We start from the raw sequence: 139199 nt of genomic DNA on the forward strand, positions 1-139199 counted from the left end.
TGACATTTCATGCCTCTGAGCCTCTGCACGTGCTGTTCCCTCCCCGCTGGTACACCCTTTCTGAACTTGTCCATCCAGGGAACTCCTATTCAGCCGGCACAGTCCAGCAATCACATCACCCCTCCAGACCTCCAGGTTTCAGATCTATGGGATCAAAGTCTCCTTTCCTGTCCTCCAGCTTTTGACCCTTCCCTAAAGTCCAAATTCTGGGGAAGTAAGTGGTCCAGCACTAAGCATCCCTTTCACTGGGTCTCTTGGTGCTCTGTCACCCCCTTGTGCCCAGGCTCAGACCTGCATGGAAAAATGTGCCTAGAAAGTTCTGGGAGAAGTGCTGGTGATTCTCCACCGTGTACCCCAGGGTCACTCTCAGCCTTTCTCCTCCTGCTCTGGGCCCTGGGAGACTGCCCTGTGTGGACTCCATCCACGGGAGTCCCTTGCCCTTGCCTTCTGGTTGGGTTCTCCCCGTTACAGGCACTGACAGGAAATCTGAAGGTAAGTAGTGGGGGAGAGGTTGGAGTATTTATTTTCTGGGCCCCTCCCTGCATCCCTGCAGTTCTGGCGGTGGCTGTGTTCCTCTACCTAGAGTTACAGCTCCTGTGGGCTCCACTCCAAACTTTAGCTTTCTGCCTGAAGGGTGGTAATGGCTTGGTTCTGGCTCCAGCTGGTTCCCTGGCGTCGCCCCATATTTTGTGGCTTCTTTCACCCTGCCAACCGCTCTAAACTTTCCCTTCATAAATGTTCTCACTTAAACTCTATTTTATTTTTTGACCGCACCACGTGGCTTGTGGGGATCTTAGTTCCCTGACCAGGGACTGAACCTGGGCCCTCGGCAGTGAAAGCGCTGAGTCCTAACCACTGGACTGCCAGGGAATTTCCCCCCACTTAAACTCTTTGAATGGCTACCTGTTTCCTGCCAGGACCCTAACTGAATCACATTATAAACTTAGGGTGAGCCCAGGAGAGAAGGGGACCCTCGCCCACCAGTGTGCCCCAGAATTTCTCTTTAGGATGAGCTTGGGATGGCCAAGGGGCTCACAGGAGGGCTTGTCTTGAAGCTGATAAGATTTATATGGGGTTATTTGTGGGGAGGGGGCTAAAGCCTTCGTGACACTTCCACTGGAGTGTCTCTGTCTGTACCCTTGAAGGAGGGTGGAAGGAAAAAACTTTTACTCCTGTGTGTATTGCAGGTCACTTGGGTCCTTGGTTAATTCTCTCACTTTCTGTTTCCCTCAAGAGCCCTGAGAGGAAGGCGGTAATATGGTTCAGAGAGGTGAAGTCATTTGTCCAAGGCCACATGGTGAATGATTATAATAGCTACCTTAAACAAAACAGAACTGTTTCATTACATTTCTGTGAAGTTCTGGAACAGGCAACACTAATTTCCAGTAAAAAAAAAAAAGAAAAAGAAAAACAGAAAGGCATGGAGTTGCCTCTGGGGGTGAAGTAGGGTGTGAGTATGCCCTGGAAAGAGGCAAAAAAACAATGTTCTCAGGTGATGGAAATGTTTATGTCTTAATTTGGGTGCTTAGTCACATGGGCGTATCTGTTTGTCACAACTCGTTGTACTGCTCTCTTAAGGTCCAAGCATTTTAATTTTTATTTTCAAAATAAATAAAAAAGAATTTGCAAGCCCATTTTTGAGTGCTACATCCCAGGTCGGTCCAAAGTGCTTTGCCCAAGAATGAATTCTCACGACCAATTTATGAAGGACGTGATGATAATAATCAGCAAATATTTCTGAAGCACTTACCATTCGTGTATTTACTCTCTGAAAATAACGTGTATGGAACGCCTGTCTTGTAGTAAACTAACCAAACACAAAAATGACACTCCTCCTAGTGGGGAGGCAGATAATTAGAAAAAAAATAAATAAGTGAAATACATAGAATGTTGGATGGTGACAAGTTCTATGGGGAAAAGCAAATAAGGCAGCAGGTAGGGGATCATGGCGTGGGGGTGTGTGTGGGTGGGTCATGTTTTATAGACTTGATGGTATGACATCCCCATGACAAAGGGACTGTGAGAGACCACGTTATCAGAAGAGGAAACTGAGGCACAGAGAGGTCACCAGCCTCAGTCCCGCCAAGAGGCAGGGCTGGAGCTGGAAACCCCAGGATTCCTTCCAGGGCTGGCCCTGACCATGGGCGTGGGGAACCATGGGCAGACCCCTCGTTCTCTCCCTTGGGGAAGGGGGCATGCAATGATCAGAAAGTTAATGACTTGGGACTGGGGTCTCCGAAAGGAGGAAATGGTTCAGCTCAATGAGGGACCCCCCCCTTCCCCTCCCCCCCCCCAGCTGAGGGCTTGATCTAGTTGGAGCGCCGGACTGGAGGCACGGTAACCAAAGGGGTTAATGAGGTGGGGGTCTCCAGGATGGGGATGTTGAAGGACTGGGGGTGTATTCCAGCGGCAGGTGAGATTTCCCCGGGGCTGGAAGCCTTTAGCGGGGTGAAGGCTTAAAGGGGTTAAGGGGGAGCGACAAAGGAGGGGTTAATGGGGGCGGGCCCGGCCGGGCCGGGGCGGGGCCTCGGCTGGAGGCTCTGGCCCGGGGGCCAGTAGAAGTCGCCGCCGGGTTCCTGCGCCGCCGTGGAGCCCGGCTCCCCTAGCTGCGGAGAGAGGCGCCACCTGCCCCGTCCAGCCGTCACGCGCAGGTAGCCACTGGTCCCTCCCCTGCCCGCGCCGGTCCTGCGGCCGCCGGGGACTGCTCCTCCCCGCGCCCCTCGGGGGCTCTGCGTCCCCGCGTCCGTCCGCTGCCTCAGTCTCCCGCGCCGTCTCCGTCCCCGCCCCTCTCTGGGGCTGGCTCTTCCCGGCGTCTCTGCGGCTGACTTTGTCTCTTTCCCGGCGTCTCTGCGGCTGACTTTGTCTCTGGGTCTGTCTCCATCTCTCCGTCTGTCTCTGATGTCTCTCTGGATCTGCGGTCCCTCTCCCTCTGGGTGTGTCTCTCCTTCTCCATCTCCGGATGTCTCTGTCGATTCCTTTATCTCTGCCTCTCCGTCGCTCTCTCACTCTGTTTGCCTCCGTCCCTGTGTCTTGATGAACTCTCAGTTTCTGTGGATCTCTCTGCTTCCAGCTCCCCGTCTCCCCATCTCTGGGCATCTCTTTGCCGTTTCCCTTCCTGTCTCTGTCTCTCGGTATTCCTCTGTCTCTGTCTCTCTGTATCTTAGATCCGGTTCTGGCAACTTGACCCCGTCATCATCTCATTCCAAATCCTCGCAAATTCCAACTTTCCCCTGGGCTGAGGAGCTGCTTGGGAGCGGGGTAGGGGGCAGTAGGGTAGCCACCTGGGGCAGGTGGACTCTGAGTGCCCCTGTGACCCCGCCTCCCCCTTAACACTCACCCCAGTGCTCTGGAGGTCGCACCCACCCCACCCTCCGATTTCAGGAATTCCTGGCTGGGGGGTAAACTTCCTCCCCCACTTCCTCCCTTCCAGGATTTGGCTGGGTCACCCGTTAACTCCTTCCTGCCTTGGCTTCATTCCCCCCTCCTTGAGCTGGACACCCCCCACCTCCAAGCACGCTGAAGGACAGCTCTGGAATTTCGGTTGTGGGACGTGCGCTGTGTACTCAGGCGGGACGTGCGCTGGGGGATTTTCTTGCGGGCACAGATGGAGATGATGGGGGCCACATCCCCACCGCCCCCCACCAGGGCCCATCACCAGCCCCACTCTTTCTGAACTCACCAAGGACCCCTCACAACTCGTCTCTGTGGTTGAGCTTGACTTCAGGTTTGGGGTGAGGATGGGGAGGTTTTCCTTTCTGGTGGTGGGGCATCCAGTAGTAGAAAATGAGAGAGACTGATGCGGGGAGGGGCTCCAGAACTCCGGGAATCATGGAATCAAGAAGTCTTGCATGTGAAGTCTTTGAATGAAAGGACCCAAGTAAGTGAGAATGATCAGAGAGGAGGACCAGGCATGCTCAAACCTTCAAATTAAAGGTCCTTAGGATATTTGAATCCTTCAATCCAAAAAGCTTGGTGTTGGAATCTTGGCAGTTTTCAGTGTTCGCACACAGCCGAGAGCTTGAAAGTGCTTGCAGAGCCAGCTAGACCAAGCCCCCCATTTTACAGATGGGGAAACTGAGGCCCAAGAGCAGAAGTCCCCACAGTGAGTCAGTTTCAGGCTAAGGTTGGGACTCCAGTTCCACTGAAGCCCCAATCCAAAGATCTGGCTTCTTTTGCTGCCATTGAGTCGGATTCCTGTGGGGCAGGAGGTCTTCATAGGGAGGAGGGAAGAACGCCAAGGTGAGTGTGAATGGCTGGAACCCAGGAGGGAGCCTTTTAGAGGCAGAGGAGAGAAAATATTTCTAAAACCATGGTGTTGGAGAAGGAGAGGGGACAAGAGTTGGTTTGGGTGGAAGGGGTGGAGTTTCAGAGAAGGAGGGAAGAGAGGGGAAGGGGGGGTAGTGCAGAGATTAACTCCCGCCTGACTCTGTCTCCTGACCCTCCCCATGAAGTCCACTGCTCCCGCAGGACAGGGCCTATAATTTGGTTTGTGTCTAGACAAATAACTCAGCCGGTGTGAGCGAGCAGGGAGGGATGTGGCAAGGCTCCCTGGGAGGCAGCCTGGGCTCCTAATGTCCCCCCCAGGGGGGTGAGAATTTAGGGACCAGGTGAATGTGGTGACTACCCCTTCCACATTGAATCCTTAGTATCTTAGAATTCTGCATAACCGTAGAACTTTAGGCTGCTAGAATGTTAAAAAAAAAAAAACAGATTAGATAGGGAGGAAAAAGGAAGTGAGATTTATGGTATGTAGAGTATGTTCCCATTTCTGTAAAAAAGAAAAGGGAAATACATATTCGTGTTTGCTGGGCAAAGATAGTAATCACTGAGAGTTTAATAATAGATTGTGAAAGTTATAGAATGTTAAAAAAAATCATAGAGCGTTCTAACAATAGAACTTGAGAATCTTGGAATGTGAGACGCTGGGATATTGGAAACTTAGAAGGAGAAGGGCATGGAAAACCACCATGATAATAATAATAGAATGGAAGAAAGGTAAAGCTCTAGAATGTTATAATAATAGAACAGTAAACCAGGAACTGGACTAACGATAGAACCTGAGGATTTGAGAAGCTTGCAATCTAGATCAGAGGAGTAGAGTCAAGGACTCCGGTGTCCCTTTTGGGCGGTGTTGGGGGGTCCGGTGGGGGGGGATGGGGACCCCTTCGGTAGAAATGGGGAAACTGAGGCCCAGCGGAGCGGTCACAGTGGCCGGACTGTCCCCCGGTTTCCGCCGGCTAGCCGCCAGGACACCAGGTGGGGAGCGAGGCTTGGTGATCACATTTCGTCCCCTAATGAGCAGACCGGAGCTGGCTGGTCCCCCGGGGCTGTCAGGGGAGCAGGAGCCCTCAGAGGAGGGAAGTAGTGGGGGGTGAGAGAGGCGACCTGGAGGCTTCTAGTACAAGACTGGTGAGTGAGGGGGTGTGGGGCTCTATTACCTCTCCCTCTTGTCCTTTCACCGCCCCCCGCCTGCAGTCCTTCAGCCTTGCTGGACTTAGAGGTGGCTGCCGGGGCCCAGGGACTTATCTGGCTTGAGCAGCTGAGGTGCAAAGTGGAGGCAGTGGTCTGACAGTCCTTCCTGTCTCCCCACTATCGCTCCACATTCTCAGCTTATCTCTCTTCCCTGCGCCTCTGGGAGGGGCCAGCAGGGACCACGAGGGAGGCCTGTGGGACTGGGGAGCTTCTTGTGGGCACTGTGAGATTTGGGGGTTGACCTCCCACACACAAAGCCTGAGTAAGGGAGGCAACTTAGATCCCAGACGAACAGGGTCTTGGCTCCAGGGGGCTGGGCAAGGGAGTCAGGTGATGGAGGGGTCACCCAAGACGCCGAGGTCACTTGCTTTCTTGTGGTGAGAGTCCGTGGATCTTTCAGCAGATTCTTAACGGGGGCTGAGAACCCCGGAAAGACTTGAGAAAAATTACGGGAATGCAGGGGGTGAAGAGAGAAAACATTCAGGTAAGGGGAAGCTTTTTAGTTAAGAATGACAGATCTATGCAGTCTTGACACATCATGTGACTTAGACAACTGCTTTGTGGCTCTAGGCCTCAGTTTCCCCATCTGTATCAGGCAGGGGTCAGAAATAGCCTCGCGCCCCCCAGTTGTGGCATATAGGCCTGTTGCATTGTGGAGTTCTAAGAGTCTGCCATTCCGCGCTGTCTTTCGGGGGTTTGGTGGTGGGCAGATCTCAGGTGGGGGAGAAGAGAGGGTTGAATGCCCCTCCCCCATGCCCACCATCCCCTCAAGAAGCAGATGGGTTGAGGAGGGATGGGAGGAGGGAGGGGTAGGCGGCCAACTGGTTCCCCCTCGAGGAAATTAGCAATAGGAAGTGTATTTCCTTTGGCTGCAGGAAATCAGTCTCATGCCTGTGTACCCACCCCAGCCTCAGCTGAACCCAGGGGTTCTTGAGAGGGTGGGGCAAAGGGAACTCCCAGCTCTCAGTGCCTCCTCCCATTATGAACTGGTTCATTCTTGTGTCAGTTCCCCAGTGCCTGTGGAATAGTAATAATTGTTCAAATACTGCACAATTTATAGACGATATCACCTCTACCAAGGATTTTCTTTTTTTTAATTAATTTTGTTTTTTATTGAAGTATAGTTGATTTACAATATTGTGCCAATCTCTGCTGTACAGCAAAGTGACTCAGTTATACACATATAGATAATCTTTTTTTTTAAATATTGTTTTCCATTATGGTTTATCACAGGATATTGAATATATCAATAGTTCCCTGTGAATAAATTCGGAGATGTTTCATCCTCTTCAGTTTTCTGGAAGAGTTTGTATAGAATTGATATTTTCCTTTTTTCTTCTTTTTTCTTTTGGCCGAGCCACGCAGCATGCAGGGTCCTAGGCACAGGGTCAAACCTGTGCCCCCTGCAGTGGAAGCACGGAGTCTTAAGCACTGGACTGCCAGGGAAGTCCCAAGGATTTTCACATCTGGAATGTGACTAGTATAAAAGTTGTGCCCCACCCCCCCTTCCTATAGAAGGGGAAACTGAGGCTCCTGAAGAAGTAATTCCCTCAGTGTTACAGGAGGAAGGAGAGACCCAGGGCAGACAGAGGGGAGAGAGGTGTTTGGGTTTTTGTTTTGTTTTGTTTTTTAATATACATTTATTTATTTATTTATTTTTGGCTGTGTTGGGTCTTCGTTGCTGGGCGCGGGCTTTCTCTAGTTGCATTGAGCGGGGGCTACTCTCTGTTGCGGTGCACGGGCTTCTCATTGTGGTGGCTTCTCTTGTTGCGGAGCATGGGCTCTAGGCGCGCGGGCTTCAGTAGTTGTGGCTCGTGGGCTCAGTAGTTGTGGCTCGCGGGCTCAGTAGTTGTGGCTCGCGGGCTCTAGAGTGCAGGCTCAGTAGTTGTGGCGCACGGGCTTCGTTGCTCTGCGGCATGTGGGATCTTCCCGGACTAGGGCTCGAAACAGTGTCCCCCGCATTGGCAGGCGGATTCTTAACCACTGCACCACCAGGGAAGCCTGAGAGAGCTGTTTTGAGTGATTTGCTCTGGGCAGGTGGTTTCAGTTCAAAGGTAGGGACCGGATTGCACTGTTCCAGCCAGGAGCAAGCCCCCTCTGTCCCATCTCCACAGGATCCAGGAGTCTCTGTGAGTCTGAGGTGAGGGCAGCTCTTCAGTCATGGAGGACCCGACAGCGGGGAGGACTTACTAAGTGGGACTCAGCCCTGATCTTTCAAAGTCAATTGTGCAGCAGATAGATCCTGCCCTTTTCACTTTTTCCCTCCCCGCCTCTTCCTCTGGGTCCCTGCAGGGACTCGCTTGAGCTTAAAGTGGGGGGTGGTGCCGCCTCAAGGTGAGCGGGAGCCTGTGTTGGAGGAGGGGCTGACCAATGCCTGTTCCCTCAGTCCAAAGTCATTTCTTGAGTGCCTACTGTATGCCGGGCCTGTCCTGGGTGCTGGCGAAACAGCAGTCAACACAAGGTCCCTGCCCTCCTGGAATGTCCGTTCTAGACAGACAGACAGACACAAACAAGATGCAAAGTGATGTGAGGAGAGAGCCCTGGGAATGGGTGGGCAGGACTCTGGGTACAGAGGGCCTCCCTGAGGAAGTGAAGGAGGTGAGGGAGCTAGTCGTAAGTAAGTCTGAAGGAAGAACAAAGGTTTTGTTTTGTTTTGGCTGCGTTGGATCTTCGTTGCTGCGCGTGGGCTTTCTCTCGTTGCGGTGCGCGGGCTTCTCATTGCGGTGCCTTCTCTTGTTGTGGAGCGCGGGCTCTAGGTGCACGGGCTTTAGTAGTTGTGGCACGCGGGCTCAGTAGTTGTGGCTCGCAGGCTCTAGAGTGCAGGCTCAGTAGTTGTGGTGCACGGGCTTAGTTGCTCCGTGGCATGTGGGATCCTCCCGAACCAGGGATCGAACCCGTGTCCCCTGCATTGGCAGGCGGATTCCTAACCACTGCGGCACCAGGGAAGTCCAGAACAAAGGTTTTGACGCTGGAAAGAAGGTCCAGCCTTGAGGCTGCTGAGGTGGGGGAGGGGAGGTGGGCAAGTAAGTCAGCTAGGCTGCCCAGGCTGGTCAGGCAGTGCCTTGTCACCTGGGGTGAGGATTTGGGATTTTACCCCAAGTCCACTGGGAAGCTATTGGAGAGTTTCAAGCAGAGAAGTAACAAGAGCTGATTTACATGTTAGAGAGATCTTTCTGGCTGCCACGTGGGAAGTGAGTGGAGGGAAGTCAGAGTGGCAGCCAGGAAAGCCGTGAGGAAGCTACTCCAAAGTCCAAGCCAGTGGTGATGGCTGAGCAGAGCGGGAGGCAGCAGGGGTTTTAGAGACATGCATGGATTCAGGATTTAGTGTGGAGGTAGGGAGAGCCAAGTGGCCTTTCCCATGAGAATATGCTCAGGCATCTGGGAGGTTCCCATGTACCTGCTGTGTACCTTTGGGCTCATCCCTTCCCCTCTCTGGGCCTTGGTTTCCTCATCTGTCCAATCGACTCAACCAGTGGTTTTCAAAGTGTGTCCTGGGGATTCTTCAGAGGTGGCCTTCCTCCCGCCACCTCATTTTTTCTCCAGCACAGAGCAGCTTCCTCTGTCACTGTCTTAGATGGGGTTTCCAGCTGAGACGTCTCTTTTTTTTTTTTTTTTTTTTAAGTGGTTTCACAGCCTAAAAACTAAGCTGATGCAAACCCTTGGATGGAGTGGCTTCTGAAGGTACCTCTAATTCAGGACTTTGCTCCCCAGCTCTCTGGGGGCTGACAGTGGTCCGGGGCTTGGTCCAAGATTGTCCTTTGCCCTGTCCTTAAAGGTCTCCGCAGGACCAGGAGGGTGAGACCCGAGACTCTCGCTCGGGAAAGTCGGAGGGGAGTGGGAAGAGACAATGAAGGGGGCAGTCTCTGAGGGAGGGGACTGCTGGCACTGCCCCCAGGTCTCCCCCTTGCTCCCGACCTCAATCGAGTCCAGCAGCTGCTCCTCTCAGCCATTCCCCGCCTCGCCCCGCCCCCAGCCCCCTGCAGCTATGCTTCCCTGGGCTGTCAGCCCAGGGCCCTTTTCTGTCCAGTTATTCCTGGGTGAAAACTGAACTGCAGGCTGGAGAAAGGGGTTGCAGGCTGGAGAAAGCCGAGATTTCCCCTCTCCCGCTATCAGGACCTTGGACAGGTCTCTGAACTTCTCTGTGCCTCAGTTTGTCGAACAGGGGGAATAACCCTATTCCTCATAGGAGTCTTGAAATTCTAAAATTCATACCCGTAAAAGTGCTTAAGACAGGGTCTGCTATGTAGTAGGACTTAATAAACTTTAGCTGTTATTATCACCACCGTCATCTTTATAGTCAAAAATGAGGTGCCCTGGGTTAGGAGCAGGAGGGCTGGTTCTAGCCCGGTTCCGTCACTGCCTTGCTGTGCATCCTTGAGGGGAGTGACGCAGCCTCTCTGGGCCCAGTCTCCCTGTCTATAACATGATAGTTGAGACCAGTTCTCCATTTCCCACAGCATGATATGATACTTGTGCAAGTTTTACATGGTTTCTGGAAGAAAGTTTTAAAATCTGAGTTGGATCTTTATTTTAACGTCTGTTAGGGAAAAAATATATCTGGCATCTCAAATCTGTGTTTTCAGAGATCCGTTGCTTAGAGTGGGGCTCAATTTGGCATCGTTAGGGTCCCCACCCTCTGCAGCCCACTGGAGTCAGGGCAAAAGGGGTGTGGGGAGAAGGGGGTGGTCCATGACTCCTCTCACTGCAGTCTTCTCTCCCCACAGGTGCTGCAAAATCAGCTTTGAACTGTGAGGCGGGGCCACCTCATCTCAACTGCTCACCTCCCACCAGGACCAAGCTGGAGCCCCGTCCTTGTCCCCTTTAAATTCCCTGTATTAGTAACCCTGCTCTGATCTAGCCCTTACTCACCTCCTTCCTGTTTCTTAAAAACCCTTCCCACATTCCTCAGACAGAGCCCTTCCTCTCTTTCATCCCCCACAGGACACCTCCTTTTCCATAATCTTCTCCTCACTGTTTACCTTACTTATTTCCTTATTTCTTACTGGGGTCCTAGGAAATGCTAGCACCCCCATCCATCTTGCCTGGTCTTTTCAACACTCCCTAACTGTAGACCATCCTATCTCAACACTATCCCATACATTTCCACCCCACCATTACTTCAGCATGGCCACGCTTACTTTCTACATCCTTCGCAAATCTCTCTCTCTCACCACTGCCCACTGATGCCTTCATCTCCTCTATAAACAACCCCCTCAGTCAATTTTGTGTGACCCCAGTACTCCTCCATTTATGCTCTGATTGGGTTCATAAAACCTCCTTGACAAAGACCTTTGTTAATCCTGCCATCCCCCAAACCTCCCTCTTGTCGTAATTCTATCCCTCCTCCAACTTTTCCCTCTCAAGCTCTATCCTTCCCTGCCCAGCCTGGCCCACGATTCGTGGTCAGCCTCATCTCTTCGCTGTGGACTGCCTCCCACCATGTTCCCCTGAGCCTCCAAGGAGGGGGCTCAGGGGGCCTGATGGCCTCCCGCCACCCATGGCCCCACAGCCCCCGTGGGCCAGGGGAAGCATCTCGAAAGCCTCAGTGCCGAGGATGGGCAACCGCACGTGGGAGGGCTGCCACGTGGACTCCCTCGTGGACCACCTCTTCCCGCCCTCCCTCTACATCTTTGTCATCGGCGTGGGACTGCCCACCAACTGCCTGGCCCTGTGGGCCGCCTACCGCCAGGTGCGGCAACACAACGAGTTGGGTGTGTACCTGATGAACCTCAGCATCGCCGACCTGCTGTACATCTGCACGCTGCCGCTGTGGGTGGACTACTTCCTGCACCACGACAACTGGATCCACGGCCCCAGCTCCTGCAAGCTCTTCGGGTTCATCTTTTATACCAACATCTACATCAGCATCGCCTTCCTCTGCTGCATCTCTGTGGACCGCTACCTGGCCGTGGCCCACCCACTGCGGTTCACCCGCCTGCGCCGCGTCAAGACGGCCGTGGCCGTGAGCTCCGTGGTCTGGGCCACGGAGCTGGGAGCCAACTCGGCGCCCCTGTTCCATGATGAGCTCTTCCGCGACCGTTACAACCACACCTTCTGCTTCGAGAAGTTCCCCATGGAGGGCTGGGTGGCCTGGATGAACCTCTACCGGGTCTTCGTGGGCTTCCTCTTCCCGTGGGCCCTCATGCTGCTCTCCTACCGCGGCATCCTGCGGGCTGTGCGGGGCAGCGTGTCCACCGAGCGCCAGGAGAAGGCCAAGATCAAGAGGCTGGCCCTCAGCCTCATTGCCATCGTGCTGGTCTGCTTTGCGCCCTACCATGTGCTCCTGCTGTCCCGCAGCGCTGTCTACCTGCGCCACCCCTGGGACTGTGGCTTTGAGGAACGTGTCTTCTCGGCATACCACAGCTCACTGGCCTTCACCAGCCTCAACTGTGTGGCCGACCCCATCCTCTACTGCCTCATCAATGAGGGCGCCCGCAGTCACGTGGCCAAGGCCCTGCACAACCTGCTCCGCTTTCTGGCCAGCGACAAACCCAGGAGATGGCCAACGTCCGCTCACCCTGGAGACCCCGCTCGCTTCCAAGAGCAACAGCATGGCCAAGGCCATGGCAGCCAGCTGGGTGGCCGCTCAGCCCTCCCAGAGGGACCAGGTGCAGCTGAAGATGCTGCTGCCGGCACAGTGAACCTCGTGTCGTGCAGAGCCCCCACTCCTCCATACGAGTCCCACCCTCCCTTCCCTCCTTGGTCCGGTGTATGCCAAATTGGTATGTAAATAAGACTACATTAATATCCATAAGCATGTAAGAAAATAGGAAAATAGTGAGGTTGATGTGTCACTGGTCAACCATCGTCCTCCACCATGACCCCCTAACAATTCAGTAGAACTGTGCCTAGCGCTGTGCTGGGTGGTGCTAGTGACCCAGCAGTGACAAATGACAGCGCTGGCCCTGCCCTCATGGCTCCCACTCCACTGGGGGAGACAGATCTGTCCCTGGATAGTGATGACCCAGAGTGGGCAGGGCTCAGACGGGGAGCCCTGGGGCTGGGGGAACCCAAGAAGGCATCAGACCCAGTCTGGGGGTCAGAAAGGGCTTCCTAGAGGAGGGGACCAGTAGATTAACTTTCCAGAAGGTAAAGACAAAAAAGTTAGGATTACTTTCAACAAGGGGGTAAAAGTCTGTGACTCACGGGGATGGTGGAAGAAGAAATTCACTGAGTGCTGAGTGGTCACTTTTGCCTTTGGGAAACCCCCGGTCATATAGGGGAGAGAGAGAGAGCAGGACAGAGCATTTCAGAGTTTCAAGATAAACAGCATTCTTCAGGTCAGGATTGAGGAGGAGGAGGAGGGAGCAGAATCAAATGAAGGGCAATCAGCAAACTGGCTGGTGGAGCAGGGAGCAGGGCAGGCTTGGGAAGGGGGCTGGGGACAAGAGAAGGGTATTTATTCATTCATTCAAGGGAGATTTGTTTATACCTACTCTTTGCCCAGCCCTGTGCTGGCCGGCGGCTGGGGACAAAACGGTGACCAAGACAGCCCAGGCCCTGCCCTCACGGAGCTCACAGTAAATGAATAAAGATAAACATAACATTTGGAATCGATAAGGGTAATAGGGAAAAATAAAGCTGACTGAGGGGACAGAGAGTGATGCGGAGTCTGATCTAGATAAGGAGGTCGGCGAGGGCTCACGGAGAAGGGGGCATTTGAGAAAAGACCTGAAGGAGGAAAGGGGTCAGATGGAAGAGCATTGCAGGTCGAGGGAACAGCAAGTGCAAAACGTGGAGTAAGAGACTGCCTGCATTTGAGGGCCAGCAAGTACACACAGTGGTGTCGCGGGAACCAGGGCGGGAGGATGTAAGGAATGGAATTGAGACAGGCCAGGGACAGGGGCTGATATTATAGAGCTTTGTGAAGCTCTTTGCCTTTTATTCCAAGAGAAATGGGAGCTACAGAGGGGCTCTTAGCAGAGGATTGGGATTTGGCTTAAATGTTAACAGGATTCCCTGGCTGCTGAGTACGGAACAGAATATGGGAAGTAAGGGCAGAAGCCAGGAGCCCAGGCTGATGGCTGGACCGGGGTCGGGAGGTGGGTGGTGGTGGAGTGGGGAAGGATCGGTGTCAGCTTTGGGATTTATCTTGAAGGAATTCGATGATGGAAGAAGCACAAGGGCCTGTGGGATTGTGTAACTCAAGCCCCTTGCCCATCCTGGGAAAAGGGTGACCAGGGGACCTGAACTGGAAAGACTTCTGGGAATGATCCCAGGCCCTACTCAAAGGCCGTCACCGAAGAGGCCAAGTGATTAGCCCAGGGTCACGCAGCCGGTGAGTCAACGCTGGGGCCATCCTGGGCTTCCTCTCCCCTCCCTGTCTCTGCCTCTGTTCCCATGCCCCAGAGTGGCCAAGGATGCTGTCCTGGCTGATGGTGTTCCCCTCCCTCCCCTGGCCCTCAGGGGTCAACCAGGAATGGCTGTCCTTCTAGAACTAGGCTGGAGAGCAGGAGGAAACACACAGCTCTGGACAGGCCTCACCCCTTCTGATAGGCCATCTCCCTCCCTTCTTCCCCACGGGTGTGTAACAGGCTCCAGGCTCCTGATGAGATGTGAAGATCTCCCTACACACACACACACACACACACACACGGGCACAAACACACCATTGCCCCAGAAGTTCCCAGAAGAGGTTCCTGGAAACCCTTCTCAGAGAAAGAAAGAGGAGGGAGGAGGGGAGTGAGAAAAAAAATGAACTTAATGAGGAAAATGGTTTTGCAGGAGGAGGGGTGGGTCACTGAGATGCAGGAAGTTGGGTCTTTGGTGTTGTGGGGAAGAGAAAAGAGGGAGGCCTGGGATCTGGGCGGGGAGGCGGGGGCTGGTAGTTTTCCCACTCTGTCTCACTGCTATAAAGCTACTGGGATGGAGATGTAGGGGAACAGAAGCTTTCTGAACACAGTCCCCTCAGGGAATCAGATGAAAGCCTGCACACTACCCCTCCACCAAATGCTCATTCCCATTCATTCAATAAATATTTATTGAGCACCTACTATGTGCCAAACATTGTTCTAGGAGCTGAGGAAACAATAGTGAATTATACACAAAAAAGTCATGTACAAGTTTGGAAGCTTCCTAAACCCATCATGTGGAACCTCAGCACCCCACCCCCACCCCAAGTAGGTCCTTGGGCCCCAGGCTAACACCCCCAGGGATCCAGAGAAGACTCTGGGCTGGGACTCAAGAAACCCCAGCCTCAGTTCCATCCTGATTACCTCTGGAACTCTGGATAAATCCTTGTCATTCTCTGGCTCCAGTTGGTCAGTCAGTAAAATGGGGGGGGGGGGGGTCCCTAGTGGATGACGGACCTTGATGGTCCCAAGCTCCTTCACATCTTTAGCCCAGAAAGGATCCTGGGGAGAAGTTGTTTTTATGGAGTCTTGGCATTCTTAGTAATTTAGAATATCGAGGTTCACACATGTCAGTATCATCATTATTACAGATGGAGAAATGGAAGTCCATCAGGGCCAGGGAAGTGAAAAAGGACACTCAGGGAGTCCGAGAGGATGCCAAGTAAAGCCCTGGGTCCCCCAACTCTGTGTCCTGAATGTTTGTTTCCTCCTGTACACAGCTTCTCTGTTCCTTGCACTTCCCCTCTCCCTCTGCCTCTTCGAGAATCTCTCAGTTACCCATCAGCACTCCACCATCCAGGAATTTCTCTCAACCTCTTCTTGACCTTGTTTATATGATTTTGCTCCCTGCTGGGTAAGGGATGACAGTCTGGGACACGTTCTTAAACTCCTTCCTGAGCCAGCTCCCTAGGGACCCTCGCCCCCCAATGGAGGAAGTGGGGCTGCTTGAGAACGGTATAGTTTATTAGCCAAGATGCTGGGCTATAAACCTCTGCTGGCTGAGGGAACTTGTGCCACTCTCCTGGCCCCTCTTTGGGCCTCAGTTTGTCAGTTACTTGGGAAATGGTTGGATTAGCTGCTTCTGGAGATGAAATGCACCCTCATGCTGGAGTTAGCAATAATAATGCTAATACCTGTACGGTAATAAGGGCTGTTTATTGGGTGATTGGCACCATTCTAAGCTCTTAACATAATTCACTATGTTTTTATATTCAAAATTTGCATGCAAGGCTTACAACAACCCAAGAAGGTAAGTGTTCTTTTTCTTTAGTAAATTTATTTATTTATTTACTTATTTTTGGTTTGTGTTGGGTCTTTGTTGCTGCGCAGGGGCTTTCTCTACTTGCGGTGAGCAGAGCTACTCTTCCGTGCGGCGCGCATTTCTCATTGTGGTGCCTTCTCTTGTGGAGCATGGGCCCTAGAGTGCGCGGGCTTTAGTAATTGTGGCACACGGGCTCAGTAGATGTGGCTCGCAGGGTCTAGAGCGCAGGCTCAGTAGTTGTGGCGCACCGGCTTAGCTGCTCCACGGCTTGTGGGATCTTCCCAGACCAGGGCTTGAACCCGTATCCCCTGCATTGGCAGGAGGATTCTTAACCACTGCACCACCAGGAAAGTCCCAAGGTGTAAGTGTTCTTATGATTCCCATTTTGTAGATGGGAATACTGATGCCCAGAGAGGTTAAGTCACTCGCCACACACAGCAAGTAAACAGTGGAGCTGGGATCCCAATCCAGGTCTGTATGACTACCTGGACAGTTTCTTACGCCCAGTGAGCGCTCTAAACTGCGGGGGGAAGATGCATTTGGGACTCGTTAGCCCTAATTAGGACTAATTAAGACTCCGCCTTTGGAGAAGCCACCCAGGTATGTGACGTCACTGAGGAGGGCGGTGACGTCAGCCGAAGCGGGCGTGGGGACCCACGCACGCTCCGCGAGCTGCCGTTTAACGGCACCACCCTCTGACAGACTTACTTTCGCCGTATATTTGCATATTCATCGGAACGGACGCCGGAGCGTCAGCGTTGACGTGGTGTCGTCACAGAGCGCCCCTGCAGTTCCCAACGGGGCGTACGCACGTACGTAGGCACGCACAGCGACGAGCGGGCGGGGGAGGAGAGAGAGGTCGGAGGCGCCCCTCCCAGTAAGCAAGGTTGCGCCTGCCCCTTGCAACCGCCAAGATGGTGGTGGGCGCGTTCCCTATGGCGAAGCTGCTATACCTGGGCATCCGGCAGGTCAGCAAGCCGCTTGCCAACCGCATTAAGGAGGCCGCCCGCCGAAGCGAGTTCTTCAAGACCTATATCTGCCTCCCGCCAGCTCAGCGTGAGTCTGACCCCACGTCCCTCCAACCTTCCCATTCTCTAACCCCTTTCAGGTGGTTGCTCAGGGGATGGACTTCTGTTCACGACCAATCACAGCCCGAACCGGCAAAGTCTTGCAGCCAGTAGGGAGGGTCCCTGGGAGAGGGGCATGCGGGTAGCCCAATAGTAAGAAAGGGCATGGGGTTAAGGGCGGGGCAGGGCGACCGCGCTTGAGTTGGGAATACTAGCCAATAGAGGAAAAGAGCGCGTGGAGACTGACGTCTAGACGGACCAATAATGTGGGGAATGGGAGTGATTTGGGCGGGGCATTCCAGGGCTGAGAGGAGCCGGGGTAGACCGGAGCTCTGGTCATTTGACCAAATGGGGTCATTTGCCAGGCCATCCTTGGGAGGGTTCGCTCTGAAGACTCCACCTCGTGCCTCAGTTTCCCTCCCGTCCTGGGAGTTGAGAGGTGCTTATATATCATCCGTTTAGGACCTTGGTTTGCCCCAGTTGTACTCCGGGAAATAGGCCTGGGTAGAGGCGTGGCTCGGGGCGAAGTCTGGGGTCTGGGTGCGTGACCTGGGAATCTGGCTAAAGGAGTAATTTTAACTAGAGTGAACATTTGTCCATCTATTCATTAATCCACTCATACTCCGTATTTGTTCGTCCATTCATTCAGTAGCCAGACCGTGCTGGCTTTTTCTGGGCTGGGAGACACATTTATGACCCACCATTGTCACCCCAGAGTGGTCAGGACGGTGTGAACTCCAGAGCTCAGAAAGACCTCCTGACCCGGGAGCGTGGGGTCGGGAAGGCTGTCTAGACGAGGGCTGCCTGAGCTGAGATCTGAAGGGCATAGTAAACATTAAAAATATGAGCTACTGTCAAAAGACGATCTATGTGCTCTGGGCCTGTGGGAGCACAAAGTATGGAAATTTAACGTAATTTGCTGGGTCAGGGAACCACCAGTAATCCATCTGTTACTTCATTTAGTTCGTGTTTACTGAGCGTCTGCTTTGTACCTGGCCTTGTGCTGGGCAGTGATGGTGAAACAGCAGGAATCAAGCTAGCCCCAGTCCCTGCCCGCAAGGAACTCACAGTCGGGTGGGGACAGACCCATCCTTCAAGGTGACGACCCAGAGTGAGCAGAGCTTGCATGGGGGAGCCCACTGGATGCCTGACCTGACATGGGGTTCAGGGAGGGCTTCCTGGCAGAGGAGACTTCTGGGCTGGGAACTGAAGGGTGAGGAGAGTCTCACCAGACAACACGGGGACAGGGATGACGTTGAGGGAGAGGGAGGAGCATGCGCAAAGGCCAGATGGTCACAGGGACCACACTTTTTTTCCTTATAAGTTTGGATGCTTAAAATTTGCTTTCCAGGGCTTGGAATTCTGGGTCTTCTGGTGTTTGGTCGGTCCTCTGCCAGAGTTGCAGATCTTAGAACGGAGAAGTGTTGGATTGCAGTTACTGAAGTGCTTTCATATAAGCTCTCTCATTTGACCCTCATACTCTTTTTTTGTCCCCATGTCAGGGAGGGGAAATGACTTTCCCCAGTTTATAGAAGAGAAAACTGAAGCCTTGAGAGCAGAGGGGAATTGCTGAGGTCACACGTGGAGTTAGTGCCAGAGGCAGGACTTAAATCCTGCCTTCTGGATTCCCAGAGCTGGTTCCTGTTTCCTGCCACTGTCTCTCTCCCAAGCACTGTGATGTGTCTTAGCGTTGTGGTTTAGAAAGTGGCTGCTTGAGTCAGACTGACATGGGTTCCAATCTGGCGCACACACACACACACACACACACACACACACACACACCCTGCCCCCTTCTCAGCCAGGTGATTTTGGGCAGGTCACTAACCCCTCTGAGCTTCAGTTTCCTCCTCTGTACAGTGAGTATTATATAATAGTGGCATTTAATGGGCACTCACTTTGTGCCAGGCAGTCTGCTGAGAACTTCACAGCATTAAATCCTCACCAATTATTATGACGTAGACACTGTTATTACTCCTGTTTTGTGTATATGCTGCATATGCATTTATGCTATAAATAATACTTACCTCATCAGGTTGTTGTGAGGAGTAATGGATGTAAAGTGTTAGGTCAGTGCACGGCACTGGGTTGTGGCTGTTGTGTAGATGTGATGGATACAACTGAGAAGAAAAAGCCAAAAATTTTGTCTTCAGGGGACCTTGCGTTCTCGGCGTGGGGGGAAGCCAGACAATAAAGAAAACAGTTAAAATGTAAAGTATATTAGATAGCACTAATTGCTCTGGAGAAAACATCAGGGATGCAGAAGGAGGAGTCTTCTGGGGATGGTTGTGAAGTTTTAGATAGGATTACCAGGGAGACCTCACTGGAAATATGAGGAGAGGAGGGAGCAAGCAGTGCGGGCATCTGGGGGAGGAGCTTTCTAGCCCAAAGTTTTCCACAGGTACGAAGACCTGAGGTGAGTGTGCTCCTGGCATGTTTGATGAACATGAGAGGAAGCCAGTGTGGCTGAACAGTGAGACTGAGTGGAGAGCTGAGGGCCGAGAAGGTGTTGGGAAGGGGGCAGACCGTGCAGGGCCTGTGGGCCACCACAAACGCTTGGCTTTACTCTGAGTGGATGGGACTCACGGAGGGTCTGAGCAGAGGAAGGGATGGGATCTGAGTTCGATTTTAATAGGATCCTTTTAGCAATCATAGGTGAGCGTGGATGCAGGAAGACATGACTACGTAGTCCAGTGGAAGGTGAGTGGGGAGGAGGGGTCCAGATCCCGGAGAAAATTTGTTTCCCCAACTACTTCTTTTAAAATTTCAAACCCTGAGAAAAAGTTGAAAGAAAGAATGGTATGGTCATCAGGTATATGCCCTTCAACACCTAGTTCGTCTCTTATTAGTCTTCAGCAGATTTGCTTTGTCTTCACCACCATATATGTATGTGTGTATGAATGTATACACACAATCTTTTTTTTTTCTGAACAATTTGAAAATAAGTTTTGGACATGCTTCTAAACTCCTAAATACTTCAGCCGTATCTTCTAAGAACGAAGGCATTCTATATGACACAGAACCAATGTCACACCTGAGAAATTTAACATTGATAACAATAATATTGATGACAATATTGTTTAATATACTGCTTATATTTAATATATAGCTCATATTCTGGTCCCCAAAATGTCCTTTTAGCTGTTTATTATTATTATTTTTAACCTAGGGTCAGCTCAAGGATCATGCACTGTATTTGATAATCATGCCTCTTTAGTGTCCTTTAATCTGCAGCAGGCTGGGAAATCTGGCTCACTGCCTGTCTTTGTAAATAAAGTTTTATTGGAACACAGCCCTGCCCATTTGTTGTACATTGTCTGTGGATGCAGAGTTGGGTTTCTATGGCCCACAAATCTAAAATATTTGCTCTGTAGCCCGTAACAGAAAAAGTTTGCTGGCCCTCCTCTATAACAGTATCCTTGTCCTTTCTTGTGACATTGACATTGGAAAGCGTCCAAGCCAGTTGTCCCATAGTGTCCCGCAATCTGGGGTTTTCTGATTGCTTCCTCTGATTTGATTCACGTTGAGCATATTTGGCAGGAACACCACAGAACACCTAAGGACATCACCTCAGGGGGCTCCTGATGTATGTTTGTTCCGTCATTTGTGGCGGTAACTTGGATCCCTTGGTTAAGGTGGTGACTGCTAAAAGAACCTTTCCTTTTCCCCTTAGTAATGAATAAGCAGTAGATTTGTTTGAAAGGTAGTGGCGGCAGGATTTCCTGTGGATTGGGTGTGACAGGCAGACTGGAGGAGGGGCAGGCTGGACAGAAAGTACCAGGAGCTCAGTGGGGGACAGGTTCTGGCTGGAGATGCTTTTCGACGTTGGTATGCCCTGACTTCTTCATATTCACACTTTTTATTTTTAATTAATTTATTTATTTTTAAATTTTTATTTTATTTTTGGCGGCGTTGGGTCTTTGTTGCTGTGCGGGGCTTTTTCTAGTTGCGGTGAGCGAGGGGTGGGGGGGCGGGCTACTCTTCGTTGTGGTGCACGGGCTTCTCATTGCGGTGGCTTCTCTTGTTGCGGAGCATGGCTCTAGGCGCACGGGCTTTCAGTAGTTGTGGCACGTGGGATCAGTAGTTGTGGCTCATGGGCTCTAGAGCGCGGCTCAGTAGTTGTGTTCCTCCGCAGCATGTGGGATCTTCTGGACCAGGGCTCGAACCCATGTCCCTTGCATTGGCAGGCAGATTCTTAGCCACTGTGCCACCAGGGAAGTCCCTGGCTAAGGTTCTTTTGACATAGTAGGGTAGGCCTAGCTGTCGGTCTCCTCACAATAGGGGCCGGAGAGGTAGGTGTTTCTGCCTGAGAAAGAACAGTAAATGCAAGAAGCATAATCAATCATCGATGATGCGCTGTGTTGGGGAGACAAAGATCTTTTTCAACAAGATTTCTGGGGGAGAGAAAATAAAAGAGGTTGGTGATGCCAGGAAGGTTGCGGCCACTCATGCAAGTGCACCGCGGGATGCTGCCAGGGGAACTGTGGGAGGTCTCTGGGCAGTGGGAAATTCCAGTTGGTTTCCGCTTATTCCTTTGGAGGAACACTGGTCATTTTTCCAGTTTGCTACTCTGGTAAGCAGAATAATGGCCCCCCCAAGATTGCCCACATCTTAATCCCAGGAACCTGTTGAATGTGTTGCCTTACACAACAGAGGGGACGTTACAGATGTGATTGATTCAGGTATTTGGTGATTGGGAGAGTAGCCTGGATTATGCAGGTGGGGCCCAGTATAATCACAGGGTCCTTACAGGTGAAAGAGGGAGACAGAAAGGGACGATTTGAAGATGCTACCTGCTGGCCTTGAAGATAGAGAAGGGACCTGAGCTCAGGCATGCAGGCGGCCTCTAGAAGCTGGAAAAGGCAAGGAAACAATTCTCCCCTAGAGCCTAGAGCCTCCAGAAAGGAACTCTCGCCTGCTGACACCTAGAGTTTAGCCTAGTGAGAACCGTTTTGGACTCCTGACCTCTGGAACTGTAGAAGAATAACGTGTGTGTGTTTTAAGCCAGTGCGTTTGTGCTCATTTATTACAGAAGCAATAGGAAACTAAATTGCCACACAATTCATTCGGCTGCTGGGATAATTTTTTCAGAAGAGTTTAGCTCTGTGATCATTCTTACAAGTTTTGGCTTTGGAGTTGGTTTCAGTTTTCTTTTGCTACAAAGCAATCTGACCTACAGTTTAAGGACTTTACACAGTGACCGTTTTATTTTTCTCTCACAGTTTCGTGGCTTGACTGAGCTAGCTGGGCAGTTCCTCTGCCGGTCTTGCTTGGTAGTCTCTCAGGGGGTTTCAGTCAGAGGGCGGCTGGGCCTGGAGTCATCAGGAGGCTCTACTGGGATCTTGGAATGGCCAGTTCCTTCTCTCCGTCTCAGTGTTGTCTCAGGACCTCTGTTCTCCACGTGGTCTCGCCTCTCATGGTCACTCAGGGCCCCCAGGAGCTAGATTTCCATGAGGGAAGAAGCAGAAACTGCAGGCCATTTCAGGGCAGGGCCTGGATCCACACAGTGTCACTTCCAGCACACGCTATCGGTCCAAGCAGCTCTGGCACAGACCAGAGTGAGTGTGAGAGGGGACCGCACAGGGCGTGATGCGGACAGTCACCAAAGGCAGTTTGCCACAGAGTAGACACTCTTGGCTTGGCATCTTGGAGCCACTAATGAGCTGTGTGACTTTGGGCAAGCAGCTTGACCTCTCTGAGACTCCAAGTCCATGTTTATCAAATGAGGGTGATGATAGAACTCACCTCCCAGGATTCTTGTGGGGGTCCAAGAGCCAGTGGATATCAAGGCCTGGCCCAGAGCATGTGTATCTGGTCGTTAGTGCTGGCTGTGATAATCTGTTCTTAGCATATGTGGGCATTACTGTCCAGAGGCTGAAAACCCTGCTTCCAGATAAAGGCTTCCTGCACTCAGCTTTCTGCTTTGCCATTTGCTGTGCATCCCGCGCAAGTCACCCCGCCTTTCTGTACCTCGTTTTCCTCCTCTGCACAGTATAGCACTCACCTCATAGGTCTGATGGGAGGATCTGTTGCGTGCGTGAATACCCTCAGCGCAGGCCTGGCACGTTCCAAGTTCAGTGACTTAAAGTGAACTCAGTAACTTAGTGGGGCGGAGTGGTCAAGAACCCAGCCTCTGGAGCTGAGCTGCCTACATGTGAATCCCAGTTCTGCCATTTTCTATGTGGCCCCGGGGCAGTGGTTTTTTTTTTAAATTAATTAATTAATTTTTGGCTGCATTGGGTCTTTGTTGCTGTGTGCAGGCTTTCTCTAGTTGCGGCGAGCGAGGGCTACTCTTCGTTGTGGTGCGCAGGCTTCTCGTTGCGGTGGCTTCTGTTGTTGCGGAGCACGGACTCTAGGCGCATGGGCCTCAGTAGCTGTGGCACGTGGGCTCCAGTAGTTGTGGCTCGTGGGCTGTAGAGCACAGGCTCAGTAGTTGCAGTGGTTGTGGTGCACAGGCTTAGTTGCTCCGCGGCATGTGGGATCTTCTTGGACCAGGGCTCGAACCCGTGTCCCCTGCATTGGCAGGAGGATTCTTAACCACTGCGCCACCAGGGAAGTCCCTTCTGGGGCAAGTTATTTAACTTCTCTGGTTAAATTGTATCTGTAAATTATATCACTATAACTCATATTCCATGAGTTAATATATCCATAAAGCATTAAACAGTGCCTGGCTCTTAAGTGCTGCATAATTGTTTGTTGAATGTATAGAGATGTCAGGCACCATTATTATTTTGATCATCATCGTCATCTTAACACTAAACTTTCTAGTGCATTCCTCCTCTGGTGGCCTGTTGCAACTAAGCAGTCAGTACTTCAGGCCTGTAGGTGGTGTTGGTCCCTCTTCCTCAGTCAGACCTCACAGGCTTGCCCCTAGCAGAAGGGTCTGGGCTCTCCCATGAACATTTCTAACTAGCACGGGGCAATTATTATGTTTGTCTGGTCAGAAGCTGGGATTGGAGTAAAGAAAAGTGAGAAAGTCAACAGAGAGAGGGCAGTGTGGCTGAGTAGAGAGCCTCCTGTGACCTAATGCTTCCTAAAATATTTAAAGCATCCTTTGAAATGAATGGTCGTACCTGCAATGAAGAAAAGGGACTTCTCCCAGAGCAAGGAGAAAGCAAGAGCAAAGAGCCGCGGAGGGGAGGGAGCACTGAAGCCTCCTGATTGTCTGGGGACATTGACAGATTCACATGGCCTTGGGGACAGAGGCTGTGCTTTGGGAAAGTTGGACAGAGGACTGCCTTGTGAACAGCCAGGTCCTGGGGAAGGTACCCCTCAGGGGAAGTGTGAACTAAAACAAATCCCATCCTGCAAAGGCACACAGCCTTACATCTAGGTAGAGCTTGAAAAAGTTTTCCTCTGAGAATTGACTGTCCCTCATGTGGGTTTGAGGCTTAAATTATACTCTTTGAAAGGTCCTGGAAACAGTAGGCTGAGAATGAACCCGGATCTATGTGCCCCTAAGTACCTGGCCAGGACAAACATAAACCCTCCCGGGAGGAGCCCCACCCTCTGCCTGGGCCTTGGAGAATTCCTTCAAGTAGAGTTCTGGCACGCATGAGCTCATGATAAAAAAATTATGTGCCGTACAGAGAAGCAGGCACCATGATCGAGAGTCAGCAGACACAAAATACGGCAGGTCAAGACCCGCAAACATTGTGGATGTGGGAATGATCAGATATGGATATAAAATAGCTCTGTTTATATATGAAAAGGATAAAATAGGACAGATATAAAAACACGAATGAGTACAATCAAAAATCACCAGGAAGTTGGAAAAAGAGCTAAATAGAACTTCGAGAAGTGACAGATACAACAACTGAAGTTCAGAGCTCAACAGAACTAAAGAAACACCAGACTAAATATAGCTGCTAAGAGGATTGGTGAGCTGAAAGGTAGATGCCCTGAAGGGAAAATGTGGAGCTTGTGGCCTGCTCCCCTCAGCTGCCCAGGATCCTGATTGGATCCACCTGGGGACGGAAGGGCTGGACACTTTATTTTTTTTATCTATTTTTTATTTTTTTGGCTATGCCCGCGCAACATGAAGGATCTTCCCAAACCAGGGATCAAACCCCTGCCCCCTGCGTTGGGAGCATGGAGTCTTAACAACTGGACCGCCAGGGAAGTCAGGGACTTTTTTTTTTTTTTTTTTTTAATTTATTCGGCTGCGTTGGGTCTTAGTTGTGGCCTGCGGGCTCTTCATTGGGGCGCACGGGCTTCTCTCTAGTTGTGCTTTGCGGGCTCCAGAGTGCACGGGCTTAGTTGTCGTCCCGCGGCATGTGGGATCTTAGTTCCCTGACCAGGAATAGAACCCGTGTCCCCTGCATTGGAAGGCGGATTCTTAACCACTGGACCACCCGGGAAGTCCCCATTTTTATTTTCAGTATTCTCCAGACAGGATCCACGTGTGCATGAGCGCTTGAAAACCACTTCCCTGGAGTCTATTTATAATCTCCAGAGCACCACATCAGTTATGTTACATGACAGCGGGCTGCTGTTGGTGACCTCCAAACAGTTTTATTATGCTCTCCTATTAAGGAAACATTCTGACAATTCTCCCCTAGTATGAATGTATGTGTGTGTGTAATATGAATGTGTATACATAGTTATTTAGGAGTCATGAATAGTACTGGCATATATTACTGTGAATATATTATGTGCATTTAAAAACATTCAAAAATTGGAAGGGATGAAATTAATATTTTATTTTTCGAAATTAATATTTTAATAATAAAATTTTTATTTTATGTATTCATAGCCCTCCAAATATTTTTGCTCTCACTAAAAATATTTTCTTATACAGGCATTGTTAATGCATTTGGAAACTCTCAGTGTAACCATCTTTGAGAGTCGTTTTGACATTCTTTGTGCACAGCTGTCACAGCTGGCAAAGTCCTAACTGAGCTACAGACCAAATGAGAGAAGCGTGCGTCAGCTGAATTTAATCCCCCTGCTCAGGTTTCATTCCCACCCTTTATATGCAGAGGCGTTTGTTGGAATTTTCTCATGCTGGCCTTGTTAAATCTTCAGTCCTTGGTTTCTGAGCAGGACTCTTTAAGAAGCCCCGGTGTGAGGACTTGATTTGCAACCTGAGAATGTCCCCGGGAATCAATTTGCCCAGGCTGCAATGCGCTGAATGGACAGGAGAGGGCGCCCGTGTCAGTCCTTTAGCCTTTAGGTCCAGCGCCTGAGGATGCTGGCACCTGCGGCTGAGGGGCGCTAGAGGGCTTCTCTGTAGTCCATCTGGGTGTGTCTCTGTATGCCTAGTAAAGCTTAATTTCTTCTCCTTCTTTTCCTCCTCTCCTTACTTTTTCCTCTTCCTCTTCTTTCCCTTCTCTTCTCTTTCTTCAAACCAAACATAACCGGAAGTGGATATTTTCTTCCTATGCTCCAGAGAAACACCTTGTTCACCCCTCTTTGTTCACCTGTCCTGGAGACTCCTTGGTCTACCCAGTGTTCTCCCGCCTCCCAGGATGTGCTTCTGTCTCTAGGGTCTTACCGCTTGTTTCTAACTTCTTGGTTCCTCCTTTGTTCCTGCTGCCCTGGCTCCAGCTGACCCCACCTCAGACCCCTAAGCCTCCACATAGCTGGTGATTTCTTCAGAGCCCCCCACTCTCCCCTCTTTCCTCAGTGATCTTCCGGCTTCCAGACCCACCTCGGTCCTGCCTTTGAGAGCACACAGCCACAGCAGCTACCTTCTACTGAAGGCCTAGTGTGTGCTGAATTCTGTGCTGCGTGTGTTGGCATTTTTATCTCTTTTCTTTTTAAAATTGAATCAAATTTTTATTTATTTTGGGGTTTTAGAGGTTTTTTCCTCTGAAGTTTTTTGGGGGGACTTACTAAATTTATAAAAGTAATATATGCTTATCGTGAAAGAAAGAACAAGACACAAATCAGTTTTTGTGCTCATCTGTGATTAATCGAAAACCCAGCCAATAAATCTTAACCAAATCTTAAGTCTAAGGGATGTTTATTGTTGGTGGAGGAAGGTGGCTTTGTGGTTGTTTGGTGGCTTGGTGATGTTATTAGGGACCTGAGGACTCTTTCCTTCTCTACCATCTTGGTATTCAGGCAGTAACTCCCCTCAAGCCTCAAAGAGGCTACTGGAGCTCCAGGCATCGTACCTTTATACTGCACTGTCCAAAGGGAGAAAGTGTGTGTGTGTGTGTGTGTGCGTGCGTGCGCAAGCGTTTATATGTGGGACGGGGGTTCTAGGGAAATGAGAGAAAGCTCTTCAAGGAGAAAAATATTCTCCCAGAAGCCCCCAGGGGACTCCCCTCACTGCTAATTGGCCAGAATTTAGTTGCATACCATCCCTTGCTATATGGGAGGGCAGGGTGGTGAATGAATATAGCTTCTAGACTAATGGCAGGAGAGGATGGAGTTAATAAGACAGTACAGAATGATATAAAGTAGTATTAATAGTAATGAGCACTAAGGTTGTTGTAGTCTTTCTGTATATTAATTTATTCTCCCCACACCCCGTGAGGTAGATTGCCATCACTAACATGCTTAAACAGATGAAGAAACGCAGCAGAGCTGTTAAGTAACCTGCCTGAGGGCACACAGGTGCTGAGTGGTAGAGCTAGGACCAGATTGTCTAGTTTCAGTTTGCACTCACCGTGCATAACCCCATTCCCAGTCTCTGCAGGCAGCCATGCTGAATCTCCCACTAGACAGTTAATTCACGTACAAGCCTTGAATGCACCAACATCCCTGCCAGCCAGGGATTATGATCCCCATTTTGAAAAAGAGGAAGTGGAGGTGCAGAGAGGTTGAGAAGCTTCCCCGAGCTCACACAGCATGTAAGTAGCAGGGCCAGAACTTGAATCCAGGAACACCCGACTCTAGAGCGCACTAAGCTCTTAGCCTCGTTAGCTGCTTCCCTTGTGCCTCTTTTTTTTTTTTTTTTTTTTTAATTTATACTGGATGTTTATTTATTTATTTATTGGAGTATAGTCGCTTTACAATGTTGTGTTTGTTTCTACTCTACAGCAAAGTGAATCAGCTATACGTATACATATATCCCCTCTTTTTTGGATTTCCTTCCCATTTAGGTCACCGCAGAGCATTGAGTAGAGTTCCCTGTGCTATACAGTAGGTTTTCATGAGTTATCTATTTTATACATAATATCAATAGTGTATATATGTCAATTCCCATCTCCCAATTCATCCCACCCCCCTTTCCCCTTTGGTATCCATATGTTTGTTCTCTACATCTGTGTCTATATTTCCACTTTGCCTCGGAGCAACTAAGCCCATGCGCCACAACTGCTGAGCCTGTGCTCTAGAGCCCACGAGCCACAACTACTGAGCCCACGAGCCACAACTACTGAAGCTCGCACGCCTAGAGCCCATGCTCCTCAACAAGAGTAGCCACTGCAACGAGAAGCCCGCGCACTGCAACGAAGAGTAGCCCCTGTTCACCACAACTAGAGAAAGCCCACACACAGCAATGAAGACCCAACACAGCCAAAAAGAAATAAATAAATTTATTTAAAAAAAGAAAAAAGAAAGTAAATATGTTAGGTGGTACTAAGGGAAAAATGAAACAGGGAAGAAGGATTAGGTGTAATGGGAGAAGGTATTTGCTCTATTAGAGTGGGTTTAGGAAGCCCTCCCTGAGGAGGTGATTACAGAGACTTGAGTAAAATGAGGAAGTATGGATGTTTGGAGAGTAGTGTTTCAGGCATAAGGTACAGTAAGTGCAAAGGCCCTGAGGCTAGAGCATGCCTGCTGGGTTCCAGGAACAGTGAGGAGGCCTGTGTGGCTGGGGCAGAGGGTGATGGGAAGAGTAGGAGGTCAGAGGTTAGAAAGGAGGCCACCAAAGGTCACTCCCCAGATACCCTCCAGAGGTGTTCTGTGCATAATTAGGTGTACTGTATGCATATGTGTAACTCACATAAAAGGTTGTGTACTGTTCACCTCGTTTTGTGCCCTATTTTTTTCCTCTTTAACTACATAACCTTGAAAATTCATCCCACATTTTTTTTTATAGCACTTGGTACTTAGTGTGGTCGTACCAGGCCCCTGTTGGTGGACATTTAGGTTATTTCTGGGTTATGCTCTCCCAAAGAATGCTGCCTTCAGTATTCCAGTCTATGTGGCACTTGGCAGGCAGCCTTCATGCTGTTGTATGTGAATTCACCCCAACTCCCCGCACTCCTGCAAGGAGAGTTTTAAGGGAATCCTTTCTAGAGCTCTAGCTTCACCTGACTTGCCTGAGGAATCTGCTGGGTTTCCTCCCTCCCTCCCTCCGTCCCTTCCTTCTTTCCTTCCTTCCTTCCCTCCCTTTCCGATGGCTCTGATCCCAAGAAAAGAAATTATGGGAGAAGTATGAAAAGAAAGGCAAATCGCCTCTCCCTTCTTGGTGATGCATTGCCCCAGGTATAAAAACAACCAGCATAACAAAGGAACAATTTGAAATATTGATGGCAGGAATGCTTTCCCCAGTCCACCGTATTAAGGCATGCATCTGTGGTCAAAATTTACATTTTATGCTTAATAGTTATATATTAAATTGTGTAATATATGCTGTTTTGATCAGTGATATACTAATAGTAATTGTAAGAGTGACTCAATCTTAGAGAAAAATTTAAGAGCACAAGGAGTGAAAATTTTGATTTTAATTTATAGGCACATTTTTTGTTTCAGAGAAATATAATAGGACGTTTGAGCATAAAAATGTTAGGATAAAATTTTGCAGAGAAAGTAGAATGTAGATTGAACATCAAGAGAGTAAGGAACAATGCAAACACTGTTAAGGAAGAGCTGCTTGGTGTATCTTTAAAACGAACCGTGGTAGGTATAACATTTGTCTGGCTCTTTAGTCCTTTGCATATGCTTAAAAAAGTGATGCAATGGGTTTCTTTTAAAATTCATTATCTGTCATATGCCAAAAGTCAAGTTCTTTGCAATAATTTAAACTTAGGATGAAAAAATGGATATGAAGACTTCAAAGTGTATAAAGAGGGTGCATAGTTTTTCCAAGATTTGTTGAGAGTACACAGAAGCAATAAGATGCTAATTTGGCTCCCACACAAGGGTGTCTCCCTGTAATTATTCCTGAGTATGTGTCTGTGGGTCCTGGGTATGGGTCTGTGGGAGTGTGAGCTGTGGTTTGCGGACACCGTCCAGCTGCCTCCACCTTCTCCCTCCAGCAGCAAGGTCCCCTCCCTCTGCCCATGCACAGGGCTATTATTGTTGTTGATCTTTGCTAATCTGAGAAGTGGAAATCAATTTCTCATTTTAGTTTTAAATTGCATTTCTTTGTGAACAAAGTTGTATGTCTCTTCATCTGTTTAGGAGTCATTTGAATTTTTCAGTGATCAGTCTGGAGCCTTGGCCCATTTTTCTAGCAAGTTGTTGGGGGTCTTTGTCTAATTAATTTATAGAAGCTCTTTTGATAAGAAAATTAGCAAATTTTTTTTCCAGTATCGTCATTTGACTTTGTTTATTGTGAGATTTGTTTGGGGTTTTTTTGCCATGTAAAAACTTTTCCTTTTTTTTTTTCGTTTAGTCAAATCTATTCATCTTTTCTTTTATGACCTTTAGGTTTTGTGGCATCCTTAGAAAGACTATCCCTTTCTAGATTACAAATGATTTCTCTCACATTTTCTTCTAGTAATTTTATTTTTTTATTTTTTGTTTTTCATCACCTTTATTGAATAGTGAAAGGAAAATTATCTAAGGACTCTGAGGACAAAAGGGCTTCCATCATTGTCGAGGAAACACAGAGATGTTACTATAACATCATTTGTCCATTGACGGTCTCAGCAGAAATCTTGGGGCTCCTTGGCAGCCCAGGTTCTTACAGGCCACTGAGCGTCAGATCTTCTGCCACCAGAAACTCAAAGAAAGAATGAGATAATCTTCTAGTAATTTTTATAGTCTTACTTGTGTGTGTGTTTCAGTCTTTGATGGATCAGGAATTTATTTGGGGTGTTAGGTGTGAGGTAGGGATCCATCTTCCCCCAGCTGCCCAAAGGCCACTGACCTTATTGACTTAAAAAACTTTACAAGGACAGTAACCGTTCTGCCAAAAAGAGCTGACTCAAAACTTGGCAGGGAGAGGAGAAGGGAGATGCATGCAAGGCTGAGAATTCCAAAAAAGTTGAAATGATGAGGGGAGAGAGCTCCCAAAAGACCCTGGAGTATACGGGAGGTCTGCACGACCACAGCAGTCTTTTCCCTTGGAGAGGATGGGGGAGGAGTCCTCACTTGGCTGCAAACTCTGGAGACTGAGGCTCGGGATCAGGGCTCCCCAGAGAGCATCACAGGAAGGCGTCGCACCACTCTCACAGGCCCCCGAGGCAGTCCCGGGACTGCTTGGCGTTGGCGCCGTACGTGTCCTTCAGCCATTCCCGGAAGAGGTCTTCATCTTTCTTTAGCACCAGAAACTAGCCAAGAACCACATAGGCCTTGTAAAAGCCCCTTTCCTCCAGCTTCTTGCCCAGGACTTTGCCAGTGCCGGCTAGGCTTCTCACTGGCTTTTTCCCCATGGGCTCTGCCACGAATCTCAGTGCTTTGGGGAGGTTGTCATCTTTCAAATATTCTTTTTTTTTTTTTTTTTTTAATTAATTAATTTATTTATTTATGGCTGTGTTGGGTCTTCGTTTCTGTGCGAGGTATTTCTCTAGTTGCGGCAAGCGGGGCCACTCTTCATCGCGGTGCGCGGGCCTCTCACTATCGCGGCCTCTCTTGTTACGGAGCACAGGCTCCAGACACGCAGGCTCAGTAGTTGTGGCTCACGGGCCCAGTCGCTCCGTGGCATGTGGGATCCTTCCAGACCAGGGCTCGAACCCGTGTCCCCTGCATTGGCAGGCAGATTCTCAACCACTGCACCACCAGGGTAAATATTCTTTTTTTAAAAAATTTTATTTTATTTGGCCATACCACAAAGCATGCGGGAATCTTAGTTCCCTGACCAGGATCGAACCTGTGTGCCCTGCCTTGGGAGCGTGAAGTCTTAACCACTGGACCACCAGGGAAGTCCCGGGAAGTTGTCATCTTGTTCAGGCTTAATCCGCAGCTCCAGTCCCCGTAAGGGCTTCTTCCGCCACCCGACTCTCCCGCCGATACCTCAGCCCACTCGGGATCCATCTTATTTTCTTTCCTAGTTGTCCAGTTGTCCCAACAGCATTGATTGAATAAAGCGTCTTTTTATCACCAAGCTGATAGGTTTTTATACCTCAGACTTTTCACTTTTGGTCTCATTCTTTCAACATATCTCCCATGAGCATCTTCTCTATACCTGTGCTGAGTGCTGGGGACACAGGGGTGAAACAAACCCTGTCCCTGCCTTGTTTTATTCATCCCTATCTCACCCATGCATCCAGCACTCCCCAGAATCTTCTCTGTGCTGGGTCCTGTGCTGAGCAGTGGTGGGGACACAGCCCTGCCCTCATGGGTCTCACAGTTCAGAGGGGAGACAGGCCCTTCTCCAGACCATCCAGAGTGGTCAGTGGGTCAGTGCTGGGCTGGGGAAGCCTGGAGGGGACCTTAGCCAGTCTGTGGGTTTGGGGAGGGCTTTTGGGAGAAGGGGATATAGCAGAGCTCAAGGAGAAGTGAGCCAAAGTGGAAAGATAGAGGCACAGGTAACAGCATGTGCAAGGGTCAAGGTGTGAACGAGGGGAATCAGACGAGGCTGCTGGGGCTGAAATGTAGACGGTGGGGCTGAAAGTGGCAAGAGCAGAGACTGGATGGCCATCCGAGGACAGATCACACAGGGCCATGTTAATACATTTGGACTTGATCCTGAAGGCAGCAGGGACAATATGTCATGGTGACAAAAGAAATCAAGGACAGCAAGGAATTAATTTGCTGTATTATTTTTCAAAGAAAGTTGATTTCTGCTTATAAAAGTAACACCTGGGAGCTTCCCTGGTGGTGCAGTGGTTAAGAATCCGCCTGCCAGTGCAGGGGACACGGGTTCGAGCCCTGGTCCGGGAAGATCCCACATGCTGCGGAGCAACTAAGCCCGTGCGCCACAACTACTGAGCCTGTGCTCTAGAGCCCACGAGCCACAACTACTGAGCCCGCGAGCCACAACTACTGAGGCCGCGTGCCACAACTACTGAAGCCCACGCACCTAGAGCCATGCTCCGCAACAAGAGAAGCCACCGCAATGAGAAGCCCGCGCACCGCAACAAAGAACAGCTCCCACTCGCCACAACTAAAGGCCGTGCACAGCAACAAAGACCCAATGCAACCAAAAATAAATAATAAATTAATAAATAAATTTTAAAAAATTAAAAAAAAAAGTAACACCTGTTCAGTGCAGAAGACCTATCTAGCCTCTTTTCTGTGATGTTGGCGTCCTGTTGTATATACACATTCATGGTACACACTTCTTCTAGGAATTTCCCCCTCAGTGCTCCTTGAAACTCCTGTCTCTCAATATTTGTCAAGAAGGAGTGATGACCTCACTCTGAACTCCTCCCTCAACAATTTTACAAGTGACAGAATTCTAAGCTAATGGTCAGATGCATAAAAGCTCCGGAAGTATATAGCTTCAGACTCAGCTAGATTCAGGAACTCAGACAATTCCTGGAAGGCACAGTCCGAGCCCTGGGGCCCTGTGTTTCTCTGTGCGGTCTTCTTTCTCAGGCAGTCTCTCCCTTTGGGGATCAGATGGCCTCAGTAGCTCCGGGTTCACAGCCCACTCACTAAGCAACACCAGAAGAAGGAGAGGGCCTCGTTCCTGAAATTCCGGGAGAAATCCCAGGGCTGAATGCCAGCATCTAAACATGAGGGTAGGATCGGTTTACCTGAACAACATGAGGGAACATTGAGGGGAGGGCCTTCCTCAAAGGAGAGTCAGGGGAAGTTTCCAGAAAAGAGAAGTGGCTGCTGGGCAGATACCCACTTCACCAGGGCTTTAGAGGGAGAGAGAGGAGGGGTCTCTGTGTTCCTGAAGAGAGGAGAGGGGGCCTGGGAGCCACCGGGATGTCCTTGGCCTAGATCTTTCCCATCTCCCTGGATTACCAAGGTCACAGCTGAGCAGAGCCCCTTTCTGTACCTCAGTGGAAGGTGTGACCTCACTCTCATCAACTCCAGCTGGGGCCACTGGGGTTTACTCTTGACCTCTGTGCATTGGCCACCAGCCCCAGGCGAGAGGGTCAGACGTGTTTTCAACATGGCGCCCGCCCCCTTGGCTGTTCCTGGAGTCCCCCTGGTTCACCCTCTGCGGCTTCCTGTCAGGTTGGGGAGGAGTTCTGGATGTCCTCAGCTTATCCCCACTCTCAGAGGGACTGGTGCATGGCATCCTAGTCTCTCCTAGGTCAGCTGCCTGCACCCTGGCCCCCCCCGGACACACCCACCCATGGGTGCCTAGGTCTCCTTCCTGCTGGCTCTGTCAGTTGCCTCTCAACCATCTGCTTCCGGCCTCTGGGCCTGCCCTGACTTGCTCCCCTCCAGGCCGCTCCTCCCTCTTCCCTCTGTTCTTGTGGCTTCTGGCTTCTTTCCGCCTGATTACCATCTTAGTGGGGCTTGAGGGAAGAGCAGAGTATTTCGTCTAAACAGGTTTGACCACAAATCCTGGGTCCAGGATTATTTGTTGAATTTTTTTTTTTTATAAATTTATTTATTTATTTATATTTATTTTTGGCTGTGTTGGGTCTTCGTTTCTGTGCAAGGGCTTTCTCTAGTTGCGACGAGTGGGGGCCACTCTTCATCACGGTGCACGGGCCTCTCACTGTCGTGGCCTCTCCCGTTGCTGAGCACAGGCTCCAGACGCGCAGGCTCAGTAGTCGTGGCTCATGGGCTCAGTTGCTCCGCGGCATGTGGGATCTTCCCAGACCAGGGCTCGAACCCGTGTCTCCTGCACTGGCAGGCAGATTCTCAACCACTTGCGCCACCAGGGAAGCCCCATTTGTTGAATTTTTGGAAAAGATTTTAATTATCTGTTTCATTTTTGGTTTTGTTTTTAAGTTCACATGGTTTAAGGTTCACAAGAGTATGTAGGAGAAATTCTCCTTCTACTTCTGTTGCCCAGGCACCCTGTTCTCCTCCACAGAGGCAACCACTGTTATCTTGAGTATTTCCAGAAAAACAAAAAACAACTATGCATTTCCAAGCAGATGCTGATATGCCACGCCCCCCCCCCTTTTTTTTTTCCACGAATATAGCAAACAGTATACACTGTGCTGGTCCTCACTGCTTTTCACTGACCATGTTATATGTTATCCTGGAGAGGATTATCTATCAGCACATAAAAACTTCCCACTCTCTATTTAAGCTGCGGACAGAATTATTGTAATTTATGAGACCGTAGATAGTCCTGTAGGGTCTTTCCTGGCTTTTTTATTGTTGTCATAAACGGTGCTGCAGGACTAATGTGCCAGGCAAGCCTTTCACACCTGCGTGACTGAAATCTGTCATCCATCCCCAAAAGCAGAATTGCTGACTCAAGGGTGTGCAAAAGATTTCCACTGGCAGCCACGAATGTTCGCGAGGGTCCATTTCTTCCCAGTCTTGCACCTGGAGGCTATTTCTTTTTATCTTTTTACTTTTAGCTCAGTGTAGATTTACAGAAAAGTTGTAAAAATGGTACAGAGTTCCTGCAGACCTTTCCGTCAGCTTCCTTCCACGATAGCATCTTATATAAACACAATACAGGGAGCAAACCCAGGGAAATGAACATGAGTGCAGTGCTGGTAACGTAACCCACGCACGTCATTCTCATTTCACCAGTTCTTCCACCCAAGTCCTTATTCTGTCCCAGGATCTCATCCAGTATCCTGAATTAGTTGTCATGTCTCTGTAGTCTCCTTTAATCTGTGATAGTTTCTCGGTCTGTCTTTGTCTTTCATGACCTTGACCCTTTTGAAGAATACTGGTTAGTTAATTCTGTAGGCTATCCTTTGATCTGAGTTTGTCTGATGCTTTCTCATGATTGGAAAGAAGTTCCACATTTTGGCAAACATACCGCAGAACCAATGTTGTGTGCTTCTCCATGCACCACATCAGGGGGTTCATGATGTCAGCCTGTCTGATTCTGGTCATATTGACCTTGGTCACGTGGTCAAGGTGGTGTCTGCTAGGTTTTTCCAGTATAAAGTTAGTATCTTTCCCTTTGCAGTTAATCTAATTTGAAATGTATACAAATACCAATCATTAGGTTGTACACCTGAAACTAATGTATACTGTATGTTAATTATACCTCAATAAAACATAAAATGAACTAAATCTCTTGGGGAAGACATTGAGACTATACAGATAGGCTGTTTTCTCCTCAAACTTCTGCCCACTAATTTTAGCATCATCTGTGGATCTTATCTGCAACAGTTATTATTGTGGTATTTGTCCAGTGTTGATTTTCTCTTTCCCTCTTTCCTTCTCCATTAATTTAATTTAATTTTATTTATTTATTTTTTAAATTTATTTTTTTTTTTTTTTTTTGGCTGCGTTGGGTCTTTGTTGCGGTGCGCTGGCTTCTCATTGCGGTGGCCTTCTCTTGTTAGGAGCACAGGCTCTAGGCACGTGGGCTCAGTAGTTGTGGCTTGCGGGCTCTAGAGCGCAGGCTCAGTAGTTGTGACATACGGGCTTAGTTGCTCCGCGGCATGTGGGATCTTCCCGGACCAGGGCTCAAACCCGTGTCCCCTGCACTGGCAGGCGGATTCTTAACCACTGAGCCACCGAGGAAGTCCCCCCCTTCTCCATTTATTAATTGGAAATCTACTGTAGGAAGAGCTCTCCCTTCTTCTTGGGGGCTGTTTTTACCAGTCATTCTGCAGTGAGGGAAAGGGAGTTCACGGAGGATGTGGAGATTGGATCCAGGCCTGGCCTGTCCTCCAATCCTGTGGTCTTGGCATTCGCAGGAGGAAAGAGGACCCGCTGGGTATTGCTGGCGGTGACCTCATCTCCCAGGCCTGGAGGAGCACACCCCACTGTATCTTCTGTCAGCTCCCCTGTACCACACCGGGTGAAAGCTTTTCAATTTTGAGATTCAGCAGCCCCAGCCCAGGGCTAATTATACAACGGACAATGAACGCCCTGTATGGAAACCTTCTTGATGGATGTCACACACCCTATGGGTAAGGGTTATTATTAAACCCTTTTTATAAAGGAGGAAACTGAGGCTTGTACAGGGAGCGTCGCTGGGCCTCCAGCCTTGGAACCCCTGAATCCCAGCACTAACTCTTTTTTTAAAAATAAATAAATAAATATATAAATTTATAAATCAATTTATTTATAAATCAATTTATTTATTTATTTATTTATTTATTTTATTTTTGGCTGCGTTGGGTCTTTGTTGCTGCGCGTGGGCCTTCTCTAGTTGCGGTGAGCAGGGGCTACTCTTTGTTGCAGTGCACGGGCTTCTTCCATTGCGGTGGCTTCTCTTGTTGCGGAGCATGGGCTCTAGGCCCACGGGCTTCAGTAGTTGTGGCACGCAGGCTCAGTAGTTGTGGCTTGTGGGCTCTAGAGTGCAGGCTCAGTAGTTGTGGTGCACAGGCTTAGTTGCTCCGTGCATGTGGGATCTTCCCGTACCAGGGCTCGAACCCGTGTCCCCTGCATTGGCAGGCGGATTCTTAACGGCTGCGCCACCAGGGAAGCCCACCAACACTAACTCTTAAAACATCAGGTTATCTTGCATGAGGGAGCCAGAGGGAGTATGTCCACCTTCATCTCAGGCCAGCAGAGGGAGTTGGAGACCCCGTGGCCCTTGAGAGCGCCCTGTCCCTGGAGAGAAGATTTCTCCCCTGTGCTGGGCACCAAGCTAAGAACCAGACAGCTACGCAGTTCACCTGTTATATTCAGGGCCCATTTCCACATCAGCCATAGAGAGCTTTCATCATTTCTGAGAGCCACTGCATCATCAGGGTTCACCTACAGGAAAGATAAAACCCTCCAGCTCTTTTAGAAGAAAGGATGTTTCTCAACATTTTATGATAAAACATTTCCAACATACAGCAACATTAAAAGAGGTTTACATTTGAACACCCACATATCCACCACAAAGATTCTCCCAGTAACACTTACTGTACTTTCTTTACCACATTTTGATCCATTAGTCCCATCCCTCTATCCATCCATCAGTCTATCTTATTTTTGACGCATTTCAAAATAAATTAGGCAGAAAGCAATTTAATACAAAGAATGAGGCTTGCACAGTCATCAGAAGGGCTATAGGAAATGCCCTTGGCTAGGCTTCCAGGAACAACACTACACAGCTGACCCACCAGAGGAGCTGCTGCCTCTGAGGCTGCCTACTTGATTTTTCTGTTGAAAAAACGCATCAATTTAATGCCATCCAGGCGCCAAGAAGCCATGACACCATGAAGTTGGTGATAGGACACTGGAAGTTCACCTTGGGAAACCCTGATGTCCCTAGCCTACCTTCGCCAGCAGAGCCCGTGCAAAGCTGCAGCCGGGGGGCCTGTCTCACTCCGTCTCCTTGCAGATCCTGGGTGATGTGTCTCATTGGCCAACTCTAACTCACATCCTGGGCCCACTGGGCTGGGCAGTCGGGGAAGTACCCTTTAGAGCTCTGCAGCCTCTCGTATAGGAAAGCCCAGTCACAGGGGACTGTTACATGCCCAAACTGGGAATCATCTGCTTCTGGCAGTTGAGTTGTTTCCCACTTATTACCACTCTCAACCTCACTGCCAAGAACATCCTTGAATGCCCAGCTTTCCCCTCTTGGATCTGTTGCCTCTCTGGTGTTTAGGATGACCAGGGGACAGGCCTGCAGCTCAGAATTGCGAGGAAGGAGAAGGTACAGAGAGGAGCTTCTGCACCATCTTTGGGGTGAACTCAGCAACTGGGGCCTTCCGCTCAGTGTGTTCACTTGCTAACAGAAAGAAATCTCCCCTGCCACAAGGAGGGTTCTGGGTAAGGGGTTCCGAACTGCCTGCTTCATCTTCCCTGGCCATTGGGCCATCATCCTTTCTCCCCAGTTAGAGCTGAGGCTTCTCGAATTAGGTCTGTTTTGCAGACACGGAGCCCAAGGCCCAGAAATAGGAAATGTCTTACTCAAGATCACACCGCAGGAACCTGTGGCCCATAACTTAGATTCTTGGAACGAAGAGGCCACTGGGTGACTCCAGGCCGTGTCCTCAAGTGAAGGTTCAGGAAGGAAGAGGAGGGAGTCAGGGGTACGGGACGATGCCTTCCCAGAGTCTAGACATTCCTCCTGTTGCATTTCCTGCAGTTGTCCTATTCTGCCTTGCATTTGTCCTCGGGGATGACCAGGAGCTCCTTCGTCTCAACTGAGCAGTTCCGATGGAAGGAGTAGTAGCGCCCACAGCAGCTCCACGTGCTGTCCTTGAGGTCCGGGGCCATGCTGTCTCCACTTGGGTCACCTGCACATCGCCTGGGACCAGAAACAGCTCAGCCTGGGCAGAGCTGGGTGGCGGGGCTCCCTGCCTGGGGTGCTTTGGCCCCCTCCCCTCCTCACTCTAGTTCAGCTCTTGTCCCCCTTCTGGGGACTGCCGCTCACCTCCCGTGGTGTTTGTCCCTTCAACCGGCTAACGCCTGCTCCTCTTCCTTCCTGCCTGGCTTTGTCTATCCGGCTCTGTTTATTCTCTTCTGTTTGTTTCAGGTTTTTGTTTTTTGTTTTTATTTTAAATTAATTAATTAATTTATTTATTTTTGGCTGTGTTGGGTCTTCGTTTCTGTGCGAGGGCTTTCTCTAGTTGCGGCAAGTGGGGGCCACTCTTCATCGCGGTGCGCGGGCCTCTCACTGTCGCGGCCTCTCTTGTTGTGGAGCACAGGCTCCAGACGCGCAGGCTCAGTAATTGTGGCTCACGGGCCCAGTTGCTCCGCGGCATGTGGGATCTTCCCAGACCAGGGCTCGAACCCATGTTCCCTGCATTGGCAGGCGGATTCTCAACCACTGCACCACCAGGGAAGCCCTTGTTTCAGTTTCTAATGGCTTTATTGAGGTAGACTTGATACACAATAAACTGCACATATTTAAAGTATACAATTTGATAAGTTTTGATAGACATGTACACCCGTGAAACCATCACCACAATCTAGAGAGTGAACATTCTCATCTGTGAGATGATAGCTTATTGTGGTTTTGATTTGCATTTCCCTGATGATTAGTGATGTTGAACATCTTTTCATGTACCTGTTAGCCATCTGTATATCTTCTTTGAAAAAATGTCTATTCAGATCCTCTGCCCATTAAATTGAATTGTTGGTTTTTTCTGCTGTTGCGTTATATGAGTACTTTATATATTCAGATATTAACCCTTTATCAGATGTATGATTTGCAAATATTTTCTTTCCCATTCAATATGTTGCCTTTTCATTTTGTTTATGGTTTTCTTTACTGTGCAGAAGCTTTTTAGTTTGAATTGTTTATTTTTGCTTTTGTTGCCTTTGCTTTTGGTGTCAAATCCAAAAAAATCATTACCAAGACTGATGTTAAGGAGCTCATCACCTGTTTTCTTCTAGGAGTTTGATGGTTTCAGGCGTTACATTCAAGTATTTAATCCATTTTGAGTTAATTTTTGTATATGGTGTAAGATAGTGGACCAGTTTCATTCTTTATATGTGGCTGTCTAGTTTTCCCAGTGCCTTTTATTGAAAAGGCTGTCCTTTCCCCATTGTATATTCTTGGCTCCTTTGTCATAAATTAATTGACTATATATGTGTGGGTTTATTTAGGGGCTCTCTATTTTTTTAAATTAAATATTTATTTATTTATTTATTTGGCTGCACTGGGTCTTAGTTGTAGCATGCGGGATCTTTAGTTGAGGCATGTGAACTCTTAGTTGTGGCATGTGGGATCTAGTTCCCTGACCAGGGATCGAACCTGGGCCCCCTGCCCTGGGAGTGTGGAGTCTTAGCCACTGGACCACCAGGGAAGTCCCAGGGGCTCTCTATTTTGTTCTCTTGATCTGTTACCTGTTTTTATGCCAATACCATACTGTTTTGATTACTATAGCTTTGTAATATAGTTTGAAATCAGGGAGTGTGATGCCTCCAGTTTTGTTCCTCTTTCTTAAGATTGCTTTGGCTATTCAGGATATTTTGTGGTTCCATACAAATTTTACAGTCATTTGTTCTATTTCTGTGAAAAATGCCATTGGTATTTTGATAGGAATTGCATTAAATCTGTAGATTGCTTTGGGTGGTATGTACATTTCAATAATATTAATTCTTCCTATTCATGAACACAGAATATCTTTCTATTTATTTGTGTATTCTTCAGTTTCTTTCATCAACGTCTTAATAATTTTCAGTGTACACATATTTCACCCCCTTGGTTAAATTAATTCCTAGGTATTTTATTCTTTTTGATGCAGTTGTAAATGGTATTTTTTTTCTTAACTTCTCTTTCTGCTAGTTTGTTATTAGTGTACAGAAACACAACAGATTTCTGTGTATTGATTTTGTATCTTGCAACTTTACTGAATTCATTTATTAGTTCTAACAGTTTTTTGGTGGAATCTTTAGGGTTTTCTAGATACATCATGTCATCTGCAATAGTGACAGTTTTACTTCTTTTATTCTGGTTTGGCTGGCTTTTATTTCTTTCTCTTGCCTAATTGCTCTGGCTAGGCCTTCCAATACTATGTTGAATTAAAGTGGTGAGAGTGGGCATCCTTGTCTTGTTCCTGATCTCAGAGGAAAAGTTTTCAGCTTTTTATCATTGAGTATGATGTTAGCTGTAGGCTTGTCATATATGTCCTTTATTGTGTTGAGTTACTTTCCCTCTATACCCACTTTGTTGAGAGTTTTTATTATAAGTGGATGCTGAATTTTGTCAGATACTTTCTCTACTTCTATTGAGGTGATCATATATATGATTTTTATCCTTCATTTTGTTAATATATTGTATCACATTGATTGATATGTCATCCTTGCATCCCTGGAATAAACCCCATTTGATCATGGTGTATGATCCTTTTAATGTATTATTGAAATTGGTTTGCTAATATTTTGTTGAGGATTTTTCTATCTATGTTCATCAGGAATATTGGCCTGTAATTTTCTTTTCTTGTGGTGTCCTTGTTTGGTTTTGGTATTAGGGTAATGCTGGCCGCCTAAAATGAGTTTCAAAGTGTTTCCACTTCTATTTTTTGGAAAATTTTGAAAAGGATTGGTATTAATTCTTCTTTGAATGTTTGGTAGAATTAACCAGTGAAGCTGTCTGGTCCCAGACTTTTGTTTTTGGGGAGGTTTTTGATTACTGATTCGATTTTCTTAGTGGTCATTGGTCTGTTCAGATTTTCTATTTCTTCATGATCCAATCTTGGAAGGTTGTGTATTTCTAGGGATTTATTCATTTCTTCTAGGTGGTCCAATTTATTGGCATGTAATTGTTCATATAGTCTCTTATGATCCTTTGTATTTCTGTCGAATCAGTCGTAACTTCTTCATTTCTTTTTTTCTTTAATTTATTTATTTAATTTATTTATTCTTGGCTGCGTTGGGTCTTCGTTGCTGCACACAGGCTTTCTCTAGTTGCGGTGAGCGGGGGGGCTACTCTTCATTGCGGTACACGTGCTTCTCATTGCGGTGGCTTCTCTTGTTGTGGAACATGGGCTCTAGGTGCGCGGCTTCAGTAGTTGTGGCGTGCGGGCTCAGTAGTTGTGACTTGCGGGCTCTAGAGTGTAGGCTCAGTAGTTGTGGCACAAGGGCTTAGTTGCTCTGCAGCATGTTGTATCTTCCTGGACCAGGGATTGAACCTGTGTCGCCTGCACTGGCAGGTGGATTCTTTTTTTTTTTTTAATTTATTTATTTTTGGTTGCATTGGGTCTTCATTGCTGCACGTGGGCTTTCTCTAGTTGTGGTGAGCAGGGGCTACTCTTTGTTGCAGTGCATGGGCTTCTCATTGCGGTGGCTCCTCTTATTGCAGAGCATGGGCTCTAGGTGCACGGTCTTAAGTAGTTGTGGCTTGTGAGCTCTAGAGCGCAGGCTCAGTAGTTGTGGCACACGGGCCTAGTTGCTCCGCGGCATTTGGGATCTTCCTGGACCAGGGCTCGAACCCATGTCCCCTGCATTGTCAGGTGGATTCTTAACTACTGTGCCACCAGGGAAGCCCCTCCTCCTTCATTTCTGATTTTGATCCCTCTCTCTTTTTTTTTGTTGGTGAGTCTAGCTAAAGGTTTATCAATTTTGTTTATATTTTCAAAGAACCAGCTCTTGGTTTCATTGACCTTTTATATTGTCTTTTTAGTTTCTATTTCATTTATTTCTACTCTGATCTTTGTTATTTCCTTCCTTCTACTAACTTTGGGCTTCATTTGTCCTTTTTCTGGAAGTTAGGTTGTTTATTTGAGATTTTTTTTGTTTCTTGATGTAGGTGTTTATCATGATGAACTTCCCTCTTAGAACTGCTTTTGCTGCATCCCATGAGGTTTGGTATGTTGTTATTTCATTTTCATTCATCTCATACTATTTTTAAAAATTTCTCTTCTGATTTCTTCATTGACCCATTGGTTGTACAATACATGGTGTTTAATCTCCACATATTTGTGAATTTTCCAGTTTTCTTATAATTGATTTCTAGGTTCATATCAGTGTGGTCAGAAAAGATGCTTGATATGATTTCAGTCTTCTTAAATTTGTTAAGGCTTGTTTTGTGGCCTAACTTATAATCTATACTGGAGAACATTCCATGTGCACTTGAGAAGAATGTGTATTCTGTGGCTTTTGGGTGGAATATTTGGCTTGGACAAGTCTTCTAAATGTATTTGTGTTTTAAAAATTACATTAATTACTAACGTTGTCAAAGGAGTATGAGTACTTAGTTTAAAGAGTCAAATATATCTATGATTTATGATAAAAAGAAGAAAACTGAACCTTTTCCACCTCAATGCCTGTTCCCCACAGGTAAACAGTTTAAATGTTTTAGCTGTTTTTTGGTATTTACCACCATATTTCTAAAAATTGTTTCCCCATTTTTAAATTTTATTTTTTTGGCCACACTGCACGGCATGCAGGATCTTAGTTCCCTGACCAGGGCTCAAACCCTCGCCCCCTGCAGTGGAAGCGTGGAGTCTTAGCCACTGGACCGCCAGGGAAGTCCCTGTTTCCCTGTCCCATTTTTTATTACCTGTTGACTTCTTATTATGGAAGGTAAGGATTTAGGGCTTTTATTCTCCCCCTCCCATGTTTTAAAAAGCACTCGCCTCTCCATAGCTAACGTATTTAGCAGTTCAGTATTTAACATCTCTGTCACAGCCCTTTCATCATCCCAGGCTACATAAGTAATAGGTAGATAATAGGTAGTGTAGTTATGATGACTCACTGCTCACATTTGAATGATGGCCCATATTAGGAACACGTTCCCTTTACTTTACAAGGAAGCAGCCATTGTGTGCATGAAGGTGTGTTTCCAATGTTGGGGGAGAGGCCCTTGGTCCTGTCTCATGTCCTTAAACGCCCGAGGCGCCTGGCCTCTCTCCCCCCGCAACCCCCGCCGGCCCTGTCCTTGTCTTAGCAGCACAGTTTCCTGAGGAAACAGATACATTCCAGCCAAATGCAGTCTCTCATGTGCAGGAAAACACTTTCACAGTATACACAGACCTCAGAAATATTGCCAGTCCTATTCCAAGGCCACCACGTAAAGCAAACCCCACAGTAAAGTGAACATCACAATAAGGCAGATGACGAGTTTTTGGGTGTGGTGATGAGTAGAGCCAGGTGAGAGGGAGCCATGCCAGGGGTCCATGGCTACCTCCCAGGGGCTTCCACAGATCAGCCCTCTCACTGAGTACCTGTTCTCTGCCCCATCCAGGGCTGGGGACACTGCAGCGACCAATTCAGCTCCAAATCCTACCTTCATGGGGCGCATAGTCCAGTTGGGGAGATAGACTTGTCACCACACAGTGATGGCCCAGAGTGGTCAAAGCTAGGGCGGGGATCAGGGAGGAGAGGATATCTGAGTTGGGATACTCTGTGGTATGGAGGATGGATCAAAGGGAATGAGACTGGAGATACAGAGAGGAGGCTGAAAACTATTCTTTGTAGCCCTAGGGCATAGAGCTCAGACCACTGGGTAGGACATATTTCCAGGAATAAAATTCCACACAGGAGTCAGGAAGAGGATGCTAAATTAACATTTATTAAATTGAGCATTTTCTCTTTTAGTCTTTCATTGCCATTTTCCCAATCCTGCCGGTTGGGTATCCCCAGTTTACTGATGGGGAAAGTGAGGTACAGCTTGCATATCCAGGAAGTGACAGAGCCAAGATTTGAGTCCAGGTCTGTATGACTCCACAGGCCTTGCTGCCGTTTATTAAGGCTGGCCCTGAGCGAAAAGTTTTTGCGTGAACTCATTTAGTCTTTTCAGCAGTACTATCCTGTAGGAGGGAGGGTCCTTATTGTGAAGATGAATGAAGGCTTAGAGAAGAATACTCCCTTGCCCACAGCCAAATGGCCCAACTTGGACTCAGTGTCTCCTCCTCAAGGGCACAGGCAGAAGTGAAGGTAGCAGACCCACGCACCTACAGTCAATTCATCTAAGACAAAGGAGGCAAGAATATACAGTGGAGAACAAAACAGTCTCTTCAACAAGTGGTGCTGGGAAAACTGGACAGCCACATGTAGAACAGTCAGATTAGAACATTTCCTCACACCATATACAAAAATTCAAAATGGTTTAAAGACCTAAATGTAACACCTGAAACCATAAAACTCCTAGAAGAAACACTCTTTGACATAAATCGTAACAACATTTTCTTGGACCAGTCTCCTAAGGCAAAAGAAATAAAAGCAAAAGTAGGACTTCCCTGGTGGCACAGTGGTGAAGAATCCACCTGCCAATGCAGGGGACACGGGTTCAATCCCTGGCCCGGGAGGATCCCACAAGCTGCGGAGCAACTAAGCCCATGTGCCACAACTACTGAGCCTGTGCTCTAGAGCCCATGAGCCACAACTACTGAGCCCGCATGCCACAGCTACTGAAGCCTGCACTCCTAGAGCCCATGCTCTGCAACAAGAGAGGCCACCGCAATGAGAGGCCCACGCACCGCAACGAAGAGTAGCCCCCGCTCGCCACAACTAGAGAAAGCCCACGCACAGCAATGAAGACCCAACGCAGCCATAAATAAATAAATAAATAAATAAAACAAAGAAATTTTTAAAAAATAAAATAAAAGCAAAAGTAAATAAATGGGGTCTAATTAAACTTAAAAGTTTTTGCTCAGCAAAGGAAACCACTGACAAAACCAAAAGACAGGGCTTCCCTGGTGGCACAGTGGTTGAGAATCTGCCTGCCAATGCAGGGGACACGGGTTCGAGCCCTGGTCTGGGAAGATCCCACATGCCGCGGAGCAACTGGGCCCGTGAGCCACAACTACTGAGCCTGAGCGTCTGGAGCCTCTGCTCCGCAACAAGAGAGGCCGCGATAGTGAGAGGCCCGCGCACCGCGATGAAGAGTGGCCCCCACTCGCCGCAACTGGAGAAAGCCCTCACACAGAAACGAAGACCCAACACAGCCAAAAATAAACATAATAAATAAATAATAAATAAAAAAAATTAAAAAAAAAAAAAAAAAAAAAACCAAAAGACAACCTATGGAATGGGAGAAGGTATTTGCAAACAATGCAACCGACAAGGGGTTAATATCCAAAATATATAAATGGCTCATACAACTCTATATTTTTTTTAAAAATCAAAAATCAAAAAATGGGCAGAAGACTTGAATAGACATTTTTCCAAAGAAGACATACAAATGGTTAACAAGCATATGAAAAGATGCCCAACATCACTAATTATTAGAGAAATGCAAATCAAAACCACAATGAAGTATCACCTCACACCTGTCAGAATGGCTACCATTTTTTTATATATAAATTTATTTTATTTATTTATTTTTGGCTGCATTGGTCTTTCATTGCTGTGCACGGGCTTTCTCTAGTTGCAGCGAGCAAGGGCTGCTCTCTGTTGTGGTGCGTGGTCTTCTCATTGCGGTGGCTTCTCTTGTTGCAAAGCACGAGCTCTAGGCAAGTGGGCTTCAGTAGTTGTAGCACACGGGCTCAGTAGTTGTGGCTCGCGGGATCTAGAGTGCAGGCTTCAGTAGTTGTGGCGCACGGGCTTAGTTGCTCCACAGCAGGTGGGATCTTCACAGACCAGGGATCGAACCCGTGTCCCCTGCATTGGCAGGTGGATTCTTAACCACTGCACCACCAGGGAAGTCCCCAGAATGGCTATCATTAAAAAATCTATAAATAGCAAGTATTGGAGATGATGTGGAGAAAAGGGAACCCTTTTACACTGTTGTGGGAATAAAATAGTATGAAAGTTCCTTAAAAAATTAAAAATAGAGCTATAGATGATCCAGCAGTTCTACTCCTAGGCACATATCTGGAAAAAATGAAAACACTAATTTGGAAAGATACATGCACTCCAGTGTTCATAGCAGCACTATTTTACAATAGCCAAGACATGGAAGCAACCCAAGTGCCCATCAACAGACGGTTGTGATTCTTCTGGGAAGAAGAGGGACCTCAGTCCTTGTCTTCTTTGAAGAAGGAATTCAGCAAAGAGACCAAGATTGTGAAACAGATAAAGCATTTAATACAAGCAAAGTACGTGTGGAAGAACACACGGGAGAACTTGGAGTGAGTTGCGTGCCAATAGGAAGGATTTAAGTTGCTTGTATCGGGGCAGTCTTCCGGGTTGCCTCTGGCCAATCATCTCGCCTGTGTCCATATTTGGTCTGACTCAGGGTCCTTCCCGGTGTGCACGCACATCTCTCAGTGAAGGTGGATTCCAGGGTGAAGGTTTCTGGGAGGTTGGCAGGACAAATCCTGAGCTGGTGCCTCCTCCCTCCCTTTTTCCCTCCCCTAGACTGAGGACCTTCCCTGTGCATGTGTCAGGCCGGGAAATCCCCTTTACCACAAGCATGAGAAGAATGTAGTCGCTTTGGCTTTTACCCAGGCAAGGCCCAATACTCCTGATGGTATCTGATCTCAAAGTATCAGCAGGAGACCTCTTGGAGCTGTTCAGCCTGGGGCCTCATCTATCTCCTACCTCAGCTGGATTAAAAAGATGTGAGATATATATGTATGTGTGTGCATGTGTGTATGTATAATGGAATATTACCTGGCCATAAAAAATAATGAAGTAGTGCCATTTGCGGCTCCATGGATGAACCTAGAGAATATTATGCTTACTGAAATAAGTCGGAAAGATAAATACAATATGATAATCACCTATATGTAGAATCTAAAAAATAATACAAATGAATGTATATGCAAAACAGAAACAGACACACAGATATAGAAAACAAACTGTGGTTACCAAAGGGGAGAGGGAAGTGGGAAGGGACAAATTAGGGGTATGGAATTAACAGATACAAACTATATATAAAATAGGTAAGCAACAAGGATGTACTGTATAGCACAGGGAATTATACATATTATCGTGTAATAAACTATAATGGAGTATAATCTATCACTATGCTGTTCACCTGAAACTAACACAAAATTGTAAATCAATATACTTCAATTCAAAAAAAAGTAGAAGTGAAGGTAGCAGTATGCCATGTGGTATGATGTTGTAAGTTTCAGCAGGGTGGCTAAGGGCAGATAAACAGATTAGGTGAGTCCTGCCTTTTCCTTGGCTAAAGCAACCTGTTAAATTCTCTCCCCCTTGGGAAGAGCAGCATTCTCAACTCCTCAGAGATGGAGTAAACATCAAACTTTAGTTAAGATATAAACTTCGAAACAGACAACGTTTTGACAAAATTTGGATGCTTATCGTGACTAAATACGGTTAATTTGAGGAAACCTGAAAGAAAGCTGAGCCGTGCATCCACTCATTAAACTTTCCCCGAGTGCCTTCTCGATGCCCAGTGCTGGGCTGGGCATTTCTGGGAACCTGCCCTTAAGGAGCTACAGTCTAGCCTCCAGGCAGTGATAAAAGAGTTCCCTTGAAGCAGGGAGAGGCCAGAGGCCTCAAGGATCTTAAAAACAGTGAAACCAAAAAAAAAAAAAAAAAACAGTGAAACCAGCCTTTTTGGTGAAAGGTCAAACAAGGCTGGGTGAAACATATTTCTATACCCATTTTAGAAGCGAGGAGTTCTGCATCCATATTCTTTTTTTTAAATTCAACCTAGAATAAACAGCATCATGATGAGGGAAGCCCAGGGAGCTTTGGGAACCTAGAGGACGTGTCTGACGCAGCCTAGGTATCAGAGAGGGCTTCCTAGAGGAAGGGACACTCCAGGTGAGACCTAAAAGATGAATTGGGGCACAGTGGGAAAAGAGGAGTGGGGGAATGGTATCCCAGGCAGAGGTGAATTTAGGTGTGAGATGGAAGGGAGAGCAGAACGGGCCTGGGCCCAGCCCTTGCAGAGCGCATGATCCAGTGGGGGAGACAGATCTGTCACCAGTGACACCCAAGATTGATCAGGGTTGGGATGTTGGAGCCCAGGGAGCTAAGGATGCCCAGAGTGGGCATCTGACCTAGTCCTGAAGAAGGAAATACCTGAGACGCACCTTGAAGAACAACTAGGAGTTAGCAGGCATTTAGTAGAGGAAATCAACAAAATCAAAAGATGGTTCTTTGAAAAGATTAATACTACTCAAGGGGAAAAACACAAATTTCCATTAAAAGGGATGAAAAATGACACATTAATTCAGATCCTAATTCTAGGATGACAAGAGGATATTATGATCAACTTTAGCCAAAAAATTTGGCAATGTAGAGGAAATGGACAATTTCCTTGAAAAACACAATTAACAATATTGACACAAGAAAAAATAGAGAATCTGAATAGCCCTATATCTGTTAGAGACATTGAATCTATAATTTAAAACCTTCCCATAAAGAAAACCACAGGCTCAGACGGCTTCACTGGTAAATTCTTCCAAACATTTAAGCAAGAAAAATGTCATTACCCAAATTCTTCTAAATAATAGAGGAAGTGGAACACTTCCTTATTCATTTTATGAGTCCAGTAGAATACTGATACAACAACCTAACAGAGTCATTACAAGAAAGGAAAATTTTAGGCCAAGATCTCTTCTGAACATGGATTCAGATATCCTAAACAAAAATATTAGCAAATAGAATCCAGCATTAAATAAGAAAGATAATAAATTATGACCTAGTGGGATTTATTCCAAGACTACAAGGTTGGTCTAGCATTTGAAAAGCAATCAGATATGTGTGGGTCTAGTTTTGGACAGTCTGTTCTTTCCCAGTCTTCTATTTGTCCATCCTGGTACCAATACTATCTTGTCTTAATTACTTTAGCTTTGTAGTTAGTCTTGAAATCTGATAGTGTAAATCTTCAAACTTTGCTCTTCTTTAAATTTTTCTATTCTTAGGACCTCTGCATTTCCCCTAAATTTTAGGATCAACTTGTTCCCAACAACAGAAAAACTCATTAAGATGTTTATTGCGATAGACTGGGTGATGCAATGCCCTGTGATTCAGCAGTTTCACTCCTGGGAAACCTTTCTACTCTAGGCTCCCTAAATGCCCCTCAGTGGGGTATGGATGAATGAACCACATGGCAACACAGTGGATCTCACAGACATATTGCTGAGCAAAAGAAGTCAGACCAGAAAGAGTACAAATGATCTATCACGAAGAAGACAGAATAGGATTTAAAGAGAACATATCATCTATCATAAGAGGTCAGAATAGTGACGTTAAGGGTACTGACTGGAAGAGGGCTTGAAAGTGGGAGCCATTTGGAGTGTGGGAATGTTCTAGATCTTGATCTAGGTGATGCCTACATATTAAAAAATTATCCAGCTCTACACTTAACATTTGTGTACTTTGTATAAGTTATATTTTACTAAAAAGGAAAAAAAGAATGGATATAGGGAGGTCACTGGAAGGAAAGTCATTTACATAACTCAGTTGTATTTCTATATACCAGCCCCAACCAAATTGAAAATGAAATTTAAAATACCATGACAGGGAATTCCCTGGCGGTCCAGTGGTTAGGACTCTGCACTTTGCAGGGGGCACGGGTTCGATCCCTGGTGGGGGAACTAAAATCCTGCAAGCCAGCGGCGCAGCCAAAAAAAAAAAAAAATACCATGAAGAATAATGACAAAAAATATCATTACCTAGTAATAAGTAAAACCAAAGAGGTGTAAGACTTGCAGAGAAAATGAGAGGCTAAGTGGGGAGAGATACCACATTCGTGGATTGAAAGACTCAGTGTTGGGAAGATGTCACTGTCCTGAAAATGATCTGTAGACTCAGCGGAATTCCAACCAAAACTTAGGACAGTGGCTTTCAACCTTTTGACCATGTTCCAGTCACACACATATTTGTACAGTCACACACAAAACAAGACCAAAAGTTTTGTGAAACAGTACTTTCCTTGAGTACTTAAGATTGGCTTTGATGTTTTATTTTCTTTTTGTTGTTGTTGTATCTGTGAGCTTGGCTTGTTGTTGTTTTTATAAATTTATTTATTTACTTATTTATTTTTGTCTGCGTTGGGTCTTCGTTGCTGTGCGCGGGCTTTCTCTAGTTGTGGCGAGCAGGGGCTACTCTTTGTTGCGGTGCACAGGCTTCTCATTGCAGTGGTTCTCTTGTTGCGGAGCACGGGCTCTAGACACGGGGGCTTCAGTAGTTGTGGCTCACGGGCTCCGTAGTTGTGGCGCACGGGCTCTAGAGCGCAGGCTCAGTAGTTGTGGCGCACAGGCTCAGTAGTTGTGGCGCACGGGCTTAGTTGCTCTGCGGCATGTGGGATCTTCCTGGACCAGGACTTGAACCCGTGTCCCCTGCATTGGCAGGCGGATTCTTAACCACTGAGCCACCAGGGAAGTCCCTGTTGTTGTTGTTTTTTTAATTCCACATATAAGTGAGATCATATGGTATTTGTCTTTCTCTGACTTATTTCACTTAGCGTAATGCCCTCAAAGTCCATTGAATATTTTCTGTTATGTTGCAGGAAGGGGGACCCCTTCCAGGGCCTGAGAGTGGGCTGTTGTCTCACACTCAGAAATGAATTGTCCGAGGAGACACACGTGCTGACAAAGCAAAAGACTTTATTGCGAGGGTGCGCCTGGGCGGAGAGCAGGAGGGTAAGGGAACCCAGGAGGACTGCTCTGCCACGTGGCTCACAGTCTCAGGTTTTATGGTGATGACGTTAGCTTTCCGGTTGTTTCTGGCCAATCACTCTGACTCAGGGTCCTTCCTGGTGGCGCGCATCTCTCAGCCAAGATGGATTTCAGCGAGGAGGATTCTGGGAGGTTGGCAGGACATATTGTGTCCTCCGTCTTCCTTTTGACCCCTCCTGGGTTAGCTGTACAAGACATACTGTGGGCTGGCGTGTCCTCCCTCCCTTCAGCCCCTCCTGAATTCTCCCAGTTCGTTTTCGGTGGCAGCACCTCGTTCTTTATCAGAACCTCCTGTTGCGAGACAGCTCACGCAAGTGGTTATCACCGTGCCCGGCCGGGGCTGGCGGTTTCAGTCAACGGTTCCCTAACAATTATATTCTTGATTATATTTTTAATGCTGGTTTGTGCAACCACGTTGATCTCATGACCCACTCATGGGACAAGATCTGCAGTTTGAGAACTGCCATGCGAGGGAAGATCAAGTCATCCTAGAAAATCATTGTTCAGCTGCGAGCAAACTGACGTGCTCTGTGGAGTAAGGGTAGAGAAGCTGTCTGACCTTGATCCTGAGGACACAGCAAGGCGTCCAGGTGCTTCCTCCAGGCGGCCCTCCCTAACGCAGCCCATCACAGGGGCTCCTTTCTAGCTTAGTCACATCACACTGAACAGTGTTTCCACGATTGTCACCTTGTATGTGCCATTTGTTTTCATGTTTCTGACTTAGCTGATGCACAGAGTACAAGGGGCCGTATTATAGCCACCGAACAGCCTGTATGTTAAATCCTGATCATGTGAAAGGATGGTCTGGCCTAGGGAGACGTGGAGGGTGGAGAGGGGAAGCGGGGCTGCTCGTTTCCTCCCTGGCCATGTTGGGAGCTGAGGGAGATGGTGAAAAGAGTGTAAATACAAGAATAAGAAATATACAAATGTACAAATCATTTGTAGGAATGGGGAGCGGAGGGTCCAGGGAAAGACAGGCTGCATGGGGAGGAACTGGTGGGGCCGAGGGACCAACAGGAGATAATTGTATAAATACAAGCAGATTTCCAGCTGGAAAACTCAGAAATAGAGATGAGCAACGTATGCTTATTATCAGAAGTCAAGGAGAGGATGCTGGGAGACGAAAAGGCCTGTTAGGGCGAGATTTAGAGGTATGTTTGAGGGATCAGGACTAGGTGGGGGGACTACTTTGGCTATTTTCTTTTTTGTTCCAACTACTTTTTTTTTTTTTTTTTTTGGCCGTGTTGCTCGGCATGTGGGATCTTAGTTCCCCGACCAGGGATTGAACCCACGCCCTCAGCAGTGAAATTGCGGAGTCCTAACCACCGGACCGCCAGGGAATTCCTGGCTTTTAATTTTTTATTTTTTTTTTTAAATATGTGGTTTGACACAAAGTTTGAATGCAAAGTTAAATTTTTTTTAAAATATTAATTAATTAATTTTGGCTGTGCTGGGTCTTCGTTTCTGTGCGAGGGCTTTCTCTAGTTGCGGCAATTAGGGGCCACTCTTCATCGCGGTGCGCGGGCCTCTCACTATCGCGGCCTCTCTTGTTTCGGAGCACAGGCTCCAGACGCGCAGGCTCAGTAGTTGTGGCTCACGGGCCCATTTGCTCCGCGGCATGTGGGATCTTCCCAGACCAGGGCTCGAACCCGTGTCCCCTGCATTGGCAGGCAGACTCTCAACCACTGCGCCACCAGGGAAGCCCCTGGCTTTAATTTTATAGTTTGAGTACTTGATTTTCATGCAGTGCGTTACTTTTATTAGTGAAAAGAATGGTAGTCTTTTGGGTTTTTGTTGTCTTTTACCCAGCTCCTGATTACTGCATGGAGGACAGTTGCAGGGGGTGAGGCCGGGGCTGGCAGATGGGGAGGAAGCTGGGGCAGGGACCCATTGACGCAGTCAGCGAGATGTACTGAGCACCATCTGTGTGCCTGGCCTGGCTCTGGACAGGGCTAGGGACACAGCCATGACTGTGACAGCCCTGGGCCCACCTCGTGGGGCTCACAATCCAGCGTGGAGACGGAGTGCAAACAACTGGCTGGATGACAGGATCATTCCCAGTTGTGATAGGCGCTTTGAAAGGAATACACAGACTCATGGGAGGGCTGGAGGGTCCCTGAATAGGGAGGTCAAGAAGGGGACATTGGTCAGAGCCGGGACAGAGCCTGGACCAGAACAGTGAAGGGGGTGTGGCGTTAAGAGGCAGCAGGGGGCTTCCCTGGTGGCGCAGTGGTTGAGAATCTGCCTGCCAGTGCAGGGTGACACGGGTTCGAGCCCTGGTCTGGGAAGATCCCACATGCCGCGGAGCAACTAGGCCCGTGAGCCACAATTGCTGAGCCTGCGCGTCTGGAGCCTGTGCTCCGCAACAAGAGAGGCCGCGATAGTGAGAGGCCCGCGCACCGCGATGACGAGTGGCCCCCACTTGCCGCAACTGGAGAAAGCCCTCGCACAGAAACGAAGACCCAACACAGCCATAAATAAATAAATAAATAAATAAATAAATAAAAAAAAGAGGCAGCAGGGCTGGTGTGTGGGCATCATCTCCCCTTTACGGAGGAGCCTCAAAGTGGACCGCCATCACCCACACAGTAGGTGGCAGAGCCCCACGCGGACCTCAGGATGACCTGACGCTGGGACCTCAGTGTGGGAGGGTTCTTCGCAGCCTGGACCCCAGGAACCCCACAGCACCAGGGCCTACGTAACAATTAGTAGTAATGGTGACCGCGGCAGCTGGCATACTGAGAGGGCCCTGGATACACTCCTCGGATCTTACCACCGGCTCCAGGCAGAGCTTCTCAAACATTTTTCTACTTAAAAAAAAATTTTTTTTTCATGAAAACACACAAAAAAATTTTTTAATTTTACTCCTTTAAAAAATTGAAAAGTTTTATACCCTCTAGTGCATTTTCAAGTTGACAGCTAAAACTTCTGTTCATAAGTTCAAGTACCTGCAAAGGATATATTGGGTTGGCCAAAAAGTTCTGTAACATCTTATGGGAGGGCTTCCCTGGTGGCTCAGTGGTTAAGAATCCGCCTGCCAGTACAGAGGACACGGGTTTGAGCCCTGGTCCAGGAAGATCCCACATGCCGTGGAGCAACTAAGCCCGTGTGCCACAACTACTGAGCCTGCGCTCTAGAGCCCGCAAGCCACAACTACTGAGCCCGCGTGCCACAACTACTGATGCCCGCGCACCTAGAGCCCGTGCTCCGCAGCAAGAGAAGCCACCGCAATGAGAAGCCTGCGCACCACAGCTAAGAGTAGCCCCCGCTCGCCGCAACTAGAGAAAGCCTGCACACAGCAACAAAGACCCAACGCAGCCAAAAATTAATTAATTGATTAATTAAAAACAAACAAACAAACATCTTATGGAAAAACCCAAACGAACTTTTTCGCAAGCCCGGTAATTTCTGGTGTGTTAAGAATACTGAAATTTTTAAGCACCTGGAGCATCCTTTCTTTGAAGTATCTAATGCAATCCACATACTCTTGTGATGTGGTGCCTGCCAATGTCCAGTTTATAAGAAAAAAAAATGAGCAAGCTCTTCTTTTACAGTCGGAAATTTTACATTGTTCCTTTTTGTCCTTGAACTTATATTTACAGTTCCGTTTCCCACAGAATTCTATCTAATAAATGATGTGTCAGCAATCAAAATACGTACAGAAATTCAATTTTTAATTTGTTTAATTTCCTGAGACCATAAGATTCTAAATGTTAAAATATTTTCTCCTGGATTGAATTACCTTTAAAATTATTAGTCCACAATTAATTTAAAACATTTTATATTTTATGCATTTTCATGGATAATTATTAAACGTGAAAAGTAAATGATAGGTAGGAAATGAATCTCCAAATGAGCTAGAAAACAGGGCATCCCCAGTAATCCCATGTATCCTTGGATGAATGTTAACTATTATAGGAGTGAGTCAGGGTTCAGCATCAATTCGGCCTTGGTTTCTAAGACTCAAATGCTGAGAATCTCCCTTCACAAAGCAACAGCTGGGCAAGCAAGATTTTGTTCCAGCAGCAGCCGTCACCTCTGAGCTTCTTCCAAGGCATGTGCCCAAAACCTCACCGTGAAAAGCTCACAATTCTTATTAGCTCCATCTTCAGGGCCGGTGAAGATCTCGGATGGGAGGCACCGGACTTGCAAAGAGGGTTGGTCACCCTGTGCTCACAGTCGCGTAGCATCGATTCCTACATTTCTGTTGCCCTTTCTTTGGATCCAGGAGGTCCCTCTCCGTTGCAGCCCTGATTTTGCATTTGGGGAAGGTCTGGAAAGAAAGGGGGTCTGCCTTCTTGGCAGTGGGTGGGGCGACGGTGCCGGGGGAGGTGGCTCGAGGGACAAGCAGAACGAGCTAAGCTTCCAGCAGTTGACCCTTTCTTTACACCTTCCTGGGAGTTTGCAGCCTGCGAGCGCCTAGTGACCTTCCGGGGGCTTGGTCCCCAGTCTCAGGACCTCTCCTCTGGGGCAGAGTTTCTCATTCCTGGCTCCTTGCCAGAATTTTCTGGGAGACTTAAAAAGATGCTCTGAAATTCACCCCAGGTGGGGTGACTGGCATTCCTGGGACCAAGCCAGGTGCAGGGGTCTTATTTAAAGTGCCCCCTGGTGATTTTGGCTGCTGTGTCCCCATTTCTCCCACCTGGACACCAAGGCGTGGAGGGGCGGGGTTGGCAGGGGGCTCCCAGTGCATGACCTGACCCCTCTCTTCCCCCGCAGTGTACCACTGGGTGGAGATGCGGACCAAGATGCGCATCATGGGCTTCTGGGGCACGCTCATCAAGCCGCTGAATGAGGAGGCGGCCGCCGAGCTGGGCGCCGAGCTGCTGGGCGAGGCCACCATCTTCATCGTGGGCGGCGGCTGCCTGGTGCTGGAGTACTGGCGCCACCAGACGCACCAGCGTCACAAGGAAGAGGAGCAGCGCGCCGCCTGGGACGCGATGCAGGACGAGGTGGGCCGCCTGGCGCTGGCGCTGGAGGCCCTGCAGGCGCAGGTGCAGGCGGCGCCGCCGCGGGGCGCCCTGGAGGAGCTGCAGGCGCAGATGCAAGAGGTGCGCGCCCAGCTCTGCGCCCCGGACCCGCCGCCCGCGCCCCAGGCAGAGCCCACGTCCCGGGAAGTGTCCTCATCCAAGGAAAAGGAGCCTGCCGAAGCCTGAACTTAGACGTGGCCCTGTGTGCCCTGATGTGGCCTTCTCCCTGCGTTACCCTACCTGTGCTGGCCCAGTGGAAACCACCGGGATGTGGATGGAACTTGGATTAGGTCACCCCATACTGACCCGTGGTACCTTCCACTGCGACCAGCCCCCAGCAGGTGAAGCGTTCCAACATAGCCCCTTCCAGCCTCTAGCTCATTTGGTACAGTCCGCAGTGCTGTCTCTCCAGCCCACTCCAAACCGCACAGACCTGTGGGGCCCCAGCCAACAGGACACCATGCTCACTCCTCTGGCAGAAGAAAACATGGAACCGGACTTGAGCCAAATCAACCTATCAGCCCTCCATTTACTCATCAGTGTTACTTTTCCCTGGGACTCTCAGCCTTTACATCGGAATACCTCCTTCCCTTTGTCAGTTGGTACAGGCTGTCGTAAGGAAACGCAGTGTCTTTCAGTGAGCTGCTGCCTCTCCCACCTTCTAAGGTGGGCTTTCTCTGGGCATCACTCCTCTTACGAGGGAAAAAGAAAGGGATCTTGGCTTGCAGTTGATCCATCAAATATTACACCTTTCACCTTAACCTGATCCGTGGTACCTTCCCCTGAGACACTCAAATGGAATATTCCAACAGAACCCCCCTCATCCTTCAGTCTACGGCACAACCCACTGGAATGGCTATGCAGGGTCTTCTGGTAATGCCCTACCAACCCTGCTTCTGGTGGAAAATTTGATCCTGTCTGTGGCTAGTCCGACCTGTCTTTCAGCCTCTGCCCCCTGTTAACCTGTCCTCAGAGTCCCTGGGCCTTTCCTGACGTGTCCTTTCCTACCGTCCCCACTGTCTTCTTCAGTGGCCTCTCTCAGGGGACTGCCGGCCGTGATCACAGCCCCCATGTTCCATCAAATCTATAGATCTCTGTGCTATTGCCTTCCTTCCCTGCGGCTCTGGACTGGTCCAACTGTCCGCCTCCTGCCTCCATAACCCCTTCTATCCCACTGGGCTAGGCCACCAGTTGGTCTTACCTTTGTTATTTAGTTTCCAGGGCTGCCATAACAAATGACCACAAACTCGGTGGCTTAAAACAACAGTTTATTCTTTCACAGTTCTGCAGGCCAGAGATCTGAAATCAAGGTGTTTGCAGGGTCACGCTCCCTCCACAGGCTCTAGGGGAGGATCCTTCCTTGCCTCTTCAGCTTCTGTTGGCCTCAGGCATTCCTTGGCTTGTGGCCCCCTATCTCCAGTCTCTGCCTCCATCTTCACCTGGCCTTCTTTTGCTCTCTGTCTCTTGTAAAGACTCCTGTCATTGGATTTAGGGCTTACCCTAAATCTAGGATTATTTCACTTCGAAATCCTTAACTGAATTACATCTACAAAGACTCTTTTTCCACATGAGCTCCCATAACTTTCCCTGGGTTAGGATGTGGACACATCTTTTGGTGGGCCACCATTCAACCCACTACACCTCCCCACCCCAGGAGTACGCTGGGACTCCTGCCAACCCCGTGGGACATTCAGGGAACCACAAGGGTGAGAGGAACAGTCCAGGAACCACCATTCATTACCTGGAGTCTCTTCCAGGACCCACCTCTGAAGCAGGAGGGGTCTGGGCCCCACCAGTCTGCATTCTTTCTTTCAGACTGTAGATGTTTCCCAATTAAAAGAGCCCTGGAGAGAGGAAGTCATCTGAAGGATGTGTCAGAGAATCATGATCTGATCTCCAAAATGAGTACAAGCCTCATTAAAATTAGGAGAGAAGCTGAGAGAGTTCTGATGGGGGTGAGTGGTAGAGCATCATCCAAGATGGGGAAACTGAGGCCCAGCAGAAGCGAAGGGACTTGCCCAGGGCCAACAAGCCAGTGAGGTGATGAAGCGGTAAGAGCAGAGGCAGGGAGGGAGATGGAGAAGGGATGCAGGGTGCTTGAGGGCACTGGTACAGGGCGAGGAGGAAGACGAGAGGGAGGTGGGTTACTGGGAGAGGGGCAAGAGACCTCTACACAGAGGCCAAAGGCACCCCAGGGGCAGCACTGAGAGTGGGGGGACAGTCCTCTGTCAGAACAGCCCCAGATTACACCCAAGATCTTAGCATTTAATGAATGAGGTTAGATCCATTCCACCTGGGCCCGTTTCCCAGCAGCTCTAGGTGAAGTGGGAGGGGCCAGCTTTCTCTCCCTTCCTTCCTCACCTCACTTCCCCAGCGGAGTGAAAATACTCTGGACACAAGACCTACCAGATAGAAAACCAAGAAACCAGGGTTCTGAAACAACATCTTAATTCCTTCTAGAAGAGCCCCCTCTGATGTAGAGGGAGCTGAGGGAGGTGGGCCCCAGGTAGGGGTGTCTTTAAAATTGGAAGTGACTTGATTGGGTTAAATGACGAGGGGAAGAAGGCAAGAGACAGAGCTACCACTGGATGATGGGGTGATTGATGGAGCCGGGTGGGCAGGCTTAGTGCCTGTTGCCATGGTTACCCCAGGGCAGTCCACTCTGGCACTGACACGTCTCTGGAGCACGGGTTGCAGGAGGCCAGGCACTGTTTTTACTGCCCTCCCCCACATCATGTCAGTGTCAATGACCCATCTCGTCAGTAAGGTGTGGTCATTATCAAAGTAGGTGGAGTTTATTGAGCTCTGGTTAGGTGCGGGGCACTGTTCTAAGTGCTTTACATAGTCCCCATAACATTTCTTTGTTGCCTTGATGAGGAGGAACCGAGGCACAGAGAGGGAAAATCACCTACCCAAGGTCACACAGGCGGGGAAGAAGCAGAGGTGGGGTGTGAAGACGAGCAGTCTGGGTCAGAACCCGTAACCCCTGCGCCATCCTGACCCTGACGTCGTGCTGCTCTCACATCTCCGAGACTCAAAACTCAGCCCTGACGTGTACTTACGTGTGGCGAGACCTCGTGGGATGCATCCGCTTCACCCACTGGGTGGGGGTGGGATCAGCATGTGTGGAAGTGGAAAGAGTCCCCTCTCAAAATGCACAAGGCCAGAGGATGCTTCATCGCTCTGGTTTCCTGCTAGCTAAAATTTTGTATACATTTGTGACTTGGGGAGAGGGGTTAGAATAAATTTGTAATCCAATTGGTTGTCTTCAAGTTGATGCATTTTTTTCCCCATATTTAAAAAAAGCCCTGTTAACCTGAGAAAAATATCCTTCGTTTATTCTTTCATTCAAGAAACTGTCACCGATGGGACTTCCCTGGTGGCGCAGTGGTTAGGACTCCACGCTCCCAATGCAGGGGGCCCGGGTTTGATCCCTGGTTGGGGAACTAGATCCCACATGCATGCCACAATTATGGAGCCGGCGAGCCTCAACTAAGGAGCCCACCTGCTGCAACTAAGACCTGGCACAACCAAATAAATAAATAAATATTTTTTTAAAAAACCAAAAAACTGTCTGAGGTGCCCACCATGTTCTGTGCAGTGCTGGGGTCCCAGCCGTGACCGAGACCGCCCCAACCCTACCCTCGTGGGGGCTCACAGTTCAGTGGGGGGACGGATGCACATACAGACATTTCTTTTCCAGTGTTACCTGCCCTGTGGTTATTTGGGAAGAAGGGACCAGGCTGAATCCCAACTCCTCCCCTCCTGAGGGACTCAGGGCTTTAGGGCATTAAAAAGCAGAAACTCTTCAACACTGGCTCTCAAAAGCCTCATAGGATGTCCCAAGGGCTCTGCTTCTCCTATCCCCTGGCAGGCCCCACTGTCCCCTGTGCTGCTTTCCCTGTTGGGAAGGCCCTTGCCTGGGGAGAGCCGCCCCAGGAGAAGATGGACTTCGTAAAGCCTCCATATGAGCCATTGGCCCATGTGGTCATCTCTGAGCTAGCCACTGGCGCTGTGACTCCAGGCCGGGGTCCCCCAGCCCCAGTAGACAGAGGGAGAGAAGCACGTCCAGAGGAGAATCCAGAGGGCATCTTCCACCCGCTCGCTAGACAAATGTTGACCGAGCACCTGCTGTGTGCGTGGCCCCATTCTAGTAGCTGGGAGGAACGAGACAAGGTCACCGCCACCACGGAGCCGACATCTAGTGCGGGGAAGCAGACAATAAAGAAAAAAGAAAAATGATCCAGTGTCGGGGTGATGAGGGCTGAGAAGAAAGAGTTCAGGAGTGATAGGGATGGCTGATTTCGATCAGGTGCTCAGGGAGCAGGTGACACTGGAGAGGAGCTGCCAGAGAGTGTTGTTAGGATCTACAGAGGCCCCGAGGCAGGTGTGGGGCTCAGCCTTTCCCTGGAACGGCGGGAGGATCTGCTATCAGAATTGAGCCGGGGTTAGCGGACCAAGGGCCTGGCGCTGCCTGTCTTTGGGAACAAAGATTTATTGGGACATAGCCACACCCATGTGTTTATGTATATTTTTTATGGCTGCTTTTGCACGGCAATGACAGATTTGAGTCATTTGTGGTAAGTACCACATGGCCTTCAAAGATGCAAATATTTACTGTCAAGGCCTTTCCGTAAAGAGTTTACGGACCCTAGAACAGAGTAAGCAAGGGGAGAAGGATGGGCGAGGGGCTCAGGAGCACAAAGGCTGGCCCCCCTTTTGCCTCAGTTGGCACAGCTCTGGAGGGTCTTACCAGCTCCGATGCCCCATCGGGTGGCCTCTTGGCCCTCCCTGCCCGCTCCCGCTTCGGTCACTCCCCACCCACAGGAGCTACTCCCTGGAGACGCTGCTATAACCCTGCTGTTCGAAGATCTCAGAGTCTCCCCCTCAGTCTACGGCAGCAAGGCACCATGAGACGCCTAGTTTATATAGTCTACCATATTCATATTTATATAATAATTCACAATTCACCCTATATACGTAGGATAAATGCTGTGTAATTCATGCATTATGTGACATAATGGAATATAATGCCACATATAATGGAATATAAAAATATTTTTTGTGTAATATGTCACATGACATTATAAATTCCATGTTGTGTGTATTGTGTGTGTATACATTTACCACTGGAATGAAAATTTCGCTAAATAACTACCTTTAATATGTGCAGTGCAGTTTGATATTTCCTGTTGTATTGCATTTCATGAAGAAAAACTACAGCTGTATATATATGTATCATATATACCTAATATGTATCATAACCGTATAAAATCTATTGTGTGTATTATATAACACATAATATATATTAGCATCATATATTTTATATATTAATATCGTATATTACATATCTTTTTAGAACAAAAGTTTCGCTAAACAATAACTGCCCTTACCGTGTGCAACGCACTCTGTTACTTTCTATTCACTTTTATTCTATTTCGTAAAGAAAAGCATACACATATGTATGGATTATACAAACCTACATAAAGCAAGCTGCCTTGGGCCACAGTGAAGACTTTGGCTTTTACTGTGGGGTGAGCGGGAGCCACGGGAGGTGCTCTGAGCAGAAGAGAGATGTGAGCTGGCTTAGTTTTAACAGGATCCCCAGACGCACTATGGGGGGGCAAAGGTGGAAGCCGCCAGCCCAGTGAAGAGGCAGCTGTGATTGTCCAAGCGGGAGGCGATGGTGGCTGGAGCAGGCGGAGACAGTGGAGGTAGACAGAAGTGGGATTCTGGGCATATTAATATATCAAAGATGGAGCAGACAGGATTTACTGAGTGATGGGAGGTGGGGAGTCATTGATGGCTTCAAGGTTTTTGCTCTGTGTATGGACAAGGGACATACTGGTGCTGAGATGGTGAGGCTGCAGCAGAACCAGTGTGAGGAGATATGGACAGCCTTGCCCTTCCCTAGCCCCTGGTCGCCTCAGATTTGGGAGCCCTCTGGCAGGCTTTGGTTATTTGTTCTGAATTGCAGCCGGCGGGGGCTGGGAAGACAGTCCTGGCCTCTCTCCTCGAGCTGTGAAACTGACATTCTTTATCTCGCCGGCGCCTCCATCGGGCACGCTACTGGAGTCCATTGGGACGTCCTGGAGGAAGGAGGCAACTGGAGGTGGTGGGCTCGGACTTGGGACTCTGGTCTTAGGGCTCCCCTCACCCCTGGAACGGCAGCGCCCAGGCCAGGCTTCCAGAGGCCCTCCACTAGTAAGGGCTGATATGGACTTGGGGCGGGGGTACAGCGGGCTCCGTCACGTCCAGATGCCTGCCTCACTCGGAGGCCACATTCTTGTGCCTTGATACTTATTATTTTTGCTAGTCTCTTCCTAGGTTCAGCCATTCCAGAGAAACCGAAGTCCCCTCCCTGAAAGGAATCCTGTCTCTGGTTGGGGGCAATGTTGGCAGAACCCTTTTGGGAGTGATCTGGCATGCCACCTTTGTGGGGCACGGACGCTGTCCCCCCCTTCCCTCTTGCGACAGTGAGCGATCGGCACACACCTCTCTGGCCAGCATGAGCGTTTCCTCAGGGAGATGCCAAGTGCTGAAAGAACCGCATACGTTACAAACATTTATAGTTAATATAAAAATGCCCCCTAAAATCTCTGCGAAGTGTCAGAGGAACTGTCAACACTTGCAATTATCAAACTTAAAAATTTTCAACCCAAACAAGTGCACAGTGGAATTTCATTATTCTTTTAATTTGCATTTTCTTGTTTTACCTGTAGGCTGAGCGTCTTTTTGGCCATTTATTGGACGTTTGTTCTGCTTTTGAAAAATGCCCTGTTTTCATTGTCTGAAATTAATGTTCGTTTCTGGTGTGTTTTGTCCTACTGAAGTTTTTTCAATTTTTTTTTTTTTAATTTTATTTTATTTATTTATTTATATTTGGCTGTGTTGCGTCCTTCGCTGCTGCACACGGGCTTTCTCTAGTTGCGGCGAGCTGGGGCTACTCTTCATTGCAGTGCGTGGGCTTCTATTGCTGGTGGCTTCTCATGCGGAGCACGGGCTCTAGGCGCACGGGCTTCAGTAGTTGTGGCACGTGGGCTCAGTAGTTGTGGCTCGTGGGCTCTAGAGCGCAGGCTCAGTAGTTGTGACGCACAGGCTTAGTTGCTCCATGGCATGTGGGATCTTCCCGGACCAGGGCTCGAACCCGTGTCCCCTGCATTGGCAGGCGGATTCTTAACCACTGTACCACCAGGGAAGTCCACCTGTCCCCTCCTGTCTTGAGGGCACTGCCCAAAGTCGTGCCCACCAGAAACAGAGGATAGGCACTCAGCTTCCTGAGAGCAGAGAAGGGCAGGCAAGAGTAGAGAGGGGGTCTGGGAGCAGAGGGAAGTATCACAGCCCCAGCGTTCCCCAGCTTTCCAGGGGAGCATGAGACCAGGACACCCAACACCAACCAATCACGTGCAGTTACCTCATGTGATCTTGCAGTTTGGGAGCTAAGGTCCTGGGCTTGGTGAGTCACACTCTAAGCATCGGGTTGGTTCCAAGGCTTCTGTCTCCCTTCCCAAGTGTGACTCAGATGGCAACAACCCCCGGGACGGCAGGTGGATGGGCTGCCCTGCAACGTGGAATACTGCATGTGACTGCGAGTTAGTGCACGATTCCCACAGGGCGGGTGGGACGCATGCTCCTGGGAGAAGTTCACTTTTGGATCCATAGAGGTTCCAATTCCTAGGAAGGAGATTGCTCTTGTTCTTTCCTGTTCTGTAACATCTGTTCATAAAATGTAATCAACCAGTAGGAAAAGAAGAAAGTCCCACATTTCTAACCAGTTAATAGTACGATTTGCTTTTCATCAAAACCAGATCAGAGTGTGTGCCCATCAGTATCAGGCTTGTTCCATCAAGCACGTCTTTGCATGAGAACACACCCAAATCTAATCACCAGTCTTCATTTTATTCTGTAAAATACAGAGAAGAGAAAACTTGACACCCAGGTCACCACCAGCCCAGGTTCAGAGACAGGGCTTCCCCTGATCTGGGAAGTGTCTGGGGGACCCTTGAGGGGGGCAGCAGGCCTCAGTGCGGTGCAGTGGCCCTCCGGTGATTTCCACCTGGTTGTGACTTCCAGCGACCAGGAGCTGAGCCTCTTTTCCACCCCCGTGCCTGCCAGCGTTTGGAGTCGGCCACTCTTGTGAGACACGCAGGAGACTTCCCATCACACACATGTGGGCATCTGGGACCTGGAGCGGGGGAGGGGCTCAGAGGAGGGCAGAACACAGGAGGGGCTGCCCCTGACGTCACTTCTGGAACTGTGGGAAGGGACTTTGAAAGCCCCAGCCCCTCTCTGTGTGGATGAGAAGTTCTTGTGCATACCCTTCACTGGTGACAGGGAGACTGGGCCCAGAGAGGGCAGGACCCTTGTTTGAGGTCACACGGTGGGAAGCTGGAACGCAGCTAAGTTAATGGCACAGATGCCCTGTCCGGTAGCAGACAAGCCCCTCCACGGAGGGCAGAGCTCCCGGGAAGGAAGGAGAGAGAAAAGGGTCTCTGTGACCCCCAGAGCAGAAAGGGAAGCCGCCGGCGGGGCCAGGACCTACCTAGAGTTTTCTAGGTGTATGTTCTGCAGTCTTCAGCCTCTGACTTTTCCGGGTTCATGGGGATGACCATGAACTTCCCCCGGGTTTGGCAGCACCTCTGCGTGAGGCGGTGGAAAGGGTAGAAGTCTCTGCAGCAGCTCCACTTCCGGTGCTTGGGGTCCAGCGCCACAGTGCCACAGAGCCGCCACGGCTCCTTTCTCACCACCAGCACCTCACCTGGGGGCCAGACACGGCTCAGCGGGAGGGCCTGGGCGGAGGGCCTCTGCCTGAGCCCTGCTCCCGTCCCTTATCCCCCTCGCATCCGTTCATTTTGTTTTTTTTCAGCTTGCAGGATCTTAGTTCCCCGACCAGGGATTGAACCCGGGACCTTGGCAGTGAAAGCGCGGAGTCCTAACCACCGGACTGCCAAGGAATTCCCTTTTCCCTTGTCTTTTGGGTTTTTTTTTTCTTAAATACCTTTATGAAGATAGAATTCACATATCATATAATTCACCCATTTAAAGCATATAATTCAGTGGGTTTTAGTATATTTACAGGGTTGTGCAATCAGCACCACAATCAATTTTGGAACATGTCCATCACCCTAAAAGGAAACCCCGTGTCCATTAGCACTTGCTCCCCATTTCCTCCGACCTCCCCACACCCCTCAGCCCTGGGCAGCCACCCGTCTGCTTACTGTCTCTATAGATTTGCCTCTTCCGGACACTGACCTCACCATTTTCCATTTCCACCAGCAGTGTATAAGAGTTCTCATTTCCCCACATCCTTGCCAACCCGTGTTATCTGACTCTCTGATTACCCCATTCCCTAGTGAGTGGGAAGTCGTATCTCCTTGTGGTTCTGATTTGCACTTCCCTGCATCCATTCATCCTTTACCCAGCGCTGATGTCCAACGTCCCATTCGCCTCTGTCCCCAGAGCAGTCGTGACCCCTCTCCTCTGGCTGCCTCCTTCTCATCCGCATTCTTCCTGGCCCAGGGCCGTGGGTTGGGTGCTGAGCTCTCCAGCCCTCAGTGGTCTCCTGCCCTTGTGCGCAGGGTTACCAATCGCTCACCTTGGGCGCCCCAGTCACAACCAAAGAAGTACACTTACCTGGTTCTAGGGCTGCAACTAATGTCGCTGAAGTTGCTTAGGCAAGTAGAGAAGAGAAGACGCGCTCGGTCAGGGTTTCAGCCCTGTTCTCCCCCTCACCTCAGGCAATTAACTTCACCCCTCTGAGCCACACTTTTCCCATCTCTAAAATGGGATTGTCTGCTTCATGGGAGTGTCACCCAGATTGAAAGTGGCTGTCAGGTAGTGGGGTTGAAATAAGGGATAATAGAAATGCTTCGCCAGCTGGGCCTGTGGTAGGATGGGACTCTTTATTTATTTATTTATTTTTGGCCGCGCCGCGTGGCTTGCAGGATCTTAATTCCCCAACCAGGAATCGAATCCCGACCCTCACATTTCTCCTCCCTCCCGGGAAGCCCTCCCTACCCCCCTGCACCCATATTCAGCGCAAGGGGCTGGCATGGGAGATCCACACAGACGACCCCAGAACCCGGGGGTGGGAAGTGGGTCAGAATTCCACACTCAGGTTGGCGTTTCAGCTGATCACGAGCACGGAGGTGGAAGTTGAGCCCCTCGCTGCTGCCCAGCCACCCCAGAGGGGTCAGACCCGTGCTCACCTTTAGAGGGATGGGGCCATCGCTGCAGGAATGGGAACCGCAGGAAGAAGAGAGCTGCAGGGGAGAGAGACGTGAGGGTTGGGGAGCTGGGCCGGAGGAGGAGGATGGTGGGGAGAGGCCTGTACCTGAGAAGATAAGGAGCCCAGATCCCCCGCTGACACTGGTCCTGGGCCCTGTCCTGCGTCTGGAGGCCCCTGGTTGGCACATGTTACGGAGGCCAACAGCACTTGGGGAAGACAGCTTCTGTCTTCTGCCCTCTGCCCTGCAAAGTCAATCACCAATGAGCTCCAGATGCAAGTAACTCCCTTGGTAATAAAGAATATATGTAGACGTTACTACAATTCCTAACACAACCCTTCAAAGTCATTCATAAATTCCTAAAGGATGGGTGTATGTTTGTGATGCTGATGGGATGACTCAGACCGAGCCAGTCACCAGAAAGACCTAGACGTAAGGTATAGATATAGAGGGCTGTGATTTTGTTTTTTTTAATTGAAGTATAGTTAATTTACAGTGTTGTGTTAGCTTCAGGTGTACAGCAAAGTGACTCAGTTATGCATAAACATTTGTATATATATTCTTTTTCAGATTCTTTTCCATTATAGGTTATTACAAGACACTGAATATAGTTCCCTGTGCTGTAGAGTAGGTCCTTGTTGTTTACCTATTTTATACATATTAGTGTGTATGTGTGAATCCCAAACTCCTAATTTATCTCTGCCTCCTACCCCCAGAGGGTTGTGATTTTATTTTATTTTATTTAAATAAATAAATTTATTAGTTGCGGTGTGTGGGGTTTTTAGTTGCAGCATGTGGACTTCTTAGTTGCAGCATACATGCGGGATCTAGTTCCCCGACCAGGGATCGAACCCGGGCCCCCCTGTATTGGGAGTGCAGAGCCCTAGCCACTGGACCACCAGGGAAGTCCCAGGTTGTGATTTTTAAACTAGCTATATTGGGAGCTCTGGAGATTGAGTTCAGTCACTTGGCCGAAGATTTCATCACTCTTGATGAAACTGAGTGCTTCCTGGGTGGCAACCTGAGTCCTGTTCTGATTGCTGTTCTGATACAGGGAGAGAGCAAAGGAAGCTCTGTGTTCCCTCCTAGACCTCACCCTCTGTACATCTTTTATAATAAAACTGTAATTGTAAGTATAACGTTTTTCAGGGGGTTCTGTGAGTCATTCTAGCCAGTTATTGAATCTGAGAGAATTGTGAGAGCCCTGAATTTGCAGCCAGTGAGTCAGAAGTGAACATGGCCTGGGAAGCCCACTTGTGGCTGATGTCTGGAGTATGGGCAGTCTCGTGGGACTGAGCCCTTACCTTGTGGGGTGTGCACTAACTCTGGGTGATTACCAACAGGACCGTATTGCAGTACACCCAGTAGGTGTTGACCAGTTGGGGGTGAAATAGAGCAGTACCTAAACCAATTTCTCATTACCAAGTTACCTTTTCTTTTTAAACTGAGGCAAGATATACATAACATAAAATTCATCATTTTAACCATTTTTAAGTGTACAATTCAGTGGCATTAAGTCCATTAAGTGTATTCACAATGTTGTGCAACCATCACCATCTATTTCCAGAACTCTTTCATCATTCCAGACAGAAACTCTTTGGCTCTTAAATAACCAAATTAGCTGCAAATAGGGGCCTTATTCCCCTCTTCAGAAAGTAATTACAGGGATAATAAGTTACTGCTATTCTTTAACTCTTTGAAGGGGAGGAACAAGGGGTTCTTCCGGAGGGAAGTGAGACAGAAAAGGAAGGAAGTCTTTACGGGGTATGTTAGGGAACATGTTACTTCTGTAAGTACCTGGGGCTCAGTCTTTCAGGGACCCTCCAAGAGACAGTGAATAAGGTACCCCAGAGTTTGCCCCCTCACCCCTCCAGGTTTCCCATGAGTTTTGAGTTTTAAGCTTAGAAGATGGACACATCACACACCAAACAGTGGCCCCACTTCTACTTGACCTGGAAGGCAGCATCAGGACGCCTTGGTGATTGGATGGAAAGGACCTTCCCAAACAGCCATGCTAGGCAGAGGGGTGTCCTCAGGGACCATGGGCTAAATCTTTGTGCATTCCATCCTTAGCTTCTTAAGAATAATTCCTGGAAATGACGCCGCTGGATCTGATCATGCATATGTTTTGAATTTTCCTCTTTGATTTAACAAACAAGTCATCAGTGTTCATAGGAGAAAACTTAAAAATCATAGACCACCACCAACCAACCCATCTCGCAGAAATAATCGGCTCCTACGTTTTGGAGTATTTTCCACACATACTATGTATTTGTTTTTTGTTTTTATTTATATTTCAGTTTTCCCCAATATTTTTATTTGGAAAAATTCTCCAACCTACCAGAACAATGGAAAGAAATACACAATCAACACCCAAGTGCCCTTACTGGATCCATCCCTTGTTCACACTGTGTCCTGTTTATGTCCTTCAAATATCTAGGTCTACATCTATACCCATGTTTATGTCTTCTATCATGCTGCTATAACCAAATACCATAGACTGGGTGGCTTAGACGACAGATATATATTTTCTCACATTCTGGAGGCTGGGAAGTCCAAGATCAAGGTGCTGGCAGATTCAGTTCCTGACGAGGACCCTTTTCCTGGCTTGCAGACGACCGCCTTCTCACTGTGTCCTCACAAGGCAAAGAGAGAGAGAGAGCCCTGGTGTCTCTTCCTCTTCTCATAAGGACACTAATCCCATCATGGGGTCCCTGCCCCCAAGACCTCATCTAAACCTAATTACCTCCCAAAGACCCCACTTTCAAACACCATCACATTGGGGGTAAGGGCTTTAACATATGGATTTGGGGGACACACAAACATTTTAGTCCATAACAGTTTACATCTATATCTTTGTCTCTATATATACACAGATTTTCTTGCTGAATCATTTGAAAGTAATTTGCAGATGCCATGGCACTTTGTCCTTAATTTTTTTTTTTTTTTTTTTTTGGCCATGCTGTGTGGCTTGCGGGATCTTAGTTCCCCGACCAGGGATCGAACCTGAGCCCTCGGCAGTGAAAACGCCAAGTCCTAACCACTGGACTGCCAGGGAATTCCCCATCCTTAAAAACTGAAGCAAGTGTCTTCTAAGAATAAGGACCTTCTCCCACATAATCCACAAACCACTATACACTAAGAAAATGATTAATAATTTCATAATGTCATTTAAGAAACTGCTTCTTTTCAAATTTCTCCAACAATGTCAAAATGTCTTTTGTAGATTTTTTTTCCCCCTCCAATCCAGGATCCAATCATGATCCACAAATTATATTTTATAGTCACATCTCTTTAATCTTTAAAAATCTAAGACAGTTCCTTAGCTCTTTTGGATTTTTATGACTTTGGGTTTTTGGAACTTCCAGCTCAGTTGCCCTGTAGCAAATGACCCACACTCTGGACCATAATTAGATTGAGAGTGAACATTTTCAGCAGGAAAACGATGTGTGTGGTGCTGTGTCTTTCCCTTGGCAACTCCATCAGGACACGATGTCGGTGTGTCCCGTTTCTGATGATGCTGAGTTTGATCACTTGGTTCAGGTGATGACCACCAGGTCTGCCACTGGAAAAGTGCCCTTTGCCCTTTTGTAATTGGTCAGTAGTTTATTTATTCATTGATTGATTGATTCATTCATTCATGTTTTTAGCAAATATTCTATGAATATCATCTCTGTGCCCAGTCCTGTGCTAGGCAGGGCTGTGCTGGGGACACAGTGGTGACCAAGACACTCTGGATCCTGCCTTCTCGAGACTCCCAGGTCATGAGGGAGACAGTCCATCCACAGGTAGTGACGACCCAGAGTGCGTGGACCTGGGATGGGGGAACCTGCATAAATCGTGATGGACCCAGCCTGGGGGGTCACGAAGGACTCCCAACAGGAGGAGGCATCTGAAAATTCAGGGTGGGTGTGGAGAGGAGTGAGTGTTGCAGGCAGAGGGAATAGCATATGCAAAGGCCCAGGGGTGGGAGAGAGCAGAGGGGTCTGGGCACTGAATGAACAGGTGGAAACTGCCAGAGCATCAGCCATGGGGTAGATCCCATTGGGCCTTGTGGCCATTTTAAGGAGTCAGGACTTTTTCTGTGAGCAAGTAGAGACTACTGCAGTAGGGTTTTCGTAAGGAGAGGGCTGTGGCTTCGGTGCATTTTTATTTTCTGGGACCATCACTCCGTGGGGAGCGTGGATTGAGAGGACGAGGCTGAACAAGTGCAGGCTGGGGAGCTGCAGGGGGCGGCGAGGAGCAGAGACTGGGATTCATCAGATCCGGTGACTAATCAGGTGAGGGGGCAAGGATCCAAGATAACAGTGCTCAGGTCCCACGAGTATTGTGTCTGTGCGTGTGCACGTGTGTAATTACACTAAATGTTTATTTTTATTCTCAGTTTAAAGAGCAAAACATTCTCTAAGGCTTTATCATCAAAGCAGCAATTCCAGCCCAGCCCACGCTACCCACGCTGTACCCTTTCTCCTGCCACAAACTCTTTCAGTCCTTTTTCTCTGTTTCTAAGTAGGTGCTTATCCTGCCTTATCTCGGATTTTTTTGTCAAAGCAGCTTTAAGTGAGGTATAAGCTTTAAGTGAGGGGTATAAGTGACACACAATACAATGCACGTATATAAAATGTATCATTTGATGGTTTAAATTTTTTTTAATTTTATTCAAGTGCAGTTGATTTACAATATTTAAATATCTATTTTTTCTATATATAAAATACCTCTTTTATGTACAGTAGTGTGTGTTATTTGATGTTTTGACATACGTATGCACCCGTGAAACCACCACCACATTGAAGATAGTAGACACATCTCATCACTCCCCAGTCTCCTCAAGCCCCTCCCTCTGCCCCTCTCCCCTCCCCCTGCCCCCCTCCCCTCTCCCCTCCCCCTGCCCCTCTCCCCTCTCCCCTCCCCCTGCCCCCCTCCTCTCTCCCCTCCCCCGCCCCTCTCCCCTCTCCCCTCCCCCTTCCCCCTCCCCTCTCCCCTCCCCTGCCCCTCTCCCCTCCCCCTGCCCCCTCCCCTCTCCCTGCCCCCCTCCCCTCTCCCCTCCCCCAAGCAACCACTGAGCAGCCTCCTCCGGCTGCAGATCACAAACGTCAGGTTGCACTCATAGAAAACAAACTATGGTTACCAAAGGGGAAAGGGGGGGAGGGATAAATTTGGAGTTTGGGATTAACAGATACCCACTACTATATATAAAATAGATAAACAGCAAGGTCCTACTGTATAGCACAGGGAACTGTATTCAGTATCTTGTAATAACCTATAATGGAAAAGAATCTGAAAAAGATACGTATGTATAACTGAATCACTTTGCTGTACACCTGAAACTATCACAACATTGTAAATCAACTATACTTCAATTAAAAAAATTAAAAATTTCAAGTTACAGGGCCCATGGAGGAAGCAGGATCCTTCCTCCACAGTTGTTTTTCTTTGGCTTCTTGCAGTGAGGGTAGCTCAGGGGGTGGCAGGAGACGAGGCTGCGGCTGAGGGTGCCCCTTGTGTGGAGTTCCGCAGTTTTGTTTTTTGTTTTTTAATTGGTGTAAAATTCACATAACATAGAATTAACCATTTTATAGTGAATAATTAAGTGGCATTTGTACATTCACCACATTGTACAACCATCACCTCCATCTAATTCCAAAACATTTTCATGACCCCCAAAATAAGAGTTGGTACTCATTAAGTGGCTACTGCCCATCCGCTCCCCCTCCAACACCTGGCCACCAGCAATCTGATTTCTATCTCTATGGATTTGCCTGTTCTGGACATTTCTTATCAATGGAATCATACAATATGTGAACTTCTGTGTCTGGCTTCTTTCAACTTAGCATCATGTTTTCGAGGTTCATCCATGTTGCAGCAGGTATTAGTACTCCATTTCTTTTTATGGCTGGATAATATCCATTGTACGGATAGACCACAGTTTGTTTATCTGTACATCTGTCAATGAACATTTGGGTTGTTTCTCCTTTTGGCTGTTGTGAATAGTGCTGTGTGAAAATGGATGTAACTGGCAGTCATTTCTAGGCTTAGAGAATCTGTCTGGAGGGCAGTGGAGCATCTTGGAGGAGGGTGTGGGCTCTGACACTGAAATTCCTGGACTCAAGCCCTAGATCCACCTCATACTATTTGGATGAGCTGGAGTTCACCGTATGTCTTTGTGCTTGACAACAGAACTTCCTTTGTGGGATTATTACAACATCGAAACAGTTAATACATGTAAAACACTTAGGGAGGTGCCTAGCGCAGAGGAAATACTAGCAAAGCATTGAATTTTGTCATCATCAGTGAACACTCTGCAATGCCAGCAACAGAAACCATCCTGGGCCAACGGAAGCAGAAAAAGAATATATTGGAAGGATATATTGGAGACCAAGGCTAGGAAAATCAGCAGGAATCTTGGAGGTCTATAGTTCAGGACACCAATGTTGTCACTAAGAGACCTAAAATGTGTAATGGCACCTAGAACAGGGGGTTATTTCTTGCTTGTATAGCAGTTCTTGCAGGGGAGTCATGTGGCAGGACAGCCCTCTTCCTCTGCTCAGTCATTCAAGGACCCAGGTTGATGCAGTCCCACCATCTTCAGCTTGTGCCTTTCAAGGTCACCCTGGGGGTCATGTCCACTCCAGCCAGAGGTCAGTAAAGAGCATGAAGGAGGAGAGCACAGGTTTTATGGACCAGGACTGGAAGTGGCACTCTATTCACTTCACCTCAATTCCCCTTGCCGGCACTTAATGCCCTGGCCACACCTAACCCCAAGGGGCACTGGGAAATGTAGTCCCTGGCTGGGCCAACACTTGGCAGCAAGGCGTCTACCCCAGGTTGCCGTGAGCACGAGACACTGGTGGACTCCTGAGGTCAGAGGACTGCTAGCACCGTGGGTACCACCCCACATCCGCCCTTCACCTGCCATCCTCCCTCCTGCATGACTCCTAGGCACTCCTGGCATCCTTGATACCTTGCTCAAGATTTCAGGTCCAGGGACTTCCCTGGTGGCACAGTGGTTAAGAAGCTGCCTGCCAATGCAGGGGACACGGGTTCGAGCCCTGGTCCAGGAAGATCCCACATGCCGTGGAGCAACTAAACCCTTGCGCCACAGCTACTGAGCCTGCGCTCTAGAGCCCATGTGCCACAACTACTGAAGCCCACGCGCCTAGAGCCTGTGCTCCGCAACAAGAGAAGCCACCACAATGAGAAGCCCGCGCATTTGCACAGCAGCATTTGCCAGTTTCAGTGGGAGAGACTCTACTTTTTTCTTGTTTATTTGTTTAAACAGCTTTATTGAGGTATAATCTACGTGCCATAAAATTCACCTGTCTTGAGTGGACAGTTTATTTTTAGTAAATTTACGTAGTCGTGCAATTGTTACCACAGTCATTTTAGAACATTTCCATCACTGAAAAGATCCCTCAAGTCCATTAGCAGTCACTCCCCATTCTCCCCTCCCCCAGCCCCTGGCAAACACTAATCTGCTTTCTGTCTCTATGAATTTACCTATTCTGGACATTTCATATAAAAGAATCATACACTACGTGGCCTTCTGTGTCTGGCTTCCTTCACTGCGCATAATGTTTTCAAGATTCATCCCTGTCGTAACATGTATCAGTACTTTATTCCTTTTTATGTATTAATAATACTCCACTGTATAAATATACCAGATTTTGTTATCCATTCACAAATTGATGGACTTTGGGGTTGTTTCCACCTTTTGGCTGTTGTGAATAACGCTGATGTGGACATGTGTGCAACTGGCCGTTGTTTTGAATACAGTTATTCTAGTGGGTGTGAAATGGAATCTCACTGTGGTTTTGATTGGTATTTCTCTGCTGACTTTTTTTTTTTTTGGCTGCGCCATGTGGCTTGTGGGGATCTTAGTTCCCCGACCAAGGATTGAACCGGGGCCCCCTGCAGTGGAAGCACCGAGTCCTAACTACTGGACCGCCAGGGAATTCCCAGCTATTGTTGAGTTTTAGAGCTCTTTATATGTTCTGGAACAAGTCCTTTACCAGATATATGATTTGCAAATATTTCTCCTAGTCTGTGGCTTTCCTTCTCACTTTCTTAATCTTATGAAATTCCTTTTTATTTAACAACTTTTTTTGAGGTATGACTTACATGCAATAAACTGTACTTATTTTAAGGGTTCACTTTGATGGGTTTTATCACAGGTATTTGCCATGAAACCACCACCATAGTTAAAAATATTTCCTTCACCCCCCCAAATTTCCTTGTGTTCCTTTGCAGTCCATCTCTCCATCTATATCTGACCTCAGGGAAGCACTGACCTGATTTCTATCACTGTGCATTCATCAAAATCCTTTTTTTTCCAAATGGCCAAAAAATATAATTGTTATTCTTTTTGAACTAATTTTTTACTTTTAATTGTGAAATATTGCAGACATAGAGAAAATACTATAACACCCATGTACCTACCACTTAGAATTAATAGATATTAACATTTTGCCCTATTTGCTTTGAGTTTTTTTCCCTTTTCTAGGGACTAAAGCTAAAAAGCCTCACCCCGTTCTCACTTGTTCCTCCTTCATCTGTCCTGAAGTTGCTGAGTATTATTCCATGTGAGACTTTATACTTTTCCTGAATATATATGTGTGTCCATAGTGCACGTTCTTGTTTTTATCACGCTGTTTGTATCTTTTGGACCTTGTATTTCTTCTCGTTATGTTTGGGAGATTTTTCTGTGTTGAAATACATAAAGCTCATTCGTTCTTTTAATTTTTTTCCTTTGTAAATCATGAGATTTATTAGTAGTGAAATATTTCAGAAGTGTTGGTAAGTTGGCAAAAGCATGCCTGGGGATATAAGACACTGCTAGGGAAGCAAACATGAGTAATTTCACCATTTTTGCTTTGTTTTGTTTTAACTACTGTGCTTGGCAAGCATAGCTTCATTTGTAGATTGTGACATAAAATCCTCCTCAATTTCAGGCTGAGATTCCCTTTTGAGCCTTTACCTTAAGAAACTGTCTAGATTTATGGAGGTAATTGACATATGGAATTTGAATATTTTTTAAAATTGTGGTTAAAATCATATAATAAAATTATATTATAAAAGACTCTCTTAACTGCTCATCAAATTTTGTTTTTTAAACAAAAAGGAATGTGGGGAATTCCCTGGCCGTCCATTGGTTTAGCCTCCGCGCTTCCACTGCAGGGGGCATGGGTTCGATCCCTGGTTGGGGAACTAAGATCCCGCAGGCCCTGCAGCGCAGCCAAAAAATATATATAAATTTTAAAATATTTAAAAATTAAAAAAAAAGAAAGGAATGTTCTGTCATCGTGTCTTTGAGTCCCTTTAACACAGGCCATAGTCGTGCCCATCCCCTTCCCATTTTGAGTGGGGGCCTGGACTTTCTCAGTCCTGGATTCTGAATCCATTTTGCCTTCTAACAAACAGACCCTCAGGGAGAATAGAGAGTTCAAGGTTCCATCACGACCCTGCTTCCTGCACCCAGGCAGGAGCCTGGGGGACATCATAAGACTGGGGTTCCTTTTGGGAGGGGCCAGTGTAGTTTCCCAGCAGGAAGAGGGTTAAATAGGCAGTCAAGACACCTTGAAGTTAGATGTCTCAGGCTCATCTGACAGGTGGCCAAGGCCATGTCTGGCTGCCCATGGGCAACAGGGAGGAAAGAGACTGACCAAGGGCATGGCACCGGACAGTGGCATTTCTCTGGGCCTCACCAGATGCTGCAAGTGAAACTCACTTGGAAGAGATCAGGAAGGTGGCTGGACAACTCTCGTTCATTTGGGTCATGAAAACTTTTTTTTTTTTTTTTTGGCTGCGTTGGGTCTTTGTTGCTGCGCGCGGGCTTTCTCTAGTTGCGGCGAGCAGGGGGTATTCTTTGTTGCAGTGCGTGGGCTTCTCGTGGTGGCTTCTTTTGTTGCAGAGCATGGGCTCTAGGGTGCAGGCTCAGTAGTTGTGGCGCTCGGGCTTAGTTCCTGCACGGCGTGTGGGATCTTCCCGGACCAGGGCTCGAACCCATGTGCCCTGCGTTGGCAGGCGGATGCTTAACCACTGCGCCACCAGGAAAGCCCTGGGTTATGAAAACTTTTAACTGGATTACAATATACCTAAAGCAAAGTGTACACATCCTAAGTGTATAGTTTGATAAACTCACAGAAAGAACAGGAAACAGAATATAACCAGCCCCCCAGAAACCCTACCATGCCCCCCTTCCAGTCACTATGCCCCCCAAGGGTAACCACCATCCTGACTTGTAACCCCGTGGATTGAGTTTGCCTCTTTGGGGACTTTATATAAATGGAATCACACAGCATGTATGCTTGTGTGGCCTCTTTCACTCAACATTGTCTGTGAGATTCATTCAGCTTTTTGTATGTCGTTGTGGTTCATTTGTTCTCACTGCTGTTGAGTGTTTCACTGTGTGCATTCTTTTTTACCAATCCTTCTATGGGTGGGCATTTGGGTGGTCTAGAGTCTTTTATTCATAGCACTGAGGCGAACATGCAGGGACATGTCTTTCAGAGAACATGTGACAGGTTTCTGTGGGTGTCCACCCAGGAGCGGAATTGCTGGCTCATAGAGCATTGAATGCTAAATTTAGGAGTCGCTGCCAACCAGCTGCCAGAGTGGGTGTCCTCAATTACCTCCTCCGAGTCTGAGTGTGATACATCTTTGGCAGCACTTAGGATGTGTGGGTTTTTCATTTCAGCCATTCTGGTGTGTGTGTAGTGCTTTCTCTTTGTGATTTTAATTAATATTTTCCTGACATGTAATGGAGGTCAGCATCTTTTCACATGTCTAGTGGCCATTTAGATTTTATCCTCTTAGGTGATTCAAGTCCTTCTCTATTGGCTGGTCTGCCAATAGAAGTGGTTAACCTCTTAGTGGTTAGGATTCCAGGCTTTTGATGCTGTGGCCGGGGTTCAATCCCTGGTGTGGGAATTGAGATCCCACAAGCCGCGCTGTGCAGCCCCCCCAAAAAATAGTCCTCCTATTCCTTTGAGGAATAGGAGAACTAAAGCTGGAGGTGGAAAGATGGACTTCTGTCTTGCAATTTACCCCCTTCTATGTAGTCTAAATGATCCCCCCCATGTGCATGTTATTCTTCTAACTTAAAGGAAGAAAACCTAATTAGGTCAGCCTGGTTGTTGTGGAGGATGGTTGGAAGGGGTCAAGTATAAATGTTTTCAGAAATTCATCCCTTAATGAGCCCAAGGAACCTTATTTTTCCCATCAATTCGTGTATCAGTGGATGAATATTAATTATTACTGCAGTGAATCAGGTTTCAACATCAACTCTAGGCTTATGTTGCATTTACAAGTGATCACAATGCTGATAATCCTTGTTCACATGAGTAAGTGATTAGATAAGGAAGGAGTTGGCGTTAGAGCAGGCGCTCCAGCCCTGAGCTCCGTCCAAAGCCCCAAACCCCACAGTGAACACACGTCAGGACAGAGCGCAGCACCTTCGGCTCCACCTTCGGGGGGAGGGAAGGAGCCTGGCAGGTGGGTTGTGGGAAGGGCAGAAGGAGCAAGCTTTACACCCGCCCTGGACTTTTGACCGCTCCCACCCCTTCCTAGAGATTGCGGCCCCCACTCTGGACCTCCCCTCCAGGGCAGCAATTCTCATCCCCAGCCGATCACCAGAATCTTCTGGACGTTTTCAAAAGATGCCCTCAGGGCCACCCCTGGCCAGATAACTAACTGGGCACTCCGCGTGCGAGGCCCGGCGTGGGTCTTGGTTAAGGGGCCCGTTCCCCGCTGGCGCCCGCTATTCTGGCTGCCGTGTCGCCATTGCTCCGACCCGGACACCAAGGCGTCGAGGGGCGGGGCTTGCATTCCCCAGCAAAGATCCCTGACCCCTGTCTTCCCCCGCAGTGTACCACTGGGCCGAGATGCGAGCCAAGATGCGCCTCATGGGCTTCAATGCTGAAGCCGTCAAGCCGCTGAACGAGGAGGCGGCCGCCGAGCTGGGCGCCGAGCTGCTGGGCGAGGCCACCGTCTTCGTCGTGACCTGCAGCTGCCTGGTGCTGGAGTACTGGCGCCACCAGGCGTATCAGAGTCGCAAGGAGGGGGAGCAGCGCGCCGCCTGGGTCACGATGCGGGACGAGGTGGACCGCCTGGCGCTGGCGCTGGAGGCCCTGCAGGCGCAGGTGCAGGCGGCGCCGCCGCGGGGCGCCCTGGAGGAGCTGCAGGCGCAGATGCAAGAGGTGCGCGCCCAGCTCTGCGCCCCGGACCCGCCGCCCGCGCCCCAGGCAGATCCCACGCCCGAGGAGTAGGAGGCCGCAGGGCCCTGGTCTCAGACGTGACTGATGCTTGGGCTGCCATGTCTGTGCCCACTGTCCCTTCCTGAACCGGCCCAGCTAATACCACCAGGTCCCTTTAGGGGCAGAAGGGATCCTGGACTGGGGCTGATCCAACCAGGCTTCTGGTCACCTCCCTACTCACCTGTCCAGTGAGGGGTACCTTCCACTGGGACACCCCCATCCACCGGTGGAACGTTCCAGCCCGACCCCCACCCCCGCTCTCCCCCCCCCCCCACCGCATCCACTGGTTTAGCACTTTGGAATGGAAAAGCAGTGTCTTCCACTGGACCCCGCCCACCCACCAATAGGAGGGCCAGCAGGGCACATGGACCATCTAATTTTGTCACTCACACCTCCAACTTACCTGAGGAGTGATCCTTTCCCTGGGACCCTCATCCATTACACCAGGACACCTCTTCCCACTTCTTCACTGGTACCGACATTGCAGTGAAAATACAGAAACCTCTGATGGACTTCCCCACCCCTTGACCTTCCATCTACCTCACTCTTCCGGGGGCGCAGGGAGTAGGATGGATCTTGGTGTGCATTAGCTCCAGTGAGTCACCCTGTGGCTCCTCTCGTCCACCACTGGTGCCTTGACTGGGGTCCTCCCCTCTTTCAAAGTGGATCATTCCAACAGATCCTCCCTCCACCCCTTCCTCCATCCAGATCTCCTCTTCAGAGTACTCAGAGATTCCCCCTTACTTCTTGCCTTTGAACTGGACACCCAGTGTCCACCCCAGTCCTTCACGCAAAGGCTTCCTCCAGTGGGACCACCTGCCCCCTCAGCCCTGAAGTTCACCACCTCCAACCAAATGGAATAATTCCACCAGGTAGTGTTAAGTGTTACCTACCTTGCCTACCCCCTGCCAACCCATTGAACCATTAAAGGGGATGTGTTATGAGCTCTGTTATTTCTGAATTCTATTTTTTTTAGACTGTAAATGTATAATTTAAGGAGCTCTGGGGGAACGTCATTTTGAGAATGTGTCTGAGAACCAGGATGTACATCTGCAAAATGGGTGGCAGGCTCACTAAAATTAGAAGCTGGGAGGGTTCTGGTGGGAAGGGGCCAGTGTCATCCTTTGAGCCCTTTCCCAGATGGGGAAACTGAGGCCCAGGGGAAGCAAAGGGTCTTGTCCAAGGGCACACAGTCAATGAGGGACTGCCCCTGGCTTTCTCTAGGGTGGTGAAGTGGTTGGGGCAGGGTGGGAAGGAGTGAGGAAGCTGCCTGGTGAGGGGCACAGAGAGGAAGGGAGGCAGGAAGGCCGAGAGGGGCCAGAGGCCACCCTAGCTGCAGGAGTCTGAGGGCAGGTTCGGGTGGGAAGAAGGAAGGTGAGGGGAAGGCAGATTACTGGCGGAGGGAGGGACACGCCGCCATCCTTGTGAGAGCAGCCCTTCAAATCACTCCAGAAATCTTAGCATTTATAAAAACTGGCAGATTTATTCCACAGGGGCCCATTTTCAAGAAGCTAAAGGTGAAGGTGGGAGAGGGGAGGTTTCCTCCCCTTTTCCTTTCCCCCTCATCTTTTTTTCCCCAGGGGTAAAAATGGCCTGGACCCCAAAACCTACCGAAATAAAAAACCAAAAAACTGAGGTTCCAAAAAGTTACAGCATCTTAATTCCTCATAGAAAAGGGGAAGGAGCCAGAGGGAAGGGAGGTCCCTGGGGTGGGGGGAAGTGCCCCCAGCCTGATGGGACAACCCCCCTTAAATAGCTGTCCCAAGTGGGACAAGCCAGGGGCACAGCATTTAAAAACTCCCCACATCCCATTTTATCAAAACCAAAGAGAAAAAACATTTCCTCCCCCCAAAACCTAAATATATATATATACTTTTTTTTCTTAAAAAACAAAACTTCAAAGGCATTAAGCGTTAAAGTGAATCTAGAACAAGGGAATGTGAAATTCCCTCCTTCCTTCCCCCTTACTGTGGGGTTAATTGGTACATCCCCAGCAGAGGAACCAGCCCCAAGGGGATGGCATAGGGGAAGGACCAAAGGGAGCAAAGGGTGGGGGCCTCCCCAGCCAATCAGCAGCCAGTATGGGTGTGGGCATGGTGCCAGGGAAGCCACACCCCCTTGGAATTTTCCAAGTGAGATAGGGAGTGGGGAAGACGCATTCCTGTGTAGTCTTCAGCCAATTCCAAGTCAAGTCGAGGCAGGGAAAGCAGGGTGACAGGCGGAGGGCGTGTGCGGAAAGGAGAAACTGGATCTTCTGGGGCCCTGTGGTCAGGGGGAACCCCGCTTCCTCAGCTCCTGGACAAAGGCTGGAAGGAAACTGGGCAGAGGTCAGGGGCAGAGCTTCTTCCCCCTTCCCTTCCAAAACAGGGCTTTCCAAGGGACATGATACCTCCAAAATAAATAAATGTTTAAAATAAAAAACAACCTCACCTTCAATTATTTCCTCTTTCACTTTCTGCAGTTCCTTCCTCACCTCTTCCAGAAGCTCCTGAAAATAATGGGGTACCAATCAGGAAGGGTACTTGGACTTGCAAAAGTGAATCCCCCCTTTCTTAATGACTGAGGGGCCAGAGGAAGGAGGTTCAAGACCCCTATTACACACACATCATGACATCACTGGCAAGGCCACAAAGTGAGAATTCTAGGGGAGAATTCTGGATCCTTGGAGCCAGAAGGAAAGTACTGGAGAACATCCAGTACCAAGGCTGGCAAATACATTCCAGTCTCCTGCCACCTCCAATTGGTGATAAATGTCTGGGGTCAGTGTACTGAAAAGGATTCTGGGTACTCAACAGGAGTGAGTCCAGTGATAAGATTAGTAAGGTCTGTCATGGGCATTGGATAAGGTGGTTATGGTGTCTGTGTCATCCCTGACATGATCCAATCTCTCCATTTCTCAGACTGGAAAACTGAGGTTCCCAAGGCCTTTTCTAGAATCACATGGCAGGTCAGTGGCAGAGTCTGGACCCAGATCTCCTTTCTATCCCCCGGACCTCACTCCCAGTCCTTTCCCCAAGCTACCTGTTTCACCCTCTCCAGGTCTGACTCATCACTGGAGCTGGGCGTAGAGGGTTGGGCCTCGGAAGTGGTCACTGAAGAAGATGACTTCATCCTGGGAGAGTTGGTGTGGTTTGGGGCGGAAATGAGGTTAGAGAGAGGGTCTGCCTCCCCTGCCTCCCATTCCAGGGGTCACACTGTGTTCCTCCCTACAAATTTGGCAAATTCAACTATTTTGGGGGGTGGGGCCCCAGTATTGATGGCCCACCTTGGCAAGGTTGTGCTGTTCTTCTCCCAGGGTCTCCGCACAGATTCTGGGGGACAGGCAATAAATCAAAAAGATCAGGGACAAGGAATGCCCTGCCTCAATCTTTCTCCCCGAGCCTCATCAGCCCCTGTTCAAAGAACCATCTCAGGAGACTACAATCCCCAGCATTGTTTGTACAGACTCTCCCATCAAGGTGTGTTATATGTGAGAAGCGGGCATCCTGGGACTTGTAGTTCCTGTGACTAGACTGGGCTCTCACTCACCACTGTGGGCTGGGACTCTGGCCTCTGGCTCCTCCTGCTGGTGGGAAATAAAACTGTCATGAGCCAGGGGCTTCCCTGGTGGCGCAGTGGTTAAGAATCCACCTGCCAATGCAGGGGACACGGGGTTTGAGCCCTGGTCTGGGAAGATCCCACGTGCCACGGAGCAACTAAGCCCGTGTGCCACAACTACTGAGCCTGCGCTCTAGAGCCCGCGAGCCACAGCTACTGAGCCCATGAGCCACAACTACTGAAGCCCGCGCACCTAGAGCCCATGCTCCGCAACAAGAGAAGCCACGGCAATGAGAAGCCCGCGCACCGCAACCAAGAGTAGCCCCCGCTCAGCACAACTAGAGAAAGCCCGCGTGCATCAACGAAGACCCAACGTAGCCACAAATAAATAAATTTAAAAAAAAAAGAAACTGTCATGAGCCAGCCCCCCCCCTCCCCCCCAGCGCCGCACCTCTGCTCATTTTCCTCCTCCACCTTCAAACGTAGCCCATCCCTATCACAGCCCCCTCCCCAATATTCCTACCCAAACGGTACATCCTAAGGGGTATATGGCAGGAAGAGCTCCTGACTCACATTGGCAGATTCATCCTTGGCGGTTTTCTCCCCAACTTGTGTGGCTTTCCTTCTGTAAGAGAGAAACGCAAAAAAACAGATGGCTTCAGCCCTCCCTCAGCCACTCAACAATTCCCTTCCCCAGAGCTCTCGAAAGGTGGATTCTAGCGTGCAGACTTCTGGAATTTGTCAAGGCTAAGAAAATTTTAGTTTTAGAAGTTAAAGAGAGTGCCGCTCCCGAACTGGGGTGGGGCTTTCCGATTCCCACGTTTGGGAGTCACAAAATTCCAAGGGCGGAGTTCCCAGGTTCTGAGGCAGGATCTCCTAAGGTCCTAGAAATTCTGGGTTTAGAAACATTCCAGAGGCTACCTGGGTGGTTGCAAACCTCAGCCATCTCAGGAGAATGCAATCCCCATCATTATATCCCAAACCTGGCTATCAAAGGGCGAACTTTCACCCAAAGAAATCAACTAACTGGGAATCTGAGCCCTCCCCCCACCCGGCCCTACTGAACAGGAATCTCCAGGTGATAACTGCTGGTCTGAGGGGTGTGCTCCAAGGGCTTTCTGCGGCTGTTGAGGGCTCCAGGCTCAGGCTCACCTCCGGGCCAGCATGGCATTCATCTCTTCCATGAGCCCCCCGCCCGTGCTTCGACTGCTCTCAACTTTGGGGGCCAAGGGCCCCCCAGAGGCCTCCTCCTGCTGGAGAAATTACAAAGAGGTGGGGGCTTTATGGGCGGGCCTCCTGGCCTTCCAGCCCTCCTGTGAGGCTCCCGGGCAACTCTGGCCTCATCCCATTATAATATCAGGCCCCGTCACCCCACACCCGCCATGCCTGCCCCCTCACCTTGCTGACTTTCCTGAGTTTGGCTCCGGCAATGGCTGCGGCCAGACCGGGGGCCCCGGTCCCTCCACCACTGGGGCCTTGTGCTGTGGGGAGAGGGGGCGCAGGGGGTGGACCTCCCCCTGCTCCATGCCCTGCAGCCGAGATCCCCGAGGAGGAGAGACCAGGGGGTGGGGGGGGACCCGGAGGAGGGGGAGGTCCTGGAGGCGGGGGTGGTCCCCCAGCTGGGGGAGCAGGTGGGCCTCCTGTAAGAAACACGAAAAAAGAGGGGTGCTGAGAGAGAAGCCTTATTCTCTGTTGTCCGGCTGGCCCACCCCCTCCTCTGGGGTGTTCACCCGACCCCCGAGGCCATTCGAGCAATCACCTGCGTTGGAGACCCTGCGCTCCCGCTCCATGAGCTCTGACTGCTGCTGCCTGGGGAGGGAAGGCGAGCTGCCATCACTCAGAGCCCCAGGATGGCCAGCAACTTCCCGGATCGCCCCTCAGAGGTCTCCGGCAAGGCTGGCTCCTAAGCCCCACTCATGTCCTCCATTCCCCAGGGGCCAGGAAAGGGTTGCAGGGGGAGGACAGGGACAGAGCGAGAGCAAGAGGCGAGCAATCTAGTCATCAGACTGTCAAGAACACCAGAATTACAAAACACCCAAGATCCTTTAGACAACGAAATTCTGGACTCTGGGAATCTGGGGGACCAGGATTTGAAGGGTCAGAAGGTTCTGCAGCTCTGGGTGTCAGGAGTTTTTCAAACTCCAGGAGGTGGGGGGGTTTCTGAAAGATGTCAATTTCTAGTCCCCTGGGAGTTGGAACATGCTGAAAACTGCAAGTTGGAGAGGTCTGAACGCTAGGAGTCAGGGGTTCTGGAACAACCTAGAACTCCGGCAGCAGTAAGGTTCCCCACGCAGGGACTGGCCCCACCTTTTCTGTTGCTCCATCTCCTCTGGGGAGGGGCCGTTCTGGACAGACCAAGTGGGAGGTGCTGTAGGCGGCGGCGGGGGCGGAGGCCCGCCTCCTGGAAGGTGAGAGTAAAGGCTGCTGAGTCACCCCGGAAGCCAGCGCCACCCCTCAGCGCGTTCCCTGGGCTCTCCCGGGCCTCCCAGGGACTCTGCTGCGATGAGGGTCGGCACGAGCTTCCCCTGACTGAGCTGATGTGAGGTGGGTGCTGGGAGGATGCCCAGGTCACAGGCGGGACAGCAAAGGCCCAGAGAGGGGAGCCGCTTGCCCCAAGTCCTGCAGACCCGAATTTGCAGGAACAAGACTTGAATTCAGGCCCACTCCAGCATCCAGGCTCTTAACGCACCTGAAGACCCAGGAAAGGCTGAGAACCACCTCCTCACCCCCATCAGGCCTCTGGCTCCCATGCATTTTTCTGTGCCTCGGACAAGCGAGCCCCTCCCCAGTGGCACTGAAGCCGCTCCAGGAAGCAAACACCTCCGCCATTTGGTGATTTGTGACCCCAGATGCATAGCCGTCACCTAGAGCCTTGCTCCTCAAAGTGTACTGTTTATGGACCGGTAGCCTTGGCGTCACCAGGGAGCTTGTTAGAAGTACAGAGACTCGGGCCCCGGCCAACCCAACTGAATCGGAATCTGCGTCTTTCCTAGATGATTCAGGGGCACATTCCAGTTTAAAAAATACCAACTGAAGGTTTTTTCTTAATATTGTTGCCTGAAAACTAACCGATGATGACATAAGTCAGTATAATGGTTACCTGGGGAAAGGGCACAAGGAACTTTCTGGAGGCTGGAAATATCTATATCTTGATCTGGGAGGTCACACAGGAGTGTGCATGTGTAAAAATTCCTGGAGCAAAATGTACTCTTAGGAACCGTGCGTTTTATATGTGGGTGCACTCGGGGCACACGGGAACCCACAAAATCCTCATAATAATTCTCCACAGTAGTAGTGAATTGGCCCCATTTTCAGATGAGTAAACTGAGGCCAAGTGGTAAAGTGGCGGCCCCAGGCCACACGGCAGGGCTCAGTGGTCCCCTCTGCCCACTCTCTCTAACCTTCCAATGCCTCTAGGGCGCTGGCCATGCCGGCGGCAAACTGTGTTGCATCCTCCTTGCTGCCGAAGTTGAGGCCCCAGACCTGGCGGGCGTCACGCCACTGGTGGAAGTTGGGGGTGGCCTGGTTATACTTGACACCCCGGACGATGGCACAGTTGATGACCACCTGGCAGGGGGGGAAAAGTGGGTGAGGAGTGGTGGGGCGCAGCGGGCAGAGGGGGCGGGGAGGGAAGCCTCACCTGCTGGTCTGGCTGCATCTTCCGGCCGACCACCCGGAAGGAGTTGGCAGTGGGGTTGTGATAGATCTGGACGCGGCTGAAGGCCTGGGGGCCCGTGCCAGCAGGCAGCCATCGCTTGTTGCTGTCATCATAGAGCATCACAGTGGCCCGGCTGGAGCAGACAACCGTCTCACTGCCCGGAGGGAGGAAAGGGGAGAGAGGCCAGTTAGCTGAGGGGAGCCTGGCACCCTTCCTCCAGGGGCCAGTCACCTTCTCCATCTGCGCGTCCCTGGGAGATCTGAAGACACAAAGACAGTGTGAGAGGAAGAGGGACCCATGGAGAGCAGAGGAAGACAGGCAGATGGGGAGAGAGGGCTGGGGACAGACCCTCAAAGAGACCCAGACAGGGAGACTGGGAGAGAAAAGACAGACGGGACAGAGAGACAGACATACTGGGAGAGTCAGACAAAGACAAACAGGGGATGTGAGACAGACAAGGAAAGAGACAGACAGTCAGATGGGGAGAAAGAAGACAGGAAGAGGAAGAGTCAGACAGACTGGAAGAGACAAACATACAGACTGATGCAGAGAGAGCTGAGAAAGGAATCAGACTGACATAGCGGAGACAGAGTGAAAGACAGACAGACAGAGGAGTAGTGGGGGGAAACAGATGGAAAGGCACGGAGCAGAGAAAGATACAGAAATGGAGATACAGGCAGATGGAGAAAGACAAAGAGATGGACAGAGAGACTGAGACAGTCAGAGAGACGCAGAGTGAGAGCTGGAGGAGGGGGCCCGGGAGAAGCGGATGGAAGGGGCGGAGCAGGAGCTCTGGGCAGTGCTGGGAACCAGCCCCTGCCTGGTGCCCTTGGAGCCTCAATTTCCCCATCTCTGCTGGAGTGCTTGGAGCCCCCCCCTTCCCCCAACCACGTCTCCCCACTCAGGAGGAGGAAGCTGAGGCTCAGGGAGGGGAAGGGTGAGGCTTGCAGCAAGTTGGGGCCCAATGCTAGATCCCAGGCTCTTCCACTTCCTGCTGCCCACCCCATCCATCCGGCCCCCCTGGTGCCAACGGCCATCAGTGAACACTCCCTGCTCCATGTCAGGCAGGGACCCAGACAGCCCCGGCCCCACCCTCCAGGGCAGGAGAGCATCACAGTGGTCTGTCCTGTCCGCAGATAGTGATAATCCAAGACCAGGCCTGGGGTGCCCAGAAGGAGTGCCTGCCCCAGCCTGGGGATCAGAGACTTCCTGGAGGAGGTGACATCTGACTTAGCCTTGGGGAGAGGGGGTCAGTAAACTGGTTCAGGGTTCAGGATCTGATATCCACAGATGTAGGTTCAAATCCCCGTTGGGCCACCTACTCCATATGACTCAGGCAAGCAGCCTTCCCACATGAGAGAAGGCATCTTCCTTGCCTGCAGACTGGGGAAATGACAGACCCCACCTCCCCCAGGGCAGTGGGAGAAGTAGATGAGTCTGGACATGTAAAGTGCTTGGCATGGTGCCTGGCATGTACTGAGTGCTGAGTAACTGCCAGCATCCTTTCCACGGGCACCCTGAACAGGTACCACTGGGTCCCCGAGCCACATCCCTCCCACCCCCTACCAGTCCTTCTGGGGAGGTTCAATGCCCTCCTCCCCCAGTGGGGAAACTCAGGCTCCCAGACAGGAAGTGACTTGCCCAAGGTCACACACAAACCAGGGGGAAGCACTGGTCCCCACCCCCACCGGACTTTATCCTGAAAAGAGGAAGTTGGTGGTCAGAGGTTTCCGGGGAGAGAAATTATACCCCACAATGGCTCTGTCTCTACCAGGGCTGGGGGCTGGCGCATGACACTGACGCTGTAAAAGACAAGGCAGGGAAAGCCCCTCAGCAGACCCAGATCCGGGTTCCGAGGCCAGGAAGCTGAGCCCCCAGACCCTCCCCCCAGGTTTACATAATTGAGGCACCTCCCTCTTATCAGGCACTTCAGCTGCTCAGATGCCCTAAGCCCTTTCCTCAGAGTCTCTCATTTTATTCTCACTGCAGCCCTTCTAGATGGGCTATTTCATCCTCATTCTGCAAGGACTGCAAACAGAGGCCCAGAAAGGTTGCGTGACTCGCCTGTGGTCACACAGCTAGTAAGTAAGCACAGCGAGGGTTTGAACCCAAGCCACCTGGCTCCCAAGTCCACAATCTTAACCACCGGGGACTGTGTGGGCCCTACCCAAACACCAGGTGCTGTTTCCAGACAAGTGCAGCCTCAGGGGCTCTTTCTGGCTTCCACTGCCCCTGGCAGGGCAGGGTTAAGGCCTCGCCCACACCTGCCACCCACACCCAGGGCAGACTCTGCCCAGGTGCCCGGGGCCTTCGTTGCTACCCAACCCTGGCTGCACTTTGCTCTCCCAAGCGACCCTGCCCTGCTGAGTCTCTGGACTGGCCAGGGAGCTGGATGTCTGCAGAATGACCCCAGACTGGTCTTGTCCCTCTCCAGGCTGTGGTGTCCCCATTACAGCAAAAGGATCCTGTTAAAATACAAGTCAGATCGTGCCCCTCCTCTTCTTGGAAGCTCCCGTGGCAGCTCCCACAGAATTTTTATTCTGGCCAAGTTCTCTCCAGGGCCTTCGTGATCTGTGTGATCTCTGATCTCATCCCTTCCTTCCCCCCAGCTTGCTGTTCCAGCCCCATTGGCCTCCATGCTGCTCCTTCAACGTGCCAGACACATTCCCACCGCAGGCTGGTGCTCTTGTTCTCCCTCATCCTGGATTTTCACCTCCTTCAGGTCGCCACTTAGTCGACACCTCTTCCAAGAAGCCCTCCCTGACTACACTATCTGGAAAAGCTCCTCTCCCTCTCATTGCATGTCCCACGTTTCATAGCACCTGATCCCTGCCTGACAGATCCCTGTCTCCCCTACCAAAAGGTCAGGACCATGAGGGCAGGGATTTTTGTCCTTTCTGTTTTGTCCTTTCTGCTGTGTCCTCAGAACCTAGAATCATGCCTAGGACATAGTAGGTATCCAAGAGTTGTTAAATTAGCCATCTGTAAAAAAGGAAAAGTTTTTAACAATGGCAGCTGACATTTATTGGTTAGCCTGTGTACCAGACACTGTTCTAGGTACTGAGCTGCAATTTCCACAGTGAACCTTGCAATGACCTCATGAGATGGACTCTGGTGCTCACCCTTTTTACAGATGAGGAACTGTGGCCACAGAAAGGTGAAGGCAGTTATCCCAGGTCACACAGCAAACAAGCAGAGGGGCTCATATTTGAACGCAAGTTCCCCCCCCACCCCACCCCCAATGTTCTTAACCTCATTTAAAGATGAGAAAACAGCTAAGCTGATTTTTCTTTTTTTAAGGCAAGGTATAAAGTGGTGTGTATCAGAAGTTTTTTTTTAAAAAAAAGGTGGGGAGGATATAAATACCTCTGCACACAGAGTGGTGATATATGCAGAGGCTGTTTCTCAGGCGACTAACCATGGCTGCCTCTGAGGCACTGGGGACCTGGGGGCCTGAGGAGGCAGGCAGGAAGTGGACATTTTGTACCGTTTACCTTCTTGAATTGCTTGATTATGACTTTTTGTTTTGTTTTAACATGGGCTGGTATTACCTATAAAAAACTAATTCATTACTTAAGTTCACAGAATAAAACTATAAACCAGGCAAAAAGCTAGAACGGAAAAATCCCACAGCCAGGAAGCAGGGAGTGAGATGGAAATGGGGTCTGCCTAATTCCAGTGGTCTCTGGGGTCTCATACCCTCAATTTGACATGAGAGCCTTAATCCCCAACCAGCCCAGAACTCTCCCGCAAGTCCTCCCATTCTGGAAAACTCTAGCATGTGGTAGATAAAAGAAGGTTCAAGTCACCCCCTCGCTGTGTGGCTTCCCGTCTCTGAACCTCAGTTTCCAGCCCTGGAAACCATAACTCACTGGGGTTTGGTAAGGATTGAAAGAGATAAGAAAAGCCCTAAGCGCAGGACTTGGAATTTGGCAGAGGATCCATATGAGGGAGCTGAGAGGATATAGGAGAGAGAGAGCTTCTCATCACGGGAGGCAATCAAACATAGTCACTCTGGTTTACTCAAACCTTCCATATTAGAGGCTTGCCCTTCCTTTCACCCCTTCATCCTATAGCCCCTTAAACTGCAAAATTTGTGATCCACCCCCCAAAGCCTCAGGTACACACAACCTTTCCAAACTACAAATCTTCTTTGAAGAAACCCTGGATAGAAACTCAGATGTAGGGTCTGCAGGGCTTGTATGGGTTCACTCTAGTCCTTCCTCCCTGACAGGCCTCAGTTCCCCATAAGTGATTAGGAAGGTAACTGGATTCCTTTTTGTTTATCAGCATTGTCTTAAGTGTTTGTACAGTGAAAGCATGTTACTTGTATTATTATTTTTTTTTTAAAGACCACTAAAGGTTTGATTTTCCTTTCTCTCTAATAGTATAATAGTCTGGAAAGAGGCCTGGGTTCAAATGCAGGCTTGCCCACTTCTAATCTGACTTTCATAGGCAATTTGCTTAATTTCTCTGTGCCTCAGTTTTCCCATCTGGGGAAGGGGGATGGTCCTAATAGTATCAATCTCTTATAATTGCTGTGAGGATTAAATTGAATCAGGCACCTAGTACAGTGCCTGGCACAAAGTAGATGCTTGATCAAATGGTCTCTCATTATTTAAAAAAAAAATAAAAACAACAATAATAATTACAATTATTGGAAGAGGAAAGAAATGAACCAAGTACTTCTTGAGTCCCTTCTGCCCTGAGATTCTCAGACCTCTGCCCCACTTCCCAGAATTCCAGCTCAGAGTCCCGGACACAGCAGACACTCAACAAATATTTGTCAAACTGGGAGAAAAGGAACTGTATCTTGTAATTTTCCATCTTAACATCCTCTCTTCCAACTGCCCCCAAGACTGTCCCCAGCCAAATCAGCCAGAAATCAGAGGATCCCAGCCCCCTCCCCTCCCTCAATACTGCTTAGGAATTTCTGAGGGATCTTGGGCCAGGCCTTTCTCTCTTTGAGCCTCAGTTTCCCCAGTTGCCCCCAGACAAGGCCATGGGTCTTTCTGAATCCTTCCTAGCTGTCCTGGGAGAAGGGGCACAGCCCAGTAAGTCGGGTGTGGCCATCAGAAGGGAAGACCCCTCGGGAGGTGGGAGTAACCCTCTGGTGGGACAGGCATCAGCTCAACTTCTGCCCACCTCCCAGGAGGTGGGAGGTTTGGTCGCGGCCAGCAGTAGGGGGGCCTTGTGGGAGGGCCAGGGCCTCGGGGACTGGGGGCGGGGAGGCTGGCCCAGACGTTGCTCCTGCCCTTTTACGGTCTCAGTGAGTGAGGCAGCACTAACTCGGACATCCGCCATCCGCCTTCCACCGTGCCTGGGACCGGAAACGCGGCGGGGGGGGGCGGGGGGAGGCAAGGGGCGGGGCTGGGGGGCAGTGGGAGAGGAGAGCCCCCCCCAGGAAGAAGGTGAAGGAAGAGAGCCTGACTCCCGAAAACCGCCCCCTCTCCCGGTCAGACCCTGAAGGAATGTTGCTATAATGGGGGAAAGGATAGGCAGGAAGTCTTGTGGGTGTCTGTGGGTGCCCCCTTGCTCCAAATTTTCCAGCAATCCCTTTACAGCAGAAGGAACAAATGTGCGAGGGGGATTCTCTACTGACCGTAAAAAGGAATGCCACCCTATGTCAGAGGGCAGGGGTATGGGGAATGTGGGAAGATGTGGGCGCCAGGGGGTTAATCCCCAGCCGCCCCCAGGGGCCTCCCCCTCGAGCTGGGGGCTTTGGGGCAGGAAGTCCCTGAGAGAGTAGAGGAAGGGAGATAGTATTGTCAGGCTCAGGCCTCAAGGGAGAGATTATGGGGGGCCAGGGGAAAGGGAGAATAAGGGGGGGGGGGCTAGTCGGGTCCCCCAGCCGCACGGGCCCCGCCCTCAGGTGAGCCCAGGAGTTTTGAGGGAGGCCCGGGAAAGACAAAATCCCTGGGTCCCTTCGACCCCCACCCCCCAGGATTAAATTCCTGGGAAGATAGCTGGAACTCTCTGGGAAGCCTGGGTCCCTGGGGGAGAAGGCTATGACCTTGAAGCTTTGCAACGCCCCCTCCTCCAACCGCACAACTCGGGACTGCTGGGGAAGGGGGGGTGGTGTTGAGAGAAGGGGGAGGCGCCGTGGTGGGGAAAGCAGCCGGCCCACGGCGCTCTTTGCCGGCCCCTCCCCACACCAGCTGTCTCGACAGGTGAGTCAGGAAGACAAAGGCCCCCCTTCCCCCAGCTGCCGCGCCCCCTCCCTCCCCAGGGCCGCGCAGGTTGGGGAGAGGGGCCGCCCTTCTGGCCCGGGGCCGGGGAGCCGCCCTCAGCCCAGAGCGCTCGCTCGGTCCTAGGCACAGCCTGTTTTAAGCAAATTGTGGGTGGGGAGCGGCGGGGGAGGGGAGTCCCAGCCAGACCCTGGAGGCTGCGTCTGGGTCCGTGGATCAGTCCACACCAACCTCCTCCACAGGAGGATGAGCCCCCCCGAATTTAGGGGGTTAAGTACCCCCGAAGTTAAGGAGCAAGGTCGCTCTTGGGAAGACTTTTTCCAGCGCCACGTAAAAGGGGACCCCGAAAACCAAAGTCTACGTCTCAATCTCTCTTCCAGGTCCCAGGGACCCCCAAACCGGCCCCCCACAATCCCTCTAGGGGCCGGGTTGAGATTTGGGGGGAGTCTGAGCCCTGCCTAAATCCTGGCCTCCCTGCGGGGAGTATTTGCCAACTTGAAGGTCCTCTGAAAAAGTCTTTTAAAAATTCGGGAGTCCTTGGAGCGCCCCCAAATCTAAGGGCTCCCGGGAGAACCTCACCGGCACTACGCGGAGCCTTGAGAGTCAAGGGGAAGTGGTCAATATTTGGAGCTCGTCCAAGGGGGCTCGGCCTCAAATGCGAGGCTCCCAGTGCCCGGTCCCCAAATACCAGCCCGGAGCAAGCTGGGGGGAGGGGGACAAAGGCGGGGCGGGAGCTCGCGCCGGGCGGGGAAGGGTCTGAAGGCAGTTCGAGGCTCACCTCATGGCTGCTCGGCGGGCGGGCGGAGCGCCCACGGGGTAGGTGCTCCCGGGGCGCCCCTGGCTTGAGGTTCAGGGGTTCAGGGCTGGCTCCAGGTTCTGCTCAGTCTCCCCCAGGGTCCCGCCCCATAGAGTCCGGCTTCCTGGGGGGAACGTGGACAGGGCCGGGGTGGGTCCTCGGGCGCCTCGTCTCTCGGGGGCTCTGATCGGGGGTCCCGGCAGCAGAAAGGGGGTGCGGCGTCCCCTCCCCGGCGCGCCCCCTCGGCCGGCGGCGGCTACAATGTTACTCTTACTACTGTACTTCTCTTCGCTACATTTCGTTCCAAAATTCCACTCCCCGCACCCATAATGCCCTGCGCCTTAAAGGGGCCGCGGACACCTCAAGGCGGTGAGGTTGGGGGGGGGGATGGAGGGCGCTTAAAAGGGCAACGCGGAACCTTAGACTTCCGCTATTTCCCTCTTCCCCAACGTTACTGCATAGCGATGCACTCTGGGGGTCACCCCCCCAAATTAGAAGGGAAGCTTGATGGAGGGGAAGGGATCCTTCCTTGATCCTTCGTTCTCTCCCACGATCGAAATTCTTAGGGGAATAGCAATGGGGGCACAATTTCTTCTCACCCTCCCCATTGACTTCTCCATTTCTTTACATTCTACTCAGTTTGAGGGGCGAAGAGGACCTTCTGGTCAAGCATAGATTCTCTCAAATTTTGTCCCTTAAATCCTGCCTTCGGAGCCCTCAACGTCTCTCTCCACCAATTTATGAGGGATTCCTAAGGGGCGAACCCCCTCCCCCGCCGAAGAGCGGAATGGGTAGGGAGGGGGCCCACCCCTTTCACTGCCCCCCCCCTCGCCCGCCCTGGGAAGGTGAGGAGGAAGTGGGCCGAGGGGGCGCGGCTGGCCGCTGACTCACAGCCGCAGGGTGTGTGTGGGGCGAGGCGGGGGGGGGGGGGGCTATGGGGGGGGGTGTGCGGCGCTGGACCTCGGTGGGAATGGGGCTCCCGGTCCCTGTGTGAATAAGGCCCCTGGTCCCCTCTCCACGCACGCCCCGCCGTGACTCAGTTTCATCTGCGGAGGATGGTGGGATCATGCAGATATCCGAGGGAACGGAGGTGGGGGACCCTCCCTATGCCGGCTCCCGGGAGCCTCCTCCCACCACGCGCCAGATTCGGGCAGAGTCCCTACACCCTCCCAGACTTCCGCCACTGGTCCTGCAGACTCCGCCCTACGTGACGTAACCAATATGATCACGCCCCTCTCGTAGAGCGCCACCTGGCCTGGGTAAGGTGCCTTAGGCTGGGGCAGGAACCTGGGAAATCAGTTCGACATTGAGAAATGGATAAATTGAAGCCTGGAGGCAGGAAGTAAATCTGGGCTATAGACCTCTTGCCTGAGCCACCAGGACTCCAGTGGTGCAAGGTATGAGAGTAAAACAACTCTTGGGGCCCAGCTGACTAGGTGAGGGAATCAAGATTCCCAGCCTTTTTTTCTCCAAGAGGAATCCGCTGCCGGGTGCCGTCCTGATCTCCTTCACCTCATTCTTCTAGGCCATGCTCTGACATTAATTCTTCTCTGAAGAATGGAGTAATCCTCTCCCCTTCTCCACCCCACTCTGGGAGACCCTGAACCCTTATCTATGGTAGGTTATAATTGTTTCTCTGTGTGTCTCCTCAGACTGAGTTCTTTGGGGACAGAGGTAGACTTGATCAATTTCTGGGCCTTACTAACCTAGCCAGGCCCAGAACAGCAGCTCAACACACATTTACATTTATCCAACTGCATGAAAACCCCAGTTCTGTGTGACCATGGGCAAGTCCTTTCTCCTCTCTGAGTCTCAGCTTTCCCATCTGTGAAATGGGAGGGGTGGTGCTTCTGTGTGCCACCTGCACTATAGTCAGCAAACTTATTCTATAAATGTCCAAATAGTAAATATTTTAGGCATATTTAACATAGGGCCTCTTTTGCATATTTTTTTACAACCCTTTAAAAATGTAAAAACCCTTCTTAGCTCAAGTGCTGTACAGAACAGGTAGCAAGACCCCTGAACTAGAGAAACTCTTGCATATGTACACAGCAGCCTGATCAAGGATCTTTACGGCAGCAGTGACGTAAGGGCAAGAAATTGGAAACAACCTAAATACCCATCAAGAGGATGACGGATGGTGAAACCATTGCACATCTCTTGTCTGAAGTGCTGAGTAGCAGCTAAAAAGAGTGAGGTGTGTAAGTGGCATGAAAGAAGTTTCCAACACATTATTGAGTAAAAGGAAACAAATTGCCAGATGATACATAGGGTATGAAAAAAATCAAGGAGACACCTAAGGTACCATATACATGTGTGTACATGCCCAATAAAAGGTCTTGAAAAATCCACTCCAAACTCACTGCAGGGGTTACCAGTAGGACACAGAATGGGATCCTGGAGAGTCTGATGGTCATAATCTCAAGCCTCATCTTGAAAACGCCGAGTTCAATCCTGCCTCTAGCCTTTCACACTGGCTGTTCCTTCTGCCTTGGGACCCTCTTCCCTGGGGTTTTTGCATGGCTGGTGAGTTCTCTGTTAGGTTCCTGCTCAGTTGCCCCTCCTCAGAGGTCTTCACTGACCCCCATCTAAAGCAACCATCCCCAGGTGGCAAATGGAGTGGCAGTGGGTGAGGGATGGAGAGAGACTTCATTGTATACCGTTTTGTGCCCTTTGAATTTCAAACCAAGTGAACTTATCACCCATTCAAAAAATAAATAACTATGTAAAAAAACCAGCATAGCTCCCCTAAGACATTTTCTTATCACATCCCCCAGTTTCATTTTCCTTGAGACACTTGTCAGTGTCTGAGATGACCTTATTTATGGGTTCCCTTGTTTGCTGTCCCCCCCCAACTCCACCCCACACACTAGGAGGTTCCGGGGGCAGGAACCTCAATGGGTCTGCCAGGTTGATGGCCTGAGCAGGGCCTTGCACATAGCAGGTGCCCCATACGTATTTGCCAAATGACTGGGCAAATAATGCGTGTGGGGTTTTTTCCACAAGAAAAATGTATTTTGAATTATGTAATTAAAATTTTATTATAAAAACTTTCCCCTACCTCCCCGCCAAACATATGAAAAATAGGAAGGGAAGAGAAGGTTATTGAACTGGGTGATTTTCAGGGTCCATTCAGCTCTAAATATTTCAAAGACATTTGGTTTTGGGGTTTTGAGGTTTGGGTTATTTTTGGTTTTTTTTTTTTTGGGTCTAGCTGGTGGGTGGAATTTCCCCTCTCTCATAAGACTTTCTGTCTTATGAGAGGGAAGTAGGAGAAAGGGAAATAAACATTCTGGGGTTCCTCCATTGGTTTCTCTTCCTTCCGCTAGTCTGCATAGCTGGGGAAGGGGAGTTTTCTTCCTTAATTCCATTGAGGCCCCAGCTGGGCAGAGGGTCCCTAAAGGATGACAGCTGTCAGGCCTCCAAGTCCAAGGCAGAGCTTGAATGGGTGCCAGTGGGCTTCTCAGCCCCATTCTGCCCCATCTGTAACACAAAACGTGGAAGATGGTGAATAGGAACCCCTTCTTGCCCCTCAGCATTTACTCCCCTGTATTCTGGAAGCACCGCTCCTATTTTTCCTTTGAGGAACCAGCATTCCCTATCTCTCATTTCCTCAGTTTTGGGTGGAGTGGACCCCAAGGCCAAGTGCTAGGGGATGGGCCTGTGACCCCAGCCTGGCCAATCAGAGACACAGAGCTGGTCAGGCACATGACCCAGTGTGGCCAAGGAGAACCAGCTCTGGAAGCACGGCTGCAACTACTGGGAAACTGGCATGCTCTCCCCACTGGGGATGTTAGGCTTCTGGGATGTGAGCATGGAGCAGCGACTCTCTGCTACCTCATGTGGGGACCCTGCCTGGGAATGAAGCCAACTCAGAGAAAAGAAAACTAAGACAGTTCCTGATGACATCATCTGACAACTGGATGCAGTCATGCCTTAAGTCCCTGTACTCTTCAATTACATGGCCCAGTAAACTCCCTGGTTCGTCTTCCCAGGTTGAATGGGGTTTCTGTCACTCACAACTCAAAAGATTCCTGACAAAGACCTCCTTTCTGCTGCTGAGAAACCATCAACAACCCCCCCACCCCGACTGGTAATAACCCAACTCCCTTCTCTGCCCTGCAAAGGCCTTCTGGTTTCCTCCCTCACATTTCCTCCCAGCCCCCCCACCCCATACCTTAGTTTATGTGGCTCCACTCACCACCTCCTTGGACATCTCTAAATAGGCCATCTGGGCCCAATTCACAACCTCTCTCCTCTGAGACCTGGGCCACCCTCAGAGATGTCCTGGTGGTCTCTGCAGTGCAGTCAGCCCTTGGTATTGGTCATCAACATTCCTTGAATTTTTCTGCCTTATTTCTGGATGGAGGGGGTGGTGCTTGGGATGGTGGGGCTTCACAGAGCAATGTAGGGGGCACATTTCTTGGAGGAGAAGCACAATCTCTTCTCCTCTGCTTCTGCCATCACCACCCACCCCACCCCACCAACAATCATGCCTAGCACAATTCTTCAGGACCAGGTGTGAGAACTTATTACTATATCAGGTAAGTCCCTGTCCCCTCTGGCCTCAATTTCCCCATCACTTAAAGAGGTGGCATGGGGGAGGTGCTGAATTACATGCTTCTAAGAGAAGCATTCAAGAACACAGGGTCCTTACCATCCAGCGCTCTCCTGAGGCCTGGCAGAACTGAGAGTAAGCGTCAGCGATGACTGTGGCCCTGGAGAGCAAAGGAAGGCCCTCAGGAGGGGACCCTCCTCCTACCACCCATCCTCCCATTCCACCCCACCCCACCCCAACTCACTTGCAGTGGAGCCCTCCCCCAGGAGGTAAATCCGGGATGTCCTCAGAGGCCAGAGTCCTGAAAACTGTGTTCAAGCTGGGGGGCTCCTGGCCAAAGGCACACAGCTCTGAGAAGGAGGCAAGGATTGTGGGAGTTACCCTGCTTGCTGACCACCCCTTCCGCCGGGCTCCTGGCGCCTGCTCACCTGCAACCCTGCGTCCCAGGGCTGCGTCCAGCACTAGCTCCTTCCTGATGGCCTCCTCACAAGGCCTGGGGGCCCCCGGGAAGCAGACCAGGATGCAGGTCATGTTGTCCAGGCTGCCCTGGAGAAGGCAGAGAAAAGAGAGCCTGGTGGAACACGGCTGAATGCCCCAGCACAGGGCTCCATGCCCTAGGAAACAGAGTTTCCCAACACTCCCCTTGCTCTAGTGCCCCCTTCCCAATCTGGTTATGCCCATATCTCTAAAGTCCCACCCTTCTGCCAGTCTAAACCAGGCCTCTCACAAGGACCAATTCCTTAGACCACGCCCTCTCACTGTCCTAACACCACCCTATTAAACAGAGCCACTTCCCTTTTCCAAAGCTCCTCCCACTCTGCTGTTTAACTGTTCTTCTTTCTGCCACTAGTCACACCTCAGGACCCATCTCTTAAGTCTGAGGGCTGTCCCATTCCAAAAGACCACGCCCTTTCTCGTAAATCCCTCCCACTTATCTATCTAGAACTCTTCCGTCTTGTCTCAAGGTTTCCCTCAGTCTCCGCTCCCTGCACGTTTTGGCTGGCCCTGCCCCGTTCCAGCAGGCCCCGTCCCCTATTGGAGTCCCACCTCTCCTTTTCTAGTTTTACTCTCGCCTCTTCATCAAAGCTCCTCCCCCCTAAATCCCTTAGGTTCTTCCCTCAAAGATCTCAAGCCCCGCCCCCAGGACCTTGCAAAGACACGTATCCAACAGCTGCGCGCAGAGAAGCTCTGGGGCCAAGCCCAAGCAGAGGCGAGATGCCACCAGTCCCGCCAGGGCAGAGCCAGACATCGCGTCCCACACGCCATCAGAGGCCAGGAGCATGAATTCGTCCTCTGCTCGGCGTGCCAGGGCGGTCACTTCAGGCTCCGCGGAAACGAGCTGCAGTTCAGGGGGCCGTCCCGGAGCCTCTTTGTAGGCAAAGTCTCCCAGTGCTCGGGACACTGCCAGAGAGCCCTCGAGGCGCCGGCGGCTGATGGTGCCGCCCGCGTCATGGATGCGCTCGCGTTCCCGGGGACGGAGGGGCCGATGGTCTTCGGTGGTGAAGGCCACGGCGCCGGCGCGGCTCAGCACCGCGCGGGAGTCACCGCAGTGCGCCAGGTACAGAAAGTGCGGGGAAACCAGCAACGCCAAGGCGGTGGAGCCTCCCGGCTCGCCGCGGGGCCAGAGAGCGCGCAGGCGTGCGTCTGCGCTCAGAAAGGCTCGGCGCAGTGCTTCGCACACGCCCTGGGGCTCGCCGGGCGCTGGGCCCAGCGCCTCAAGCACGTAGCCCGGCAGGTGGCGCGCACCGAAGAGGGCGGCTCTCGTCCCACCGTGGCCGTCGAGGACCGCGAAGAAAGCCCAGCCCGGGCCCAGCCCGGGTAGCTCAAGCCAAGCGCAATGCGCGTCCTCCATGTGTGCGCGCCACCCTTGCACTGCGCTCGCCCCGAAGCGCAAGCCCCAAGACGCCGCCGCACCCCCGTGCGGCCGCTGGGCGCATCGCGGCGCGTCCAGGAGGGACTGAGGCCCGTCGGGAGAGCTGCGCCTCTTCTCTGCCTCCTCCACCCACTCTTGCTTGCGAGCTGGCCAGAGGAGACATTCCAGCAGGCGGGCGAGGGCCGCCATCCTTCAGCCTGGGGATCAGGAAAGCTCCACCCTCTGCACCTGCTAACAGCCCCGCCACCCCGCCCCCGTCACCTCCACTAATCCTCTGCACTGTGAAATTTTAAACCACCTAAATCTCCTTCCTATGCCCTTGACTTGCACTCAAGTCGAGTCACTAGAAGGGAATGATCTCTTCGTTCTCCTCTCTTCCGCACCTTCCAAGTGAGGTTTGTGGTTTTGGTCTGGGAAAAAAGATAATAGTACCAAACTAGCATTTACCATGAGCTACACACTGTTTTACATCACCATCTCCAATTTACCGAAGAGGAAACTGAGTCACAGAAGTAAACAGTGTTACACAATCTCTAGAATCCGTATTCTCAACACAACACTCGGCTTCGGCTCCCCAGCCCAACTCTGTTCAATCTCTGCCCACATCAGTGGTCCCATCCGGGTTTCAAAAGCTTTAAATGCTTAATTTTTTTACTTCGACCCCTCCCCTCTCCGTCTCGCCCCCGGGTTTCAGTCGCTTCTCTTCCAGGTCCCTCCCATCCATTCACACACACAGCCTCAGATGCTTCTAATATTCGCAGTCCCGACCGGCCTCTAGCTCCGCGCCCAGCCCCCTCACTCCAGGTTCAGCTCACCTTCTGGGCAGCACCACCACCCTTGATTGTTCTGCCCTATTCCCTCTAGGCCGCGCCTCTAGCTCCTCAGTCTCGGACTGACCCCACCCAACTCTGAACAATTCTAAATTGGCTTAAACCTCCCCAAGTCTGAGCTCCTCCCCTTGTCTCAAAACTTTCCGAGTAGTTTCTTCCCTCCCCCTTTCCCACTCCCATTGAGATTCTAGGCTTATACCTCTACCTCTCAGCGGTAGAATCTTTATACCCTCCCCTCAATGCCACCTCTAGCTCCACCCCAACCCACTCTGAGATCCACGCCCCCATCCTCTCCGCCTAGGTTCCTTCATCATCATTTCCCGGAGCCCCTCACCCTACCCTCGGTCCCGCTTCTCTCCCCCTAAAGGCCCCGCCCTCTTCTGTCTAGACCCCGCCCTTCAGACCGCCTTCCAGGCCTTCTCGGCAGGTAGCCTACGGTCCTAGCTCTGCCCCTCTATTAGGAAGGCCACGCCCCACCTCCATCCTCCTGGGTGTTTCCCCTCCCCCTCGCCCTCCCTCAGGTTCCGCCCCCCGGTCTCTGGCCCCGCCCCCGGCCCCCGCGCTGCAGTCGCCCCACAGCGGCCCCGCCCGCCCCCGCTGAGCCGAACCGAGGGCGGCGGCGGCGGCGGCGGCGGCGGTGGCTGCTGGAGCGGCCCGGGAGGAGGAGGCAGCGAGGATGGCGGCGGCGGCGTCCTGGGCGCGGCGGAGATGAGCGCTCGCGGCCCCAGGCCCAGGGCGGCGTGGCCGGAGTGGGCGGGGGTCCCGATGCAGGCCCGAGGGGGGCCATGGGGCAGGTCCTGCCGGTCTTCGCCCACTGCAGTGAGTAGGGGGAGGCTCAGGCCTGGTGTGGGGCCCAGAGGCCCGGGTGGGCTCCTTCCCGGTTTCCCCTCCGACCTGGGCCGCGGGAGAGCCAAGACGGGGAGGAAGCGAAGGAGACAAAGGAAGCTCTCCCTTCCCCCCGTGTTCTAGCGGCGATGGGGGCGACTTGACCCGGACAACCTGAGTGAGACTGGGCAGAGGCTGGGGGCACTGAGATAGCCGACGGGGGGCGCTCTGGGCCCTTGAATGTGCCGCGGGGCTCCGCCCGGGGATGAGGAAGCTTTCCGGGAGCTGTCCCCTCGCCCTGGTGCTGGCCATAGCCAGCGGTGAGGGGATTTGAATGGAGGGGTAGAGCCACGATGGAGAAGAGGGGTCTGACTCCCCCCTTCCCCCGCATCATCCATCTTCGCATCCCACCTCCGTTTTCTCCCCAGACTCAGAGGCAGCCCCGACCTCGCCCGAATTGTACAATCCCCTGTCCCCGGGATACAGCCATCCCTGGGTTGGGGCTAGGACTCCTGGGTCCTTAGGTTTTACCACTCCGGGTCTCTGATTCCTGGCCTCCTATGCCCTAGCTGAAGAAACGAGGTGGGGGCGGGGGGGCATCTGATTTCAATCTCCAAACGGTATTGAGCATCTCCTGTAGGCAAAGCCCCAAGCTAACTCTGAGAGGCTGAATTCCATAATTGAAAACGCCTTGTCTGAGCCTTATGATTTCTGAGGCCAGGGCTCTAACAGTCCTTGTCTAACATTCTCTGTCTCACACCCCTATGGTCTGACAGCTGGGGATTGCAACGCCGACCTAGCCACTTGCATGTCTTGGGAGTCAACATGCCAAAATTCTAAGAATTTGTTATTTCAACATTTTAGAGTATCATCCCAACATTCTAAGATCTTGTCCTTACTTGGGCTTACAAAGGAAGGCCCTACGTGATCTCCCCACCCCCACCCCACCCCGCCTTTCCTCTCTGCCCTCATCTCCCTTCCATCTTCCCATCAGTCACCCTGTTCCAGTCACATCTGCACACGTCTCAGTTCCTCAGATATGCAAAGCTTAGTGCTTGCCTCAGGGCCTTTGTACTGGCTTTTCCCTCTGCCTGGAAGACTCTTCCCTAGATATCCGCATGGTTTCCTCACATCATTCAGGTTTCTGTTCAAATGTCATCCGGGAAGTCTTCCTCACCAACCTGTCTGAAATAGCATCCCCTTACTTTCTCTTCCCTTACCTTCATTTTTCTCCACACACTTAGCACCCAACATCATAAGTTTAATTGTTACTGTCTATCTCCCCTATAGAGTGTAAGCTCTATGAGACTAGGGATTTTGTCTGTTTTGTTCACATTTGTATCCTCAGGATCTAAAACAGTGCCTGGCATGTATTAAACACTCAATTAATGGTTGTTGAAAGAATTAATGAATTGAAGCCTCCAAAAATCCCTAATTTAAAGGCACTAAGATCGAGATTCCTGGATTTGAACTTCTAAGACTGAGCTTCAGACAGCAGGGATACTAAGGTTTTACAGTCTGTATACAGAATGTTCTAGAGGTCCTGTAATTAAAACTCTAAGATTCCTTAATTCAGACAGGTTTCCAGGACTAGCACACTACTTCTGTAACTCGGGCAATCTAAGCTTCTAAGAGTCTTTGAAGGGAGTCTTTCCCTCTTGCAGAAGAAGCTCCGTCTACAGCTTCCTCTACCCCTGACTCCACAGAAGGTAAGCAGAGAGGGAGGATGTGAGAGTGGGAGTTGAAGGGAGCTCACAGCTGGGTAAAGGGGTTAAGGGGAGTGGGCTAGGGTCTTGGTCAGAGGAGTTCATGCCCTCCTTTGCTCATGGCAGGAGGGAACGACGACTCGGATTTTCGGGAGCTGCATACAGCCCGGGAATTCTCAGAGGAAGACGAGGAGGAGACCACATCGCAGGACTGGGGCACTCCCCGGGAGCTGACCTTCTCCTACATCGCCTTCGATGGCGTGCTGGGCTCTGGGGCCCGGAGGGATTCAGCTGCTCGCCGCCCACGGCCCCAGGGCCGCTCAGTCTCGGAGCCGCGAGAGCCGCCCCTGCAACCTGGCCTGGGCGACAGCTTGGAGAGCATCCCCAGCCTGAGCCAATCCCCGGAGCCCGGGCGCCGTGGTCACCCCGATTCTGCCCCTCCAGCTGAGCGCCCCCTGGAGGACCTGGGGCTCCAACTGGACCAACTGGGCTGGGCGGCCCGGGGAGCAGGGTCCGGGGAGGACTCTGCCACCAGTAGCTCCACCCCGCTGGATGACGAAGAGCCCAACGGATCAGAGGTTGGAGAGGCTGGGAAAGGTGAGATGTCCGAGGTGCTGGGACCAAAGCCACCAGGGGTGGGTGGTCTCTCCTTAGGGCACCTCCATGGTGAAAGCTCACAGCCTTCTCTCTCTGACGCACCAGACCTGGACCTACAACTCGGACTCGCTCAGTCCTCGCCGCCCGAAGTCTTGACTCCACAGCCCAGCCCTGGCTCTGGGATCCCTCAGGCCCGTACCCCATCTCCACTTCGATCTCGGGATTCGAACTCTTGGCCAGATGAGCCCTCGCTGGACGAGAAGGAGGAGGAAGAGCCGTGGGGGCGGCTGGAGCGGGAGCCAATCACGGGGCAGTGCCTCGATAGCACGGACCAATCAGAATTCACATTGGAACCACACTTTCTAGGTAAAGTGCATGAGGGAACGTGCTCCTTTGGACTACAGCGAGGGTGGAGGATTGATTTTTAAAGGGACCATCCTCGGGAAGGAACGGAGGAGAATGGAGAAGGGAAGGAGGTATTGCTACTGGCAAGACATTGTAAACTCCACCCTTTAAAAAAATTTTCCCGTTACCTGAGATTGCTATTGGCTCTTTTTAAATGGTTCCCCCTCCCACTTGAGAAGTTAGCCCTCCCACCTGAGAAGCTGGAGGAAGCATTAGGATTGGCTAATTGCTAAAAAATAATCCCTCTTTTGGAGTGCTCCCCCTAGAGGCTGATTTTGGACAGGCCAAATCCCTGAAAAAATAATGCTCTTTTCTGAATGTGGCCACTGGGCAAGTAAAAGTAAACTCTGTGCGTTTTAAAAACTCTCCTCTTCCCTGACCGCATGAATTGGCCAATTGTAAATAGACCCCGCCTTACTTTAAAGTATGCTCAGCCTCCACGAACGGTTCCTATAGGTAGGTTATAGACATCACTGCTTTTGGCTGTTTACAAAGAGAGCCACCCCGTTTTGGAATTGTTCCCACCGCAATGGAGAGTCATTGGCTGGGTACAAAGGGGCCCCGCCCCCTTACTCCCTCTCTCCGGGTTCCACTGAAGTGGGCAAAATCCCTGAGAAGCAGCAGTGTCTGTAGCCTCTCACTCGGAGCCGAGATGGGGAGTAAAGGTGGGCTTTCGGGGCGGGCTGGGACGCGGGCGCTGGGGGACCGTGGAAAGGGACCCAGATTCACTTTTATCGCCCTCAAATCTGGGGGATGTTTCGTCTTGGTCCCAGATTCCCCCGAGCGGCAGGCTGGGGCTGAGGGGCTGCGGGGGTGTCTAGGGAGGGCGTGGAGGGAGTATGGGGTCCCCTCTCTCTCGAGCCGGAGCTTTGGGGCCCAAGAGCAGTGAGGCCCCCTCCCCCAGCCTCAGGCCCAGGCGGTGCTGTCACTCAGTAGCTGGACAGGCCAGCACAGCTGCCTGAGAGGCACCCTCCCCCCAGCGTGCCTAAACTTAGCCCCGCCTCAGGTGACCCGGCCCCTCCCCCACCACTGGCTCAGGCTTTGGGGAGCCTGCAGGGGAGGGGTTGAAGGGAGGTCTACCCTAGTTAGAGGTAGATGGGAGGATGTGCGTAGGGAAGATACAGAAGTGAGGAAAGTCAGACTCTGAGGGGGACTGGTTGGGATGGGTCAGTTTGATCGGAGTAAGGGTGGGAGGATGGAGACTGTCTGGAAATAGATGGCAGGGTACTGGGCTCTCAGTTCAGGGTTCAAGGCAGAGCCGATTATAGGGACGGCTGTTAAAAGTTAAGATGAGTGAGATGAAACGTTGGGGTCCAAAGGTCACTGATCAGGACATAGGCTGGGCTTGGGAGGTGAGTTTAGGATCTCTGAAAGGGGTCAGAAGTTTGAGTTAGGGCCTAGGAAGGAGGATGATGTTATTAATACATTTAGGACTTAGATGTATGTGTTGGTAGGGGTATCAAGGAGATATGACTTTACACGTGTCAGGGTGCAAAAAATAAAAAGAACAATGACACCCATTGCTGGGCAGGATGCTGGGAAAAGATCACTTGCATGTTGCTCATAGAAATAAGGATTGTTACAGTCTTGCTAGTAAACAATCTGATAATATTTATGACATTCGAAAATACATAATTAGTCCACCCAGCGATTCGACCCCTGGGATTCTATCTCAGAAATAGAACCTCCCGGAGGTAAGAATATCTGCAGGAGGCTGGTGCTTGTAGTACTGTCAGGGAAGAGGATGGGGGGAGGAAACAAAGTAAACGACCCAGCAATAGCTGCATGGTTGAATAAAATGAATGATGGTGTAGCCACACCATGGAATATCATGTCGCCCTTAAAAAGAATGAATTAATAAGAGCTATTCCCGTTGACTAGGAGGGAATTCTAGGAGGAAAAGTAGAGTGAGATATGCATGATGCAGAAGATTGATTTTTCACCCCAAATTGTGTTCACACGTTATCTATGGGCAGGAGTAAGCTTGAGGGGACTTGCTAGACAGTTAACTTGGGTTTTCCAGGAGGCAAGCATGGAATAAAAGAAGATAAGTAAAAATCTGGAAATTGGGTTAAGACTCTGACAGGTGTGTCAAGAGGTCATGTTTCAGCCCCGAGACAGGAAATAGGACGTCAAGAGGTCAGCCAGGCCAGCTCCAAACCCCAGCCTGATTGCCGCCCCCTCCCTCCACAGTGGCAGACCTGCTGTACTGGAAGAACACGAGGACGTCAGGAGTGGTCTTCACAGGCCTCATGGTCTCCCTGCTCAGCCTCCTGCGTTTCAGCATCGTGTCCGTGGCCGCCCATGTGGCCCTGTTGCTGCTCTGCGGCACCATCTCTCTCAGGGTTTACCGAAAAGTGCTGCAGGCCGTGCACCGGGGGGACGGCGCCAACCCCTTCCAGTGAGAGCCCACAGCTTGGCCCCCAACCCTGACCTCTGTCCAGACCTCAGCGCTGACCCTAAGTCATGACCCATGACCTCAGATCAGGCACTGACTTCTCACCCTGGCCCTGACCCATCCTGTTCCTGTTCCTGTTCCTGACTCCAACCTGACCCTGACATTAAACCAGACTCTGACCCTTGACTTCCAGTCGTAACCTCAGACCCTAACCTCTTACCCTTAATCCTTGATCCCGTCTCCTGACCCTGACCTCCACCCTAGCACGCTACACCTGGCCTTACTCCCCAGCCCTCACTTCTTGCCCTTGTCTCAGCCACGCCCCTCAGCCTGGGTCCCATCCACCCACTGAGTGGCCTCACACACCTCTGTTCTCTCAGGGCCTACCTGGATGTGGACCTGACCCTGACTCGGGAGCAGACAGAACATATGTCCCAACAGATTGCCTCCTGCGTGGTCTCTGCGGCCACGCAGCTGCGGCATTTCTTTCTGGTAGAAGACTTCGTGGATTCCCTCAAGGTGCCTGCCCTGAAGCCCCCCACTCCCTCCTGGGTCCCAACATTCAACTCCCTGCCCCTGGGGGGAGGAGGGGAGGAGGGCCAGTGCTGGGGAAGTTCCCAGCCCAGGGTGCACCCCGTAGACTCTGCTGACTCCGACCCTCACCCTCAGCTGGTCCTTCTCTTCTACATCTTGACCTTCGTGGGTGCCATCTTCAATGGTTTGACTCTTCTCATTCTGGGTGAGCTGGGCAGGCTATGAGGGGCGGGGCGGGGAGGTGGGTTCCTGGGCTCTGAATGGAGCTGGTAATCTCCCTGGAGAGCCCTGACCCCCATCTCTGTGCCCGCAGGAGTGATCGGTTTATTCACAGTCCCTCTGCTGTACCGGCAGCACCAGGTAAGTGCGACAGGCCCTCAGTTGGCAGTACCCCGGCCAAACAACCACACACACACACACAGCCAGGGTCCATGACAGATGTCCCAGCCAGAGACAGGAGGACAAGCCGGTGTTCCCACCCCCGACAGAATCAGGCTCTCTCTGACACATGTTAGGCACAGGTGGTCTGCTTGCTGCCACTCCTCCACGCAGCTAGAGTCTACCTAATATGTTCCAACAGCCAGAGATAGGCATTTCGATAGGGGGCCCGTGACAGAGCCAGGATCTGACTGACACATTCCAACCCAAGGCAGGTAGACTAACTGAGGCTCCTCCCCAACAGTGATCCAAGGTCTGCCTGGACACGTCCTACCTCCAGAGAGGCAGCCTGACTGGTGTCTTCTCTCCCTGACATAGCACGAGGCTGAACAACACTCTTTCTAGCCAGAAACAGGCAGACAGATGAATGCCTTCTCCTGATACCCCGATACCCCGTCTCCCCTGATACCACCAGAGACTGACAAACACATATTCCATTTGCAGACAGACAGACGCCATCTATCCCTACACATAGTCTGGGTCTGACTGACACCCATCCCAGCCCAGAACACTGACAGAACCAGGGCCAACTGACATATATCCTATCCAGAGACAGGCAGATGGACCAACATTCCATTTTTGACATTTTCCGGCACAGCTGAGAGCCAAACAATACATGTTCCTGCCAGGGAGATAGTCCTAACTCCCTCACATGCCGGAATCACCGAGGCTCACAAAGTCAATTCACACTGAATTAAACTAGTATTTAAATCAATCCACTCAGGGACTCAACAACCAACACTAACGCCCTCTATTCTTATGCTGCCCCTAAACACACACACACACACACAAAACTCACTCAAAGATTAACAGTAGTTCCCAGGACGCAAAGCCACTGGCAAATTCTTGTGTGTCTACCTGACATCACTTCCCACACAGAGTGTGGTCCAATTGACTTGACACTTCACCTTGGACTTCTGACTTCCAAGGGTATTTTATTAGGTTTAGAGTTGATGGTGGAGTGGTGGGCCACTCCTCCCAACTCCTGATCTGGGGGTGGGGGAGGAAGCAGCTTTTTTAATGAATTAGGGAGAAGAACCCCCTCCAATCTCTCCTTTCACCCCTTCTTGTCTCCCCAGGCCCAGATTGACCAGTATGTGGGATTGGTGACCAATCAGTTGAGCCACATCAAAGCTAAGTAAGGGCATGTGGTAGAGACGGATGGGATGGGGAATGAGAAAAGTTGGGAATGCTTCTCCTCCCCCCGACCCCCAATATTCCCTGTCCATAAATCTCCTGGGGCTGAGTGCCTGCTTTTCTTAAAAGGTGAGAGACAGTTCCATCGCAGGCCAGTAGGTGGAGGGTAGTGGCTGGCTTGGGCACTCACTTCCTCCATCCAGTTTTTAGTTCTCAGATACTACTTATCCTGTCGCTTGCCCCACCCCTTGACTCCACCTGTTTCTCCCTCAGGATCCGAGCTAAGATCCCAGGGACCGGAGCCCTTGCCTCGGCAGCAGCCGCAGTCTCCGGATCCAAAGCCAAAGCCGAATGAAAGGGGTGTCTCTGCCTGCGGGACGCCTGCCCCCACCCCCTGTAGCCCTCTGCCCTCTTCCATTTCCCTTCCATCCCCACCCTCTCCCTGCCTCATCCCAAGCCATTTCCCAGTGGGTGTCGGGATCGCTCACACCAGGGAGTTTGCGCAAATTGCCTGAGTGGCCAGGACTACATTTCCCAAGAGGCTCTGCCCTAGTAGTCTTGGAAAGGCGAGGCACCTTGGCCGCGGGGCCTGCTGGGACTTGTAGTTGCCTAGATAGGGCACACGCCCTGCACTTCCGGGACCCCACCGCCGGAGGCGCCGTGAGGGGCTGGTGTCTCCTGGATGCCACTGGCCCCAACGCTGGGGCTTTGCATGGGGCCCAGGGGAGGCCTGAGCTTGGATTTACACTGTAATAAAGACTTCTGTGGAAAACCCAAGGCCTCCTGTGCTTCCAGCCCACTCCAGTTTTCACCTTCCTGTACTGAAAAGCAGGTAAGTGATACTCAAGGAGGAACCTTCCCCATCTCTGCGGAGGAAGAACCTTCCCCTCTGCCATCTGAGAGTTGTCTGATCCCAGAGCTAGCCAAGCCTTGACAGCCACTTTCCATGCCTGTGCTCAAGGCAGACATCACGAGTCGATCCCCACACTCTCCCTGCTGTGCCACCATTTCACCTGAGTCCCAGACCCATGTATGCAACTGCCTAATGGAAGACTCCCCCGTCAAACATATGTAAACCTCTTCCTTGTCCTACCTGATTTCCCACTCAGGGACATCCCCTCCTGCCCACATTGTCGCCCAGCCAGAGACCCAGGTATGGCCCTGGACTCCTATTCCCTCACCCCCCACATCTAGTCAGTCAGCAAGCCATGTCTTTTCTCTCTCTCCAACCTCTCCACCCGCTTCTCTCCATTCCAACTGCCTTGGGAATGAGCACAGGGCCTCGTGACCTCTTTGGGCCTCAGTTTCTAAAACTAAACTGGGGGAGGAGGAGGGAGGAGACTGGAGTCTAAAGACCTACAGACCTGGATTTGAATCATCTTCACTTTTTGGCTGCGTAACCCTGAACAAGTGACCTCACCTCTTGAAGGCTCATTTCCTCAAATAGAAAATTGTCGCCATAAGCTACCTACATGTAAAGCCCTTGTTACAGGGCCTGGCATAGAATAAATGTCCAGTAAACAGAAGCTGCATTGTTAGCTATGACATTGTTTCCCAAACCTCAGTCAGCCCTCAGGACCTTGATGATCTTTATATCACCTGTTCTGCTATTTGCCTAATTTTTTCTTTAAATTGGTTTATTAAAAATATAAAACAAATGTCTTTTAAAAGGAAATGTTACTCCACCACCAAGGAATTCAGTATCGCTTGCCAGAAATAGAAGATAACAGTTAAACATGAAACTCTTACCATTTAAAATGTTTGTTTGTGCATCACCTAAAATCTTGCCTCTTGTGATGCATGTCACATTTTAGGAGATAGATAATGATGTTACAGGAGTGGTAGTTACAGCCTCAGGTTTTGTATACAGGGGTTGCCTAGCAGCAGCTAGCTAACTGAAAGAAAGAGGACTTGGGGGGCTTCTCTTGAATCTGAATTTGCCAAGCAGGGGCAGTGTTTTAAACTTCCAAATAAAAGAGCAACATTTCCTAAAGATACTTTTATTCATACTCTCCATAAGACAAAGTGTCCATTTGTCCATCTCAAAGAAAGGAGGAAGATGGACCGGTTGCGATTATGGGTTCAGGAATGGCTAAAGCCCCCAAGCCCATCCTTGGTACCCCCACTGGAGGCAGGAAACAGGTTGGAGATGGAAACAGCCTTTATTGAGTGACTCCCAGTTGCCTGGTGCCATGTCGGGCTTCTATATCCAGCTGCTCGTTATGATTCCCCCTAGTTGCACTAGTCTTGTTTTCCAGATGAGGAAACTGAGGCTCAGAGAAGGATAGTGATAATATTCTTTCATTCATCCTACAAACATTTAGTGAGCATCTGGCAAGTGCTCAAGCACTCTTTGGGTACCAGGGACATAGAAATGAACCAAAGTGGTTAGGACTCCGTGCTCTCACTGCCTAGGGCCTGGGTTCAGTTCCTGGCCAGGGAACTAGGATCACATCAGCTTCGCGGCGCGGCCAAACAAACAAACAAAATCCACCAAAACAAAGTCCACGGTTTCATGGAGCTGATATTCTAGCGGGAGCAGCCAGACAATAAGCAAATAGAAGTAGAACATGGCAGGTGGTGATCAGGGTGATGGAGAAAAGTTCGGCAGGGGAAGGGGATAGAGTGACAGGGCTTGCTATTTTAGACTGGGTGCTCAGGGAAGGCTTCATTAAGTGGTGATATTTAAGCAGAGGCCAGAGTGAAAAGAGGCAGTGAGTCATGGGAACATGCGGAGGAAAGGAGATTCAGGCAGGGGGATCAACAAACGCAAGGGCCCTGAGAAGGGAGCATGCCTGATGTGTGCAGCGAGATCTGTGAGCCAGAAACCAAGTATATGAGGAGAGAGGAGTAGGAGATCGGGTCCGAGGAGTGCAAAGGTCTAATCATCGGGATTGTAAGGCTGTGATGAGAGCTTTGACTTTTACTCTGAGACGGGAGCCACTGGGAAGGTTTCATGTCGGGGAATGATATTGTCAAAGGATCACTGACTTGGATTTTAAAAGGATCACTTTTTTTGTAATAATATAATTACAATGGCACAAGTTCTGTTCTCCCAAGCGGATGGGCTGTGTGGATAGGGTAGGGTACTATCCGTTTCTACGCCTCACTTTCCTCGGCCATAAAATGCAGATGCAAAAACTGATGATCTCTAGTGCCTAAGCTCAATGGGGACAAATTCTGTCATCCCCAGAACCTAGGACTGCGTCTGGGACTCTGTAGGTGCCCACTGAACATGTGAAAGAACGTAGGGCTCTGTAGATCGCTGAAGCTCCACAAAAGAACAGCAGGTGTCGCCCCAGCCCTATAGCCGCCAGCTCGGAGCCTCCGGGGCTGGGCTAAATCAGACTCTAGCAGGAACCCACCCACTCGAATTCGGATTTTTCAGGAAAGGGGCCTCTGAATGCCGAATTATGGATCTTTTCTCTTAAAAAATGGACTTCTTACTTGGAAAAAAGGGGCTTCTGGCCCTTTAACAGCCAGAAGGGAGGGCGCCAGGTCCCCTGGCGCCGTTTCCCAGAATGCGCGGCGCTATGCAAATGAGACAGTTTCTAAAGCGACAATGATTCAACTCATATCAGGCAAACTCAACATTTTGGAAGGATATGCACCGTAATAAATAGCTTGGGAGAATTTATAGATATTGAAGTCAACAGTCTCACACGCTCGCAAACTACATCACCATAGGTTAAAAAAATAGAAATTTGTGGGTTTTATATAGGTGTGTGGGAAGACGAGTTATTTGCCCGGATGATCCTCAGTGGTCTGGGGTGCAGGCTTCAAACCTGTAGCTGTCTAGCGACAGAGTGGTTCAATTCCACCTTTCGGGCGTGATACTTCATTCCCTTCTCCGAACTCCCCTATGTAGCGTATAGAGTACCAATTCCCGAGCACGTCGTTGCACTTCTGTGCTTGGCAGTTTCTCTTTTCCCACCTGTGCCTCTCCCTGTGGATACGTTTCTCTTTTCCCGCGAATAACAAAGAACTCCAAAAGATTAAGAAAAATTCGTCTACACGCTCTGTTCTAGGATATTTACAGTTTGAGAGTGATCCTGGATTCCTCCCCTTCACTTGCTTACTCATTCATTTACTCACTCATGTATTTAATCACGCATGCACTTACTAAGCAAATATCTATTCATTTGATCATGCATTCATTCATTCACTCATTCAACAAGTATCTGCTGGGTGGTTGCTCTATGCCCGGCCCTGCACTGAGCGGTCCTGGGGACACACTGGTGACGACAAAACCCTGACCCTGACTTCATGGTGCTCCCAGTCCAGTGGAGGAGACAAACTTTAAACACTAATCAATTACCCATTTAATTAACAACTACAAAAGTGATAACTACTGGGAAGGCAGGCACAGAACCTATGAGGACATCTTACAAGGAGACCTGAGTTCAGGTAGGGTGTCAGGGTAATATCTGAATATACACCTGAAGGATGAGAGTGGATTAGCCAGCAGAGAGGGGGAATATTCCAGGCGGGGAAACAGGGTGGCCCCAATAACAGCGATGAAGATGGTGATAACTGCATTCTACTCTGCTCTCAGCGCTGGCGTGTACTAGCTCACTGATTCCCCTCAGCCCCATTCTGCAGCTGAGGAAACTGAGGTTCAGAAAGATGAAGCCTCTTGTCCAAGGTCACCCAGCTTTGGGAAGCCTCCAGACCCAGGGCTCTCAGACCTCTGGCCCATGCTATTTACTACTGCCCTGTGCTGTCTTTCCCAAATCAGCTACTCACCAAGTCCTGTCTGTTCCGCCTCCTAAAAGTCTTTTGAATCCTCCCCCTCCTCTCTATCCCACAGCCCTAGTCCTATTCCAGGCTCCGCCTCACACCTCAGTGTGCTCACCCTAGCCTCGTCTCTGATCTTCTGCCTTATCCTTGCCCCCTTCCTCTCCCAGCTACCCTCAACCTGGCAGCTAGAGGAGTCTTCCTAAAGCACACACCTGTCCCTGATCTTCTTATACTCAAAACCTGCCAGAGCTCCCCAGTACCCTCAAGAGAAGATCTAAACTCTTAGTCTGGAATTTCAGCCTGCAGAATCTGCTCCCTGGTAACCTCTCTCTTCACACCTTTTGTTCTAGCACCTGTGAACCTCTAGCTCCCTCAATGTATCAAGCCCTCTCCCCACTCACAGCTGTTTGCACTCACTATTTCATTAGACTCAGCCTTTTTCTTTTCCCTTCTATGCTGTCTATTTATCCTCTAAGACTCAGCTTAGCTACCCTCTCCTCCAGGAAGTCTTTCCTGACTTCCAGGTCAGGTTAGGTGCCTCCACTGGGCCCCTCAATTCCCATGGACTCCCCCAACCCTGTCCAATTTAGATCATCCCTGACTATGAACAGGTCTGTGTCCCCCACTGGACTGTGAACCTTAGGAGGGGGGAGCCTGGGGCTGTCTCAGTCTCTGCAGTATCCCCAACCCTGCCCAGCACAGGGCTGGGCACACGATAAATGCTTAGCAAATTTTGTGAATTAACTAAGAAATTAAGTAATTCCATCCTGACAAATTCCCTGCTTAGTCATTTACTAAGACGTCTGACCTCTGGACCAGTACTTCCATTCCCAGAGTGCTTGCTGCTATGCAAATGAGAGTGGGCTTGGATCTTGCAATGGGGATGGCTCAGCTGTATCTTTGGACAAAGTGGCAATGGTTTTGGTTTAGTCAATCTTGGTTTGTCCCCAATATGTTCCAAACCCAGAAGAAGTGATCATGTGAAAAAGCAAAAGGCAACTGATCTTCACTGTAAAAGTGATCCAAGTTTTGTGACTCATATAACCCTGAGGACTTAGCATATACCTGAGTGGTCTTCAGCAGCATGAACTTCTTCTACCTCTAACTTTTGCTCAGACAACTCCCAGAACATACAGGGTCAAGTACAATAAGTTCCCTACATATGAACCTTCAAGTTGTGAGTTTTCAAAGATGTGAACATTCATTTGCATGTCTAATCATGTAAGTTAGTTCATGTGCAATGACACATGAAGGTTGCAGCAGCCGTTCAGAATGCAATCCAGTGCTACCATGTCATCTATGACGAGAAAAAAAGAGCTACTACCTAGACATCACTGGATGACTAGCAAAAAAGAGCTACTACCCAGACGTCACTGGATCGTTTTTTCAAGAGGGTAGATAGAATTGAAGCCAGCAAGAAACCAGAACCTGTGCCATCAACGTCAGGCGTGAGTGAAATTGCAGCTTGCCCTCCGTCTCTTATTGTTGACGATCTTTCAGCTCTACCATCTCCCACCTCCTCTCCCTCCTCCAGTCAGTAACTCTTCTTGCCTGTTCATTCGGTGCCAGCCCCTGTATGCCAGCCGTTGTACTGTACTACTGTACTTTTCAAGGTACTGTGCTGTAAAATTAAAAATGGTTTCTTTATTTTTTGTTTGTTTTTTATGTATTATTTGTGTGAAAAGTATTATAAATCTATTACAGTGCAGTACTATGTAGCCGATTGTGTTAGCTGGGTACCTAGGCTAACTTTGTTTGGCTTATGAACAAATTGGACTTAACGAACGTCCCCTCGGAACAGAACTTGTTTGTATGTAGGGGACTCACTGTATAAATTCTTCCCTCACCAGGAAACCTCCCTGACCTTTAGCATTTTGGTATCAGACAACTCATGGCTTATATTCTGCCTCATTACTTCTTCAAGGAGGAGGTACAGCCTGTGTGTGTGGGAAGTCCTCCTGACTGTCTAGCCTCCCTCCATCCTGCTGTTGGCTGATTCACTAGTAAGAGTTCCAGCGTGTGTGTGTGTGCGTGTGTAGTCCCATAGCAATCTAACCTCACGCCTTCATGCTGAAAGGAAGGCAGGTGATGGGTGTCAGGAGCAAACAGACCCTGAAGCTTGGTGGATGCACTTTTAAGAGCTTTTTATTGGCGACAGTGCAGAACCACGAAGGGGAGGGTAGCGGCCCAGTGCCAGCCAGCCCCAGCCCCCCAGGGGTCAGGTGCAAAATACAAAAAGAGAATCACAAATACAGCATGGGGTGGGGGTAGTTGGATATTCAATAAATTGTGGTCTGCAGGGGCAGGCCCTGCTCACAGCTTCACACTCACACCCAGAATCCTCAAAGATACAGATTACAAAAATCTATAATCCCCCAGGCTTACTCACAAAAATAAAATCTCAGGTCCCCAACGAACCCAGAGTCGGAAGACCGCTGGAGGATCAGGGACAGTCAGATGGAAATGGTCAGGTAAAAACAGGCAGAGAAAAGACAGAGGGGAAGGGACACTCGGGAAAGAGACAGCCAGAGACGGCCAGAAAACAACCAGAGGGGCCGAGACAATCAGAAAAGAGACAGCTAGAGACAGAGGCAGCCCAAGACAGGCTGCCTCGAAGTTTCCAGAAGCAGTGTTTCCAATTCAACGGCATGGCTTTGAGGGCCAACATGACCTAGAACAAGGTTGCGGAAGCGCTCACACACTCACGCGCACACACACACCCATATATAATATATTTATTTATACATAATAGATATAAGTGCCTTTCGGAAATCAGGAAAGGGATAAATAGCCACGGGAGGTGGGGGGGGGCGGTCTGGGTTAAGGGCGGGAGCTGCGGGACGGGGCAGTGGAATGTTCTCCATGCAGCACGGAGGGCGGCGTGACCCACCCGATATTAAAAAATATCAATTGGCCTCATGATAAAATTCTCATGAGGTGAAACACAGGGAAAGGCGGGGGGCGGGGGGCGGGGGGAGCCGAAACCAAGAATTGGGGCTGGGGCTGGGGGAGGGGAAGCTGGGACGGCGGGAGCCCAGCCCCTTCGGGTTCAAAGCCTCAGCCTTTAAATCTTCTCCGGAAAAACGTCGGGCCCCCTGGCAATCTCCCCTTGCTCCCTTTCTAGAAAGGATGTGGGGTGCCGAGGGGAGGGAGAAATTGGCGTCCTAGGCTGGGATAGGGTGACAGGCCTTAAAGGAAAAGGCCAGGGCTTGGTCTGGGGGTGGGAGGGGGGTCCTGAGGAGAGAGGCCACGCGAATGGGTAAGTGTCAGCCCCTCTCGATTCTGTCACCCCCTTGAGTCAAACTCATTTTGAGGGGAGGAAGGAGGCAGGTGGGGGAGGGGAGACCACGGAAGGGCTTTGGGGAGTGGGCGGCACAGTCCCTCCGGAGGGGTTCTGTCCTACCGGGCTACTCTCCCCGCCCAATCCGGCCAACTCATTTCACAGTATAAAACACTCCCGCGGGACAGGCATCACAGCGCCCCCTGCTGCCTGAATCAGAGAGGCCCAACAAGGAAGGCCCGGAGGGGAGGCTGACGGGCGGTGGGGGAGGGTAGACTAACACTGTAATCCGAAAAGAGGGCTGGGGGCTGAATGTGCGGGGGATCCTTAGGGTTCAGGAAATTCAAATCAGAGCCAGTCTCGCTGGGAGGGAGCAGCTGGACGGTCAGGGAGGGAGGTTCACATTTCAGACAGTCTGGGTGGGGGGGAAGGGGATTATCATAGGGGGGCATCAACTTCCCTTTAAAGGGGGGCTCAATTCAGAGGAGGATCTACCCACATGGAAATGTTGGATAAATAAGCTAAGGTCGTGGTGGGGGGCGAGCAGGGAGAACCAGCCTGGTCACCCCTTGAAGGGTGGGCGTGGGAGACTCTTTGGGGGTCCTGTGGCATTTCCTTGTTGGGCCTCTCTGCAGAGGACTACAGCTCACCCCAAAGCCCATCGCCAGCACCCCTTTCCCTCCAGCCCAAAGGTGGGCATCACCCCCGCCCCCACTCCCCCATCCCCAGAGGTTGGGTTGAAGCGAGACGGCCAACAGACAGCCGGGGGGCGGTGTCCATCCCCTCCCCACCCCCTGTCCCCAAAGTCACCAGCTCTCTGGTCTCGCCGGGCCACAGAAACAAGAGGCGGCACAAAACACAAGGAAGTCCTCCTGTCCGATGGCAGTGGCAGCGGAGGGTCAGACAGGAGAGGCAGGGAGGCCACACGCCCGCTTTGTCTCTTCCCCTCTCCTCCTCCTCCTCCTCCTCCTCCTCCTCCTCCTCCTCCTCCAAATCTCTCTCTCCCTTGTGTGTTTGTTTGTTTTGTGTCTAAAGAGTTCACAGAGCGAGAAGGGAGGGCGAGTTCAGGGGGTCGGAAGGCTGGTCACTGCCGCTGGTGCGTTGGGCGCCGGCGAACGCGGAGACCTCCGGGCAGGTGAGGACAAACGAGGAAGTGTACGAAGGGTTAACAACGGGGAAGGGGTCGCCGAGGACTTGAACTTCACTGTGTGTAAAGAGAGAAGCTGTCAGGTTGGGGGGTGCGTCTTGGCTGGTCTGGAAGGGCAGGGGCGGTGGTGGCGGGGGCGAAAGCAGCCAGCTGAAACCATCTTCCTTAGTGGATGCTGACCCCGGCAAATCTCTCACCTCCGCCAGCGGGCCCGGCCCGGGCCCCTCTTCGTAGGGGATCTTGCAGCCCGGTTTGTGGGCCACCAGCACAAACTCCAGACGTTCCTTCTCCTTTTGGAGCTCGGCGATCTCCGACTCCAGCTCCGCCTTTTCTTCCTCCAGCTGGTCTGTCTCCTGAGGCCCGGGTGGCCAGGTCGCGGAGAAGAGCGAGGAAGGAGAAAAAGGCCGTGAGCGACTAGAGAAGGTGAGTCATGGCTGAAGCCATCTCTCCTAGACTGACTGCTGAGGCCCAGGGTTGGAAGGCAGCTCTGGACTGAAAGACCCCCTGAGATGGAGGCCTGGTGTGCTATGGGACTTGGGGCAAGGGTCTTGCTTTCTAGGAGCCTCAGTTTCCCCAACTGTCCAGTGGATGGTTAGGAAAGGGCCCGGTACACATAGGAAGTCTCTGATTGCAAGAGGCACTCAGAGGTTTGTTGAGTGAATGAACGATCGTTATATGTTTCTAAGGCCACCTATTCCCCTCTGTTACCTTTCCCCCTCTGCTACGCTTCCCCCTCTGCCTCCCAGGGAAGAGACCAGGTAGCTCAGGGAAGTAAAGGATTTCCCTGATTTCCTCTAGGGTTAGCAGGTCACCCCCTGCAAGCATAAAGTAGAAAACTCTCAGACTGAGGTAGGGCATGAAAATAGAGGGGCATCATGGCAGAGGCCACCAGTCCAAGCTCTGAGAACTACGGGTGGCTGGGGCAGGTGGTGGGGGAATTGACATAGAATCAAAGAATTTCGTTTCACAGACTCTCCAGAGTGTTAAATCTAGCAGGAACCTGGGAGATTCACTGAGGGGTTGAAGAGATGGAGAAACCGAGGCAAAAATGGGTTATCACTTGCTCAAGACCAAAAAGGGGAAATGACTGGAGCACCCCTCTATTAAAGTTCACTCATATGTCCCCTCAGGATGAAGGGAAGGCCAGGCAAGTGGTGTGGGGTGGGAGGGAGCCGGGGTCATAAACCAGGACAGGGCGCAGCCAGGAGTATGTGAGGGCCTGTGTGTATGAGCTGGGTGACCCTGTCTGTATCTAGTTCCACATGTGGAACCTCTGGTTCTCAGTCCAGGATAAGGGCACAGGTGGTGGTGGGTAACAGAAGATGGGGAGAGAGCCCCCCTTCAGCATACCCTCACCCCACCCCAGGGACCATCCTCACCGCCTGGAGTCGGTCAGTCAGCTCCCTTCGCCGGTTCCTACACTTTGCCGCTGCCAGTTTGTTTCGTTCTCGGCGAACCCTTCTCTTCTCCTCCTCCTCTGGAGTGAGCTGAGTAGGGGAGACAGAGGTAGTGAGATTTGAGGACACGTGTTCCTCCCCATCCACCCCGAACCTCCTCTTCTTCAAGAACCCCCAGGAGTCAGAAAAGAATCTTCTAGACCTCACTGACTGTGGGGAGGATGATAGGGTTTCTGCAGCATTGAGGCTGCAGATGGTCCCTCACCCCAACAGTGGGAAAGTTCCTGCCTCTCTTGCTTCCTCCCCTGCCCCCGCCCCCACGCCCAGAGCAAGCTCTGATGCCCTTTACTCACCGTCTCCTCTCGGGGTCTCCTAGGCCGGGCTCGGGCTGCGCGGGGCCCAGGTCCAGTCCCAGGTCCACTGGTGGTTCCGCTGGTGGAAGGCCCACCACTGCCACTAGCTCCGCCACTGCTGTAGCCACTCATGCCCGGTGTGGAGTAACTGGTTCCTGGCATGTCATAGGGGTCAACGGCTGTGGGCTGGGAGGCCAGTGGCTGCCCCTGGGACTGGGCCATGGAAGAGATGAGGGTAGGTTGCACGAGCCACTGGAGGTCCTGGCTGGTTGTGATCGCGGTGACCGTGGGCACGAAGGAACCGGGCATTTCCCCAAGACCGGCGCACTCCTACGGGGTGACACATACACACACAGGCGTAGACACACAAACAGAGACACCGACACACACACACCCAACACACATACACACACCGACCCTGTGAGTGAGCACAGGGCCAGCGGGTGTGGATGTGTGTGTCACAGGCAAAAAGCCACAACACCCACCCTTCCACTACACCGTGACGCAGTGGTTAATGAGAGGATTTCTGTGCAACTGGCTTCTACCTCCTCCTTCTTCCTCGGGGAAAGGTTGCACGGTTCCAGCGGGTGGTGAATCACACCCCGGGTTGGTGACTCTTAGGTGTGGGGGGTGGGGAGGAGGCTGGACACAGCCGGGTGACAGAACCCCCGGGATGGAGTCACAGCCACACACACAGCCACAACACCCCACCCCCACCCCAGAGGCAAGGGGAGGGAGAGGGAGAGGCCTTAGGCTAAGCCTCCCTCTACACTCACACACATATACACACCCCTCTGAGCGAGGGGATGAGAGACTGGAGGGTCCATGAGACCCCTGTGCAGGGGCGGGGGTCCCAGTTAAAAGGGTGTTGGGGGACGGGCCTAGGAGTTTAGAACAACGTTTCAAGTAATTGTCTCTCCCCAGAGTGAGACTGACAAGCGACAGGTTACGGTGGGCAGACAAGGAGAGAAAGTGAGCAGCCAGGCTCCCTCAGACTGTCGCGGAGGTGGAGTGGTGTAGGTGCTGAGACCCCAAGCCCAAGCACCGTTCATCTCCCCCACCCCCCACCCCCAAAATGTAATCCTAGAACTGCTCGGAAGGCTTAACTACTCTCCCAGGGGGCGTGGTGAGGGACGGGCTGGCTCGCTGGCCAATCAGCGTCCTGGAAACCCAGAGGGGGCGGGGCTCCTGGAGACCACCTGGCTGGTTCCCCTAGGGCTAGCGGTTCTAGTCCTGTCTTCGGGCAAACCGGAGACACCCGGCGTCTGGAGCAGAGGGAGTGGGAATGTGTCTGTGTGTGCCTGGAGAAGTGGGTGACGGTCACTATGTCTCCCAAAGAAATTCCGGCACACAGACACCCTCGGACCCTGAGAGCGGGGGGACAGGATCCCGGCAAGGTCCTTGCGGACTCATTGGGTCGCAGAAGATCGCTCCTGTGGCGACAGGAATCCCCTCGCTCTGCCTCTAGAGGCCCGTAAAAGAGACCCTAGCGCCGAAGAACCACGGGTTCCGGGGACGAACTGGGGGAAGGAAACTGCACCCTACAAATAGGAAGGGAAAGTTGATTGGCCAAAGCTTGCGCCGCAGCGGCCAATCGGAACGCCGGGCTGCCCCCTCCCTTAGCAACGTGGCCCCGGCGTTCCAAAATAGAACGCTCCCGGGACGTCAGGGGCGGGGCGGACGAAGGGGGCGCCACGCGCCGTGCGTGCCCCGCGTCAGACGGAGGATTCCAGCGCGTCAGCCGTTACGCACGGGTTCCCCGTTACGTCTCCGCGCAGGAGGCGGAGGCAGCGCCACCGAGGGTTCGAGGCCCGCCTTCCCACTGGTTCGAGGGTGACCCGGCGCCGGAGTAGGCGCTCGGATGGAGGAGGAAAAAGGGAGGAGGCTACTGGAAGCTTCCCCGGGATTTCCCCCACCTGCCTAACCGCGCTAGCTTCAGGTTGGTGACCTGAGTGGGGGGCAGTCCCCGAGCCGGCTAAAAGTTCTTAGCCCTGCTACCTCATACACGTTGCACTGAACGGCGCACTCACCCCACCCCCAAAGCTCACCCCTCTGTGCTCCCTCCCTGCGCTCCACGCACACAACCAATTGCAAGCACGTCCGGACTCTGCAGTTTGCAGAGTGCGCCGTGAGCCTATCCCCTCTCAGATCCTGGATTTTGACGCGTCTTTATTTGGGGTGGGGGGATTGCTCGCTCCACCCTTGACTTTAAAAAAATTATAAACCACAAAGCATCACCCCAACCCTCTAGAACTTACCTGGGAGGCGGCGGCGGTGGGTGGACTGCCGAAGGAGTCCACCGAAGACAGATATTGAGACTCGGCGGAGGGTGAGGAGCTGCACCGGGAGCCGGAGTCGTAGTCTCCGGGGAAAGCTTGAAACATTTCCCTGGGCACAGGGGGGCCCCTGTGACCACGCTGAGGTCGCCGGGAAGCCAAGGCTATGGCCGGGTGGGGGAAAGAAAGGTGAGAGTCCGGGGAAACTCGGGATGGGGGGCAGCGTCCCGCTCCAACAAAGGCAAAGTTTCTGTGTAATTCTTTTGCGGTGCCCAGGCCCCCACAAGATGCCGCTGTGCCTCCTGAAAGTCCAGGCTCCGTAGGACCCGGGGGTGAGGGGGGATCGCTCCCCCAGAGGCGGAAAGCTCTGTCCTGCTGTACAGAATCTGCTTCGGGTGCGGTCCCCTCCACGCGTCCGGCGGGTCCCACAGGGGGAGGGGAGTAATAAGGAAGACGAAAAAAAGTAAGTCGATCCTCCAAAATAAAATGTAGAATTATCTAGAAGAATCCTTCCAAAAACTTTCCGGAAAAAAAATAAACTGAATTTCACAGCCCCCAAGACGAAGAACCACAACAATCAAGTCCCAGCTCCGCGTGTCCCAGCCTTGGCCGTAGCTCTCAGTCTTATGAATGAAGCCCAGAGCCGCTGTATTTATATGCCCGGGGCCCGGCCCCCTGCTTACGTCACCCTTCCCGCGCTCCACGAACTTCTCAATATCTCCGGCCCTGGTGAACCTAGCCCCGCACCGTCCGGCAAGAGGCCTGCCCTAGCCTCGATCTTATCACCTGCATCACCCTCGCGGCCCTGAGGGTCTTGGGGGCTGCGTTTTGAAGCACTCGGCGGGAGGGGATCCCGGCCTGGTCTCCCCGGAGTTCCTGTGACGCAATTAGCCATATAAGGAGCTTGGCCGGCGCCGCTGAGTGTTTGTTTGGTATCCTAGCAATTACGTCAGAGGGAATCCCTCGCTCGCTCGTGCGCTCACCCCGCACTCCTGCGGAACCCGCCCGCGCCTGCGCAGTGCAGCGCCGCCCCGGGGGCTGATATTAATAGGCTATTAGACTGACCCAGCGGAGGATCCCCGCAGGGAAGACCCCAGATGGGGGTCCCCCTCACCTCTGGCCGCCCCTCCCATTTCCCCTGGTGGTGCAGCGCCCTCTCTCAAGAATAAGGTCAATCTCCAAAAGCAGACTCTGGCTCTGTGGTGTAGTCACATAGGCGGGGAAACTGAGTCCCGAGCCGGGTGGGAGGGGCAGTGATGCTCCACGTGAAAGTGGAAGTGGGGGTGGAGTCCCGAGGCTCATACCAGCTTCTGCCCTGACTGGCTGTGCGACCTTGAAAAATGTCTTTTCTCTCTGAGCTTCAGCTTCACTTTTCCCGGATGGACAAAGGATGTGTGTCTTGGACCCTGCTGCCCCCAGAGATCCGGCGGCGTTTGGGAGGTACGCGGGTTTGGAGGGGATGGGGAATAAAACAGGGTGAAGTGTCCCTCCTGCTGATGGTGTTGTTAACCTCTCCTTTCTGCTTTATAATTCTATCCGTAGTCAGAAATAATGTATGTGTGTGGGGGCATAATAAATAATAATAGTAATAATAATGATGAAATAATAATAATAATAGATGCCATGTATTTAGCACTTACCAAATACTGGCTCTTGTACTAAGCCTTTCAATACAAGATTTACAATCCTTAAAACAGCTTTGGAAGGTTAAGGGAGGAAATATCTTCATTTTATAAAAGAGGAAAATGATAGAGAGTTTGTGACTTGCCCAAGATCCCATCTCATCCCATCCCATCAAGAAATTCAAACCCAGGATTCCTATTCTCTTCCTGACTTCTGAGAGCTGCCTGGTTCAGTGAAACTCCCTGAAAAACCTGGGTGTTGGGATTGTTTAAATGACAGTTCTATTGGTGGGGAGTTATAAGCCTTGCAGACCTATCCTGTCTGCTAACAGCATACACTATTGTAACCCAGGCTCAGAGGGTCAAGCTGCTTACCTAGCCACCCAGTTAGGAAATGTAGTTCAAGAGTCTAATTAGGGTATGTCGGACACCACAGCCTCCAACTCTTAGGCATCCACTGGTAAGGATCTCACTAGCTGCTTCAGAAACCTGACTTCCTGGCACTTCCCTCCCAGTGCAGAGCCTGGCCCAGCCAGGGCACAGAGGGCGAAGCACTTTAAAATTGTTGAATCCCACAGGCCCAGAGAGGAGGAGGGCCTGGCTCATGGTCACACAGCAGGTATGAAGCCAAGCTGGAGGGGTTGGGTGGTTCCTAATTCCCAGGAGAGTCTTGATTCTCTGTCCCAATAGTGGGGAAGTGGTAGGGAGACGTGGAAGGCTGAGGGGACAGGGGGACAATACAGGGAGACTGAGGTTTCCAGACAAAAGCCCAGCCTCAAACACCTCTTCCCCCACGCCCCCTCTGTCTGCAACCAGTCTGGGAGGAGGGACAGGGACTAGGAGATGACAGGGCAACCACCAGCAGGCAGTGACTCGGCCCTAGCATCAGACAGGGAGTGACCCCTCATTCCTGTCCTGTCCAAGCCCCTCATCTCCTCTCCCACGGAATAAAGGAGACACACAAATACCTACCCTAGCTGCCCAAAGACCTTCACACCCCGCCCCAGGTGGCCCATACATCCACACATATACTCACAGGGGCACACAGGCATTCAGACATCCACCCACAAGCAGCAACACACACCGCCACACGGAGAAACAGCTTCACGCACAGACACACCTGCAGATAGAAATACACACCTTCACATGGTTACCAACACACATGACACACACATCCTCACTATAGATGCACGTGGTGCTCCTCACACACAATAACAAGAGTAATTCTTCTGAGCACTCATATTAACTTATTTAATTCTCACAACACTCCCATGAGGTAGGAACTATCATTTTACAGGCAAGGAAATGGAGGCCCAGAGAGGTGAAGTCACTTGCCTAGAGTCACACAGCAAATTAGTGGCAGAGCTGGGATAAGAATGTAGCCTGCGGGGCTTCAGAGCCTTTGCTTTTAATTATTATTAAATGAGTTATGTATGTCGATATATTCACACGCAGATGGTCACACTCATGCAGACATTGGACATTCAACCCCCGACAGGCAGACCCAGAATCTAGGTGGCCTGGGCTTACATTCTGGCCCCACCACTTAGTAGTTGGGTGAACTTGAGCTAGTGATGTCTGGAGCCTCAGTTTCCTCACTGGGGAAAGGAGGGCAGGAATAGTGCCCAGCTTATGGGGCTGGTGAGGGGATTATGTGAAGTGAATATCAGTAAAGCTTCTGGAACATGCCTGGCACATTGTAGGCGCTTGTTTTGTTTTTTTTTTAATTTTTTAAAAAAAATTATTTATTTTGTTTTTGGCTGCATTGGGTCTTTGTTGCTGCATGCAGGCTTTCTCTAGTTACAGAGAGCGGGAGCTACTCTTCCTTCCGGTGTACGGGCTTCTCATTGTGGTGGCTTCTCTTGTTGCGGAGCACAGGCTCTAGGCGCGCCGGCTTCAGTAGTTGTGGCTTAAGGGCTTTGTTGCTCTGCCACATGTGGGATCTTCCGGGACCAGGGCTCAAACCTGTGTCCCCTGCACTGGCAGGTGGATTCTTAACCACTGCGCCACCAGGAAAGGCCTTGTTTTGTTTTTGAAACAAAGCTATGCAGACCTTTGCAGACCCTCACAGAGCCATGATCTTTGCAGACCCTCATAGAGACGTGACCAGAAGCAGAGACACACAAGATCCCATTACAGCTTTCACGGGTCCAGGCTCTTTTGCCTTTGTGGGCCTGTTTCTCCATAAAGACATCTTTAAAATTATTTATCATGACTACGTTGGTATAAAGACAAATATTAAATATTAAAACATTTCATTTGACCTAGAAGTTCAGTTCTTCCTTGATTTTAAAAGAAATTAAACACTTTCATGGGCCTCTAAAATTATCATGGGCCCTAGGGCCTAAGGTAAAAATTGGCCCTGGAAACACACACTCACACTCTCTCACACATACAGAGTCTTACTCAAACATACACATGGACGTGAACACCTTGCCCCCAGAGCATGGCATGGGCAAGGCAAGTCTTCTGCCATGAGGCTGAATCCCAGGGAACTTCCAGGAGGAGGAGGACTTGAGTGTAGGGGAGAGGGCAGGACCCCTACTCTGGCTCCTGAGGGCTTGGATCTGTGTGGGGAGGAGCAGGCAGAGCCCTCAGCCTTCTGCCCCTGTTGGGGGTGGGGTGGCAATGCCAGCTCTGCTTGCTCAGAGCATCCTGTAAATAGCCCTGGGGACCCAACTCTGCCAAAGGGAGCCCTCAGCACATTCTTCCATTCTTCTTTTGGCAAAACCCTTGCTACTCTGTTCCTCAGTTTCCCCATCCATAGAGCAAGAAGGTTGGATGACCATGGGCTCTGAAAGTCCTTTCCAGTTCTGAAATTTAATAATAAAAATGAGGAGGAAGATACGGAAAGTAAACACTTAGCTCTGCTCACATGCATTATCTCAGTTAATCCTCACACCACGTCAGCCCCCATAAGTAAATTATTGTCCCCATTGTACAGAGAAGGAAACCGAGGCACAGGGAGGTTAAACCTGAGAACAGTGCTTCTCAGCTGTTATGTGAAATCAAGTAAGCTGGGGAATCTGGTTACAACTCACATCTGGTATAGTCTTTTGTGTTTCCATGCAGCCCCTGGGTGATGCCAAGGCTCTGGCTCCAAAAGATATGTCTGTGAGAGTTTCTGAAGCACGAGAGGAGGGGGGTGGGCATGTGTGGGTGTGTGTCCTGCTGTGACCTACGTGAGGGTAGAACCCAGGTGGTTAGTAACTGCTGGCTTCTCCATGTCCAGCATTGAGTAGTGAGTGTTACTGGCTGGCTGGGCCCGCTCCCCACTGAGCAATCCTGGATGCCTCCTGGAGGGGGTGTCTGTGGTGTTTCAGGGAAGCAGAGTGGTCCAGATTGGAAACTCTTAGCTTGACCCTCCCAATACCCCTGCATCCTGCTTTCAAACTCCTCCCTCACCACAGCCCACAAGGTCCGGCATGACCTGGCCTAGGCCAACCACTGCAGTCTCACCTCCCCCCTCCTCTTCACCATGTTCTAGACGCCGTGGTCTCTCTCCCTAGTCTTCAGGGACCTTGTATGTGCTCTTCCCTCTGCCTGGAGCATGCCCCTTTTTCCTCCCTCTAGCTCATACTCTCTTCCTCCAGGTCTCAGCTCCTGTATCCCCTCCTCCAGGAAGCCCTCCCTGGGTCAGTACCCCTCCCCCCGAGAGCCTCCCTCCCCTCTCTGCCTGTCTGGGTTCATCACTGTCTGGGGACAGTCTGGTCTTCTTCACTGGTCTGTATTATTATTCAGGCCCGGGCCAAGGCTGTCCAGGTCACGGCCAAGTCCCCAGCACAGTGCCAGGCACTCAGCAGGTGCTCAATAAATATTTGTTGATTAAATGAATCTTCACCATCCACTCATTTATTCATTCATAAACTCTGACAGACTGCCTTGGAGAGAAACATATCTGTCTTGCTCAGAGCTGCATAAATGCCTACAGAACAAGGCACACAGATACACAGCATCACACACTCAGATCCCATTATTGTGTACACTCTTTCCCATGTATGCTCACAATTATACACACGCACAGTTTCACATGTGCGGGCATGCAGACACAGCTAAGTAGAGGCCACCCTCAGATGCTGGCTTGTCTCAGGCCCTGGTCCAGGTGCGCTGTGGACCCCCTCACTGTAGGGGCCAACCTCTCACACACCCCAACCCAGACCCTCACAGTGTGGTGGTGTATCACTGGCTATAACCACTCCAGGCATTGGGTGGCAGGAGTGCTCAGGGAGGCCTGAGTAAATCAGGAGGACTTCCTGGTGGAGGCGAGTTTGGACAACTATTGTCAAGTCCTGAAAAGATTCAGATAAGGAGGGAGTCCCGGAAAGCACTCTCTCCCTACTGTAGACATGTAAGACCAAAGAAGAGGAAGCAGGAGACTCTGGGAAGCTAAAAGGAAGGACTGGACGAAGGTGGTGTGGATAACGGTTTTGGAGACCTTTCCAGCTGCACTTTGAATGAAAATAATATGAGTAGAATTAATAATATAGCTGGCAGTCACTTAAGAAAACTAACCAGATGCCAGGTGCTACATACAGATCCACTGTATTTTCTTGTTTAACTCTTCCAATACCATTATAAGGAGGGCACTAGCTGTGTGACACCAGGCAAGTAACTTAAGTTCTCTGGACCTCAATTTCCTCATCTGTAAAACAGGGTTAATAACAGCACCTCCCTCCCAGCATTTTGAGGAGTAAATGAGTTTGTATGTAAAAATGCCTAGAACAGTGCCTGGCAGAAAGTATGTTCCCCGTAAGTATAAGCTACAATGGCAATTATTATTATCCCCACTCAACAGATGAGTAAACTGAGGCCAGGAGCCTCAGGAACTTGCCTGACCTGCGGGTTTCTGTGGCGTGAGGGCCGGTTACAACCCAGGTGGTGAGGCTCCACAGTTGTGGGTGGACGGAGGCAGGGACTCCCCGCTCTGAGGTGTTTGCATGCGTGAGCGCACGTATGGTGATTCCACTGTTCTCTGCGCAAACACCCAGACCCCATCCCACCCCCAGCAGGTCAACCAGCTGCTGGCCACAACCCACAGCCTCCCAGTCATACCCGAGCGGGCTTCCTTTTCACCACCCAGGGGCCTCCCCACCAGCTCTCCCCCACCTCCCCTTCCTGCACCTTGAGGACGCCTGCGGCTGGACTGGGTGGTCTCAGGCTGGAGCTGCCCCGTCCCTGACTCAGGCCCCGCGCCCCCTCACTGACCCGAATGCGGCCTGCCCGGCCCCCGCAGCCAGACGGACACGGGGGGGGGGGTGTCATGGCGGGGGGGGCGGTCACAGCGGGCCACGTGCCCGCGCCCGGGGTGGCTGAATTCCACCTGTGATTCAGTCGGCATGTCTGGGCCACTGGGGGGTGCCCTGGCCGGTGATGTCAGCGGCCAGGTATGCGGCCGGGGTTTCTCCGAGGTGACTCAGGCGCCTGAGCTACCCTCTCCCTCCTGCAGACACTCTGGGCAGCTCTCCAGGGCCGGCAGCCGGCAGCCTGACCCTCCCTTCCCGGCCTCCTCCACGCCCTCCACACCCTCCACACCCCTGAGCTGTGGGAACAGCGGGCTTGGGGGACAGGCACGAGGCAGATCTCAGAGGCTAGGGCCCCAGGCCAGTCCTGGCAGCCCACCAGGACCTCCTCACCTCCCCTGGAGGCCAGAACTCACAGGTTATTGTAGGATGAAATTCATTCATTCATTTATTCATTCAATCAGCCATTCAAACACATGTTCTCAGCACCTCCCCTGTGTCAGGCTCTCTAGGCACCGGAGACAGAGCTGAGAACAAGACAAAAATTCCTCACAAAGCCCCATCAGAGCCTGAACACTGTACAACATTATTATTGCTATTGTTACCCCCTCCCGAAATTCCACCAGCCTGCAAGACTCAGGCTGGTTTCTGTTCCTCCAGGCAGCTCTCCAAACAGTTCCAGTTACTTTTAATCCTTAGCCCCCAAACCGTCCCTTGAGGGAAGTCCTTTCAGGACTCTGACCTTCAGCCAGCCTGCTGCAGCCTTTTCTTCCCTCTTGGACTTTACTCATTCCCAGTCCCATTGAATGATTTGAACCTCTACTTTCTCCACCCCCAAACTCCGCCCCTCCACTGCCTTCCCCAGAACCTGAGCTTCACAGTGATGATCATGATTGGCCTTGCAGACACTGAGTGCTCCCTAGGTCCTTACACCAGGGTCAAGACTTAGAGACACAGCTTCATTTGGTCACAGCCACCCCTGGAGGAGGCCTGTTATCATGCCCATTTTGTAGGAAGGAAACTGACACACAGAAGTATTTTGGTACCCACTAGCTCAGAACCACGCCTGAGTCTGTAGCTCAGATTCTGGACACATGCATACAGGGGCACACAGAGAGGAAGTAGTAATACTGCTGACAATCAAGTGTGGTATTTTGTAAACATTTATTCTGTGCCGAGCACTTTCCAAATGTTCTCTACATGAACTCATTTACTCCGCACAACAGTCCCATGAGTGAGTACAATTATTATTCCCATTTTACAGATGAGAAACCTGAGGTGCATAGAGGTCTAATGCTAATACAGTTCAAGTACACAAATATTGACTGAAGCTCTGCTATATTTCACACAGTGTGGTGGGTGCTGAAAATTAGAGCTACACAGCTAGATGCAGGTACCAAGACCCACAAAGCTGGAAGGCACACACAGGAGACTGCCACCCAGAAGCACAGAACCATTCACACAGTTACACAGACGTGTGCACTTGACATGGACACACATGAATCACTGATTCATTTACTCAACAAATAATTACTGAGCACCTACTGTGTGCAGGGCAGTGCTGGGGACCCAGCGGTGACCACAACAGCCCTGGGCCCTGCCCCCATGGGGCACGCAGCCCAGTTGGGGAGACAGTAAACAAACAAATATATAATGAAAAATTGTGATAAACACTGTGGAAAGAACTGTGAGAGACAACTGGCTGACAAACAGTTACCTGCATAGTTACACACAGATGACCATACATTGAGATCCAGAACTACACACAAACACACACAGCCAGAAATGCAAGCTAGAGGCAAAACCGTACACATCCATAGGTACCTACACACACATTGTTTCACGTATGACCACACAAAAAGACTCACAAGTACACACACGCGAACACATACATGAACACAAGTCAGCAGGGTTCAAATACCCATACATCCAGATACACAAATGCAAACTGGGGAAACCACTCACTCAGTCCACCAGTTGTTCTCACACACGAAGGAAGCCTTCCTGAGCATGCTCTCACACAGGAAATCCCAGGTAGAAGCATTGTCACCGACAGAATCACTCACCAACAGTCACAGCCATTCGGTCACACACCCAATTTCTTCTCTCTCCTTGGACATTCGCCCCAGCCCTGGTCACATGAAGCTACTGGATGGGGGTGTCGGGGGTGTGTGTTGGGGATGAGCTATTAAAACCTTCCAGCTGTGGACAGCTTCCCGGACACAGGATGGAAGGACCTCGGGCTGCTTGTCTGATGAAAGAGCCTCCAGAAAGACAGGCAAGAAAAGAAAACCCGAGGGGAGCGGGGAAAGGAACGGGAGGGAGCTCTCGCGCTGTGGCTCCGAGTGTGTATGGGCGCGCACAGGTTGTTCACTGTGCCTGTCTCCACTGGTTGGGACCCCCAAACGGAACAGTGCACCCAGAAACCCGGGAGTCGGAGGCAAAAGCAGCAGGCCAGAGAAGAGTGCTTGGATCTATTTCAGTTGTTATTGTTTGGGGGAATATGAGACAGCCACGGCGCAGGAGATGCTGGACAGACAGACATGCCTGGGACGAGGGGGCGCAGACGGACAGATACCCAGCGGAGGCGGTCCCAGGTCAGACAGGAGGAGCGGGTGACAAGCAGACGGCGGCTGTCTAAAGGGAAACCGGCAATTTGGGGACCTGGTTCTCCCCCGCTCCCATCACCGCAGCGCCCCCCCCCTACACCAGGCTCCCGGCCGGCCAGTCTGTCCGCCCTGGCTGGTCCTGGTTGCGCCCTGTGCGGCCGCGCGGCCAGGCCCGGGACAAACAGCCTTCACGTTGCTAAGCGACGGCGTTCCACAGCCCGTCGCGTCACCGCGTCTGCGCGGGCGGGGGGAGGGTGGTGTGCGGAGACGGCGGCCGTGTCGTTTGTTGACGTTGCCTGGCAACCGCCGTGGCGCTGCCGGGCAACGCCGGCCGACTGTTCGTTCTCTTAAAGGGCCAGGAACACTTTACTGGATCCAGCTCGGACCGCGCCGCGGGACTGAGGCGCTGCTGGGAGAGGAGAGGGTTGCTCCCCAGGCGTCGGGAGGTTTAGGGGATTGGAGACTGGGTTATGCCCTCTTGGAGTAGAGGAAGAATACGAGGCAGGAGCTGTTGATATTTGAACTAAAGTTTTTGAGATGTTAGTGTAAGATGTTAGGTAGATTGCACATGTGCATAGGCTCACTTGTGGGCACGCACGTCCACGGGGGAGTGGGTGGCGGAGATAAACCGATAGGGAGACCTGGGTTCAAATACCCACTCTGTGACCTTGACCTGTAACTTCCTTTTTCTGAGCCTCTTTCCTTCCTGAATTGGGAGTGAAAACATCACCCGCCTCCAGAATTGTGACTGTATGAAATCCTGTTAAGCACTTAGTACACAGTAAGTGCTCCGTACATAACAAGTATAATTATGTTATTTAACAACTGGGTTCTGTCCCTTCTTCACTGGGATTTGGAATAAATGAGATGGTGTTTGTAAAGTACTTATTGCAGCACAGCGTGCTTAATACACGGGGGCTGTCATATTATTACTGATGTTTTCATTATTTCCTCCAGTCTGTAAAGGAACACATCACAGGGCATTGGCAGTCATTGCCTTTCTTGGTGTCTTGGGGTGCAAAGGCAATGGAATCAGGCAGATGAGGTTGGAATTCTTGTCCTTCTGGACCCTGGCTGTGTGACCCCAGAGCAAGTGCCTTGCCCTCTCTGACCCTCTGCTTCCTCCTCAGTGAAACCTATGATCTCTCACTTCTCACAGAGTCACTTCCAGGTAACAGTCCTGGGTGAGGGGTCCCCTCTCATTGGGCGTGTCAGGTCACTGCCCCACGTCTGCAGCATGACTCATGGGGTTATGTTATGTAAAGCTCCTAGATTCTGCACAGAGGGCAGGTTATATAAACGTGTTTAATGTGCATCCTACATGTAAGGCCTAGGGAGGGAACCTGGCTTGGTAAGCCTGCAATTGCCAAACTATGGCACTGGTTGCTTCTAGGAAGTAGAGCCTATAAAATGTGGGCCACATGTATACTGTTGAAAATGTGCCCCTCTTGGGGTCTCTCTATCCCCCTAAATGACTGTCTCTCAGTCTCTGTCTCTTAATATGCCTCCAATTTCTCTCTGCATCTTTCTGACCCCTGTCTCTCTGTCTCTGTTGCACCATCTCTGTGCATTTCTGTCACTCTGTGTCTCTGTTCCCCTGAGTCCCTTTCTGGGTTTCTGCCCCCCTCCCACTCCCCTTTCTCTGAGTCTTTATCCATTTCTGGGTCTGCCTCTGTGGTGATTCTCTTTTATTATTTAATTTAACTCCCAAACTTGTTCCCAAAGGGATTCCATCGATTCTGGACAGCTCCAAGCTCCTCACAGCTGAGTGCTGTGGGGTGTTGGCATGGTTCCTCTGCTCTCTGGACCTCTGCTCTTCCCTTTGTGCAAAATTAGATGGAGTAGCTAGTGCAAGTCCCCATCACCTGGGGAGCTTGATAAAAGTGGATTGCCCCAGTCCCACACCCAAAAGCTGTGGGTCGGAATCTCAGAGAAAGAAGTGGCAGAGATTATGACATGTGAGATCCTGCCTGAGTCATTCTGAGCAGCTGACCTGAGGCCTCCACGCATGTGTCCCGATGCCAGGTTTGTTTTTTTTGTTTTTTTTAATTGAAGTATAGTTGATTTACAAGGTTGTGTTAGTTTCAGGTGTACAGCAAAGTGATTCAGTTATATATATATATTCTTTTTCAGATTCTTTTCTCTTATAGATTATTACAAAATATTGAATATAGTTTTCTCTGCTATACAGTAGGTCCTTGTTGGCTGATGCCAGGTTCTGATGTCACATAATAGGTGAGGTTCTGCGGAGACACGTGGCCAGGGACAAGAGTGATTTCCCCTGCAGGTAGAGGGTCTTGAGTGTGAGGAGTCAGAGAGACAGATCTGGGGGTCAGGGTGGGGACAGAGAAAGACAAAGATAGCAAGACAGAGAGAGAGAGAGAGAGAGAGAGAGGAGGAGAGATATGGAAACACAAAGAGATAAAGCCAGAAATTGCGTTTACTGCACATCACCTGAAAAGGTACCTCCACGGTGGAGGGCCACGTACCAATCTGCGAGTGTGTGACTGTATTAAACAGGTCACTGCAGGCAGCACTGGGGTGTGCCTGGGTCCAGTGCTGGGACTGAGTGTGGGAAGCGGATGCTGGGCTGGGAGGTTCTGGGTGTACCCTCTCTACATGTACCTGCATGCCTTTAAGCAAGTGTTCCGGGCCAGCATGGGTGACTACCTGACAACCGGAACACCAGTCAGGCAGCATTCTTCATCAGGCCACCACTTTCTACGCCCACTGGGTGCGGTTGATGAGGATATAGCTCCAGGGGTCCTGGGGCCCACATGGATAAGTTTAGGTATAGTTCCAGACTCTGAGGGTGTTTCAGATTTGGGAATAGCCAACCTAATAGAGGGGTACCATCTTTGGAGCCAGACTGAGCTGAGTCCTTGGGCAAGTTGAGTGACCTCCTGGGGCCTCAGTTTCTGCATCTGTAAGATGGGAATGATAAGGACTTCTATGAAGATTTTGTGAGCACCCCCTAACATAATGGTAACTAATGCCATCTATTGAGGGCTTGCCATGAATGTGCCTGTCAGCAAATTCTACAGCTCTATGTTCAAACACCTCCAGAATCTGATCCCTGCTGCACCTTCCAAGTCACCATCACCTCTTGCCTGGACCATTGCCTGGGGCTCCTCACTGGTCTCCCTGCCGCCACTCTGGCCTTCCAAGGTCTATTCCCCACATACAGCCAGAGGGATGCTATTTAAATCAAAATCAGTCCATGTCCCTCTTTTGCTCAAAACCTTCCCATGGCTCCTAACTCACTCAGAATAAAAATCAAAGCCCTCACCATGGCCCACAGGCCCCGTGTCTCTGCCACTCCCTCTCTCCTTGCTTTCTCTGCTCCAGCCACACGGGCCTCCGGCTGTTCATCCAACACACCAGGCATGTTCCCACCTTAAGGTCTTTGCACCTGCTTCTCCCTCTGACTGGCATGCTCTTGGCCCAGATATCTGCAGGCTCCTCTCTCACCAACTTCCAGTCTTTGCTCAAGCATCACCTTCTCATGTCGGCCTTCTCTGACCACCCTATTTAAAACGGCTACCCCTACCCTCCCTCCCTCTCCACGTCCCCAGCAATGACCACTTTCCAGTGTGTTACAGAATGTGCTAATTTGTGCTTCTATATCGTCCATCACCTCCTTCCCCACTCCCAAAGTGTAAGCTCCCACGAGGACAGGGATCTTTGTTTTGCTCACTGTTGAATTCCCAGCACTTACCACAGTGCCTGGCACATAATGGGTTCTCGATAAATATCTGTTGAACGAATGAATGACGGATGGGATGTGCCAGGAGTGTGCCACGAGCTCCAGGTCGGTGAATTCACTGAATCCTTACGACAGCCCTATCGTCACGACAGCCCTCTGTGCTGGGCGCTACCCATTTTACAAATACGGAAACTGAGGGTCAGAGAGGGAGGCCCCTGAGACAGAAGCGCAATGGCCCAGACGATCTGAGGTAGATTATCCTGCCTTCAGGGGCATCCCTGCGGACCGGTGGGTTGTCTGTGTTTAGCCTCGCTATCCCCGTGTTTATTTCGGGGCCCGGTCCTTGTTTGCTTTCTCGAGCGGTCTCTCTTTATCACTGCGCCCCAGACATCTCCCTGTGGCTTCAGCCTCCACGAATTTCTCGGGGTTTTCTGGCTCCGGGGCCCTGAAACTCTACTTCCGCGTTGCCGTCTTCCCGGGTTTCTGCGCCCTGCGGGCCTCCGGAGGCGAAGGGCCCTGCCCTGTGAGCCCGCCCCGCCTCCGCGCGCAGTCTCGGCCTCGGCGCGGCTGGGCTCGCAGCGGGCCGCCCTGGGGCAGGCGGGGCCTGTTGCCCGGAGACCAATGTTTTGCCGCCGCAAACTGGGTCTCTAGGCCACCGCGGGAGGGCGGCCTGGGAACCCGAGCCGGGCGTGGGAGCGGGCCGGCGAAGGGCGCGAGCGGCCGGGGGCCTGGAGCCGGGGAGGGGCCGGGGGACCCGGCGGCTGTCTGGAGCCGGGAGGGTATGGGGGACCCGATTTGGGGGGAATGAAGTAGGGATACTGGGGCAGTTTCGGGGAAACAAGAGAGGGCTGGGATTAGGGACGAGAAAGAGTATTCGGGGTCAGTTTGAGGGAGGTGTGGAGGGATTTGGGGAAGACAGATGATGGGGGAAGTTTGGGGGAGCCAAGGGAGGAGATTGGGAAGGCGGGGGCGGGGTAGGAAGGTGGGGGCTAGTTTGAGGGACCCGGGAGAGGGGCCCGCGGATGGGTGAGTGAAGGAGGGCGTGGGAAACTGGATGTTTAGGGGATTCAGAAATCACAGGGGACTGGTGTGAGTTTGGGTAGAGGACATATTTGCAGGCTCGGGGAAAGAGGTGAAATCTAGGTAGGACAAGAAGTGAGGGTAGAGAGTTTGGGGGAGATAACGATTCTTGAGGAGAAGGAGGAGGCTTAAACGGGCCGGAAACAAGGGTGAATCAGAGGAGAGGGTGCCCTTGCCACTTCCAGGCTCCTGGCGGGAGGGCCTCTCCCCGCCCATTGTCCCCGGCCTGGCCAGGACGTCCGGCGACATCCCTGGGGACGCGACGTCGGGGGTTATGTAACACTGCCAGGCCCCGGGGAGCGGCGGAAGTTAGGACTCCCGAGTTCCTCTCCACGCCCCATCCCAAGGGAGGGACACGGGTCGGGATCCCCGAGCGGCTTGTGACATCACACTTGGGCGGAGTCCATCAGAGGCACGAACTCCTTTTCTTGTTCACTCCCACCCCACTCGGGAGCGAGGACTGAGATCTGAGACCCTAGGTGGGGAGGGGTATCCCTAGCAACGCCATTGGCTGAGGTGGCCTGATGGCCAGGGCTGTTAGGCAAAAAGGTAAACTGAGTCCCAGAGAGGGCTGACCCCTTTCATTTGATTCAGTCATTCAACAAAGATGTATTGAGCCCCTACTGTGTGCCAGTTATGTCCTAGGTGATGGGGACCCAGCAGCAAACAAAACAGATGTCCCTGATCTCAGCAGCCTCTGGGCTGACCCCTGATTCTGAGCCCAGACCTACTCCATCCCAGCCAAACGTTGTTGAAACTAGACCTTATTCACTAAACAGAACACCAAAACGTGGATCCTCTCACCCAACTTTCCCTAGTGCAGGGGGCAGAACACATCTCTCAGCTGCTGAGTCCCTGGTCTCTAAATGACTGCATCCCTGTCACCCCCACCCCCCGTGGCCTGTCACTTCCTCTCATCCTCATCCCCCCCCCCACGGGGCATGACTAGAGATGCTGGTCATAACAGGCAGTTGGCGAATCACTCAGACGTCATAACAGCCGGCTGTGCTATCACCGTGTCCCTGAGATGTCATCAAGCAGCCTCAGTCTCTTCCTATGAACACCTCTGGGGCCTGAGGAGGGGGTGCTGCCCTGCTGCCAGGGGTACCTCAGCCTCCCAAACGGAGTGACTTACTTCCAGCTAAGCCCTTCATCAGAAGGCTCTGGAAGGTACCTTCCTAGCTTTCCTCACTCCTCCTCCAGGCAGCCCCCTTGAACTCCCTGCCACTCCCCTCCAGTTCCCTGGGCTCTGGCCCTTTGGACTTTTTCCTCTCTGATCTCACCTGCTCCCATACCTTCAGTTTTGAAAAACCTTCAAAGCCAGGCCCTTGATAGGACACATCCTTGCATTTCTCCAAGCCTCAGGCTTCACTTCTCTAAAATGGGTACAGCAATGGTGCCTGGCCAACACACACAGTGGGTGGTGAGTGATTTGAGCAAGGTCACTTCTGTGACGGGCTTAGCACAGGCTGGGGACATCGTGAGAGCTCAATGAATCCTATTGGCCAAGGTACACAAGAAATAGTTAACAGTGAGAAGTGGGGATCAGAGGGAGGAGGAGAATTTACTTTTTCAAGGTGTATTCTTGTATTTGCCAACACACGTTCCCCCAATTTTTAAAAAAGTTAATTAATTAATTAATTTTTGGCTGTCTTGGGTCTTCATTGCTGCGTACCAGCTCTCTCTAGTTGAGATGAGCGGGGGTTACTCCCCGTTCCAGTGCACGGGCTTCTCATTGCACTGGCTTCTCATTGCACTGGCTTCTCTTGTTGCGGAGCACAGACTCCAGGTGCACAGGCTTCAGTAGTTGTGGCACACAAGCTTACTTGTTCCGCGGCATGTGGGATCTTCCCAGACCAGGGCTCGAACCCGTGTCCCCTGCATTGGCAGGCAGATTCTTAACCACTGCACCACCAGGGGAGCCCTTCACTGACTTTCAAATCTGCTCTCTCCTCCTCTTTCCCCTCCTCCCACTCCTACCTAGGTCCAGGCCCCTCCTTTCCCCCTCCCTTCCTCAGTCTACCTCAAGGAAGCAGTCAGAAAGGTCTTAAAACCTTCCTCTGTCCCTCCCCTGCTCAGAACCTGCCATGGCTCCCCAGTGCCCTTGGGGGAGCTCCTCACCGTGTGTCCAGGCTCCTCACCATGGCCCATGGAGCCCATTTCTGTCTGGTCCTTGCTGACTTTTCCAGCCTCCTAATTCTTTGATCCAACTACATGATTCTTCTTGCCTTAAAGGATCCTCCAGCTCAGTCCCTTTGCCTGGCAGTTGAGTCCCATCCAGACAACACAACAGTTGGACACCTGGCTAAAGCTTGGTGTCCACTAGGGACAGGGACACCACTTGAGGCTGCCTTGCATCCACAGCCAAAGAGTTCTGCCCGAATTTTCACCGAAGCAACATCTGTCTACTACACTGTGCTCCCTGGGTTCACACAGGACAGGGCAGTTTCTGTCTTGTGATATTTCAGAGACTAGGAGGATGCAGACTTTGAACCTCAGGTAAATGCGGTATAAGATCCTTGAGGCTGATTCTTGGAGTGGGCACTGAAAGAGTCACAGGATATCAGAGTGTGAAGGTGCCCTAGAAGATCCAAGTGCAAGGGGGAGACCTAGGCCCCGAGGGAGCAGGGTTCCTGGCTGTTCCCACTGCCTGGAACTGTCGTGTCCCATCACTGACTTGCAAGGGAGGGAAGAATCATAGTAGAATTGGGTTTGTTGAACTAAACAGTGGGTGCCAGGCTGAGCCCTGACTCTGGTGACCCCAACCTTGGGGACAGCAGACCTGCGTCTGACCCCAGTCTGAGCCCCAACCCTGGCCCAGGCCTGAATCCCTGACCCTGGGCACAGTATGAGCCCTGAAACTGGCTAAGACCCAGAACTAAGCCCACTCAATCCACTGTAGAAACTAAGCAAGAAGTCAGAGCCTCATCCCCAGCCCTCTGCTTGCTGGTCTGGTGTGCCTTCCTGTGACCTCCCCATCCTCCCCCCCATAGAAGTGGAGCTGAGAACTGGAAGCGGGGGGCGGATTCAGAGAGGCGCAAGATTCGTGCTGTGGCTGGGGAAGGAGAATAGGGACAGGGCTTCGGGAAGAGTAGGTTGAGGACTTGGGGAGGGGGCGGCAGGGCTAGGAGTGAAGATTAGGATAGGGAAGGGGGAGGTAGATAATGGTCAGGGAT

At 50.9% G+C, this 139199-nt stretch overlaps 7 protein-coding genes, 1 non-coding gene and 1 pseudogene across 15 annotated transcripts; 5 read left to right on the forward strand and 4 right to left on the reverse strand.

Annotated features, from left to right (window-relative positions):
- Nucleotides 1–2565: 2565 nt before the first annotated feature.
- On the forward strand, nt 2566–13514 carry GPR4 (G protein-coupled receptor 4). The gene is given in 3 exon segments (XM_036832425.1): nt 2566–2651; nt 10197–11982; nt 11984–13514. Coding segments are annotated over 2 exon segments (1143 nt in total). The 5' UTR covers nt 2566–2651; nt 10197–10969; the 3' UTR covers nt 12114–13514.
- Nucleotides 13515–16463: 2949 nt separating this feature from the next.
- LOC118884677 (optic atrophy 3 protein) lies at nt 16464–60014 on the forward strand. Its single transcript, XM_036832426.1, has 2 exons — nt 16464–16641; nt 56366–60014. The coding sequence occupies exons 1-2, from the start codon at nt 16500–16502 to the stop codon at nt 56800–56802; spliced, it is 579 nt and encodes a 192-aa protein (XP_036688321.1). The 5' UTR covers nt 16464–16499; the 3' UTR covers nt 56803–60014.
- On the reverse strand, nt 30227–31188 carry LOC118884679 (annotated as a pseudogene).
- A 2244-nt stretch (nt 60015–62258) lies between the features above and the next one.
- Nucleotides 62259–80469, forward strand: LOC118884678 (optic atrophy 3 protein homolog). The gene is made up of 4 exons (XM_036832428.1): nt 62259–62263; nt 73654–73655; nt 78705–79036; nt 79802–80469. Exons 3-4 carry the CDS (start codon nt 78722–78724, stop codon nt 79925–79927), a joined length of 441 nt encoding a protein of 146 aa, XP_036688323.1. The 5' UTR covers nt 62259–62263; nt 73654–73655; nt 78705–78721; the 3' UTR covers nt 79928–80469.
- Nucleotides 80470–80556: 87 nt separating this feature from the next.
- On the reverse strand, nt 80557–93576 carry LOC118884675 (vasodilator stimulated phosphoprotein). 5 transcript variants are annotated; one of them, XM_036832421.1, is made up of 13 exons: nt 93255–93575; nt 86271–86442; nt 86032–86197; nt 84938–85031; nt 84390–84439; nt 84029–84270; nt 83783–83883; nt 83204–83255; nt 82622–82658; nt 82359–82404; nt 82115–82205; nt 81524–81581; nt 80557–81399 (listed from the first exon to the last, which is right to left on the reverse strand). In XM_036832421.1, the coding sequence occupies exons 1-13, from the start codon at nt 93257–93259 to the stop codon at nt 81362–81364; spliced, it is 1152 nt and encodes a 383-aa protein (XP_036688316.1). In that variant the 5' UTR covers nt 93260–93575; the 3' UTR covers nt 80557–81361. The 5 variants fall into 5 exon arrangements, 4 of the variants coding, with proteins under 4 accessions (XP_036688316.1, XP_036688317.1, XP_036688319.1 ...); XM_036832422.1 differs by having other exon boundaries at nt 80578–81399; nt 83783–83880; nt 93255–93576; XM_036832424.1 differs by having other exon boundaries at nt 80578–81410; nt 93255–93576.
- A 2689-nt stretch (nt 93577–96265) lies between these two features.
- On the reverse strand, nt 96266–100721 carry PPM1N (protein phosphatase, Mg2+/Mn2+ dependent 1N (putative)). 3 transcript variants are annotated; one of them, XR_005017531.1, is made up of 6 exons: nt 98978–100721; nt 98259–98376; nt 98075–98180; nt 97930–97990; nt 97474–97631; nt 96386–96755 (listed from the first exon to the last, which is right to left on the reverse strand). XR_005017531.1 is itself a non-coding variant. In XM_036834593.1 (5 exons), exons 1-5 carry the CDS (start codon nt 99890–99892, stop codon nt 96687–96689), a joined length of 1269 nt encoding a protein of 422 aa, XP_036690488.1. In that variant the 5' UTR covers nt 99893–100718; the 3' UTR covers nt 96266–96686. The 3 variants fall into 3 exon arrangements, 1 of the variants encoding a protein (XP_036690488.1); XR_005017532.1 differs by having other exon boundaries at nt 97450–97631; XM_036834593.1 differs by lacking the exon at nt 97474–97631 and having other exon boundaries at nt 96266–96755; nt 98978–100718.
- Nucleotides 100722–101129: 408 nt separating this feature from the next.
- On the forward strand, nt 101130–109347 carry RTN2 (reticulon 2). Its single transcript, XM_036834592.1, has 10 exons — nt 101130–101352; nt 103023–103067; nt 103191–103661; nt 103767–104027; nt 106260–106467; nt 106845–106983; nt 107134–107203; nt 107312–107358; nt 108516–108574; nt 108847–109347. Exons 1-10 carry the CDS (start codon nt 101319–101321, stop codon nt 108926–108928), a joined length of 1416 nt encoding a protein of 471 aa, XP_036690487.1. The 5' UTR covers nt 101130–101318; the 3' UTR covers nt 108929–109347.
- Nucleotides 109348–112317: 2970 nt separating this feature from the next.
- TRNASTOP-UCA lies at nt 112318–112404 on the forward strand. Its single transcript has one exon. It is a non-coding gene; the product is annotated as a tRNA-Sec (tRNA).
- Nucleotides 112405–115436: 3032 nt separating this feature from the next.
- On the reverse strand, nt 115437–122406 carry FOSB (FosB proto-oncogene, AP-1 transcription factor subunit). Of its 2 annotated transcripts, XM_036834868.1 has the most exons (5): nt 121749–122406; nt 119491–119820; nt 119120–119227; nt 117938–118093; nt 117573–117797 (listed from the first exon to the last, which is right to left on the reverse strand). In XM_036834868.1, exons 1-5 carry the CDS (start codon nt 121872–121874, stop codon nt 117795–117797), a joined length of 723 nt encoding a protein of 240 aa, XP_036690763.1. In that variant the 5' UTR covers nt 121875–122406; the 3' UTR covers nt 117573–117794. The 2 variants fall into 2 exon arrangements, with proteins under 2 accessions (XP_036690762.1, XP_036690763.1); XM_036834867.1 differs by having other exon boundaries at nt 115437–118093; nt 121749–122404.
- Between the last annotated feature and the right edge of the window lie 16793 nt (nt 122407–139199).

Source organism: Balaenoptera musculus, chromosome 19 (assembly GCF_009873245.2).
Source record: "Balaenoptera musculus isolate JJ_BM4_2016_0621 chromosome 19, mBalMus1.pri.v3, whole genome shotgun sequence".
Lineage (NCBI taxonomy): Eukaryota > Metazoa > Chordata > Mammalia > Artiodactyla > Balaenopteridae > Balaenoptera > Balaenoptera musculus.

Coding starts and splice junctions, on each gene's coding strand:
- LOC118884678 (XM_036832428.1), top strand. CDS start 78,722: ATGCGAGCCAAGATGCGCCTCATGGGCTTCAATGCTGAAGCCGTCAAG. Junction 79,037..79,801: donor TGCAGGCGCAGATGCAAGAG/GTGCGCGCCCAG, acceptor TCCTCCATCCAG/ATCTCCTCTTCAGAGTACTC.
- LOC118884677 (XM_036832426.1), top strand. CDS start 16,500: ATGGTGGTGGGCGCGTTCCCTATGGCGAAGCTGCTATACCTGGGCATC. Junction 16,642..56,365: donor CTGCCTCCCGCCAGCTCAGC/GTGAGTCTGACC, acceptor CTTCCCCCGCAG/TGTACCACTGGGTGGAGATG.
- PPM1N (XM_036834593.1), bottom strand. CDS start 99,892: ATGGCGGCCCTCGCCCGCCTGCTGGAATGTCTCCTCTGGCCAGCTCGC. Junction 98,377..98,977: donor TGGATACGTGTCTTTGCAAG/GTCCTGGGGGCG, acceptor TGCCTTCTCCAG/GGCAGCCTGGACAACATGAC. Junction 98,181..98,258: donor CCTGGGACGCAGGGTTGCAG/GTGAGCAGGCGC, acceptor CCTCCTTCTCAG/AGCTGTGTGCCTTTGGCCAG.
- FOSB (XM_036834867.1), bottom strand. CDS start 121,874: ATGTTTCAAGCTTTCCCCGGAGACTACGACTCCGGCTCCCGGTGCAGC. Junction 119,821..121,748: donor CCACCGCCGCCGCCTCCCAG/GTAAGTTCTAGA, acceptor GTCACCCCGTAG/GAGTGCGCCGGTCTTGGGGA. Junction 119,228..119,490: donor GGAGACCCCGAGAGGAGACG/GTGAGTAAAGGG, acceptor TCCCCTACTCAG/CTCACTCCAGAGGAGGAGGA.
- LOC118884675 (XM_036832421.1), bottom strand. Junction 85,032..86,031: donor CGCCCTAGAGGCATTGGAAG/GTTAGAGAGAGT, acceptor CTCACCTTCCAG/GAGGCGGGCCTCCGCCCCCG. Junction 81,400..81,523: donor GAAAGAGGAAATAATTGAAG/GTGAGGTTGTTT, acceptor GTTTCCTTCCAG/CCTTTGTCCAGGAGCTGAGG.
- RTN2 (XM_036834592.1), top strand. CDS start 101,319: ATGGGGCAGGTCCTGCCGGTCTTCGCCCACTGCA. Junction 103,068..103,190: donor TACCCCTGACTCCACAGAAG/GTAAGCAGAGAG, acceptor TGCTCATGGCAG/GAGGGAACGACGACTCGGAT. Junction 104,028..106,259: donor ATTGGAACCACACTTTCTAG/GTAAAGTGCATG, acceptor CTCCCTCCACAG/TGGCAGACCTGCTGTACTGG.